Raw genomic sequence first — 144,179 nt, 5'->3', positions numbered from 1 at the left:
AAATACACAGTATGCCTCCTCACCCTACCACCAAAAGAAGTCATCTTTTATGCACTTCTCTAATATCAACTAGTATGGTACTGAAAATACAAGCAGAACACAGGGAGGTGTTTTAACCTGTTGTCAGACAAACACAAACAGCAGGCATGTTTACCACTACTCCTAAAAGATAGCTGACCATATACGCATCTGATATTTGATTGTAGAAAAGTGGGAAAAACCGTGATCACAATAATGTAAAATAAACTACCCACCAAGGCTAAATAGTGTAACAGAAAAGAAAATAAGCTTTTTATTGAATTGCTGAGCAGTTTCATTCAGCAAATCAACTTGAACTTTATCAGAACTGAAACATCAAAATAGAATCACATTTAAATATGCAGATATTGAAGATCACATGATAGAAACACACCAGCCATACATCACACCTATTAAAAATTTTCATTTCCTTGCTGGCATACCTCTTAACCTCTTAGTGCAAGAAATCTGGACAAAGTCTAAAATGGGAGGGGGTCCCAAAAATAGGAACAGCTTTTAATTATTGCTCTTTTAAACATAGAAAGTTGCTAGAATAACAGTTTTTTTGTAATCATGCATTTTCTGAAGGACATGAAATCTGAAACTCGAATGTATGCCATTATTTAGTACAATAAACACTCCATTAACTTGAACTCAAGCAACCAGAAAAAAAAAATCAAAGAAATACAGTACAATTTTCATGTGTTGGAATTTCTGCTCCCCCCCTGCAGAAACATACGTTATATTTTTAGAGTTTTAGAGTCTTAAAAAGGAAGATAGGAATAAATTCCCTCTCTCCCCAACCTATGAATAAGTCAAACCAAACAAATAGTATAGGGTACAGTATTAGTCAGGTCTATTTCTAAAAGTAACTCTCAAGCAATCATAAACTACAGTTATCTGGCATCTACCAATCCCCATAGGTGCCGATTAACCAAGAGTTTTCTGTAATTTAAATCAGCTTGTGGTTTGCCAAAAAAAAAAAAAAAAACAAATTTGATGAAGAACAGACCATAAAAAGGTGAGACAAAAATCTGGACAGCTGAGTAGTATGCTTGTTGGAAAAATATGTGCATGATCACTGAGACTTGGTTCACTGGAAGCATTTAAAACAATTGCCATTTAAATGTCTTAATCCCAATGAGTTATTTAGGACCCTTCTATTAGTAGGAAAATTGGTTCACACTTATCCTAATTTTGGACTCCCCAATGACACTGATGTCAAATCAAGTAATAATAATCATCTGATTATTTCTCTGTTCCAATATGTGGGGACAGTTTGCATATCCTAAATATTATCAAATCAAATTGGTGAATCATTTTAGGTAATAATGATTTGTCTAAAAGTATAGTTGCCTTACTTTCATTTATTTATATTAAGTGCAGAAATTTAGAGGATATTTTTAAAAGACAACCACCGTTTAATATTAAACAGATTAATATATTCAAAACAGGTATTTTACCACATGGACATTGCAAATTGCAAATCGTGTTTTTTTCAAGGTCTCTCGTTCTTTCTTTCAGTTTCCCCAGTTTTTGCTGATCAGGGAGATGCCAGGAAAATTTCCTGAATATATTACATGTAGTATCATATGTCATTACATTACCTGTGCTCTCTGATTTAACTCCAGGTTCAGTTACTTTCACCTGTTAAGATTTTTTTGTTTCCCATTCATAGAATTCTAATATTTCTTTTACATTTAAAGTTCATATATTCACACTAATCATAATCCTAAACATTTTACTGCATTATTCTCCCATATCCCTAGATGCTGTCTTCTTAACACTTGCTAAATTTATTCCATCTGCCTTTGTTTTCTCTCTGTTTATCTTATACTCTACACCATCCCAAATCCGTTAAGAATAGCAAACACAATCTCTAAGTCCTCAAGTTTTTGAAGGGTTAATACAATTTTTTCCTTGTATACTTCGAAATGTATGTGATATAATCCTGTCAGAGTCAACGTTATAAATACAGGTTCCAAGTCCAAGGCAAAAAGTAAAGGTTTGTGTGTCATGGTGGCTTCTTAAGGCATCACCAGTGGCAGCCATTTTCATCTTCTTATTGTATTTCCTAGACTCATAAGTGCAAGTCTGTAATTACTACAAAAAAAGAAAATACAGGAGGAAAGTGAATGTTGAAAATTTCTTCTTTTTTAAAGTTATTTCCTTGCAAACTATCCCAATGTGGGGGCAAGTCACATACACCCCCCACTTCAGTATACCAAACTACAAGATCACCATACTTCAGGGAAAAGGGAATAGTCCAACAAACGGCAACATTGGACCTAATATATATAAGTCTGCAACTTCCAGATCCTCATTTACAGTGTTTCAGAACTATCACTCCTGAATGTTTGTTTTTCAAAGGTTTGGATGTTATACCATTTGACACTGAATGTTAACTTGAGTGAGTAATTTTTTTTTCTTGACAAACTATACTTCAGGAGAAAATACCTCTGAAGAAAGAATTATCATATTCCAACTCTGCCATCTGCATTTTTAAATAACTAAACAAACAAATGCAATCATAGAGGACACAGCGATGTATTGCTGTAAATCACCTGAGTGATGACATTCACAATGAGAAGATTATATTGAGTACTGTCAGCAGCACGTGTAATGACAGATGCTTGCATCATTTCTACTTCCATGAATGGAAAGTCAAACTCACTGCACATAACACTGAGCTTTATTTAACTTAACATAGTTATATTAAACTTTGATATATTATGAAAACTCCACCAGCTACAATTACTAGAGATCAAGAAATAAAAAGAATATTCTACTTCAAAATCAGAGAATAAGCATGGGGCATGCATGGGAGTGTAAATGGTAAAGGATATATATATATATATATATATATATATATATATATATATATACATATGGTTCCCATTCAGAAGCCTGAAACATCATAAGCCTGAAAATCAAAATCCTGAAACCAAAAGCCTGAAAATTCAGAATCCTGAAAACTCAAAATCCTGAAAGCCCAAAATCCTGAAAGACCAAAATCCTGAAACTCAAAATCCTGAAAACACAAATAATGCTAATATGTCACTATAAAGACACTAATATCTACCAACTGACCCTGACCCTAACCCTAACCCTAAGGTCCGTCACTATCGCACACTCACCTGACCCGCCCTCTAACCCTAACTCACTTAAACCGCCCCTAACCCCAATATTTGTCACTATTGCATACATGCCTAACCTGTGCACTAACCCTAACTCACTTAAACCCCCTAACCCTAACATAAAACCAACACTTACCTGACCCCAACGCATGACCTAACACCACAGGGCTAACAATAGCAAAGCCACAATGACATCAGTATGTCTATTTTGTGTTTTCAGGATTTTGAGTTTCAGGATTTTGGTCTTTCAGGATTTTGGGCTTTCAGGATTTTGAGTTTTCAGGATTCTGAATTTTCAGGCTTTTGGTTTCAGGATTTTGATTTTCAGGCTTATGATGTTTCAGGCTTCTGAATGCGAACCATACATATACATATATATATATATATATATATATATATATATATATATATATATATATATATATATATATATACATATATATATTTAAAATAGATATTTGAGGATATCCAGTATCTTTTGCAGGCAAATACCTGGGAGCCACATAGAATTACTAGTGGTTGTGGGTTTTAATTAATCTTCTTGTGAAATCCTCCAGAACTTAGAAAATGGCTACAAAGACAATAGGAGTTGTGAAGAATTGATGGTGATCTGCTCCTTAAGGAAACCACAACAAGTCACGAAACACACCTTCAGAATTTAGATATTACCCTGTCACAATCAGACAGAAATGCATGAACAAAGAGTCATATCCATCTCACACCTGAGCCATATATAAGCCCTGCAGCCTCAGTCACAAAAACTAGAGTACAGAATTGAAGATCTGAAGTATCAGTCTCTCAGAAATAACTTGGATGTTATTGACCTCCTGGAGAATGGGGAAGGTGAAGATCTGATCTCATTTAACATGCCAGAAAGTTGAGCACTGTTTGGGAAGGGTCAAGGACTAGTCAGCAAATGTGCTCATGGAATCAATGGGAGAAGTAAAACAACAAACTAACACTATAAATAAACTTCTTTCCAGACTAAACCCCTCATTCCTCACTGCAGACCAGTTTCTCAAATGAATTTCTTAAAATATCATTAGATGTCACTGTTCTCCCTATATCTATACTAATAAACTGGTCAATTACTGAGCAATATATCCCAAAACTCTAATCTCTCATATCATCCCCGTGTAAAAAGGTGGTACATCTACTGAACTCACTAACTACATGGCCAATAGCCATTCTCACCCCTATTGCCAGGATTCTTGAAAATGTATCCATACACAACTACTTGACTGTCTTCTAAACAACAACCTCCTGTCTGTATCCCAACATGGTTTTAGGCCAAAGCATATCACCACTCCTGCACTCATTAGCTTTACTAATTCATTCAACCAGCTTAGAAGTACATGTTTTATTGTCTCTTCTATCTTTCTTGACATGTCAAAAGCTTTTCACAGTCTCTCATCAGAAATTACTCAATGAACTAGCCTCATTAAACCTTTCCCAACCATCCCTTTTCTGGTTTCTTAGCTATCTCTCTGACAGATATGAGGCAGTTAAGTGGCATAACAAACTCTCTACCTTTTTATCTGTCACTGTCGGTGTGCCTCAAGGATCAATACTTGGACCACTACTTTTCACTATTTTCACCAATAAACTCTTCTCAGCTACTCAGCATGCAACCATTGTTCAAAATGCAGATGACTCATCCCTGATACGTTCAGCTCCCTCAATTCCAGTACTCCTACAAACAACCCAGAAAGCCTTTAGTGACATCAAAAATTACCTCTTTGGCTCCCAACTTGTTCTTAATCCTAATAAAACAAAACTCATGCTCTTCACCAGTAACAAAACATGCAATCCCACACCCTTCACCATCTAATCCTCCAATAAAACTAAAATGTAACCAGTAGAATACACTAAGCTCCTTGGGGTTAACACTGACAATAATCTTAGGTGTGACAAACACATAGCTGCAACTATCAGAAAGGTACATATTAAGTTACACTCACACTACAGGGTCAAGCCGTTCCTAACTGAATCCACCAGAAATTCCATATCTAGGACTCATTTACTCTCCACCCTGCTATAAGCCTCACCAATATTCACGAACCTCTGAAAAACTGATTTAAATAAACTTGAGTCCTGTTATAATAAAATAGCAAAATTTGCTTCAAACCTCCCTTATAGATTACACCATTGTACAGCATTGCAACAACTAAAATGGATTGAACTCCCTAATCTTCTTAACTTCAACTAATTAATCTTCACTTATATCATCTTCCACCACCAATGCAACTCTTCTGCTCTCAAACACCCTGTTCAGCCCCACTCCAGCAGTAGATCCTTAAGATCTACAAATAAAAGTAAGCAAATCCATCAGTACCTATGGGGATTCCCTGTTCTCAAACCTAATACCTAAATCCTGGAATTCCATACCCTAAACAATACTCAATAATACCAACACTTCCAGATTTTAAACAACTACTAAAGGAGCACCTCAACAATAACTATATCTGTTCATGCACTAAGACTGACTGAAAAAAATATCTCTTTACCTCTAAGAATTTCATACTATGCCTCTCTCTATTGTACTTAATTTTTCTAACTATATCCAGCTTCCATCCCTTCTTCCTTTTCAGTATTCAATGTCAATGTGTTCCTTCAAGCTTAGGTCCTGACCTTTCACACTCTATAGGTGTAGTAATCACATGCGTGCTTGTCTACTCCTAATTTTGTAAATCTTTTGATACTTTTCCTCTGGTGGTCCCTCTACTATACTGTCAACCTGCCTACTACTGTTACATCCTAATTGATGTCTTGAACGTGGATTGTTTAGTCACCTTATAGCTATATATATATATATATATATATATATATATATATATATATATATATATATATGATTGTAATTGAATATAATGTGAATTTTCTTTTGTTATAATATTTCAGTTGTAATTTTATTTGTAATTTTTGGGTTCAGGTGTGTAGCTCGCAAGACATAATCCCTGCGAGCTACATCGCTGAAACCAAACGGTTGCAGCAGCAGTTCATCTTAGAGCGGTACAGCTGAAAAAGACAGCCGCTGCAGCTGTACACTATGAAATGAAATGCTTTAATTCACAGCGATCCCTAAAGGCAACTACCCGGCTGTATTCTAACAGAGACAGCCATGACAGGCGTGTTACACATTCCTTATTTTCAAGCAAGGAATGCATTTATTTTATTAAATGATCACTGTGGATGAACTTGTTGTTACCAAGCATTCCTGGCAGGAATCCTCTACAAACATCCATATTTCTGCAGACTACAAGGAAGTCACAGGGGAGGTACCCTTTATTTGAATAACTCCTCAAAACTGTTGAGTGCTTGTCAAAACTCCTCTGAAAATACTGGTCATTATTAAGCTCTGATATAAACGGAGAACATTCACTTTCTCATTTCTGTGAAGTTATTTAGTGTAGTGAAATAGACTGCTTTTTTTCAGTGCTGCTTATGAGTTCAGTTATAAAGCTGTTAGGTTTTCCATTATAGATGACTGACTTGCTGTTAATAAGTTTAGTTAATTAACTTTTATTTTTCCTTACAGATAGCAGTGGTCTGGAGTATGTGAAATAGTTAGGCATACAAACCCCTTATAGGTCCTACCCAATGACTGGCAATAGCTTTTATATCAAAGTGGGGTGGATGGTATGCTATTTTAGCTGGGGATAGAATCTACTAAGCTATCCTGTCTCCTCTTCCATCACTCCTGCATGTGGTTCTTTAGCACAGATGTCAAGATCTGTTTTTCAATAAACAAATCATAAGATGTTTGATTGGTTACATTATAGAGGCAATCTTGGCAACTTGATTGGGTTGGGAAGGGACAAGGATTATTTATGAGTATGGTATGCATAATTCCTTGAAATGTAGTCTTATTTTTTTTATTTTTATGGGTGTAAAATTATATGTTTGAACCTAATAAATGGGAAGTATAACTGCTACATTTGTTGGGTTCCACTGGCTGATGTTTAATTGAAATATTATTTATTGTTTTTCAAAGGTGTGCATTTTTGCATTTCTTTATTTTTTAGTGAATTAATAGAAACTAAGCAGGTAAACATGGAAGGACACAGCTGATCATTCTGGACATGGGTATGCGGGTGACTATGCAGGGGGAGTGTTGGGGGTAAATGTGGATCCTTCAGTCACAGTCTGGGACTATTTATATTTTTCCTTTATTTACTTAGTATTTTTCTGGTCCAGAGTACTAAATGAATGTGTAGTCGGACACAGTGATGTCACTGAATAACCAATTACAAATATATTTGTGATCTGTGATGAGCACTTCTGGCCAGGCACCTACTTCTTGAGATAAATATAAGGATATTAAATAAATATCTTGGAATATAAATATAATCATATAGGTATCAAGCCAAATGTTATACTTTCAGTTTCAACAGATCTGATGTACATATAATTAAAGTTAAAGTGCAAATACAAAGTCGGAAGGAAAAAAACATTTCTAGTGCAGCACCCTTTAAGAAGGGGTTGCTATTCTAATTATTCAGACATTAAGTTGGACAAATTATTATTAACTCTGGTCAAGTGAAATGGGTAATTGCAGCCTTGCAGTCCCCAACTGATACAGTCACACTAGGGAACTTTCATGGGCCTAATAAAGTAGATCAAGAACCTTTAAAGTACCTCTTTAACTGGGTGAGGATAAACCATCACATCCACCAGGCAGCTACTTGGAGGAGATTTTAATGTGGTGTTGGACTCAGATTTGGATAGAAAACCTACAGGAAGGTTAGGTTACTTAGATGTGGGGAAATGACTTCTGGGATTGATCGAAGATTTTCAGCTATTAGATATATGACGAGTTTTTCAGCCAAATGATTTGTGTTTCACCTACATAGCTATGGGAATAACCAGTTAGACCGACATTTGGTTAACGAGCAGACCTTTTACCAAAAAGGGTGCAGGAGTCCTTCATTAGCATTGGGTCATTGCCTGATCACTCTGTGGCAACTCTAGCCTACAGGATTACAGATGAAGTAATCTTAGTCGACACTGGAAATATGACCTACTTTTGTTAAAATGTGAAGATGCAGGAACTGTCCCTGAATGGAAGCATTTGAATGTGGAAGGAGTGAACATCTTTGAGTCATGGATCAAGTTGAATGAAAAACAAAACTTTTCTTGGCAAGTGAAGCAACATACTATGAAGGTTGGAGGAGATTAAAAAGGATAAATTAGCTACTAAGCTGTAGCAATTAAGAGTATAAGGTACAAAAAGAATGGATGTCTAGAAAAATACATCTTGAATAAGATTAAACAAACTCAGTTATAATACAAAAAATATACAATACTGGTATATTTCAGATAAATGAGAGAGAACTAAGTTATTTCATTGGGCTAGAGGAATTACTTCTTCTAAGGTGCTGATGAGAAGACGTAAAGAAAGGAAAAGAACATAGGAACTTTCTTTTCCCAACCTAAGGGATAAGAATAGTGCAAATGTCATGAACAGTGATCAGATTGTTGCATTCTATCACAGGCAAATTGTTAACATTTAGAAGATAGCCTTATTGCAGCTAAAGGAGACTGGGGACAAACTGTCCAGAACTTCCAACACTCCAGCCTAATATGATTAGCACACAAGAGTTTGTTGCAGACATAGATGATATGGTAGCAGGTAAGGCCTCCATTTTGTATGCTTTTTACTATAGATTTTTATAAAGCATTTCATGGGCAATCAGGGCTTATCTCATTAAAACTGTTTCAGCAAGAATTTACAGACAAGACCTTTCTAAAAGATATGTTAAGAGCGAAGGTGGTGGTTTTACCTAAACCTAATAAAGATTTTTATAATGTTGAGAATTACAGGCTTATCACCCTTCTACGAAATGACACCAAGATTTTTGCTAAGATACTAGCTAACAGAGTATAAAAAATCTTCTGTTACTGATTACTAGCAACCATCTAGAGTTTATTAAGGGAAGACAGAGAGGCCAGATGCAGTCAGAGTCTGGCTGAATTTATAGGACCACAGTATAGGCTGGCACATTGTTGATTAGTTTCCATAAGGCATTTGATTCGATAAGCTGGTCCTTTATAATGTTGAGTTATAGACCTCTATGTACTCCTCACAATTTATATCTTGGTGTAAGTTACTATACAAAACCCTAAACCTCAGTTTTTTGTAAATGGTAGCTTTTCTGAAACAACTAACTTAGGTAGGGGAACCCAGCAGGATTGTCTGTCATCCCCCTTGTTATTTATTTTGACCATGGCATTGCCAGATAGGCACTGACTGGGGAATTGCAAGGAGATTCAACTAGATAATGGTTTGCAACCTCAAATTTAACCACTTTGTCTGCAAATGATTGTGTTGTGTGTATGGCTCAGTAACAAAATTCAGGAGGCAAACTCTTGGATTAGAAGTATTAGATGAACTTTCAAAAGTGACAGGGAGATGTGAAGAATAAAATATGGAAATGAAAGAAGTTAGGGTTACCCTTTATAAGCAAAATACAGGTGATTAAAATGTTCATTTTGCCAAAGGTTTTGTTTATCTTAAGGCACCTCTATCGTGCTGCTTTCTTGTCTTACTGGTGCATTTCAGAATTCTGGTGGGAAGATAAGCTATCTCAAATCAGCAGAAGGAAACTCTATATTAAATCAAAGGTTGGGGGTTTGTTGTTCTAAATATTTATAGCTATGGGATGGTACTAACATGGTTAGTTTCTGTAGCACTTACTAATTCAAGTTGGGTCTATATCATTTAATCAAAACTCACTTTGTTGAACCCTCTTCATTGAATACCTAGTCATTGAAGTGTCATATCAGGGAATAGACATTTAATCAAAGATTTTCCCAGAGCAAACCAATGGTTGGCCACTATATGGAATTTGCCCTTTTCCCCACTGCAATGCAATCTCAGAGTTGGTATATTTAGTTGGGGGGTTATGGGAGTACCGTCTCACACATTGGAGGGTGTAGGGGGCAAAGCCCTCATCTGGATAGATTTTTAAGTTTTTTTATTTTTTCAACAGTCGCTAGAGGCCTACCATTGGTTTGCCCTGGGAAACAGTTTGATTAAAAGTCCATTCTCTGATTTGAGACTTTGATGAACAGGTGTTCGATGAAGAGGGTTTTGACAAAGTGAGTTTCAATTAAATGACATAGACCCATTCAAGTTATGAGATCGAGGTAGAATGGGCTAATGGTTTGAATAGTGGTTAGTAAAATGAAGCAATGGTAATGAAATATTTTCGCTAGTATTGTTTCTGTGGAATATTCACCTTATTTAGTTAGAAAACATTAGTTTATTCTGGGAGAATTGGCTGCCTGCAGGCATCCTTTACATCAAAGACATAAGGGATAAGGCTAGTCTTCAAGTTCTGACCTTAGAAGCTATTAAGTAGAAATTCCCTAATATCATAGCCCACTGGTAGAAATATTTGCAGATAAGCTTGGCTATTTCTTCACTACTTAAAAATAATTTACTAGGTTTTGGAGAAGGCATTATGCATCTGTTTACTGCAGAGAGGAAAGCCGGGTCAATTCAAGGGAAACTGAAGTTAATGTTTTTTTATGCTATAATATTGGGAAACCCCAAACCAAAATTGTAGAGCATATGTAACGGCTGGAATATGTTAACAGACTCGATAATTTATGAGGAGTGGGTCAAATTTCATGGAAATTTCAGTAGTAAAGATTGGTCATATTAGGCTAGAGTGTTAGAAATTCTGGCCTTTGATATGCTTTTCTATGTCCAATATGCTGTGTAGATGGCAACTTACCCTTTAACAACCGTTTAATGGGGGATGGTCTAAGGAAAGAATGTGCTGGCACTGTCAAGAGGTAAATGCAATGAATATGCATAGGATATGCCATGGTATTGTTTTTAAGTTAAGCAAGATTGGAAACTGGCTTAAGGGCAATGAGGTGATCACTTAGAATAACATTGCCTGGTAAGACAGATTACAGATTCTGGTAATTAGATGTATCTTATAAGACAATTAATGTGGGCAAAACTGAGATGGCCTGGATATGAATGGAGTTTCTGTTCAAGTACTGGACATTGCTTCTAGAGGATTGAAAATACAAAATGCATAGGTTAAATTATAATCTGAAGGCTTGGTCAAGTAATCAGTTAGGCATAGCAAAATTGAATGAGAACTAGTGGGCCTTTATATTTAAAATCAAGGATGGTTAATAATTGTAGGCTAATATATGTCAAAAATTAGAAATTGCATTCATTTTAGTGGGAAAAAATATCCAGTTTTGATAACACACGTGTAAGTTAAAATTTGGACAAAGTTTAGTACAGTAAAGTACTGTAGTTATGTTGTCAAGTGTGTGATTTTTTTTTTCTTAAATGAGTGTTCTGTAGGAAAACGTATTAATCAGCAGTCTTGAGTCTGACACTGAGGTTTGATGCTAGTCTACTTTGTTCACTAGGTTTAGTCTCATGGCTAACATATTTTTACTTCAGAGTTTCTATGTTTGTGTCTTCATTCTTACTGTTAAGTTTTATTTTTTCCTGTATTGATAGCCATCTATTATGAAAAATGTTTAATAAACTTGTTTACCTAAAAAAATGAGGATAATTATACAGATGTCTAATGCACTTCACATGTGTGACTATATATGGATGTAAAGATTTTGAATATTTTCATAAAAAAAGAAAATAATGTTGAGAATATAGGCAGCGAATGTTATTAAATTATTTTTTCCTTCACTCTAGCCCTGTTTTACTTATTTTCCAGTATCCTACAGAAGAGCATGCATTTATTATGCAGTAAATACATTTCTAGCCGATAACAATAAACTCATCTTTAATGGAGATGAGAAAGGAAATCCTATAATTGTATTAGGTATAGCCATATTTTGTTCATTTTCTCAGGTGACCTTTCCCATACTACCTGGTTACTTGCTCATATAGCAGACAAATGGAAGTGGAATGAATGAAATATTGCACCCCTGACTAGGGGAAGCAGCTTGGTAACAGCTGACAGTCTTAGTCCTTAATCCTTAAGCAGCTGTTTTCCCAACCATTGCACACATACGCCAACTACTCTTCAGGGCATGAAGCCAGCTGGCTAGCTGTTAAGATCCCACTACTGAAATCTCCACACCTGTGTTTAGCAAGTCATCTTCCTGCCCCCTACAACCTCCAAAGAAAAAGTGCAGCAGCTACTCAAATATGGGTTTATATCAGAAGATCAACCTTTGAGAATGTTGACTCTTAAAAGGTTGAACCTATATGGTTGACATTCTGAAATGTTAAATGTTGAGGAGGACAGGAAGACGTTTTTGCAGAGATCACAGTACAGTGGGAACTGGGGAATTTTCCCTTCTCCTGATTGTAATGTGACCTTGGAGATGGTATATAAAATTATCAGGGGTTGTGTGTGGGTGGAGGTGGGGGGTTATCCCCTGCAAAAAAAAAAAAATCAGGAGGTAGACCATATGGTCTTGACTTTTTAAGACTTGACATTTTGAAACATCGATTTTCTGATATAGATCCCAAAAATACAACAATAAATTAGCCTTACTCAGCAAAAAAATAGTATTGTGGGACACTTCAACATAAACTTTCTAGTCAGAAGGAAGCTGAACATGAATGAATGGTTAACTGATAGATAACACTCATAGATTCATACTAGGCTAACTGCCCTTCCAAGCCATTTTAAGCCTAGTCAGTTATCCCTTGTGAGACTTGAACTCTGCACCTTGTGTTTGTAAGGCAATCACCTTAACTATTAGTCCACCCTCCCACCTAAACCAATTCACTAAGTAAATAAAGCTACTTGACCCAGTTTCAAATCCAATAAGCACACCCTCTCAAATGGCATATTTGTGTGATTGCTCTGGTACTTTCCAGGTGTGGCTTTAGGATGAGAATTTAATATTGTAGTGGGTTGCACAGCAATGTATTGTATTGTACAAGCCAGAGGTGCACTTTAGAAAGAATTTTCCATTTTCTTCTGTGTGGTGCATCTGTGGAGTTGGAATATATAATTTTGGGAGTGTACATGTCTTGTTCTGCACATTGGAGGTGCAATGGGGCTTGCCTCCTGTAAAAAAAAAAAAAAAAAAAAAAAAGATTTTTTTTTGTGGTTTTTATGCTTATTTTTGGGTCAGCATTTTAGGCATGTAATTTACAATGAATGGTTAGCCTAAAACCCTTGGTTTGCATTCATATAGGGAAATGCTTCTAAACCTAATAACAACTAATATTCTAGATACTATTACTGAAACGTCCATTCCCACCCATAATAACTGACCACTGCTCAATTCTGTTTAGAATTCATGATCTATCAACACAAAACTACACAAAAATAATATCCTTTAAGCCTAAGGTCAGTATTTACTTCACCAAGCTAGAAGTGTCATTAGCTCAACATCAAAGACCACAATGCAGCAGCCAATTTTCATGAGTACCACACTACGAAATAATGAAGAAAGGAACCTACGAAACTATTAAAACTATGAGGTGCAGCTTGAGAATTCTAGAGACAGTCCAATATTTCAAAAGCCAGGGAACAATCCATTAACCTTGCCAAAAAAGTACTAAGATATATTAATATATATATATATATATATATATATAGAGAGAGAGAGAGAGAGAGAGAGAGTGAGAGAGAAACTGTTTTCCTAAAGAACCAGCAAAGCTATCTCCTCAATAACACACTCATTCTGGACCCAGTTTAACCAAATATTTGAAAGAAAAAAAGGTTAGCACAAAAGAAAGCCATCCACATACAACTGCAAATAAGTACTTAACTGCAGAGAACTTCCTACCTAAATTTATCAATCTATTCCTATATCATTAATTCCAAAAAACTTTACAGTCCTACCTGTTACATCATTGTTCTTACCCCCTTTTCATTTCAAAGCTGTCAAGACAAAAGAAATCAAAAACAGATAAAAGGACAATTCCCCTGAATTAGACAACATTCATCCATGGCTTAATACATCTCACCCCTACTGTCATCACATTTCACCTCTGCTGAAACACACATACAGCCTTTGCCTGTGTATAAACATCTAATCTAAAATTTGGAAAGAAACATTAATTAAACCACTCCTTAAAACAAATAATCCCCTTCCCACTTCAGACTTACGACCCATTTCTATAAGTCTTTGTTTAGACAAAGTCTTTGAGGAACTGAATTATAATAAATTGTCAGCATATATTACTGAGAAATGTTTCCTTTGCCTTAACCAACATTGATTCAGGGCTAACCAGAGCACAGCTAAATCCATCTGGTCACTAACAAATGATAGACTTATGGTTATTGCTAAAAGTCAATTAACAGGTACCATATTTACAGACCTAAGCAAAGCAGAGTCAAGTCATAGTCAAATGGGTCCCTTGGCAAGTTAATGGCACAGGGCCCTCAGCAGCAATACCAATATCCCTGATACTCTACTATCCTACTACAGTTCCCACAAAACACTGTTTAAACCATTTTTTTCTTTACTTTTATACTGATCACACAGATTTGTATTTAATTTAAAATATCTATTTCAAATTTTACAGTAAATACATTGACAGTCATTTACTAAACAAAACTAAGTCTCACATTGAAAACAGACGTAGAATGTACAGGAGTAAATTTCCCTTCCCTTAAACCTCACATTTATTGAAAGTGCATCTGGTAAGCCAATATACACTACAAAAGAAGTGGTGGGATTCATAATCAAATAGCATATAGTGAAACACTAATTACTGGCAGGGTAAAGTGTGCAGGGATTCAAGAAATACTGTGCAACACATGCTAACAGTATAGGACAGCCCACTGGATGCTAATTGTCCCTTTTCAGGGCAACTCGTGGCATTATCTGTTGATGTGACATGGTCAGAGTCACACAATAGGCTGAAGGCATCTCATTAACAGCTCATAGTCTTACTCAGCTGTATTAAGTGCCAGACAAACTGGGTTGTAGCCCAATATAGTGCACTTCATACTCACATGCCTGCAAAAACAAGCTAAGTTAAAATATATTCATACTTAAAATATTAACATTGAATTTTCAGACCATGCAGTCCAGTTAATTTACAACTAAATAGTAAACACTCCACCAATAGTCAAGAAAAAAGGAGAACCAAATATCATACCCAGAGAACATTATGATACTTCTGTTTACTACAGCTAATTCCTTCCTTTGCCCCATAACTACTATGAGATGCAAGAATCAAATATTTACACACACACACACACACACACACACACACACACACACACACACACACACACACACACACACACACACACATACAGAGATGTCACCATTAGTTATTACCTCTTATATGACTGAAAGCATATCAGTCAAATGCAACTGCATTAAAATTGGCTTGATGAAAAGTTATGACAAAACAATTTTCATTGAACATCAGAGATATATATATTTTTTTTTTGCAAGAGGGCAAGCTAACCTGCACTCAAATTATATATACCTACTGTGACAGAAAGGTACGGACTCCACTGTCAATGAAAGTTGTTTCAGCACAATTTTTCTATCAAACTGACTTTTGTTGAAATTTTATTTGATTGATCAACTGGTTCAATATGACTTTATACCTCAGATATCTGCTTGAGATCATGAATGAGTAAATACAGTAATAATGACAATAATATGCATCTCAGCTCACAGATAGGAGTACAATACAATGCAGTCCATGGCACCTCCCATGGCCTCCCAGCTCGAGTCTAAGAAAGACCCAAAATCAGGAACAGATCTTCAATATAACTCTTATATACAAAGGAAGTTACTAGTATAATATATTTTACATTAGGCAGCATTTTCTGAAGGATATGAAGTCAGAAACCCAGCTATTTGTCATTTAGAGACTGAACTCATACCTCTCAACTGTCGAGATTTTCACAGAATATCCTGACTTTTGCCTCATATTTTTAGTCTGTTTCTCATAGATTGTGTTTTCTGGCAGGTCATTAACAAATCATTGAGGGTTGAAGTCAGAAAATAATGACAGACTTAAGTTTAGACTTCATACCCTTCTGAAAATTCATGCCAATGTAAAAACTGTTATGCTATAAACTAGTTTGTAAGAGCAATATTTAAAAATTGCCTCTATTTCTGTGCCTTTGTCTTCCATTGTTTATTATTTATGACTGTACTCCATAACACTTTACAAGAAAATCACACATTTTACACACACACACACACACACACGCACACACACACACACACACACACACACACACACACACACACACACACACACACACACGCACACACACACACACACACACACACACACACACACACACACACACACACACACACGCACACACAGCCATCACTTACAGCCACTTGTTTAACTGTATACCTCGTATATCTGCTTGAGATGAAGTGAATAAATACATTCATAAATAACAGCTCAGAGACGTATCTTAGCTCACTGCTGTCATAACTATATATTAATATTCATTGCAAATACCATTTCTCCTCTCATCATCTTAGCCCAAAAATCAATGACAAGGACATAACAATCAGGAACAGAGTTCACATATTTATGTTATATGCTTAGAAACGTGCAAGAATAGCAATCATTGCATAAACAAGTATTTTCTGAAGGATACAAAATCTGAAAATCACATGTCTGTTTTTATTCACTGACTGCTGTCCACAACAATTTGCTCCAAAGTCACAGATTTTATTTGAAACAGATCAACATATCCCACTCAACTTCTCTGATCAAGAATTCAGAAAAAAAGCCAATAATAATGGGGTTAACCAAGGCCCCAAAATGGACAAACTTTAAATATTATTTTTTACATTATGTATTTGTGTCCCTTTTCAAGGGTGACCCACGAGTACTGTCAAGTTAAATGACTTGGTCAACATCACACAACAGGAAAATGGAGTTGGAAGCAATCAAACCCAGTACCTTTGAGCATAGGAAGCAGTTCAGAGCCTTAACTGCCAGAAACTCTGATTCAGTTAAAAAGGTAACATAACTGGTATTGTATGACCATGCATTTTCTGAAGAATAAGAACTATGAAACTCATAGTTCATGACTGGAGGAACTCCCTGGTCAGCCTCAGCAAGAAGCTGAGATCCCTCATAAAATCCTCTAAAGCCAGTTATTAAAATAAAATCACCACTGATTCCAAAGAAAACCACAAAGCATTCTACAGCTATGTCAGGAATCTCAACGACAACACTCAAATCTGCTCTGAGCTACAGCACAATGGCGCTAAATATACAGACCCAACCAATACTGCCAACATCCTGGCAGATAGGTTCAGTGCTAACTTTACGCCCCCTCTCACCCTCCAAAGAGCCCATCTTAATACCGGAAGAATGCAAAGCCCCTGTAATCACAGATGAACAAGTAAAGACTGCACTCTCCAAAGCCAAGAACACAGCATCCATGGGACCAGAACACATCCCATGCTGCGTACTGCACGAACTACAGAACGAACTGGCGTCCCACCTAAGTACCATGTTCAGTCATAACCTCACCTCAGGCTATGTGCCTACTGAATGACACATACTGATGGTTATCCCACTCCACAAAGGGGGTACCACCATGGACCCCAGAAACTACCACCCCATTAGCCTGACGAGCCTGGTCTGCAAGGCCATGGAATGTATCATCTTGGAGCTTATAAAAAAAGACATAGGTAAGCTCCAAACCCTGGACCCCACTCAGTCTGGGTTTGTATAAAGTAGAGTCCCAGTAAAGAAAGAGCCAGAATACTGTGTACAGAATCACTTTTATTAAAACAAAATCATCAGACCGGTTTCGGCCAGAGTAATGTCACAGCCTTCCTCAGTGCAAAAAGAAAAAGAAATGAAATTTAATTAAACAATAAATACACTCATCTCAAGGCTGATTGGTCCATCCTAGAATTGTTCATTCAAACCAGGAGGGAACAACCCACCCAGTTTCACAATCCACTTTTTCTCTTTATTATTTAAAATGGAGTGCCATCCAATTTTGTTGGATTTATTGCCCTTTACAGTGTCAATAATCAGAAATGAAAACCTGGCAGTAGGATGTATCAAATGGTGTTTGTAAAGTGCATTGGAAGACTTTTTATTTTTTATGTTACTAATTTGTTCCGAAATTCTTATTCTGAATGGGCGAGAAGTCTTGCCAGAACAAGAGGTATTGTAATGACAAGAACTAGGTAACAATAATAACTGCCTGTATTTGTTGACAGGATGCGTGCGCACGCATGCACGCGCGCACACACACACACACAAACATGCATACACACACACACGCACGCACACACACACACGCACACACACAAACACTCACACACACACACACACACATGCACACAAACGCCTACACACACACACACACACACACACACACACACACACACACACACACACACACACACACACACACACACACACACACACAAACATGCATACACACACGCACACGCATGCACACGCACACACACACACACACACACACACACACACACACACACACACACGCACACACACGCACACACACACACACACACACACACACACACACACACACACACACACACACACACACACACACACACTGTGGTATGTACTGTGTACGATGATAAAAAATAATCTAAACCTGGTTTACCATTGATTATATAAGATTAATTAGTTTCTAAAACAAGTGCAATAAACCATTAGTAACTGCAGTACCTTGCTGTTTTATCTATTATTTTTATTCTATTCTGACTTGATTATTTTCATCATTCTCTCTACAGAGATAAAAAATAGGTGCAAGTCTAATACCTGAATTCGTTACAAAAACAAATTCTCCATTCTAGATGGCAGGCAACCTTAGCATGCCCAAGACAGCTTCCTTTCCTACCACAGACCTCTAAATAAACAATTTAAAAACTTTGCATAATAGTTTGTTAGATGTTCTGTCAGAAGAATTACAAGACCCACAACCTGAGCAATGCTATCCATGTGCACAAATAGCAGGAGGAGGTTTATACAGTACATAATAACTTTTTAAATTTGGTGAGCTGATTTGCCTTGCAGTTATATCATCGGTGAAATAGTGAGGTTTTGCTTTCATATTACTGCAAGATTTGTGGTGCATATTCCACTTTCCATCCCACAAAGCATACTTACCAGATTCACATTAAACACCATCTGAAATGTCTTCAGCAATGTGTAGCAGAGCTTTTGCCTGTGCCAGTGTAACATTGCAGACTTGTCTGCTATTGGTTTGTTTTGAATGTGATGAGCTCCAGGGAGTCTCCCTTTCACTGACTCTGCATTCGAGCCAGTGAAAGAGAAGAAATCAAATCTGCGTAACATCAAAACAATAGAGCAATGGAGAAGAAGCAGGTATTTTCTTCTTCTACTTCTTTTCTAATGGATCAACAGAGCAGGACTATTTTTTTTAATGCTGAAATGTATGCTTCCCTCACCCCCAGTTAGCACCAAGGGTTGACTATCATAATTTTGAACAAGTTTGTTGCGAGTGCTCACGTACTCGAAAAACATTCTCGAAACTTATGATAGTGACCAAGAAAAAGAACGAACAAAAAAAATGTTGACAATTCAAAACTGAATTGTCGACATTTTTTGAACATACCACCACATCCGGTGTCATACAACACACATTTTGCAGGGGAGCAATCCCCCCTGCATCCCCATACCCCTTGCTACTTATATATGCAAACTCTGAGATCACACTACAGTGAGGAAAAGGGTACATTTCCTGATCCCCATTATAGTGCAATATCCATTCAATATGCCAAATTCATAACAGCGAATGTACAATACCATTCGCTGTTGTGCATTCAGCATGTTTTTTTTCTCACAAACAAACCTGTGCAAACTTACTTTCGGATATCCGTTGTTGCATACTTCAGTCACAACATTTTAATGGTACACTAGCACCAAGCTGTAGTCAGCAGTTTAGTTTACCTTTTGCTGGATACGGCACTGAAGCAAAGGATTTGATATAACTGCCCATCACTTGCTAGCTGTACTAATCCACAGCATTAGTAGAAATGTTGGCCAGTGGGTCACCAATTTTATTTCTAACCAGTATTTACAGACGGGTCTATATTATATGAATGAAAGTTCATATAAGCAAAAGCTCCATTGAGCGAAACTCCTGGAGATAGAGGTGCGTGTTGTGAGATCACAGTATAATGAAGATTGGAGTTTTTGCCCATTTCCTCACTGTAGTGTGATCTCGGAGTTGGAATATATATTTAGCAGGGGTGGGGTGGGTGCAGCCCCCCACAATATTGTTTTTGATGTCCAGGATTTTCGCTCATTGAGCGTTAGCTTATATGAACTTTTGTTCATATAAAATAGACCCTTTACAGACATGCTAGGATCTATCCCAGTCTTCCTCAGCCCCACTCTAAAACAGGTTGCCCAAGGTTAATCAAATTCATCATTACTATCCTCATTATTTATTAATAGTCTACCCTCAAACATTCCTCAACTCACAGTCTTAATGTATGGAGATGACATGGCTACCTCCAGGTTTAACACCTCCTGGACAACATTAAATTTCAACTTACTTTCCACTGCTAATGGGTTATTTTTGAGAAAACACATTAATCAAAACAAAATTAAAGTACTGCTTTTTGGAATTCAGGGAAAAGCTAGAATTCATCCCTTGAGACTTAGAAATCTTTGACAAAGACAAAAATGAATCCTGGAAACTACTACATTTTTCAGGTACCTTGGGCTCTGGCTTGACCAGAACCTAAATGTCCATCTTATCATCTGGTATACTAAAAGCAAAACCTATCAAACCATATTCTTGGCAATAAAGATGTACGATTTTTATCCCCAGATGGGATAGATGCCATAGCTAAGAATATTCTACTTGCACTAGTAGACTGTGCTCTTCCAGTTGTGGTTCCAACCTCAAAGACAAAACCAACAGCACCAATAGCTCTTCCGACTACCTCCAACAAAATGTTCTGCTTAATCACTCTAGAACCTAGATGCAAACCCCTCTGTTCATATCTCAAAAAGGTCATTTGGCTTCCTATCAAATAGAGGGGAAACTCAATTCCCTTCTATTAAAAATGTTTAAACCAAACAGATTCTCCTACCTTGCTGGATGACTCAGTATAAGACGATTAACCTATAAGTGTTCCTGCCCTTCATATTACATACAAAGCCTACACATGCAGCTCCCACAGCTTTGCATCCTTAAGATGAAGCTATATTAACTGCCATAAGAAACTTAACAAATGACATGGACGTCAACAAGTCTGTGAAGGCAAACATGACAAAAGAAAACAAATGCAACTGCTTCACCAACACTGACTTAACATAAAAGCTGTATTCTTTCTACCTACCTTCACTTCTTACTCTAATTATTTTGATCACATTGCTGCCTTCACTCATTTATTTGGCTCTCCTCTTCAAACTTGACTTTATAATCTAGACCCACACCATTCTTTTCCTCCAACCATCCACATCTCCCTTACCATCCACTGCTCCTTCCACATATTCTGCTACACTGCTTTAGCCAGTAAGATAATGAGAACTATTTAAATATACTTAGAGTCCGTGTAACTTACAACTATTCCTTTGTTCTGACCCAGTTCTACTATTTAAGATATAATATGACATAACTATGCTTATGTTTTATGTATCTTGTTCTACTATGCAAAATGTGCCTCTCTTTTGCATACTTCAGCAGAGACTGAAATTTGTCCATTTGTGAACAGTGATCTATTCTGGTTAACAAATTTAAATGACTACATACATATATGATGCCTCTGCACTAACTACCAGAGATTAAGTCTAAAAAGGTAGTATACAATGATTTATCCAAATGTAACTAATATAAATGTAACATTCTACCTTGTATATGCATAAATTATTGTACTGAGATGTCATCTTTTTACATTTTTTACTGCTGTAATTCTAAACTTGGCTGGGCTCAACTTCAAATGACTCATTGAGCATAGTTAGTTAGCAGGATTTGAACCCAAAATCTTCTAACATCCAAATGCATATTCTACTGCTGCATCTTTAAATCTATTTAGCCTTCTGCTGGTTTTCTTTTCTGTATATGACTATCAAAAAAATGATGGTTTGAATTAATACATTTTGACTTGATGACATATTCTTCTTTTCACACACAGAAAGAATAAAAATCTGACGCACACATACAGCTTGTAGGTCAGGTGTTAATGCTTTTGTTTGGCAGTATATCCATAATTTGTTTCTTTATAAAAGCAAGTATTCTCATAGGGACAAAAGTTGTGCAAAGCAGTTGTATGCATCACTGATGCATATAATTGGTTGTTACTCCATCCCTCGCTGTTGTGAACATAATGCTTAAGTCATGTATGCACTTACTCAGGGCACAACAGTCACAATGTGGTGCTGTAATTTCTTGCTTATACAACAATTTTAAAAGGTCTTAATGGATGAGGAATGACCTTCTGCAAAGAAGTTATAGTATCCTATCATGGGTAGAAAAATCATTGCAATGCTCTTTTTAGCACTCGGTTTTCTTTAAAATGGTGTGTCATCAAAATCTGCTTCTTTCTTGTAAATGGAAGTGGGTTGCTACCACAGTGCAGTGTATAATTATGGATTTTTGATGATATACAAACACCATCAACAGCATGGTTTGACAGAGTCATCGTTCCCAGGGTAGGAAATAGCTGTAAAGGCTGATGTGCAAAAAGCACAAAAATGCAGTAAACTAACAAATAATCTGGTTCGCTTTCTCACAAAAAATGCAGTTATTAGCTTGCATCCTGACTCTAAAGGTTACAAAATATAACTTTTTTCCATGGCTCAAATTAATATATTGTTTAGTAAAGTTGCATACTCATTGACTGAAAATATGCTTCCTATCAAGCGCAGTTATTTTACCTCATGCTGCTGAGTAACTCTGAACTGTGCTACGATGGGAACAAAAGGAAATCTGCAGTATCAGTTTCAGTCAATATATAAAACAGTGTTGTAAAGGAAATGGCATATGAAAACCAAGCTCAAATTTATTTTTACCTGCTATGTAGTCAGTAACCGTATTAATCATTTAATCACTAATGCATGACCTCAAGTTGGGTTACAGTAGATTAAGCTAACCCCTTGGGAGTTACAAGGCATGTGGATTATGGTTAGATTGATGAAGGCAACCAAAGACACAGAGTATAATGCTATTTTTTTTAACGAGAAGACCTTGATTTATTTGAATGCATGCATATTTAAAATGTTAATCATCCCAGGGTGCTTTTTAAGTCACTAACCTACCTCAGTCAGAATGCTGTCATTACTCAGATGTTTCTTACCACATACATGGAAATTTCAGGGTTAAACTAATGGTAACACTTACTTTATATAATTATCGTTACTAAATATTTTGAATTCTGATACTAGAACATGAAGTTGGAAACCTGAAATGATGCAAAGTTTCACAAGCTGCAGTGGATAGATATTTATCGTGTATGACCTAATGTTCTCACTATGTCTGATAACCACAATTTCTGCACTTACAAAATATTTGAAAAATACAGAGCTATACCTTAACTACCCGCGGTGGTGGTGCTGCGGTAGCGTTGTTGCCGCACAGCAAGATGTTGTCCCATTCGATTCTCAGCTAGAGCGTCTTCTGTGTGGAGGCAAACGTAAATGGGGCGTGCCTTCATTGAAGGTTGTGCATCAGGGCTGGTAACCCGGTACGTAAAAATCCACTTCCAATCATTAGAGGACCGGAGTTCTGCTGTGGCGACCCCTAACTGGGAAAAGCCGAAAGACACAAACAAACAAACAGAACTATACATTAACTGTTTTAACAACAAATGTTCTAATATATATATGAAAATAGAAGACCTTTATTTGCTGCATTAAAATAAAATGGCTTGTAGGCCCGTCACAAGAAATCCTAATTCTTATTTGCATGAAGGTAGACTATTTGTGTAGTAGATTCTTTTAAGTCAGAAAATAAACAGTTGTGAATATTTTCATAATAACTAACTGCTAAACTCCCTCTTGCATGTTGAAATTTGTGTTTTACAGAAACAATATAAACATTTTAAGCTTATGCAGCAAGAGGTTCTCCTGTTCGATCCTCGGCTGGAGTGCCTTCTATGTGGAGTCTGCATGTTCCCCCACAGTCAAGTGACATTTAAAAACATGCAGGTAGGTGTGTGTGTGAATGGGTGTGCCTTCTTTGAAGGTTGGGCATTGAGCTGGAAACTTGGCACTGTAAAAATCCACTACCAATCATTAGTGGACTGGAGTTCTGCTGTGGTGACCCCTAACTATATATATATATATATATATATATATATATATATATATATATATATACATATATATATATATATATATTTTTTTTTTTTTCCAGGTGCCCTGAATCTGGTCTAAATGCAGGTTTATTGACATTGTTTTATCAACTACATTTGGTCGCTATATGTACATGGTCGACAAGTGTGTAAGATCAGAAATAAATCCCTGAGGGGGAAATATTCCCTTTCCCAGGAGCTGTGTGATTTCAAACTTAGTATATATAATTATCAGAGGATGTGTGGGTAAAGAGGGGGCATGCCACCCCGTGCAAAAACAATTATTTAAAATGACATGCGCTGATGTTCTTTCTTCACACATGCATGGTAATTTGTTGGCATTTGGTTTGTTAAACTTTTTCAGTCAATGTTTCAGAGGTGGATGGGCTACTCAATTAAAGTGAATACTCCCATACATATCTCTAGCTATATATATATATATATATATATATATATATATATAAATATATATATATATATATATATATATATATATATATATATAAAGAGAGAGAGAGAGCTAGATATACACATACACACAAATGCCCTTCAAAATGTTATAACAAATTAGTGAAAAAAAAAGCCAGTCATCACGTACATGCAGTACCTTGAGATTGTGAACTGAGGTGGTTCTAACGTTAAAGGGCTACAGAGGACATATTGGTCAAAACAAGCAGTATGTAGTTTGCATTATACAAAGGAAAGCAAAACAAGTAATTGTGGTGGTGCTTCACATCTGAGTAAAACACATAATAAGTGAATGAATAAACTAGCTTGAAAATTTAATTGGCGTTAAAAGCATTAAAAATATGTGACAAGATAGACAATGTTACAAAAATATCCCTGGGCAATGGTAAAAAGCTGAGTGATTTGGTGACAATCTCTGAACATGCTGTCTCTTGGTCCCACTTTTAATTAAAATAAAGTCTGGTTTGATTTCAGAAGAAAATAAAGAGCCTGTACTTACTTCATTTCTGTAGTTCATTATGTTATCTATTTCAGCTTTCTTTGCAATAAAAGTAGTTCTAATTTATATTTACTGCTTAGTTTTGCTTATTAAATGAGAGATCGAAGTGGGTAGATCACATTTACGGCAGAAGTCTGGTGAAAAAAGCATTAGCCATAAGATATGAACTTACAGAGTCTCTACAGTATAAATATGATTTCCAGACACAAACAGAAATACATGTTTATATAGGATATAAAAAGAGTACAAAAAGGAAAGTTGTTCATATTAATAGCAAGTAAGAAATAGATTAACACATTCATACATACAGCAATTAAGCAGTACTTTCATACAGTAACGGTAAAAAGGAAACCACAGGGAAAAACTTCTCCAAAGCTAATTTTGAGCTTCTAAGGACAGAAGTGGCAAGCTTCACGTCATCCATAGAAATGGGGAATGGGAGTATGGCTGCTGAATCATACACCAAGGCACTGTATGAGCATTTACACAATTGCATAGATAGGGCCATACCAAAAAGAAGCAAGACGCTCATCTCTAAAAAAAAAAAAGGAAGCCTATCTGGTGGACCCCTGCCATTAACAAACTCTACAAAAGAAGAAAAAAAACTGTTACAGAAAAGGGTAAAGTCTGATGACTGGAAAATTTCCCTTGGAAAACTCAGCAAAAAACTAAGAACCATCATCAAATCCACCAAAGCTAATTTTGAAAGCAAAATTGCTGCAGATACTAAGGACAACCACAAGGCATTCTTTAGTTATGATAAGAATCTGCATAATAATATGCAGATTTGCTTTGACCTACAGCACAATGGCACCACTTATACTGAACCAATTGATATTGCCAATATCTTGGCAGACAGGTTTAGTGTAAACTTTACTCCCTCCTCACCCCCCCCCCAAAGGGCCCATCCACATATCTGAGGAATACCAGCTCCCTATTATCATGACTGCACAAGTAGAAACTGCACTGACCAAAGCTAAGAATACAGCTTCCATGGGACCAGATTATATACCGAGTTGTATCCTACACGATCTACAAAAAGAACTGGCATCACACCTGAGTGCCCTAACTACAGCCTCAGTTCTGGCTTTGTCACCACTGAATGGTGTAATGCTACAGTCATCCCACTCCACAAAGGGGGTGCGACTACTGACCCTGGGAACTACCACCCCATCAGCTTGATGAGGCTGATCTGTAAGGCTACAGAACATATTATTACGGATATTATAAATAAGGATATAGGGAACCTTCAAACCCTGGACCCCATCCAGTTTGGGTTTTTGAAAGGCAGATCATGTCTGCTCAATCTGACAGACTTCTTTGAAGCTGTCACCAGAGTGGTGAATGAAGGCAAGGCTGTCCACACAGCCTACCTCAATCTAGCCAAAGGCTTTGACACCATCCCACACTCTGGAATCATTGATAGGCTCATTAATCTGAGCATTAACCTGTACATCACTAGATGGGTTGCCAGCTGGCTCACTGACAGAACCCACATGGTGAAAGTAGCTGACTCCATATCTAACTACCAGGCAGTTACAAGTGGAGTCCCACAAGGATCGTTTCTGGGTCATCTCCTGTTTGGTATCTACTTCTCCGAAGTTCAAGCCAACACCAAGGGACTCTGGTTAACCTAATGTGTGGATGACTGCAAACTGGGAGCTATTAGTGATTCTCAAGCTGATGTGGAAATCTTACAAAAAGGCCTAACGGAAACCAACAACTGGTGCCAAAACCATGGCCTTAGGCTCAACGTGAAAAAATGCATCATCATTCCCTTCAGGAAAAACAAGGTGCTCACAAACTACCATATCAAAGGGAACCCACTTAACTCTGAAGGTGTTATAAGGGATCTAAGGACACAGGTACATAGCAATCTCTCCTTTGACAACCACATCACCACTGTAGCTAGAAAGTTCTTCTACATGGCACATCTCATCCCAAAAAGGTTCTCATCCAGAAAAAAAGAAGTCATTATCTCTCTATGCTCATCAGACTCATTATAGAGTACAATGCCCCATTTGGCATGTAACTCACAAGATACCTCCAACAACTGGAAAGGCCACAGAAGTTCCTCATAAAGAGCATCTTAGGACTCAAACATGTCCCTTATGCAGATAGACTTAAAAAACTTAAACATAACTCCATCTTATATCGCCTGCTTAGAGGCAATCTCTGCTTGACATACAGAGCCATGTCTGACTCAGGTTTGCTAGACATGCTTCATCTGAAAAAATCCCAATCACTCCATGCTACTCATTCCAAAGACCCCAACCTTATCACCACATTAAACAGAAGATGCTGGAGGGATTGGTTCCTTACCCAGAGACTTCCAATACTCTGGAATAAACTCCCCATTCACGTAAAGCAGAGCACCTCACTGTCTCTCTTCAAGAGAAATCTTGATGAATGAATGGGAAATGGGAAATAGGAAATTCACCCCTGGGATAACTTCAATCACATTGCTAGATAGGGGCACAGGGAACTAATATCTGGTAAGTCAGATGACTGGGAACACTATTGGGCTAGGCTTGCATTGGCTACAGGGCCATTAGCCTAGTACTTACCTATGAACCTACAGAACCCACACTGATAATATGTGATCTAATCAATGCTATTCTGCAAGGATAAATGCAAACTGATAAGAATAGAGGTGGTTACCTGGTTTCCATAAAAGTGTGTGCTGGGGGTAGACAACTGTGTTGATTTTCTAAGCATGCATGCAATAGTTATGGCTTGATGGGCCATTCTGCTCAAAGTAGAGATCACTTCAGAATCTGGATGATAGGGGTTAAACTGGAGAGAAGGAAAGTGAACTACTGAAGGAAAAGGGCCAGGGAAAAGAATTAGAAGATGTAAGTGAGAAGAGTTGGAATTAGTAATAGGAGATGGGTAGGAAGTTAAGACAACAGAAATATGGACCATTAAGGCAATGGAATACTTGTGACTAATAAGTAAGATAAGGTCAAGTAACTTCATCTGCAACCTTATCAAACTTTATACACACACACACACACACACACACACACACACACACACACACACACACACACACACACACACAAGAAGGGTAGGTAGGAATATGAGGATGTGATGTCTGGAAGCATGCGCATAAGTACATTAAGTCATTCAGCACCCACCCCTATGGAGAAATATTAGAACATATCAAAAAATCCCTAATAGAGGAATGGATGATATTGCATTGGGACTCTTCAATCTTTTCTCATTCTCCCCCAAAGATGGATAACTGTTCTGTCAATTGTGGTCCCAGGCTGGTGACATACCTCTCAACTGTCCATATTTTTACAGAATGTCCAGATTTTGGTTCATATTTTTGGTCTTTTCCTCGTAACATTTGTCATTTTCTGACAAATCGTTGAGAATTTAAGTCACTAAATAATGACAGACATTTAAGTTTCAGACTTCACTGGGCCTTTGTTAACCCCATTATTTTTTGCTTTGTCCAGATTTCTTGAATGAAGAAGTCAAGAGGTATGGCTGGTGATCATGATACAACAGTGGCAATCCAGATGAGCAAGAGGGGCACATGGGAGTTCAAAGGAGGGCATGAAAGAAAATAGACCAAAACAAAAGTTTTGCTCACTGGCTGCAGATTTTCTTTGATGTCATTTTTTTAAATATGGCTGCTCCATCATTCCTTCTCTTTATTTATTTTCCAATAAACTGTTATATACTTGAAACTGGATAATGAGTCTTGAAAATCTGGTGTGGGAGGGACCACATTTGAATGGTCATCCAAAACCAAGTCTTTTAAAAAGTGAATGATTTGTAACCTGGGTGTACATGTGGGATTATTGTAAGTCCGTTAGTGGTTTAAGTCTTGTGCACTGCAATGTGGATATCAAAGTGTGCTGCAAATGCAAGAAGGCTTAATGGAAAAGCACTACAGTTTTAATTAATAGGCAGAAAAGGTTCCCATTCTTGAGTATTCATATACTGACAGCAAAAAGACAGGTTTAGGAATTTCATTAGCCAAAGATAGACTTAGAAAAACAGGGTCAAACATAAAAGCATCAAATGCTTCCTTAGATAGATGATAGCTTGATTTGGGAAAATGTAGAAATTAAATAGGTATGAAGCTTGGCTCTGCATTCAAAATAATGTATGAGGGCTATGGTTAGTTTTTGGTAATAGAAGAAGTCACACCAATAAATGTCACAAATTTGGAGTTTATGTTAGATAAGTGTGTTGAACATGGCTCGGCCTTTACTGACAGAAGACAAAGACAAGCTGCTTACTTTGTTTTGTTTTATTATTTTTATTTCCATGCAATCAACCACCAATGCATCCTGATGCCTCGGTCCATCATTGGATCTACCTGCCTGCCTTTGTTAAGCTCGCCATGACTCATTCTGTAAGGGATGGGCCTGCAAGGAGCTTAAGGAGTCCTGGGACTGTGCATCATATTTCTATCATTTGGGGGGGTTGCTTTTTAACCTACTCCCATTTTACCCTACACACACCTGTGATGTCTGAGGCAAACATGCAATGGGGCAATGCTGGCTTACAGCCCACCTCTACAGCAGCACAGCTAATGTCCTTCTGCCTCTGTTCCTTGGGCAACACCCCCCCCCATGTCCCTATCCTTAGTCATGAGATAAAACACTCAGTCTAATACCATTTGCCCTGAGATGGGCACTCATCACTCCCTGCCAACATTGCCTGACCTGCTAATTGAATTTGGGTTGTCAGGGCTGTATTTAGAGCATTATTTTTCTATGTCACAGTTCTAGCCAAAACCTGCTCACATTCTAAGATATGTAAATAAGGCAGGAACTGAGTGTCTCAAGGTACTGAGGTAGTCATGGAGACTAACCTCTAGCTGCAGTTACTCAGGAATGGGGCTGTACCCTGATGAAAGGCTGAAGAATGAACTGAGGGCATGTACAGTCAGAAATGAATGTGAATGACTGAGCAGAATTTAGAGTGGGAGACAAAACAGCAAAAACACTGCACTGGAGTAAGGGAAGACAAAGGCACACAGCAGAATGATGGCTTATTAAAACTGAGGCTACATTCCTGAACCATAGAGTTGTTATTTTGTTGTCTGTGGAATCATGATACATTGTTCTAGCAGTTATTCCATGCTTGGTACTCCCAATATTCATAATAGCTCTATTTATACAACTCATGTTTCTTGCTAACACTTCCTGTTGCCATAAAAATTGCCATCTGCTTTACAATTAAGCAAAAATAAGCCTTAATGAGCAAAGGGAAATGTTCACATTGTGTTGTATGTTGGAGGGTAGTGAAACAGTGCATGTGATAAAGCGACACACACACACACACACACACACACACACACACACACACACACACACACACACACACACACACACACATTCTCTCATTGTCTCTCTCTCTCTCTGCCATTAATCTATCTCTCTCTCTGCCATTAATCTACAAATAAATCAATCAGTAAGTTGTGATAAATTTCATTTGAAAACAAGGATACTGGTATTCTATGGAGGAGACTTATCCCCGAGGGCAGCAAATAAAGACTGGACCATTATTTCATAGTTTTGCACTATAATGCAGATACTGTCAAGGGGATTACCGTGCTCTGTTTTTCCTCATTGTTGGCAGTTCTGCGTGTAGGAAAAGGTCTGTGTGTGTGTGTGTGTGTGTGTGTGTGTGTGTGTGTGTGTGTGTGTGTGTGTGTGTGTGTGTGTGTGTGTGTGTGTGTGTGTGTGTGTGTGTGTGTGTGTGTGTTCTTAAAATAACAGTTTATCTCAGAGCAAGGGAAAGAATTGGGTGATGAACACATTTTTCCATCTAGTTGCATTTATTTCTTGATGAAGGTTTAGATCTTTGCTTCTGGAACTGGCAGCACAATCAGACTTGTCAAGGAAAAGGATGCGGAGAATAACTGGATCTCTAAGGGCAGAGTAAGCTAGGCACAGGTCCTCCCTGAAGAGCCTGTTTGACACTGAGTAAAGTATAAAGACACCAGTATCTTCTGGTACCCAAGGATTTTGAAACCAGAGATCATTTTTGTTGGGAATCTCTGTGCTTTTCTAGCTTTTATTATGTCTAGTCAGATATACGCTGAAGGATACATTATATTTAACAGCAGGTCTAACTAGGGCAGAATACAGAGAGACAATGACTTCCTTAGTTTTAGAAGAGATACCTTTGACAATTAATTGCAACATGTAGAATAATTTCCTAACTATGGTTGCCACATAATGGTCAAAGGAGAGGGAGCTATCAGACTGTGTGCACAGATGCCTTGATCACTGAGTCATACGCTAAAGGGCTGTTTTCAGTGCAGTAGGATGCTGTGTTTCTGCTTCACAAACAGGATGATGCTGCATTTCATGGTATTGAGCCTAAACCCTTTTCTATACATTAGGAATTGACTTTAGTTGGTTCATTTAGAAGGATATATACATCCATAAGAGATCCAACAGCCGCACCCATCTGATATTCATCGTATATCTTTCTTAACCAGAGATCACTGTTATCAGTTTGGGGGTCAGAAATATAGATTCTAAATAGGAGGAGGTCCATCTGAGATCCTGGGTGAATACCACTGATCACCATCTCTCTGTCTGAGGAGAAATCAACCCATTGAACAACGTACTTTCTGTCCTTAAGTAAGTTGGTTATTCATCTTATTTAGTGGGGATTTCTGTTTAAGCATATTGATTTATAAACAATTCTGTCATATCATAAAGTATCAAATGCCTTGGCCAGATCAAGGTAGACAGCATGAATGATGTAACCACTGTTAACTACCTGAATGTCAAAGAAGTTGGCAAGATTCATTGGGCAGAATCTGCCCTTTACAAAGCCATAAAGTAGCAGGTCAAGTTTAACAAGGTTTTTCTTCTTTTGGCTTTTCCTGGTTAGGGGCCGCCACAGTGGATCACTTGTCCGCTCATGACTGGCAGTGGAGTTTTACGGTGTCGAGTTGCCAGCCCGGCGCCCAACCTTCCACAGAAGTCACACATATGCACACACTCATGCCTAGGGCACATTTAGAGTGTCCAATCCACCTGCAGCATGTCTTTGGGATGTGGGAGGAAACCGGAGCACCCAGATGAAACCCACGTGACCACAGGGAGGACATGCAGACTCCACACAGAAGGCACCCCATCCGAGGATTGAATCGGAGAACTTCTTGCTGTGAGGTGACAACGCTAACCGCTGCACCACCATGGCAAGTTTAACAAGGTTTTTAATGAAATTAATTATGAGGCTGGTGATGATGTGCTCCACTGCCTTACAGAAAACACTGATATGTCTGATAGGACTACAGATCTGTGAGCCCTTGGTGTGACCATCCTTATGGAAGGACTTTACTGCAGAAGTGAAGCAGGAACCAGTAATATAATCTATAGCAAATCCTTAGCTTAAAAAGCTTGAAGATATAGCATATTTAACACTGTTATGTCATATTGGCCCAGGGAAGAAGTGTTCTTAATCATTGGGAACACTGTAAAAAGTTATGCTTTATTGACAATGGGGGGGTGGCTAAGGAAAGGTTTATGAGGAGATATTAGTTTCAGTGGAGAAATTTATTGCAAACTTGCTAGCCAGTATATTTGCAAAGTTTTTTAGGTTTGAGTTGGAGACTCCATTAAAGCTCTAAGAAGAAATTAGAGTTATTTCTTATTTTTCTAGCATAATTGAAATAGGACTTGTTATTATACTTTGCTCCTGTTGCTAATCTTAAATCATATGATGCTTTATTGGTCTTTATAGTTTGCTTTCATTTTCTTAGGGACTTTTTAATACTATTTTTATGCTGTGGGGTTCTAGTCCTATGAGGCAGTTTAAAGAGTTTTGTCCTTTTGTTCTAGAGTTTGTTTGTATCAATAAGTAGATTATCAGTATGGTTTATTTTTTAATTAAAAGCAGAATTTGGTTTTGGAAGGGCTGTTAGGTCAGTACATTTATCTAAATTGACATAAAAATCACAGTATAACAGGCTGCATAATAGAAAACTAACATGGAGTTTACAAGGGTACATTTGTAGAATTGTTCGCAGTCTTTAAATATGATGGTGTTTGTAACCGAGGGAGTGAAACTTTTGAAGGTTGGTAATGAGATTATGGTCAGACTTTGCTAATGATGATCAAACCATGGGATGAGAGCAGACTGAGTCCACAAATGCAAATAATTTATTGTGGTCACCTGGAGACATGAAGGGTCATCTATAGCAGGCTATGAATTGGAAATTCGATTTCCCTAAGGTGAGCTATAGCACAATAAACTCATGGGGGCATCTCCATGTATTTATTTTGAAGGGATATTTTCCCTGATGTACACAGACACTCCAACAGCATTATCAGTGGGTCTGAAAGGCAGCATGGTGTGCATGAATCCCAGGTACGTATTAGCTGTAGGCTTTTGAGCATGGCCTGGGATAGGGTTTTAATCTGCATAAGGCACTTAGTTGTTAATCTGCTTTTTTATGACACTAGATATATTGATGTCAGATTTTATGTTATTTTCCAGGGTAACAATAAGGATTTTGGCATTTGTGACTATATACAGGATAATACTGTTGGAGGAGCTAATGGAGACATTAGTATATGTGACAGGACTGGAAAGAAGAGCATGACTTCTGTTATTTTTAGTACTGAATTTTAGGGCCTGTTGTCATAAAGTTTGACTGAGGAGTATGATTCCTGTGTTTTAGCTTGCAGTTCATCAATGGATGGAGAAAAGCAGTCAAAGTTGAAGTTGTCCGCATAACTAATATGTCAGGAGGAGTTTGAAACAGAATGTAGATCACTGACAAATACATTAAAGAGCAATTAGCCCAGTTTAGAGCCTTGTGGGGCACCTGTTTTAACAAGGAAAGGAAGAGCATATTATTTGCCTCTTCACACATTATATTCTGTTACTTAGGAGGCTATGAAACCATTTGATAGGTGTTATTAGACAGACTGAGATCTATGAGCTAATGGGGTGGTTTTTAATGAGACACTGTGTCAAACACATTTAAGAGATCAAGAAAGGTGGCAGAAACCAAAATATTATTTTTAAAATGTAGGTTGACACTATCTGGGAAAGATACAATGGCAGTTGTTGTGTTATACTTAAGTCAAAATCTATGCCAGGAATTAGAAAGTAGGTTTTGGTCTACAAGGTACTTTAGTAATTGTGAGTAAACACATCTTGCTAGTATCTTTGTTAGTAGCTATAGTCTGGCACTTGTGCTGACGTTTCTAAGATCATTAGATATGACACCTTTGTGTAAATGTAATATGTAAATTTACTTGGAGATTTTTGGAATTTGACCTTTTCATGAGTATGGGGACTAGAAAGGCTAGGGCATCTTCCAAAAGTATAATTAATTCAGCTGGAAGACTGTCAGCTGCTAAAATGGTTGGCTTAAGCTGAAGGAGGAGCTTATAACAGTTGTGGTTGAGACAGCGTGTAGTGAAAAAGCAGCAGAGTCAGTTATACTAGACTGGGATTGAGTATGAGGATTGTTTGTTTTGAAGGAAGGAAGTAGCTGTGATGATGAAGTGAGAGTCAAAAGAGCAGGTTATGTTGTTGTCAGAGTCACTGGACATAAGGTTGGGTTGAGCTGATTTGCCAGGTTTATACAATGTTAACTGATGCCCAGAAAGCCTTTCAGTTTGGCCATATTGTAAGTTAAAGCCATAGCTTTTTTATCTTTTTAACTAAAGTTTTGTAGAAGTTTGCTGATGAAGATTGAGAAGAGGTGCTAAAATGGAGCCATGTGGGACTCCATAGTGAATGTGTGAAATGATGAAAAGAACACGTCTTACCTTTAACTGGAACAAATGGGTGGATAGAATGTCCTTGAACTATGCAGTGGCATCAGGGTTGAACTGAATGTCTTGCAGATAGAGAAGTAAAATTGGATGATAGACTATCCCCCGGATTTACTAATCTTCCATGCAGGATTAGCTTAGTCCTGCACAAAAGCAACCATTTAGGAGCAGGATGGCAGCGCGCAATGCATATTAATGAGGTGTGCTGTCTGAGCTCCTAGGCTTACATGGACCATGTAAGAGTGCAGGGGGCGTATCTGAGAGCAGAGGTCTCAGAATAAACATGCCCCAGCAATGTAGAACAGCAGAAAGGGGTATGCAATGAGCAAGACGACTCACAAATGACCACATACCCCCACCAACAGTCCCACGTGTGTACAATAGCAACAGTATATATCAATAAAATGAAAAATCCCTTTTAATTTTATTTAAAAATCCAATTAAAGCTAACCGTAGGTGCGTGGGTGTGCCCATCGCTTAGCTACGGCTAATGCAGCTTAAATGGCTGAAGAAGATAACAAGGAAGATCTACACAAATGAAGCAGCATAGCAAGAGTGTAGTGGGCAAAGCATTTGCCTTATGAGCAAGCAGTCCCAGTTCGAGTCCACTTCCGCATATTCCATTTTACATGGCAAAGCACACTATGACTAATATGTTTGTTGCATAACCCACTAAATATCATATATTTATGAACTGGAGTACCGTAGTAAATGCATGTGAGGTGTCAGTGTCATAATGAATAAGACACTAGTAAGCAGGTTTAAGCACAAATAAGCAGTAGTAAGCATACTTAAGCAGTAGTAAGTGGCCTTAATTCCGTTTACACTGCGGTAAGCAATGCCTACACTGGCTAAGCAATTCTGAAGCAAACTCTCTGTAAGCAGATGTAACAGCAGGTTAGCAGTGCTTACCGTCATGCAAACCCACTTACAGCTGCTCAAAAGTGCCTTAATCACTGTGTATCCAATGGCCCTTGTTCTGCCCATCAACAAAATAAACAGCCATACAGGTCTCAAACGCAAGACCCTATACAACATAGTCACAGTAGTTAACCACCAAGCCATCACAGAAGTGCAGGTGAATGAGGTAGCAGCAAACAAGTCCTCACCATAGTATAATCAAACTGAACCTGTGAAAGGAATCAGTATACAGTCATATGTTCCATAACCCACTACATAACCTAAATATGTGAAGTGGAATGCAGCAGTAATCCCAGATGTGAGGTGTAATTGTAATAGAGTGTTGAAGTCCCCAATAAAACACAAGGACCCCACAGAGTGTACATACACATTAATCATGGATACCAAGCATACATATACGGTGTAATGATCAATAACTCAATGCCAACAAGGCATTATAATGCAAAGTGTAATGTAAGCAATGCTAAGCACTGCACAGGCTAGCTTAGGAGGTGTGAGCAATGAGTAGACCAGCTAACTCATTCTGCCCAGTGGTATACCCCTTTAAACAATGCCAACCCTAGATAAGCAGGTTTGCCCATAGCTTAGCCTTTTCAAAACTGGCCAATCATGGAAAAGTGCTGGAAATCGGCCCTACTTAAACCCACGATGAGGGAATACATCTCATAACTGGTTGTAGCTTCCCCTTGCAGGCACTATGGCAGTAAGGGGAGAAGGTGTGCACTTCTGGGTGCAGCGCTGCTGCATCCAGGAGTCCAAGGTCATGGCAGGACTCCTAATTAAAGACCATGCTCAGAAACTGCTGCAGGGCTAGTACCAGGGCTCCCAATATAAGGCTGAGACCTGGGACCATCTCGCCTGTGACCTCACCAGTGCCACTGGCATACCCTGAACTGGTGAGCAGGTCAGGCACCACTATGCCGACCTGAAGTGGCGTAAGGGGGACCTCTTGGAGGAGTGGCTCCAAGAGGCTAGAGCATTAGAGGATGTTCCAGCCATATATATCACCCCAGTATGTGTGTAATAATTGCCAGCTCAGGTATATCATGGATAGATATGGCTAAATATTGCTCTTATGTCTCCCACAGCTGCAATGGAGTGGGCCGCGAACCAAGAGGTCCACATCAGTCACCTGGTAAGGTTGTGATGCGAGGCAGGTCAGTGATACTCATGCATTTACTGTCATAGGAAATAAAAATAAAAGTAGTAGTAAATTAATTGCTTGTATAAAACCTGTATTTTTCAAGGCAAGTACTGCATACACTAGAGAATATAGCAGGAAGAGTTTCATATTGTTTGTAAGTCAATAAAAGTGCAATAGCCTGACAAAACAGGTTTAACTGCTGGACTGCTTGTGTATATCCTGGTATCATATGGTAATGTAGATATGCAATCATGTAATAGTACTGTAGTATTAAACACTGTTACCCACACCATGCACCATAAATTGAATGTGTAGGGATGCCTGTATATGACAGGTGTAATCCCCAGAGGCCATTTAATACAACTGAGAGACACATAGTAAACAGGGAAAGTTTAAACAGCAAAAATGGAATAGCACATGCAACTGAGATGTGAACAGCTGTTTTTTTTTAGCACACACAGCCACAGTTCGAATCCTGCTAGTGGTAGTAGTCTGCATACAGAATCATACCCCACAACTGTACAGATATGTCCAGAATGTCAATTAAAGTGGCCCATATCTGTTGCCTATCAACCTGTCCCCCTGGGAAATCAGTGGGATGATCCCAGATGTATAGGCAGCTAACAGGAAATACAACTGATTGACACACAGCTATGAGAACAAAGTTGGCACACAAGCAACTCCCCAATACCTTATGTGACTAACAAGCCAAGAATGTCCCATTTACACCCCAACTTGTCAAGCTGTGGTCAGAGTGTGTACAGTAACAGAGTGAGATGTATGTGCATAATAGTAATGTGAGATCTGGTACTGTGTGTGGGAACATTCAGGTAGTGCTAATAAACATTCCTCCCACAGGTCTGTCAGATACCAACACTGTGGCCAGAAATACAAGAATGATATGCATTTGCTCTGAATAATGAGGTATTACACATCACTATCACCCACTTTGTCCTATAACATATAATGGCCTAGGAAATCTATATATGAGTGTTGTAACACAAGGTCAGAATGCATAAGCACAGGGATAATTAAGACAGAAAGCAGATTGGAGATATAAAGCAATATCTATATAGCAGACACAACTGTGATGGACAGTGTTTATGTTGTAGCAGACACAGCCATGGTCTGAATCCTGGGAGTGGAATTAGACTGCATACAGATTCATACCCCACAACTGTACAGATGAGGCCAGAATGTCCAGTACATGTGTCCATATCTGCTTTCTGTCCCCCTGGTAAGTCTGTCGGATAATCCCAGATGTGTAGCCAGCAAACAGGGAATACAAGTGATTGTCAAACATCATGAGAACACACCTGTCACTGTAGCAACCCCCCAAAACTGTAGGAGAGTAATATTTCAAGTATGTCCTATCTACACTCCCATGTTGTCAAGCTGTGACGAGAGTGTGTACAGTAACAGAGTGAGATGTATGTGCATAATGCATAATACTAATGTGTAATCCGGAACTTTGTGTGGAAACAGTCAGGTAGTACTTACAAACATTGCTCCCACAGGTACATTGGATACAAACACTGTGCTGAAAAATACAGACCATTATAACCTGTACTGGTACTGTTCACTCTGGTATTGTAGGGAAATGTGAGTGTTGCACTTTCTCTGAATAATAAAGTATCACTAGTCACTGTCACCCACACTGTGCTACATAATATAACTGTAGGAAAGCATGTATATGTGTGTCAGGTCACTAAAGGTGGAAGAGGGCAATATTCTAGATATGTTCCGGCACACCAGCATGTGGTCAACACATGGCCAGAGTCTGTGCAAAAAGAGTTGGATAGCTATGTGTAAAACAACAACTCAGAATCCGGGAGTAAGTGTAGAAACAGTTAGTTAGTGTTAATAAACATTCCCTCCACAGGTATACCAGGTAAGAGGTGTATACTGCAGGTAAATCTGGTTCATGTGTAATGATGACAGCCATATCACTTACCAAACTAAGGCTATAGGGTAGTGTAGTAAGACTTGTAAGGTACAGATAACAGCACTGACTAGGAAAGTAATGTGGACTACAGGAATATACGAGTTGTTAATTGACATCTTTCTCCCCCTCCACCATATCACCAACAATAATCAACATACCCACCACAACTGGTATGTAATGACTCTGATAATGTCCATTTGTTAGTTAAATATTTCCATGGTTCCCATGCATTTGCTATATTGAATAATTCCAACATTTGTGGCATGGTGCCATCAATGTACCTGCATGCTGTTCTTATTACTACTGTGATCCCATACATGCATGTATTCTGTTTGCAATGCAACTCTTCCGTATCTGGTGTCTGGGTTAATGGGAATATCTATGCATGCTGTTATACCTAACCCTGGAATGTGTTGACTATTACTAACCCACAAATGATATAATCTAAACACTATAGCATGTTTGGGAAGGCCGGTCCCAGCAGACCCACCTGTCCCACCTCAGCTGGCCGTGGCACCGGGCACCAGCATGTCTGGGACCCAACCTGGGACCTCCCTGTCCGTTGGTCGTGCACCACCTTCGGGTGGTACTGCCTCAGGGGATGGGGCTCGCCCCCCCAGGAGTGGGCATGGACAGGCACCTATTACCTGTCACCAGGTCGGAGTTGTGGTGCGTAGAGTGATCAACGAGCAGTTTGGTAATACTCTATGCCAGCTCGAGGGCCGCATGTCTTGATTAGAGAGTAAGCCTGGCTCTGCGAATCAGCCTCCAGCACACCCACCTTCGAGGCAGTGAAGGTGCAAGTGGTGACTGCCCATGGCTGGGGACCTCTGTCCCACTGTTACCACTAGAGGGGCTTGTGGGCTTCCAATATCCCAACACCTCTCCCCATCAAGGTGTTTACCCCCATATATGTCATATGCAGCCCCTGTATGCGTCTTGTTTGTCTTGTCTGTTAACCTACCCAACCTACCTCCCCAAATATACCTACTACCCCTCCCCAATATCCCACTCTCACCTGACAAAAAAAGGGGCAATCTGTTCCCACAAAAAAATATCGCCCCATACATAGCTGTCCATTTCGCACATATGTCCCCTGGACACATGTAATCTGGTCTAATTGGCATCACAACTTATTATTGTTGTCCTCACCCCTCTCCCAGGGATTTGAGTGTCCAAATCTACCTCCAAATGCAGTGTATATGCACAGCTGTTGCTGTAGAAGAAATGGGCAGCTATGGACCTTCCCTACATCCTTTCTGCACATCCCTGGCTATTTTCCCTACTGTCTTTCCCTCTTTGTGCACCATTTTCACCACTTTCCTATCAACCCCTTTTTCTTTTCTTTTAAAGAAATTAGCATGGGGGTAAGTGGCAGTAAGCACTTTTAAGCAGCAGTAAGTGGGTTTAACCTTGTTTGCATGGTAGTAAGCAATGCCTATACAGTTAAGCAATTTAGAAGCTGAGTATAAGACACTGTAACCGGACGTTACACGCAAACCTGATTACAACTGCTTTAAAGTGCTTTAATCACTCTGTATCCAATGGCCCGTGTTCTGCCCAGCAACAAAATAAGCAGCTTTTGCAAGTCTCGAACCCAGGACCCTGCAAACCATAGACAAAATGATTTACCACTAAGCCATATGTAAAGCTGATGTTTTCAGAAACATATCATCCAGCCCAGTCATGCAACAGTACAGAGAATGTATTCCAACATTTAGATGTATGTGTGTGTGTAAATATATTAATATCTAAGCAGATACAACATATCTCTATATGTAGAGCTATATATATATATATATATAAATATATCTATTTATATATTTAGAAATATATACATATATATATATATATATATATATATATATATATATATATGTATATATATATATATATATATATATATATATACACATATATATGTCTACACCTATATGTCTACATATACACAGCAAGTTACATATATGTATGCAGATATATATCTATGTAGGTATATACGGACCTAGTTGTATATATATAAGCAGATATATATATATATATATATATATATATATATATATATATATATACATATATAGGTATATATGGCCATACATCTGTAGATAGCAATGGTAGATTAACTAAAACATATATGTCCACATGCACCGTTAATGGAGTTGAGAAGCCCCAAACAATATATGTCTTGTACGAATAGGCATACCCCCCCACAGTCAAACACGTCCGCCTTACAATACACTGCCAAGTGTTGCAGATCCCATAACCAGAACCTGACATGACATGGGCACAAGATGTTAACAGTACAATATCCCACCTGTATGATGTCAGGGTGGTATTGGTAACATATTATGCAGTACAGTCTGGCTCCCATAGGAAATGTAAAATGTGGAAGCTATCAACATGGAGTTGAGAAGCCCCAAACAATATATGTCTTGTACGAATAGGCATACCCCCCCACAGTCAAACACGTCCGCCTTGCAATACACTGCCAAGTGTTGCAGATCCCATAACCAGAACCTGACACGACATGGGCACAAGATGTTAACAGTACTATATCCCACCTGTATGATGTCAGGGTGGTATTGGTAACATATTATGCAGTACAGTCTGGCTCCCATAGGAAATGTAAAATGTGGAAGCTATCAACATCCCCAGGATACATATACACAGAAACATATATGCAGATACAGATATATATATATATATATATATATATATATATATATATATATATATATATATATATACACATGTGACTACACATACACACAGATATATGTACAGTAAGATACGCATGTAGAAGGTGCACACAATATGGAACAGCCACTATGCCTACAGCTAACACCTTAACAAGTGGACACTGTATGGGCAACCCATACAAATGACAATCATTGCCCACAGAGAGGTCATAGGAAAAAAAACACCACACACAGGTTTTCAGAAATGGCAAACCTTTATTTGTGTACTATTACAGTTCTATATGCCATGTCATATAGCTGTTCAGACACTGACATCCATATAAACAGAGCAAAGCAACTGTGAAACAGTTATACTAATACAGTAGTCTGGAAAGGTTCACAACTGTTGCTGTCCAGGCCAAGCCCTTCAAATTGTACAATAGTAAAGACAGACTGGGCCACACGATACCAAACAATCAACAGTAAGTAATGCAGGTGTATAGTTCAGCAGCCTCTATCTACACTCTGTACAAAATCATTAGGTGGGAAAGACCTCAGTTGACCAAATGGGATGGAACTATTACATAACAAGGCATAACTGACACCATCACAAGCACACTGACAAACAGAAGTCTGTATGGCAGGAGGCAGTAGGCCTGCATTAACCCAATTTATGTAAGTAATGTAAATATAGGTGAAGTATATGGTACTGTACATCCAGATACCTTAAGGCAGCTCACCCCTGATACCCCCACATTTTGTAACAGCCTATGTCATTTATGGTGCATCCTCCCCTCTAGACTCAATAATACAGGGCCATATACCACTGTTACATACTCTGGCCTCTGGAGTGCATAAGGGCACACATGTATTGTGTAGGTGAAGACCACACATATATGGGTCCAGTCCCACCGTTTGTGTGGGGGGTATAACAGCAATGGACTGATGTCAGCAATGGCAGTGTGATATACTCACAGCCCACTACAGAACAAACCCTGACAGCATGTCATATGTGCAAAGGTTGGTATGTAGGTGGAGGACAGAGGCTGGAACTCAGGCCCATATGTGAAAAACTGTTGCCATACACTAAGCAAGTCACTGGTGTTACGGAACAGTCTGCAACATTCCCTTATTCAGGGAATTGAGGTTAGAAACATAAATGGATGTACCCATGTACTGACAGCACTCAACACACACACTGCCAGTGAAATATCTGACACAGGACCTGTGTGGTGGACAGCAAAACATGATAGGCACACCTCTGGCCACCAAGAGGATAGGCCCACAGTTGAGAGCTATGCAGACAAACTGCATTCCAAGGTAAACCAGTATGTACATACACACCCTGTAACACCAGTACTATACAAAGCATAACATAACTCTACTCACACTCTGTCTGTAGTTCTGGAACTTCCTACAAATATGTAGCTGGCCTGAGTGTGTCAGTTCTCGGTATTGCTACCTGCTGTCCATAACACTGATGCCCACACACAGGAAGGATGTCCATCAAACAGGAAAGGTAAAGGGAACATGCCCATATGATGTAGGGATTTATAGTAGGTGGTTGCCATGACAGTGGTAATTGGAAGTACTACACAGCAAGCTGCATGCAGTTAGTAAGTGGAGGATACTGACTGGTGCAGAGGCCATCACCTGATCATGTGCATCACCTACTAAAGCCAGGCTGCAATCTATTCAAAGCAGCTCAATCCATTCACTAGAGAGAGAGGGAGAGAGAGAGAAAGCAAAAAAAAAAAAAAAGAGAGATACAAAGCTCTTCAAACTAACATCATTCCCACAACAGATATGTGAAGTATATATACATGTAATAGAAGGTAGTACCTGGTCCATCATAATGGGATAGATGATGTGGGATGAGTTATATGTGCCATCAGGTGTTGTTGTGATGATGTTCAACTGAATAACTGCTATGGGCAATAGTGTCTGTCCCTGTGGGGTAGTGGGCCATAGCCATTAACTGTGTAGGTCAGCAATAACAGACATGATGTAAGCCATCATAGTGTGTGTTGTATAATGGGAAGTATGTATATTATGTGGCCAATAGCTGGTGGTGGAAGTAATGGTATTATGATGGACATGTGGGAGCCATAGCCCATCACTGGCAGGATGCTCAGGTGAATCTGTAATGTAGCATGCCGGAATACCATAGGTGTGTAATAGGGTTACCTGCAATCGGGTCCCACATATACCCCTCTAATGTCAGGCCATGTCCATATATGGCACCTGTCTGTGTTGTAGCAAGGCAGAACAGTGCAGCTGTGCAAGAAGGTGTTGTGAGATTGTGGAGTTGATATCTGAATGTACCCCACATATAGATATGCATATGTATACATATGTCACATATATAATATATAAATATATATATGTATATCAGCATGTATGTCCAGAAATATACATATACCCATGTGTAGACATATATATGTGCACATATATACACCACATATATCTACACATATATAGATATATACCTATATGCACATGCCTACATATGTACAAACACACACGCAAACATATATGTATGTAAAGATATGTCCCCTATATCGCTACCACAGTGATATGTGCTATGTGCGGGGCACCAGCACACATAGCAATATGCACAAATATCTACAGCTGGCAGTGTGTGCACCATGGATGGGTATGTCACATGTTAGTCAGTTGTTGGCACCACATTACCCCATCTGTGAAGTATGTAATGGGAATATGGGGAAGTATGGCAGGTACACATGTGGAGGTGGTCAGGATTGGTAGATACAGAGGACAGTCTACAGGGGTGGTATGTGACACATGCTGTGGGTAAACACCGTGGATAGTGTGTGTGGTTTGTGATGTGGCCACACTGTGGTCCCCAATATGGGTACAATGGGAACAAGCCTTCCACCCACTGCTACTCACAACAGCAGTCCACATCCTGAAGGTGCCTGGTCTGCAGGGTGAGCAAGAGGAGCATGTTGGCCCTGTGAATGTGTAAAAGGTGCCAGAGACTGATGTAGCACATCCCTCATGTGTCTGTGGAGTTTGGTATGGAACAGACCCTAGACTTGAGCTCAGGGTACAGGAACATGTCTGTGTGTGCCCTGAGGGGGGGGAGACAACATCCTCTGGGTGGTTCCACCTGATGGTATTGCTGTAACAGTACATGATGAGGCCCCAGGTTGGGACACAGATGTGATGTGGCCAGGTATTATGGGCAGACAGGTGTGGAGAGGTGGATTTGCTGGCCAATAGAACATATACATGTTACTGTATCACTGTTATAGAACATTTGTTTGTAGTAATAGTCTACACACTCATGGTACTTGTCCAACAGCATGCATAGATATCCCCAATAACACAGACTGTCAGATGTGCAGCAATTTCAGAGCAGCCTTACCACTGGAATATGTGTAATCATAGTGGCTCTGACAATGGTATGCAAGTGAATAGTCTATAACAGGCCAGCAATGATAGTGTCCACACAGGGGACATGGCTACAATCACATATCAGAAGGTGTGGTACAATACAATATCTGTCCAAACGGTAGTTAGGCTGTAGCCATATCTAATGAGTTGTGTGTACAGTCTGTTGAAGCTGATATGGTGGGTGGTGACAGAGATGTGTATTACAAACTGTGGTAATCATGTCGTCTGAGTTGCTCAGACCTATTTCCATCTTTATGTCTTTCAGCCAAGATGGCATGTGCACAGTTGCCCACCTATTCTAATGCTGAGAATGATGTGTTAATAGCACACATGATCCAGCACTATCCACTGCTGTTTGGCAGGCACACACATGAGCAGCAGGATCAGACCACCCTGTGGAATGACCTAGTCCACAGGGTCAATGATGTCAGACTGCACAACCACAGTTATGAGCAGGTCTGGCATTATTGTATTGACCTGCTTCGCAATGCCCATTGACATGCTGCTGCAGTCCAGGGGGATCACCTCACCACAGGGGGGGCCATGCCATCCAGCCCCCCGACATGTGTGGAGGAGCTCCTGGCCAGCCTCGTGATACCTGCCCATTCGGACCACCACCAACAACTGGACCCCTTCATGGAGGTGGGTGTCACCCACACACTGGCCAAGAAATGTGCATGTAAGGACACAGGGCACATCTGTAGACCACTGTTGTGTAAACATCCACATTGGTACATGTAGATTATGCATATCTGACATGTCATAGATATATTGTGTTGCTGTATTGTAGTGACAAACAGACGTCTAGATTTGGTAGTATTGTGGGAATGTACCATTTATGTATGGTAGTACTGCACCCAGCCTGTAGCAGTTCCACAGGTGTGGCCACTGACATTGTATCTGTCACCCTCTCATGTAGGTCCCTCCGGGATAACAACAAGGCAGCAGCCTGTAGCTGGTGAGTATGTTTTATGTAGATGCTTGCCAACACACTGGGCATGTAATGGTGATGGTATATATTCCATGCACACATCTAACACACCTACCCTGAATGCATGTTGTACATGTGCATGTATTGTTGCTGTGAAATGCACGGTCTCACAGGTGTGATCATGATGGGGTATTGGAAGGGTATGTCAGACACCTGCATGATAACTAACATCCTGTCATTGCGGAATGTGTCCACAGGGAATAACATACTGGTGGTAGACATGACCTACAGTAGTGACATGTTATGAAAAACACCCATATACAGTGCAACACCAGTGTATATACCTGTAGGACAATGGCAACTGCTGTGGAGATACACTATGGCATAAGGCATTACTGTAGTCCATACTATCAGCTGGGTGTAGGCTACAACATGTGGTGTTCAGTGTATGGGACACTGCAAAGTGACACATGTATGGCTTACTTGTCATGCATCTGCATAAAAGCTGAAGGATGGGGGTCTCAGCATGACCTACCAGTGCACTGCAACAGGGATCCTAAGAATGGTAGGAATTACTCTATCTGCACATAGTCAGGTTCAGGACCTATGGCAGCTGTAACCCTACCCACACAGCAATAGTGATGGCAGTGTGTGAACACCATGGGATGTGGACATGAGTAGACCTTGCAATCATGCAGAATAGGGGTACATGTGTAGGGCAGACTGAACATACACTGGCAAATGCAGATGGCCCATGCTGATATACCCCTGTCTGGAGCAGTGACTGCTGTAGTACACACAACATGAGGTGTGATAAACTGTCATAAGGGTGTGCACACATATGCCCACATGGTGTGTATGCATTGCGGTCAACAGCCGCACACCTAACACAATCTGAAACACTGCATGTGAAAATACAGGACATGTGTCATATACCGGGCTCATCTACTGCTAAGATATGCGGTGATGTGGTCCCTTGGCATATCAAGGATGTGTGTGTAAAATCAGTTAAGGTGTGTACAACCCCCATAGCCATGGTGTGCTCTGATGGTTGTCAGTGTAAGAGTATTGCAGTGGTCATACATGGTCTGTTGATGTTGACAGCTGTATATCAGGCATCAGGCATTCACCAATGACAGCTGTCCTCATATCATCCCAGGTATGTGTTGCTGAAAATCATAGGCGCTGTGAGAAGTAAAGCTGACATAACTGACACAGTACTGCACATTCCACAATGGTTTGTACACCTGTGAGTTGTGGTGCACAGTACATGGCAGGGGACAGAATAGGTGCACAACAGTACTGTGTGAATGGGTGTAGTGGTATCCAGAGGAAGGGGCATCATCTAGTGACACAGCACATGCATCACACACATGTATACTGTTGCTAGCATGGATTGACTATAGCTGAACTGCATGCTGTTCTGTACCATATGTTCTGCATGTTGGCAGATGGGTAATAGGAGGACTGTGTGTACTATCATTGTGGAACCTCACCTGTATATGTGTGTGTGTGTGTGTGTGTGTGTGTGTGTGTGTGTGTGTGTGTGTGTGTGTGTTTGTGTGCATCCTGGTGGTTAGTTAGGTTGCCTGCAGGGTCACATTGGTGAAGTGGAGGGAGATAGATGCATGTGGGATGTGTGTGTGCATGTGTGTATTTGTGTGTGTGGCCACGTATGCACGTGTGATTGTGGGATGGTCATACGGCAGTACCTCCTTTTGGGACCATGCAATACATGGACATGGACTGCCACATTACACACCAGGAATACCTGTCATGTGTATAATCACAGGACAGCAAATTGTATAATATGGTCTATAGCATGGAACAGGCATCCAGTGGGAAGGTAGACTCCAGATACACACTTAATATCGCAGTCAGCAGAAATGTCACCTACAACCCACTTATGCAGCTCTACAGATGCATTGGGAAAGTACTAGTCAACACCGGGGAATGTATCCAAATATTACAGTTGTCACATGATGGGCTGACTGAGCAACATATCTGGCATGTACTGAGCATTACATACACATGACACACCAGTGGGAGGTATTATGGATACAACATAGTAGCCTACACATATAGGGGCCATGCACATCATTTCTGGGCATACAGAGGGTGCATACCGTATGACAGCAGTGAGGCCATATAAATCCACTACACACAGGTCAAGCAGGTAAAGTAGCAACAGGCCTTGTGTTGAGGCCACTTGTGTTGGCATTTAAAGGACTGTGAAGTTAATGAGTGGTATCAATGTGTGTATGTTAACAAGTGTGATGCAGGATGGGGTAATGCATGGACATATACTTGGGACTGTCTGTAAAGCCATGGACAGGTAGGTATTACGGAGGTGTGTTTGTGTGTGTGTGTGTGTGTGTGTGTGTGTGTGTGTGTGTGTGTGTGTGTGTGTGTGTATACTGTTAGGCAATGCTGTACAAGTTTTATAGTACTTTTATTGTTTTCCCTCACAGGTGGCGAGGTGGGTCAGGGTCCCTTCTGTATGCAATCTGATGTAGGTGTCCATACAGACACCGATAATGATGATGATGATGATAATGTTGAGGGACAGGTGGGGTTGTCAGGGGCTGACAATGTGCCAACATTTGAAATCCCCCTTTTAGCCACCCCACCCCTGAACACAGTTTCAGTGCATATACACACCCCATCATCAGTGGCCATAGTGGAGGGACAGCTGGCATTCAGTGACAGTACACAGGAAAGTGTGGTAATCATGCCTACTGTGTCCGGTCACAGCAGGCATGGCCAGATGTCTGGCAGGCTACCACATAGGCAGATGTCCCAGGGTGCTCATGGTAGGGCCACTGGACATCATGTCCCTGGCAGAGGTGACATAGCTGCTACCAGCAGAAGCATGCTTCAGGCTGTCATGGCAGAACAGGAACATATAGAACATTACCACAGACAGGGCCTGAGGCTGCAGAGGGCTGATCTCGCATCTTCAAATGACAATGCTCATAAACTGGCTGGTGCCATCCGTGGATTAACTGAGTTCATGGATAGACAGTCTGGTGAGATGATGGTCCTCATCAGCCATGGTCTGTCCATGCTTGAACGTGTAGTGGGAGTCCGGTGACATCCGTGTGGATGTAGGCCAGCAATGCCAACAGCTGGTAGTCAATGTGGATGTGACAGGACACCAAGGGGCTCCTGTAGTGGCAGAAGCAGCCCCAACACTATGGGGGCTGTGCTGTCCACACCACACCACATCACAGCAGGTCACATGCACGTGGTCCTGGCCAGTCCCAGGAGGGACCTGGTGCCAGCAGACAAATGTCATCAGCAGGCGAGAGTAGCACACTGAGGCCTGTACCTGGATGTGCCCGTGGATCCCCTGGCAGGCACAGTCCACATGTCTGTGGCCGGAGGCAGTAAACTGCACAACCTGATGGGTATAGTCTTCAGCTGTCCATAAACACATGAGTAGGGCAGCCACATGGCAGAACTGTGTTTATGCATACAAACACACTATGCCAACACACCTAGGGCAACCCCATACCTACACACCACATAACCTCGGCCATCTCCCCAGAGTACACCCCTCACCCACACACATGGTATCAAATGTATGGCCACCCTCGGCCTCTGGCCAACCAATATCACACCCTGTGCATAAGATGATACATGTTCCCCCTCCCTGTCATCAATACCATCGATGCAGGGACAGGCTAATATGGTACTGATGCACACAGTGACTGTTCAACAGTGTACCACAGTACTGCAGTGTAACATGTTGTATGGAGTACAGTGTGAGGCATATTTGGCAGGTAGCGCAGCCATCAAGCAATGATGCATTATAGCTGTTAGTAACACTGGTTGACTGCAGTCCCTCTAATGTTATCCATGAGTGTTGTAGGTGTACATGTGTCAGCACGAGGATAGTCTGCAGTCATATTGCACAATGGGGTATGAAACTGTGCTGACACCATGGCTGTGACATATCTGGAGTACAGTTGTATACATTTCACAGGTTAGTAAACTGGTTATTGCCTGTGCCACATGGACAGGTGGCCAGATGCGGCGTGTATACCCTGCAACCTGATGTAGACCCATCCACATACATGCACACTGTTACTTGCCAACCCTGGGACTAGACCCCTACCTAGCTATGTCATGATACTGACATGTGTGGCTTACACTGCACACACCACACAGCGTTTAGGGTGAGACATGTCCCAGGTTACATGGTACATGCAGAACATACCCCAACATGTACAGTATGCTAATGGGGGATGTAATGGGTGTATTTGGATGATACATAGGGTGACATACCGTCATATACACATTTACAGACACATAACAGCCAGACACACATCTGAGATGCCACGGCCTATAGCTGCTAACTGACTTGACCATGTCTTCAATGTGTTACAGGTAGGCTGCACACATCACATGCATAACTGCCTTGGATTGTGGTAACAGTTACCTGTATGATTGATGATGCCAGTGGTAACCATAATGTGGTACATAGGACATATACTTGGTGTACCTTGGTGTAATAACAGTGTACACAGCACCACATTCCCCACTGGACATTGTACTCCCTGAAACCCATGATGACACTCTGCCATACCCACCATCACACATTGGCCATGACTGCAATACAACCCATAGTATACCCTAACATTGGTACTACAGGGATATGCATCTCATACACATGCCACACGCGTAGTAGGGTGTCAATCAAGTGTAGGTTGCCTGTACATATCCCAGCTGGATACCTGCCATCTGCACATCTGTACAGGGAATGACAGTCATCAGCTTGGCACGTAGCTATGCAGTAGCATGAGGGTGTTGACAGACCAGTAAGGGGTATATACTGTGACACAGCTAACACACCAGGGATACAACAGGGAAGCCTTTGTGTCAAGCCATGCTTGCAGGTGTGCTTGTTATTAGTACTACATTAAGCACTCTGCTCTTGCCTCGGTTAGCACTGTCAACAGTAGTACTGCCATGATACACTACATGCCAGTGTGACAGCACATACCCTGGGCTACTATACCTATATGTAACACATTCACACAGATAACAGTGCTGTACAGGCCTCGTGTATGTCTGTGTCCCACACATGAAGGTGCACTGTCTACATGTACATGCCTATTGTACTGATGGACAGGGTGCCATGCCCTCTGCAGGACACTGCAATCACTCCATAGTTACTATCAGTGGGAAATATGCAGTGTACTACCAACATAGAGGCTGTTGCCTAGCCTGTGTGTGTGTGTGTGTGTGTGTGTGTGTGTGTGTGTGTGTGTGTGTGTGTGTGTGTGTGTGTGTGTGTGTGTGTGTGTGTGTGTGTGTATGAGGCAAGGGTTGAGAGTGTTCACTGGCTAATACTAGGGTTGCTAACTTTATTTGCCTGGTATTGATGTCGCATGTATGGGTATGGATCTGCACCCCAGCCTCTCAGCTATTTCACATCTGTTATCCCTGTACAGTGGACATTGTGATATATACTAGGGGTACCATATAGGAAATTTGCAAAACTCGCTCCACATTGGGCCCTGTTATTGCAAACTCACAACCACCTCCACACAGGATATGAGTTACACACATGCACACATACACACACACACACACACACACACACACACACACACACACACACACACACACACACACACACACTTTTTACTACACTACAGCAGTATGCAGTTACAGTACTTGCCATGGCGATTACTGGAGTACTCCTTCCCCAAAGGTGTATTTCACATTGGATGACATCAGCAAGATAGCCAAAGTAAGGCATTAGAAATGTAGTGAATGTGGCTAGGCTAAAATGCACTGCTACCTACACAGACATTGAAGCACACACAAAACATCTACAACTGACATGTGTGGGTATAGAACCCCTAACAGAGGTCTATATCACACAAGAGCATGATGCTGTTATAGGATGCACCACAGGGATTACTGAAGAGCTTCTTCCCCAAAGGTGTATTTCACAGTGAATGACATAGGCTCATAGGTTCATAGGGAGGTACTAGGCTATTGGCCCTAGGGCCTATATAAGCCTAGCCAAAGGTATCCTGGCTTTTGCCACCCAAGAAAATTATTTTCCGGTGCCACTGTCCAGCAGAGCCACAGAAGTGATCCCCGGGGTGAATTTCCTATCTCCCATCCAATCATCAGCAGGATTGCCAAAGTAGGGCATTCGAATTGTACTGAGTGTGGCTAGGCTAAAATGCACTGCTCCCTACACAGACATTGAAACACACACAAAACATCCACAACCGACAGGTGTGGGTATAGAACCCCTAACAGAGGTCTATATCACACTACAGCATGATGCTGTTATAGGATGCACTACAGGGATTGATGGAGAGCTCCTTCCCCAAAGATGTATTTCACAGTAAATGACATCAGCAGGATTGCCAAAGTAGGGCATTTGAATTGCAGTGAGTGTGGCTAGGCTAAAATGCACTGCTCCCTACACAGGCATTGAAAGACACACAAAACATCTACAACCAACATGTGTGCATATAGAAACCTCTAACAGAGGTCTATATCACACTACAGCACAACAATGTTATAGGATGCACTACAGAGACTACTGGAGAACTCCTTCCCCAAAGTTATATTTCACAGTGAATGACATCAGCAGGATTGCCAAAGTAGGGCATTTGAAATAATATACTGAGTGTGACTAGCCAAAAATGCATTGCTCCCTACACAGACATTGAAACACACACATAACATCCCAAACTGCCATGGGTGGTAATAGAACCCTAGCAGAGTTCTATATCACATTACAGCAGTACGCAATCATGACACACACTACGGAGATTACTGGGCTGCTAACTTCCCAGAGGTGTATTTCTAGGTGAATGACATCAGCAGCCTTACCAAAGTCTAGCATTTGAATTGTATGTAGTGTGACTACCCTAAAACGCATTGCTTTCTACACAGACACACATGCCATGTCTGGGATTAGAACTCATACCTAACTAAATTATCATACTACAGCAGTACACAGTTATAGGACGCACTACAGAGATTACTAGGCTACAACCTTCCCAGAGGTGTATTTCTAGGTGGATGACATCAGCAGCCTTGCCAAAGTAGAGCATACCAATTATATGGAGTGCAACTACCATAAAAAGCATTGCTTTCTACACAGACAGACACATGCACAAGCACACTTGACAAGTCTGGGATTAGAACTCCTACCTAACTAATGTATCACACTACAGCAGTGCGCAGTTATGGCATGCGCTATGGAAATTACTGGGCTGCAATTTCCCAGAGATGTATTTCTAGATGGATGACATCATCAGCCTTACCAATGTAGAACATTTCAATTGTGGGGAGTGTGACTAACCTAAAAAGCATTGCTTTCTACACAAACAGACAGACACACATACAGTTGCCAAGGCTGGGATTAGAACTCCTACCTAACTATTCTATCATACTACAGCAGTATCCAGTTATGGCACGCGCTACAGCAATTATTGGGATACGACCTTCCCAGAGATGTATTGCTAGGTGGATGACATCAGCAGCCTTTCCAAAGTAGAGCATTTCAATTGTAGGGAGTGTGACTATCCTAAAAAGCATTGCTCTCTACAGAGACAGACAGACTGACACACAAACACACACACACAATTGCCATGTCTAGGTTTTGAACTCCTACGTAACTACTTTATCACACTACAACAGAACGCAGTTATGGGACATGCCACAGAGATTACTAGGCTACAACTCTCCCAAAGGTATATTTCACAGGGGATGACCTCAGCAGGCTTGTCATAGTAGGGCTATGGGGAGGGAAGTGTGTGTGCACGGGCCATAACCCATTCATCTAGAGGGTGACACACCACATGCAGGCACACACAGGGTCATATTTCACAGGTACATGTATACAGCTGCTAGATGACTACTTCATTGTACAGTCACGTTGCACAGTTAGCACGTGCACCACATAGTCTGTGATGCTGACAGATACTAGTGGCTAGTATCTGCAGTGAGTGACATCTGAACCTCATGTGGTTGGGGCCCTTTGGCTGTGTGCTGGGTGGGATAGGCCTGGGTGGCTCCTTGTCACAGTCACCCTCTTCCACCCATCTATGTATGTCTACCTTTGGCTTATTATAGTGTGTTGTCCTTACTTATATGTCTGTATTCCTATCCACTGTGTGTGCAAGGCATGAGTGGTGCATACTGATGAGTGTCTGCACTAACAACTGCGACTGCCAGATATGCTTGGTCCACTGGTGTTTGCAGATATGGCCTTCATGTGTTTAAGTGTGTGAGCATGCCCAGTATGACCTTTCAGTATGTTGTTGACTGACATTGCCTTCATTTCTCCAAGTGTGTGAACATGCCTAGTATGCCCATCTGTATTTAATGTGTGGATTGAGTCCAGGTAGTTTATACTGCAGTGCTGACCTTTGTGTTGTACACCGACAAGTAACATGCTGTTTCTGCAGGGTATCCATCGAGCATTTGGCATTGATTGTTACTACATTTCTGCATAGGATGGGGGTGCTCACCTGACTATTTCTACATTTCTACACAGGATTGGGGGGCACACCTGACTGTTATTACATTATCACATAGGATGGGGGGCACACCTGTTTATTTCTACATTTCTACATAGGATTGGGGGGCACACCTGAGTGTTATTACATTACTACGTAGGATGGGGGGCACACCTGACACCTGTACACATTTGCTATGACTGTACTGGTATGTCAGGTACTCCATTTCATTCTGTATTCTTACCTATCATGCTGACTAGAGGCATACCAGTGTACTACAGATCGTAGCTTTGGTTGCCCTACATATTAGTGTCTGACTTCCTACCCTTCAGAACTAACATCCCACTGCTTGATCTGCTGTAGTCTATCTGTGTAGGCCTGGGGGAGGTTAACCATAGCCATCATTCAAGGGCCATAGCACAGGCTCTGTTTGGGTTTGTCTACACCTGTCCTGGTGGCTGAGACTGTTGTTGTGTAGGTGAACCACCCTGACTGGCATGTGTGATTCATATGGGCACACATGTCACCCAGCATATTTCCTGCAGTAGGTTTTGTCACTCTGTGTAGTACTGGCTACTATGGTGACTCCAGCATGTGTTACAGATGTCATGGTTCCACCATGGGTGTCTACATTCTGCTGCCATAACATTCAGCCACCCAATTCCCTTGCATGCTCACATCCATACCATAGATACAGTTATTGACACATTCTACTCCATTTGGGAATTGGTAGGTTGACTGACTTACCTTGAGGGTGTGCCAGAATTGCAGGTGGTGCTGGAGGGATGCCTATGTCGGATGCACATAGTACACTCCCTATGCATGGTTGAGCACACGCAGTGTCATGTTTGGTATCCCTTTTACTGTATGTGCGAGTCAGAGAGAGATGTCATTCCATGGGTCCCTACTGTGTTAGTGTATGTGCTATGCATTGTCTCTTTGCCGCAGCCATGGCATACTTGGCACGCCACCATTTGCCTACTGGGGCAGGCTCAGGTTGTTCCTCCTCCGAGTCACTCTGTGCCTGTGCAGGCCTTGGCATTGTTGGGTTGCTGTGTGGCTCTGCCTCATGCTGTTCCTGCTGCAGATGTTTCCACAGGATCATATTGTGTAGCATGGCACATACCATAACAAATTGGGTACATGTAGCTGGTGAGTACTGCAAGGCTGCACCAGAACCATGACCTGAGCATCCCAAACACATGCTCTATTATAAGTCTGGTCTGTGAGTGTGCCTCATCATGGTGTTCATGTGCAGGTGTGTGTGCATTTCTGATGGGTGTCATCAGCCATGGCTCCAGTGTGTAACCTGCATCCCCGACTACGTGACCATAGGGGATGTCCCCATTGGCAAATATCTGGTACAGCTGCGTCAGATGCCATATGTGGGTATTGTTGTAGCTTCCAGGGCAGCCAGCACACACATTCATTATAATGCCCTGGGCATCACAGACGACCTGGCAGTTGACAGAGGGGATGCCTCTGAGGTTGATGTAGGCCCTACCCTGATCACCAGGTGGTGCTTTAATGCATATGTGCGTACAGTCTATAGCACCCACTACCTCAGAGTATTCTGCTATTTGGTGCAAGAGACACATATTGCTAGCCAACAGCTCATGGGTGTTGGGGAAATATATATACTCACTGGCATGTGCTGACATGGCATCCAGGAACTGGTGGAATACTCTGGATGCTGATGCCTGTGAGATCCCCATGATATCCCCAGTTGAGCTTTGGGAGGTACCTGTGGCTAGTATTTCTAGGCCTACACATACCTTGGTATCCACTGGGATGGGTTCCCCTCGGTCAGTTTGGTGTCTCAGGTGTGGCCGGCACAGCTCAACAATTTGCTGTAGGAGGTCTCTGTCCACCCTATAGCACTCCACTATCTCCAGCTCATGTAGCCCCTGATATGTTACCCTGGGTCTGTGCACTATTCTCCATCTCCTCACTGTGGATCAATTGGCAGCATTCACATCCTCATCACCCTCATGCTCTTGCAAATGTTGTTCTATGTTGCCTGCTGCAGTCCTTCTCATTTTGTAGGTTTATTTGTTAAAATTTTCCCGCTTGTATACACCTGTGGTGTAGAGTGTGAGAAAAACCAGAGGAGAAGGTGTTTGCATAGTTTATAGTAGCGTTCTGGGCTGGGCTGGTCTGCTGTCTGTGTAATTGGCTGATTCTGATACATTTCACCTGCCAGCTATGCTAGTGCTCCTTGATTACCTTCCTACTGCTGTTTTCCCTTCTCATTGCATTCCTGTTTAAGCCCAGGGGTGAGCAACGCAAACAGAGTGCTCAAATGTGCACATTGCTGCTATTTCCTGGTTTAACTTTTTTTTTCTTCCTTTAAAACCTGGTGCATGCCGCGTACACCCGCTTAGGCAACGTAAAGAGTGCTAGGCAGATTCAGATATACCCCCTTGCTTAACTGTGCTAAGCTAGGAGCAAACCCAAGCCACAGGGCTCCAATCCACTTACAGCATGCCTGACACCCCCCATGATGTCACCTAACTCATTGGCTTGCACCAAGCTATTCCTACTCTTACACTGTTGGGACCTGACTCCATGCTGGGGAAAAATGGGATTCGCTGTCATTCCCCTCATTTGCATAGGATTGCCTGCTAATGCATAGTTACATGTCTCACACTGAGCCTCCCCCCTTAGCAACCACTACTCATTGGCCATGTTGTCTTCTGCCTGCTATTGATTTACATGGCAGAATACTGATTTTAGTTAGAATGTTTAATTTAGGTTTATTTTGTTATTTCCCCCCGATCCCGTTTGCGCACTGCTGCCCTACGCTTAAACAGCTAAGATCGGCTAAAAAAAATTAAAAGTTGATTTTTGTATTTTATTTATTATTTGCAATGCTAATGGCCTTATACTTGGCCATTGGCATGCTTACTACATGATATGCAGCCTTTATTTGGAGCTATCACAGCTCCATTTTGGATTTTGCAGAAATGTACTCGGTTACTAACCAAGTACATTTCTACAGATTGCACTAGTCCTGCACAGCCAGTTGCAAGCTTCCTGGATTGCAAAATCACCTCATTTGCATAGATTTCTCCTGTAAATGGGGTGATTTGCATACAGGGGCTTAGTCCATGCAGGATTAGTGCAGGAGCATTTGTGCATGCCCCTGCAGGCTGTTCCTGGAATGCACGGCAGACATATTGCCTGCTAGAGCTCCTGCACTGATCTTGCACGCTGTGCAAGGTATAGAGAATCCAGGGGTTTGTCAAGGGCATAGGGTAAGACAATGAAGAGAGCTCCCTTAAGACTTCCTTTAGCCATGTTCATTAAGATGTTGTCATTCAAGGATCACAGAGCACTCATTGCCCTCCTACCACCCCAGAATCCATATTGTTTGACTGACGGTAGGTAGCATTTTTATAGGTAAATGTTAAGGTAGTTAGATATGCTTTTTCACGAACTTTACCAAAGGATGGGGATGGGGTGTGGGGTGGGAGACTAATTGCAAGAAGAGGGCTTGGTTTCTTTTTAGTATTGGTCTGAAAAAAAAAGACAATTTCCAAATATTTTGCATAGTACTAGTTGTGAGATAAAGGTTGTACAAATTCTTACGAGTGGTGGTGATAAAATTTCTGCAGTGGTGCAATAATCAAGTGCAGATATTGTCAAGTCCAAGAGGTGAGTCTATAGAAAGCAAGTTGGGGTTGAATTTACTTGGAGGTGATTTGTTAGGATTAAGAAAGTGGAATGAGATCGGGGGGCTGGGTATGCTGCCTTTGTTGGAGGCAAGGATGTGGGAAGGCTTGAGAATTCCCTGAGAAAGTCAGAAGGTGTAAGATTATCAGATCGGCAGGGTATGTATTCTAGACTGGGTAATTCTTTTGGGGAGGATTTTCCAGGTTAGTTTGTTGATACCTTGCCAGAAATGTTTATGGGAGTGAATATGGAACATTTGTTTATATTTTATTTGTTTGGTTTTGAGTCTGTGGGTGACCTGTTTGTTTAAGTTCTTTAGAATTTTGCAATAGTCAATGTTATAGAGAGTGTGTTTTTTTTTTCTTATTTCCCAGACTTCATCACAGAGTTTCATTATGGATTTAAACACTTTGGTGATCCATTCAGTGGTGGGATCTTTCAGCAGCTGTGAGATGACTGAAAAGTGGGTGCCCTAAAGTGAGATAAGTAATTCATTTAGTTTATTGGTGGTAATGTTAGCATCAGAAAGGGAAAGCACTGGGGACCAATCAATAATACCAATCTCTGTGTGTAGTATGGGGATTTAATGTGGGGGCTTAGGTCTTAAAGATATCAGCCCAGGGAGATATTTGACTTGTAGATTTTATAGGGTAAATGAGATGAGGCAATTATCACTAGACCAGAGGGCAGTGGGGTGCTTCATCAGGGAGTGGCTCTGGGGGCCATCATGACCTACAAAAAGGAGACACAAAGGAAGTGTACCATTACTGATGAAGAGTTGCAGCTGATACCAGGTGTAGAACAAGTGATGAATTCTAAGTAGACTGATTCTGCTGTTCCAGAAGTCTCTGATGCCTCCTATGACAGTCAGCAGTATTCCTTTTCAACTCTGCCTGTGCTGAAAGACCCAAGGGACACATAAGTGTATGAAACAGGAGTGAGGGAAATGTACATAACACAGCAAAGCTAAAGATACAGATGTGTGTACAAGTAAGCAGAAGCATGAGATGGTACATGCAGCCAAAGAACAGATTCCACACTACCATGTGTACATGCAGTAATGCATCGTAGCACAAAGTGCCCACAGCTTAAGAAATTAACTTCACCACCACATGGATTTGCAATAAAGCAGAATAATCTACACTACCATATGTATGTGTAGCACAACAGAAGCATAAAATGGTGGTCTCAGACAGGTACAGCCATGTACCCTTCCCGACAAAACATCACACTTCCACAAAAATAGAGATGGCATCCTCAGCACACACAAAATATAGGAGTCACCCAGATTATCCAACCTGTCACATCCAGGAATATGTTTGTGGAAACATACTTTACTTGGAACAGAGTTCTTAAAGACAGAAACATGGTTTAAATGACCATGTGAAATAAAGTAGAAATGGCAGACACTTACATTACCATTGGGGCATTCCTGCCTAAGTTCTGCTGGAGAACTAGACCATACAGCAGAGGTGTATCTAGCTATCCTGTCACTCCCCCTCCTCTTCTTGGACTTGAGAAGGAAAAAATATCCTCAAAAGCTTTCAAAAACTTTTTAAACTGTAGCAAGCAGCCACCAAGCTCTATGCCTTGAATGGAGTGCTAAAGCTCTATACTGGTACTCAATACTTGCACTCATTCCTGAATGCCAGTAATGCACAGAAATCTGATTGGCACCTGCTGATTATGCCCCCTTACATTATGTGCCTGGGTTGGGTGTCCCTCTCACCCCCACCCTTGCTATACCACTGACCTAGAAGGTATCATAGCTACAGGTCATCATACCAGAACCTGCAGTTAGAAAAAGTATGGGGGATGCCGGTCATTCTGGCAAACTGCTCTGTCAGGTTATGCATAAGGTCCAAACAGCCTCTCCCTGAACTGGCTGCAGGAGTGGCCTTATGTCAACTGGTGCCCTAGGCAAAAGGGCTCCACGGCACCCCCTACCACACCATCTTGTGCCCCCATCCTGGTTTACCTACACCAAATAAATACTGGAAAACCACCCCTGCTACAGCGGCGCCCTAGGCGACCGCCTAGATGGCCTATGCCTAAGGCCGGCTATGAGCGGCTGTGAAGGACATATAGCATTAACATGCTCTTCTTGACATACCAGACATACATTCTCTGCAGAATACTGTCATCAACATCATTGCCGTGAATATGCAGCAAACAAATATGACAGCCTGTCATGCTATACATGGGACTTTGAATGGATTGTAGCTCACATTAGCACAGCTGCATAACATGACATACATACATGCAAAGCCTTCCTACACAAGTAGATTTGCACAAGATGTCAGTGGAATGGATGGAAACATGTCTGTTCCTTAGTTCACAGCCTCTGGAAACTCTGCAATTCATGTACATTGGTACTATTTAGCCTCCTTATGATGTACACTAAGGCAAACTGCAGTTATCTGTGGCTTTTGTAACTAATCCGCCATATTAGAAGCCAAAGCATGCAATGGGAAGTCGCAAAAGTATTTGTCAGCACAGAAACTGCATTTGAAAATGTTACAATGCACAGGAGGTGCACATTGTCCTACAGTACTGTGCTATGTAAAGATGTGTCAAAGAGCAGCTTATGGTAACCTCCACCCATGTCACAGAGGGATTAAACCTTGACTACAGCCAAGTGACATGTGTTTTATTGGTGGCCTGACTGCCTGAAGGCACACACAGGAAGAATGGTCAAGACTTACTTGCATTTCACCATGTATTCATTGAAATGTAATTCTTCGTCTACGTCAGTAAATTTTCATTTGCATACTACATTTCCAAACTTTTCAACTTATTGACTTATATCACTACAAAAGCTTTATAAATTGCTTTCTAGATGTCCATCCTCAATTCCAAAGCAACATCACACTGCATAGATACAGATTGACTACAAATACATGGCTCAGATAAGCTAAATTATTGTAACCATATAGCTTTGTTAAATGTTGGGTATAAAGTTAATGCGGAGGGAACAATGTTATTATTTTCATTTTACAGTTGTTTAACTCCTCTGTTAACTAGTTAAACTCAGTAAGAACAAATAACTCTTTTCATGACAGAGCAGATAGTTCAGGTCGGTTAATTAAATAACTCAGGATCTTGCAGTATGTACAAGCTGAAACTGAAAAATTATACAAGAAACTATAAGATAAAACTTAAAGCAGCCGTTAGCCTTAACAAATTGTATTAAGCTTTGAGACAACTGCCATGTTATCGTTTCCTTTGAAATTGGATGTGTGTCAGGTCATGACTACAAAGTGCTCAAATACTGCTGTTTTTCAGTTATGTGTCTGGCAAACATAGTTTTTTATTTCTGGATGCTTTTCTTATTGTATTTTATTTATTTATTTGTAGTGCTGCAGTAGCATTGCCACCTCACAGTAAGACGCTGTCCGGTTCGATTCTCAGCTAGAGCGTCTTCTGCGTGGAGACACGCGTGAATGGGTGCACCTTTGTTGAAGGTTGTGCGTCAGGGCTGGTAACTCGGCATGTAAAAATTAACTACCAATCACTAGCGGACCGGAGTTCCGCTGTGGTGACTCCTAACCGGGAAACGCCGAAAGACACAACAACATTTATGTTACTAACATGTATACATCATTCAGCAAAATAATTTCAATTAAGTTCATCTATTCATTTAACATGGCAGGTCTAAATTTCCCTTTTCTGGGTTGATCTGGGAGCACTGCCTATCTTGTTAAGTGACCTGATCTGGTCAGAGGATTTGGCGGTTTGTAAGTTTAATAATTTAACTTACCAGCTAAGAAACATTAACAACATGATGTTTAGTAGTACACAGGATTTCATTTCTGCTTAGTAATTTCATTATAGTCTGTAGTAACTACCAGAACTTTTTTCATTCAATTAAGAACATTTGTACCTTTTGTTATTAAATCTAAAAAATAGAATGCATGGTTGCGTGGTTCTCCAGAACTAACATCTGAGTGCTAACTTTTGTAACCAAAGGGGTGATATAGTACACAATAAATTCAGCAAGAAAAATCAATATGTCCAGGTCACAACTGCTGCTGCCACAGGGAAAGAATATTTTGCCCTTAAAGGTTTGAGCTAGAAGAAAAAAAATATCAATTTATTTTTGTGCGGGAAAACGTGGACTTTGAGAAAGCAACAAAAAATGTTATTATATTTGTGGTCAAAACTGAGCACTGCAGCGCTTGCTGCATGGTCATAACTGTACCAACTCTAGCAGTTTGCTACAGTTTAAAATAAAAAAAATATATATTTTTTTGGCTAAATCCTGAGTGCCATAGCACTCCATGCATTATACAAACTATAGCAGCTACTTACTATATTTGTATCAAGTAATTTGCTAGAGTTTAAAAAGAAAAATGTTTGTTACTTTTTTTTTCCTCAGCCAGCTTTGGAAGGAAGGTCAGGGGTAGGGTGCAGAAATGGGACCTGACTGGCTCCTGCAATTTAACAGCCCCAGGTATGGATCCTGAACCTTTTTTTTTAAATGGTCCCTTTCCTCTCAACCATCTAGATTTTTGCCTCATAGTTTTGGTCTGTTTCTTATAAAAGGGAGGACTGAAGTAATTAAATAATGACATACATTTGAGTTTCAGACTTTATATTCTTCAGAAAATGCATGCTAACATAACTCCTGTTATTCTAGTAACTTTTTAAGTTTATAAGAGCAATATTTGATATATGCCTCTATTTTAGACTTTGTCCATATTTGTTTCAATAAGATGTTGAGAGGTATGGCTGGTTGGTTCCTGCATTTCATGTGCATCATACACCAGATCATAAACTTTTCTTGGGGGAGCAGGAGTCCTCTTTTTTTGGTTTTTCAAATGAAGAGCTGGGGCAGCAGGGCTCTGGGCACTAAAAATGCCAGCTATGCCTTTTCCTATACACACCCATTACTTAATTATGATATGACGAAAAATGAGAAGCTTGCAAGGACTGCACACACACACACACACACACACACACACACACACACACACACACACACACACACACAATGTAATTGATGGAGTGATTATTTCCTATGTAAAATGGCACTGGGCAGTTGCAAATCAAAAAATAGAAGTTGACAAGCATAAACACAGTTACTTTACACTCAGCTAAGCAGAGTGAGTTTGTTGCAGCATATTAAATAGTGAGACTGATTAAATTGACATAGTAATGGATAAAGGTAGTTTGCAGAGGGGGAGAGATAAAGGAAATTAAGTAGCAAAAGGAAGTCTTGATGCTGTGCTATACGCTGATTTAATAGAAGGTGGAAGACAGTGGGTAGTGATGGCTAAGGTGATAGATTTAAAGAAGATGATAATGGAAATGATGACAAATAAGGTGAAGGGTGAACTGAACAGGAAGGTATATATCATGGGTTCAGAAAGAGCTGTTGGGTAAATTACCAGAAAGGAAGGAGGGAACCAGACATTTGAGAGAGTGGAATGACTATTAGATAAGGAGAGTAGTGTGAGTAAGAAAGAGAGGCCATTGAGAATTTGGAGAGATGATGTAAAAGAGTAGATGAGGTGCCATTGGAAGAAAGCAAGACTGAGTTTTGGAAATAACAAGGCATATCAAATGTAGAGGAATGGTTGGGGGAGGAGGACATGAAAAAAAATTAGAAAATAACTATGGAGAATTTGGTGACAGCATAAGTCAAGTGGGGAGGTTAGGTTTCCTACTGACTTCTATAAAAGTAAAGTAAGTAAGGAATTAAGAACTGTATTTGAACAAGGGAAATGACTGGCTTATTCTGGCACCAGGTGGAGCCATTGAGTCAATAACTATAGACATGTGCACATGAGATCATAACATAATTAAACATTTTTCATTTTCTACCATGTAAGTTAATAATTATAATATTTTGAGTCATTTTGCTTGTGAGATTCTAAAAATGGTAAAACAAATTCACAGTGTGAAAACAAAGATGAATGCATACAGAATCAGTTGCATATGCAAGCAGACATCTTGCATACTATATAGAGCCATGATAATCATGTCTTTCTTAATTATACTGATTCATTTACGGTATTAGGACATATACCATAAGAATATCATATACAACTGCATCTTGAAGTTATGCCAGTGATATAGCCTTCAAGAATATTACCTCTAACTCTCAGGGAGTAGAATTTATAGTCATTTAGAAGAAAACTCAATTATGGCAGTAGAACAAAAGGTCAATAAAAGAAAGTCGTATGGATCAAAATATCATTTGTTGTTAAACAATATAGTGAAGAACTGTAAAAAGTGGAAGAATCTAAGTATGGCATGGATTGACTACAAAAAAGCATTTGATACTATACCATATTCATGGATAAAACAGTGCTTAAAATGTATAAGATACACCCTACACTGATCGACTTCATTACAGTGACCATAAAACAGTGGCAGACCACTTTGCAATTAAGATATAGTAAAGGACAAATTATTATTCTAGGAATAAAAATTCAAAGAGGAATACTTCAGGGTGACTCTGTGTCACCGCTGTTATTCTGCCTTGTCCTTAACCCATTAAGCTGTCTACTTAACAGTTTAGGCCATGGCTATAATTTGGCTCCTTGAAGCTCATCAGATGAGAAACTGAAAGTACAACTGCAAGTTATCAAAATATTTCAGATGATATAAGAATGTCATTTGGTCTTAATAAATGTGCAAATGTAGTCTTTAAAGTAGGAAAGCTGAAGCACCAAGAAAACATCAGTTAGGGACAAGAATGTGATGTAAAAGAACTTGAGTAAGAGGAAGTGTATACATATTTGGGAATTGATGGAGGATCAACAATAAAGCATGAACAAATGTGAACAAAGCTTATAAAGGAATACTTTAGAAGACTTAAATTAATCCTGAAAACAGCGTTGATGTCTAGGAACAAAATCCAAGCTATAAACCAATTTGCTCTCCTGTCCTAACTTACTGTTCTGGAGTGATTGATTGGCCCCAAAATGTGTTGGATAGATTAGATAAGAAAACAAGAAAGATGCTTCATGCTCACCAAATGATTTATAAAAAATCAGTGCATACCAAGATTATATATTCCCCATTCCGAATGAGGGAATGGCCTCCTTGAAACTGATTACATGTATAGAGCTTCAATCGAGGGACTCCGCACATATCTACTGACCTCAAAAGACCCAAAAGCAGTGAAAGTTTTGAAACATGAGGAAAATAAATTTAAGATGACTTCTCTGTTTAATCTAGCAGAAGTATATCGGCATCAAGCTGGAATGGAAATCAAACCAGAAGTAGATAAAAATCAGGCAGCAACTGAATGTGCCAAAAACAAAAGAAAGAATATAAGGTGAAGGACCAGATGAGAAGGCAAGACATGTGGAAACTGCATAAATATAGTTGCAAGTATAGAAAATGTCTGGCAGAACCTCATGTTGATCAGGAACAAATGCACAAATGGTTAAGGAGAGGTGAATTCAAACCAAGAGATGAAAGGTTAATATTGGTGGCCCAAGAGAGTGGGCTACATACATGCTAGTTTACAAAGTCCATTGAACATGTGGGAGAAACGACAAATGTAGTTTTTTTTTTTTAAACTGAATTGGAAACAGTTTTACACTTTGTTGCTGGCTGTGACATACTAATGACAGAGGGACTGTATACTGAAAGGCATAATAACGTAGCAAGACTGTTGCACTGGGGATTGTGCAAACATTATGGTATTGAAGTGGCTAAAAAACACTGGAAACATGAGCCGCAAAGTATCATAAAAGATGATGGTCTATATCACATGGGATCACCCATTACCAACAGTTCAAAAGTTAGATACCAGAAAACCAGATATAGTGGTCCATGAAAAGAAGACAAAAGTAGCATTGATCATTGAAATTGCCACACCCTGTGACTACAGTGTGTTGCGTACAGAGACACAAAGTCATAAAATATTAGGATTTGCAGGCAAAAATGAGAGCAATGTGGAAGAAAGATACCCAGACAATTCCAATAGTAGTAGGAGCAATGGGTCTTATAAAAAAGAATTTACAATCGCATTTAGACATGTTACCAATACATGTAACCCCATACGAATTGTAGAAGGAGTCATTACTGGGCACATTGCGGCTGCTGTGAAGAGCACTTCTGGTTGACATCAAAAATTGAAACAATACTAATTTCATGAACTTTAACTGTACTTTGACTTAGGAATGGGGTCCATTTCTGTCAAGGTATTAGAAACTTTAAAGACTTGGAGAAATTAAAAAAAGGGAGTAAAGATAATAAAAAATCGAAATGGGCAGAGATGTTAGATATCTTAAAAAGCAATCAATGCCAACCTAATGGTATAGTTACTCTTAAAAAGCAAGACAAGATTCACAATTGTTTTGATCCACTAAATGTAGATAACACAGAACATCTGCCATTGCTAACAGCTGCTGAATTTGTATCAGTCCACAAAGCAGAGTTTCTGGCACATAAAGGTACATGCAAAAAAGTTTTAAATGATGTGTATTTAAGCTGCCATTGTAATGGGACAGGTTCTTTATATTTCTGTTTGCCATTACAGTGGTAGCAGACATGTTCCATAAAGCTGTGTAATGTTAACTGAAAAGTTGAAAGGTATTGTAACCATAATTTATGATTTTCTGGTGTGGGACTAGCTCAAGAAGATTATGACAAGGGAATGATATGGCTGTTAAACAGATTTAACCTAGGAAAGGTGGAAGTAAAACCCAAAACCTGGTGGACACATCAAGACAATGCCATGGCTGCTATGTCTAAATGAAGCTCTCTAAACTGATATTTCTTAGAAAGACAAGTTAAAGTAGTATTTCAAAGAGTCATTTGCAGATAATCTTTGAAGAATAAAGTGCCAATATCTTGAAACATATAATTTAGTAGGAGAAACTATAAACCATAGAAGTCCTCTGAAAGCTGCTAAACCAATAATAAACTTGAAAACTCTAGAGACAGATGCAGCCAACCCAATAAATTACTAAACAGGCTTATAGGTAGTCACTAGGCATGTAGTGCAAGGGACTATTGAGGAGCCAGGCCTAATTTCCCAATTACCCCAATACACTGTCTGGTTAAGTGAGATATATATCTATATATATATATTTACACACACACACACACACACACACACACACACACACACACACACACACACACACACACACACATATATATATAAACCAACAGCCCCCATAGCAACATAAAACACATCATCAGTTTTGCTAAGATAAGGAATCAGGATTTTGATGTAAATTGAGTAGATTTTGTAATGAGGAAAAACATTAACAGCTTCAAACCTAGACACACATGTATTACCTGACAAGAAACAGTAAAAGCAATCCAATAAACAAAAAATAAAATTAAAATAAATAAATTTGAATATACTTTTGTGAAGAAACTGAAACATAATTTCAACTTACTCCAGTGTTAGGAAATCAACAACTGCAGGCAGGAGCAGGACACAAATCAAATCAAAGTATTAAAAAAGCCTTACAATAAGACAGAACAGTAACATACACACACACACACACACACACACACACACACATACATATATATATATATATATATATATATATATATATATATATATACACAAATACAAACATGCACACTCAAACAATATAGACATATATAACAACACAAAACATATAACCAGTCTAAGATAAGATAAGCCTCTACAGATACAATGCACAAAAATAAAGCATTGCTTAAACAGAAATGCATACCAAGACAACAGCAAAACATACATAACACACAAAAAAAATTCCCCAGAAACTCGTACTACATAAAATCAACAAACCTACCCTCATCCAAATCTAATTAGAAAAATAATAGAGGAAAATTATTGCTGTTTACATTATCATGTATCTTTCAGTTATATGAGAGCAATTCCTCTTGTGAAAATATTTAATGATGTGCCGCCTTCAAAACAATTATAAGATTTCTGTGAAATTCTGGACAGTTTAGAGGTATTTTTAAGTGAAATAATGCCCTCTGGAAAGAAAAATTTCACACAGCCATTCACAAATAATCTTCAAAGAATAATAAGCCAATTTCTGGTTGAGAATTTATCATTGGGTGATAATAAACTCTCCAGGGCTTCACTGAACAAATAATTGTAAGTTACTTTAAAAGCCCATAATATGCTTAGAGCACAGTTATGATTAATCTAAAATGATCACTGCAGTTAGCAGTGCAGCACAGCAATCAACCTCCTAGTGAAGAAATCTGGACAAAGCTTAAAATAATGGGAGTACAAAGGCCCACACATAGGGGCAGCTTTTAAATACTGCTGTCATGAACTTAGACAGTTGCTAGAATAAGAGGATTTGTATTAAAGTGCATCTTATGAAGGATATGAAGTCTGAACTCAAATGTATGTCATTGCTTAGTGACTTCAATCCTCAGTGATTTGCCAGAAAACCACAAATTTTATGGGGAACAGACCGAAATATAACACAAAATCTGGACATTATGCAAAATCCAGATAGTTTAGAAGCATGCAGCGCAGAGCATATGCTATTTCATAAAATGTCTGTGTGTGTGTGTGTGTGTGTGTGTGTGTGTGTGTGTGTGTGTGTGTGTGTGTTTATACAGAGAGAGAGAGAGAGACAGGGAAAGAGAGAGGAACAAAAATGACATGTAGCACATGAGGTATATATAGCTTTAAGCACTAATGCTTTAATTCAGATAATTTGCATGCCATGTGATACACACACATTCCTTTCACAAGTTCACAATGAATAAACAGCAAAGGAAGACAGAAGCTATTATCTGTCTGTTGTTTCCAGCATATTCTGTCTATCATACATAAGCCATAATAGACTCCAATATATTATTGATTACATTATTGGAAGTACGACAGGGATTACAGATTATACTAATAATGAGTTTAAAATGGCCAGCTATTAGTCTAGAGTAGTAGAGCAAGAGTGTTTCTATGTACTGTTGGGAGAGTTAGCTACTAAAGTGAAACATAACACTAAGTAAATTCAGATCTGCCATTTCTTATTCCAAGTCTGCAACTAAAAAAAGTTACTATTGAACTTGAGTTAACACTGGTAACCTGTCTTAAGGTCTTGATCAGAATTCATACATGACAATCCTATTTTGCTAATGCTTTTGAATCTAACATCCCAAAGTACTGAATTTGTTTTGAATGCTATATGATTTAAAATTTGTAGATGAGATTCCTTTCAGAGTATGGTATGATACTACCTTTATACCTGGGTTTTGTTCAACACAGACAGCATGAGCTTGGCAATAAAAGAAATAACAATATAGGAACATAATATTATCTCAAGAGTTAGATGTTAGAGTGGTATATCTGAATTCCCACAAAATAGTTTTTATGATAATGTAGGGAACTGCAATATCCCAATTATTAGCTGACCACAGAGGAGACAACTTTATGTGATCCTGGTGATGAAATTTATGAGCTAAATCATTTGCAGAACAAGGCTAAAAGTAAAATGAAGTTTGTGCTGAGCTTCCTATTTATTCATAACTAAACAAATCAATAAATAATTATCCTAACAAAATAATTTAAAAATGTATCTTGTTGTGGTGGTGAATATTTAATTGTAAGAGAATAGCTCAGAAGGATCCATTATGAAAAAACAACTTACAAAATGCTGAGGAACCACATTACTCAGCACAAATGCCAGAAATACAAAAATGATGAAAAATGAAATTGTAAGCATCTTTTTGAAGGGTGGAGTCTCCAATTCCTCAAAACATGCATTTACAAACTCCACAGTCACACAAGCAAAAGGATGGGAAAAATCTCCCAAAACAAAGGTATCACTGAAGGCATACACATAAGTGTTACACTGACAGTAGTTTTGTATAGAAAACAATCACCTAAAATGCATTTCATATTGATCAATGCTGCAGTAGCTTAAGCAATATGGGTTATATTTTGTATAGGATATAACAGCAGGTTAGCTTCAGATCCATTTGCATAAACCATTAGGCAGCTCAAGCTGAGCTGACTAAAAAGACAGGTTTAGGTGCCAAGCCCTTTAGAGCTTTCCTGCCTCTGAACAGAGCACTTCTCTGAGGCTTTTGAGGACTGACAGTTGGCTTGTGCTGTTCCATTGCTGGGCAGATAAATTCTCTTTGGAGAAAACCTATGTGTTATTTTTAATGATTAAATTTACTGTTGAGGAAAGTTTGTTTTAAGCCAGGAATATGTGTTTTTATTGACTATCGCAAAATGTTACTGTACTTTTAAATGTGAATGCACATTTGTGTCCGATAGTTGAAAAGTTGCTTAAACATCCTAGAAATATTTTTGGTGGAAAAACTGGGCTTATATTACATTTTTGGACTGGTAAAGTGTATCAGAATTCTTTTAATGTGATTTTATTGGGAAAAGTGATTTTATAATATTTGTAAAACATTAGTGGGTTATACTGGTTAGCTTCCTAAGGAAAGCAGCACCATTCTCAGTTTGACCTTGGAACAATCTACCAGCTGCCGCATTCAGTCCTTCTTTTTATTTTTTTAACATTTGTTTACCGGGAAAGTCCGACTTGGAAGGAAGCCTATTTCTAGCAGATGCCTGAAGAGAAATGTTCCAGATGCATGTCTGTGTAACGTGGGAGGAAACCAGAGCACCCAGAGAAAACCCACACGGATGCAGGGAGGACATGCAGATGGCACCCCAGCTGGGAATTGAACTGGAGAACCTCTTGCTGTGAGGCGACAATGTTACTGCTGCACCACTCCGCCATCCAGCCACAGAAATAAAAAAGTTAACTAAACAGCCTTTACCATCTCAGCAGGCTAGCAAGTTGTCTCACCTGTAGGTGGGTGACTCTGCTAAAGTGGATTCCTCACATTACACATTTCTTTTCCCAGATCTCACTGGTTTTGCCTATACAGCCACTCTTGATTCTCAGTGATAATGGAGCACCTCTTTTGTCAGCATTGGGAGAAGGAGTAAAGAAGGTATCCCTGGTTATCCAGAATGTTGTGCCCATCCTTGGGGAAGCTATTGCTGCCATTAATAACCCTGCCTATCCTATCTTTCCTGACTAAAAGAGACAGAAAACTAAAAACTTGTCTTCTTTTGTTCCTGTTTCTCTGGACAGGAGTAGTTTATTAAGTCTGGCTCAGGGTGTTGTCCATGCTTTTGACACTTATCAGATGGTTTCTGGTAATTGAAAAAGGGATTCCTTTTTTGCTGAAGGGATTCAAGAAATGGAATCTGGACTGGAACGTGATGGGACATGTACAAGTTGTTTTCCACAGATTTCTGATTCACACTCATTGGAAAGCATGCTATCTGAATATACCTGTCAATGATTCTCTTTCTCTGAGACTATTTCTAGTATGTGCCAGTGTCTTCAGTAGGAAAACAGTGAGGTTTCTCAGTCCCTCAGAAAATACTATGAGTTGTTACACCTAGAATTTCCAGAATCTTCTCCCATTCCCCAATGCTGTCAGCACTGGAGGATGAGTTTGTTACAGCCTGTGGTTTCCCTGATAGGCACTCTACTGCACCTAAAAAAAGAATGTATAAAGTTCCTCAATCTTTTAAATTTCTATACACTCACCCCAAACCTGACTGAGTAGCTATAGCTTTAGTTAATTCAGCTGCTGCCAAGCATTTTGATAATGCTAATCCTCTTTTTCCTGACAAGGATGGTAAAACAAATGATACGTTTGGGTGCTTATGCAGCTTTAATTTTTATAACTTTAAATTGTCACCCTGATATCATAAGTTTATTCTAAAACTGTGAAATTTTCTGAAAGGGAAAAGTCTGCTTAGTGTGGTTTAGTTTCTTCCATTTTTAGGTGACCATTCATTGCTTAAAGTGTGTTTATGATTTTGTGGATGCTCACTTAAGTTTTGCCTGGCTGCATTCTCAGAGGCTCCCAGAGGATGTAAAAAAATGAGATTTTAAATTATACTTTGGGTTGAGATTTAGCTTTTGATCCTTCTGCTGCATAGGATGTCAAACGTGATGAGAGTGGTGAGCTGACATACGGAAGCTCTCAGAGTTTTCAACCCTCCTTTTCTAAATTTTCCAAGGGATTTTCTGCCCCCTCATCCAATTTTGGCAAGAAGCAAATCAAACAGCCTCGTCAAAATGCTGGTAAGCAGACATTTAAAACAACAATGGCAGAGAAGTGACAAAAGAAGCTGGAACTCCCATACTAAAGGACATTCAAATAAGACAGGATGACTATATAAGGAATGTTACCCCCCCCCCCCCCCCGAACCATCCCTTATCCTTTCCAGATTATCAGAATCTCCACTTCTTTCTCTTTGGTAATAGAAAGCTTTAGACAAATGGATCCTCAGAATCTTTTTGTCTGAAACTGATTCAGCAGGGTTACAGATGACAGTGTCAGGAAATCCCTCCTTTCCAGACAATTATTCCACATACACCAGAACAAACCCCTCATTTCTAGTTGGGAAGAAGATTTTACTAAAGAATGTTTTGGGTGCCAAAGAAAGAACAAAAATGCCTGGAGACCAGTTTTGAACCTTTCTTTCCTCAACCATGCTGCCTAAGTTCAAAATGCTTTCTGTTCACAACCTGCTATCCCTTCTTCCTCACTAGAGTCATTTTGGTAACCATATATTATCATCACATTCCTATCCATTCGTATTTCACATGTTTCTTAAAGGGACAATCCCTGAGTCTAAAATTCTGACCAAAAGAAACTTGTCATGATACCTCCCAGTTTTCACCAACCACTTAACATGTCATCATCAAACCTACTCCAGCTTTCAATTTTCTTTATGCAGCCCTGTTTTCATCCCCTCTGGTGAACATGATCAACAATATTCAGTTCCTGTCAAAGCTTTCAGTCCCCAGTCACTGGGAAACAATAAGGTTATTACATTTTTGTGTGTGTTTGTGGTGGGGGGTGGTTAGGCAAAGCTTATCTTAATAATGCAGATCTTTATTTGTTTAATTTATTCTGCATAGTGCAACTGTGAGCAGTATAGTCAAAGGAGTACAGTTTAGTGAATTCATGCTAAATTTTAGCAGTCTATGACGTATTCCCCTTCCTCCATAGTAAAGCAATCTCAGAATTAGTATGTATAACTATCACAGCTTTCTGTACTGTACAGCCCTAATTGTGACAGCAAATTTTGAACGTCATTGTTTAAAATGATCTATTGCTTGTGTCACACTTATGTTTTTTACAGCAGGTTAGAAAACCATTTCCCTTGACTAATATTCAGAGATCAAAAAAACAAACATGAAAAAAGACTGCTTCTACTACATTTTGAAACTTGCATCATTCTAAGGCTTTCTACAGAGCAAGTAGCAGTCATGCATAACATCATAGCACTTAGCTGGCATTCCGAAATCTGCATAATATAAAATATGAAATGAAATGAACAGAAAAGTCTGTTTACTAATGTTTTACCTTTACATTTGCTTTCCCTTGAGAAAGTAGCAAGTGAGGTCATAAAATTCCTGAAAGGCTACTTTTCTCTAAGGATAAAAAGCGTAAGTGAAACTAATGAATGATTCAGTGAGAGCTGTTGTAAGTATCATTCCAATTTGAGACGGACTTTGACTAAGACCATTGAAACTTCCCATAAGCACCCCTCCCCCAACCCCCGCAGGCAAAGCTGGTACATGTTCAGAAAGCCAGACTGAAAATATAAACAAAGAACTGAATCAAAACAAAAAATCTCTGGGACTGTCCCCTTAAGGTTTTGCGTGTCTGGATCATATTATCAGTTCTCTGCCTTACCCTTTGGGTTAGCCACTGCTACAAGAGTATTGACAAAGTATCTAACACCAGATATAGCCCATTGCAGACTACAGGATATCCGCATTTTCCAAATTTAGATGACTTTCTTATGTTCATAGAGTCTTGTTCAAAGTGCCGGTAATCTCTCACTTGGTCTCCTATGCAGGCTGGGATTCCAAGACAGTATTCAAAAGTCTTTCTTGACTCCATCACACAAGACTGTATTCTTGGTGTGTCAGCTAGGCAACTCAGTTCAGAGAGCTTTTCTTTCTCAAGAAAAAAAAATATATATTTAGATGTATCCAAGGAGTTTTCTACTCAGACTTTAGTTACTGTGAGGGAATTTCTGGGTCTAGTGGCTTCTATGATTCTCATGATACCATATACGAAAGATACCAACAGCCATTATCTTTTTAGATTTGAGTTCTAGCATTTGTGAAAAATAGAATCGAAATCACTTGGTAGAGACATCAAATATTCCTGAATTCAAGACTCTCTTTCTCCCCTCCTGCTTCAAAGAAGTCAGTCACCACAGGCACCTCAGACATTGCTTGGGGATAAAAGTGCAAGGTATCTTGGACAACAAGACAGATGCACACACATAACTATAAAACAGATGCTTGCCCTTATTAAGACTTTCAACTCTCTGAATCAAATATGCTCCCAAGGAATACTTCAAGTTGTTACAGACATTACCATGAGCAAGGGTGAACCAGATCTTGCCATCTATACAGACAATGCAGACTAGCCATATTAACATGGGATACAGCTTTACAGAATAATTACTCTCCTCAGGATTCCTACATTTTGTCAGAGCAAAACTGTGTGGCAGACAAGCTGAGCAGGACAAAGGCAGAACTTCACAAATGGAAACTAGATCAGGGGTCTTCCAAGATTTATTCCATCTGTCAGAAATTCCTCAAGTACACCTTTTTGCCTCCTCTCTGGACAATCAGCTGTCAAAATTCTGCTCTAGGTCTTGATGCAAGAATGCCAGGAAGATACATTTTTGTTATTTTCTTTGGAATGGAATGTTCCTCTATACCTTTCCTCCCTTTCCACTGATGTCTACGGTACTTCTGAAGATATAGAAGGAATACTGCAAGATTTTTTGGCCAAGGTAGTAGTCCTCCCTTTTTTGTAATTGGCCATGGGCAATTACCACAAGCTTCCTTACAGACTGGATCTACTCACAGACTCACAGAGGAACAAGGTTGTTTGATACATCCCAACCCAAACAACTTCAATTAACTGCCTGGATGATAGGGTCTTAATAGCTTTTAGACACCTGTTTACTGAGGTTGTGTGGCAGGTACTAATGGAGGCAAGACAGCCTGCTATTAGAAAATCATATATTAGCAAATGGAAAAGGTTTTTGAGTTGATGCCAACAGCATAACCAACATCCATTTAGGGTTAGTGTTTTTCTGATTGTGCAATATTTGAATGAGGTACCTTTTTATGGCCTGGCGTAATCCTCTATCAAGGTTCATTGTCGGCTATTTCAGCATGTCTACCCATGTCAAAATGTTTTGAAATGGGTTTTGCATTAGAGGCCTCCATGAAAACTAATGGCCCCTCCTTGCAATCTTAAATTTGTGCTGGAGAAACTAATACTTGCTTAATGTAAAGCAGCTAATCCGGCTGACTTGAATTTCTTAACTTGGACAACAGTTTTATTGAGTGCTCTAACCTCTGCAAGAAGGTTATCTGAGTTGCAAGCTCTTATCCACAAAGACATGGTTTATTTGAGAACTAATCCCTCTTTTATGCATAAAGTGGTATCACAGTTCACTTTAAGTCAAACTATCCATCTCCCTGTTTTCTTTCATGAACCTAAAAATGAGGGAGAAAGAATACTCCGTACCTTGGATGTCCACAGACAACTCGGGTACTATTTTGACAGAACTAAATCTTTCAGATCTTTGAATCAATTGTTCATTTCTTGTGAAGGTGAGAATAAGGGAAAATTGGTGTCAAAACAGATTGTTTCCAAATGGTTGTCTAAGGCTATTGCTTTTTGTTATACCCACCATGACAAATCTATTCCAGGCATGGTCAAGGCCCACTCTACAAGGATCTTGGCTTCTTCTATGGCTTTTTGGAAAGGGTTAGATTCAAGAATGTATTTTTATTTATTTTATTTTGACATTTGTTAACTGGGTATGTCCAATTGAGAGGTAGTCCATTTTCAGTGGATGCCCAAGGGGAAAAGCCCCATACAGACACAATACAAAAACAGTTATAAAAACAGTGGCAAACACAGGATAACAGTAATCAGAGCAGATTTTAAAAAACAGAATACACCAAAATTGTGATTGCTTACTTAATAGATTTTGTTATAGGCATGTAGTTTGATATGAGGTGAGAGTCAGTAAGTAGGGAAAAAGATATCAAAGGTAGGAGTGCGGGTAGATAGATAGACATGAGGTGCAGAGGTGAGGTGTACAGAAGTGTAAGACTGTAATCAGGGGAGTAGAGTGGTAATTAGAGGAGTTAAGATGAATAGAGTAGGAAGAAGTAGTTAGTAGCCAGAAACAGTTAGTAATGGAAGATGTTAAACTGGGCTTTTGATATGAACAGATCCAGGAGTTTATTAGGGTTTCTTTTAGCACCTTCTTGAAATTATGGGTATGGAGTAGATTTGTAATGTTTAGTGGGAGTTTGTTCCAAGCTAGGGCAACTGACTAGCTACATAGTTGTTGTCCTTTTGCTCTTTTTGGCTTGTGGATTGCTAAGAGAAACTGATCAGAGCTCCAAAGAGTGTGGGAGGGGGTATATAGGGATATAAAGGAAGACATGGTAGGCAGAATAGCTGGGTAACTACAGCAGAGCTAGTAAGAGCGACGGCTAGAAAGGTGCTTGGTATGACATCTGGACAGAGGAAGGATGACAAGGAGACATGGTGTTGGAATGAGGAAGTACAGGAGAGTATACAGAGAAAGAGGTTGGCAAAGAAGAAGTAGGATTGTCAGAAAGATAAAGAAAGTAGACATGAGTATAAGGAGATGAGGTGCATGGCAAAGAGAGAGGTGGCGAAGGCTAAGGATAAGGCATATGAAGAGTTGTATGAAAGGTTGGACACTAAGGAGGGAGAAAAGGACCTGTACCGATTGGCTAGACAGAGGGACCGAGCTGGGTAAGATGTGCAGCAGTTAAAGGTGATAAAGGATAATGAGGGAAACATACTTACAAGCAAAGAGAGTGTGTTGAGCAGATGGAAAGAGTACTTTGAGGGGCTGATGAATGAAGAGAATGAGAGGGAGAGAAGGTTGGATGATGCGGGGATAGTGAATCATGAAGTGCAATGGATTAGCAAGGAGGAAGTAAGGATAGCTATGAAGAGGATGAAGAATGGAAAGGCTGTTGGTCCAGATGACATACCTGTGGAAGCATGGAGGTGTTTAGGTGAAATGGCAGTGGAGTTTTTAACCAGATTGTTTAATGAAATTTTGGAAAGTGAGAGGATGCCTGAGGAATGGAGAAAAAGTGTATTGGTACCGATTTTTAAGAATAAGGGTGATGTGCAGAGCTGTAATAACTACAGAGGGATTAAACTGATCAGTCACAGCATGAAGTTATAGGAAAGAGTAGTGGAAGTTAGGTTAAGAAGGGACATGATGATTCATGATCAGCAGTATGGTTTCTTGCCAGGAAAGAACACTACAGATGCGATGTTTGCTCTGAGAGTGTTGATGGAGAAGTACAGAGAAGGTCAGAAGGAGTTGCATTGTGTTTTTGTAGACTTAGAGAAAGCATATGACAGGGTGCCTAGAGAGGAGTTGTGGTATTGCATGAGGAAGTCAGGAGTGTCAGAAAAGTATGTAAGAGTGGTATCGGATATGTACGAGGGTAGTGTGACAGCGGTGAGGTCTGTGGTGGGAGTGACGGATGCGTTTAAGGTGGAGGTGGGATTACATCAAGGATCAGCTCTGAGCCCTTTCTTATTTGCAATGGTGATGGACAGGTTAACAGATGAGATCAGAATGTTTGCAGATAACATTGTGATCTGTAGTAAGAGTAGGGAACAGGTGGAGGAGACCCTGGATAGATGGAGATATGCTCTAGAGAGAAGAGGAATGAAGGTCAGCAGGACTAAGACAGAATATATGTGTTTGAATGAGAGGGAGGATAGAGGAATGGTGAGGATGCAAGAAGTAGAGGTGGCAAAGGTGGATGAGTTTAAATACTTAGGATCAATAGTCAAGAGTAATGGTGAGTGTGGAAGAGAGGTGAAGAAGAGAGTACGGGCAGGATGGACTGGGTGGAGAAGAGTGTCAGAAGTGATTTGTGATAGACCAGTACCAGTAAGAGTAAAAGTGAAAAGGAAGGTGTACAAGAGTGGTAGTGAGACCAGCTATGTTATATGGGTTGGAGACCGTGGCATTGACAAAAAGGCAGGAGTTAGAGTTGGATGTGGCAGTTAAAGATGTTAAGGTTTGCACTGGGTGTGACGAGGGTGGACAGGATTACGAATAAGTATATTAGAGGGTCAGCCCAGGTTAGAAGGTTTGGAGACAAAGCCAGAGAGGCAAGATTATGTTGGTTTGGACATGTGCTAAGGAGGGATGCTGAGTATATTGGGAAAAAGATGCTAAGGATGAAGCTACCAGGTAACAGGAAAATAGGAAGGCCTAAGATAAGGTTTATGGATGTGGTGAGATAGGACATGCAGGTGGTTGGTGTGACAGCGCAAGATGCAGAAGACAGGAAGAAATGGAAACAGATGATCCATTGTGGTGACTCCTAATGGGAACAGCCGAAAGATGATGATGATGGTAGGGCAGAAGGAGGGTTTGTTTAGGGTGGAGTGTATCTGGGACAATTGGGTGCAGAAGAGTAGATGGGGGAGTTCTAGCCAATGTAAAATTTGTATAGAAAGGCAGTGGTGAAAGTCGTAGGGTTGGTTAATGGCAAACCTGGCAACTTTGTTGTAGGTTAGTTCATGCTTGTCCTTAAGAGAGGATTGCAGGTTGGTCAAAACTGGGGAGGAATAGAGGAGGGTGGGAAAAAGAAAGGCATTGGTAAGAAAAGGTCTTTAGTCATCTGTGAGGAATTTTTTGTTTCTGTAAAGCAGTCCAAGCTTTATTGTGTCCTCTTTATACAGTTTAGTACATGCAGATCAAATGGTTGTCAATGATTGTACCCGATAATGTAACGTATATTTTAACATTTATGGTAGCATTGTTCAGTGTGGTAATGGTAATTGATGTTTTGTGATGTGAAAGAGACTTGGGTAAGAATAGGAGAAGTTTGTTTTTTTGGGATTGAGTATAAGTTGATTATTAGTCAGACAATTTTCAACAAGAAAATAGAAAATAGAAGTTAGAAAATAGAAAACTGAAGTATTTTAGAAGCTGATACTTGGATCTCTGTACATACTTTTACAAAGCACTATAAGATGGATTCCTTTTTTAGTTTTAGATCATACTTTGCTAGGACCATTCTCTAGAGGCTCCAGGACCCTTCTCCTTTCATCTCTGAAATATAGTTAGCTATGGTAATCTATCCATATAGCTAAGGCTGCTGCAGCAGTGATCAATATGAGGAACCTACTACACTTTTGTAAGTTGAACTTACCATGATGGTAGATGTTCAAAATGATCAGTGGTGGAGTAGTCACTCCCTTCCTCCATCACTCCTTGTTTTCTGGTTTGTTTTTTATTTCCGGGTGTCAACATTTATTCTTTGTAAGAGAAGACTCGGAGGGAGAGATTCACCAACACTGCTTTATTAAGCCACAAAATATTATAAAATCCACAAAATGCTGTAGAATTTAGCGCTTTCATTTTTGTTCATTCAGAAACTTCCTCAGAATAAGTAAAAAAAAATTAAAACCACATTTTATCCTTTTAAACACACCTACAAAAATATAAGAATCAATCACTGAACTCAACAAATGACCATTCTTTTTTCATTAACCTTCCCCCAGATTCAGCATGCCCTGCACGGTGTGCAGGACTAGTGCAGGAGCTCCAGCAGGCAATATGTCTGCTGTGCGATCCAGGAATAAGCTGTAGGGAAGTGCATGAGAGCTCCTGCATTAGTCCTGCATGGACTCAGCTCCTGTATGCAAATTACCCCATTTGCAGCTGAAATCCATGTAAATGAGGTGAATTTGTGATCCAGGAAGCTGAAAGCCAGCCGTGCAGGACTAGTGTAATCTGCAGAAATGTACTCTGTTAGTAACCGACTACATTTCTGCAAAATACAAAACGAAGCCAAGACAGCTCCAAATAAAGGGTGGATATTATGTAGAAAGTATGCCAATGGCCAAATATATGGCCATTGACATGGAAAATAGTTGCAAAAATAAAAAAATGAACTTTTTTTTTTTTTAGCCGATATTGGCTGTTTAAGTGTAGGGCAATGGCAAGCAAATAGGATTGGGCGAAAAAAAAAAATTAAAATATGCATTCTAACCAAAATCACTATTTTGCCATTATACTCAATGGCAGGCAGAAGACAACATGACCAGTGAATAGTGGTTGCTAAGGAGGGAGGCTCAGTGTGGGACCTGTAACTATGTATCAGCAGGCAATCCAATGCAAATGAGGGAATGATACTGAATCCCAGATTTCCCCGCACTGCTAGTCAGCACCCAACAGTGTAAGAGCTTGGTGCAAGCCTAGGTGTTAGCTGACATCATAGGGGTGTGTGTCAGGCATACTGTAAGCAGACTGGAACCCTGTGGCTTGGGTTTGCCCTTAGATTAGCAGAGCTAAGCAAGGGGGTGTGTCTGAGGCTGCCTAGCACTCTTTGCATTGCCTAAGTGGGTGTGCCTGCCGCACACCCGGTTTTAAAGGAAAAAAAAAACTAAACCAGGAAATAGCAGCTCCGTGCACATTTGAGCACTGTGTTTGCATGGCGCGCCCCCAGGCTTAAACAGGAAGGCAATGGGAAGGGAAAACAGCAGTAGACAGGTAATCTAGGAGAACTAGCATAGCTGGCAGGTGAAATGTACCAGAATCAGCCAATTACACAGGCAGCAGACCAGCCCAGCCCAGAACACTACTATAAACTATGCAAACACCTTTCCCTCTGGTTTCTCCCACATACTCTACACCACTGGTGTATACAAGCGGGGAATTTTAACAAAGAAAAACAACAAAATGATAGGGGCTGCAATAGCTATCATACATCAACATGTGGAAGAGGCTGAGGGTGGTGAGAATGAGAATGCTGTTGACCAACCCACAGTGAGGCAATAGAGAAGAGTGTACAGACCCAGGGTAACCTACCAGGGGCTACATGAGCTGGAGATAATTGTTGAGCTGTGCTGGCCATGCCTCACACACAGAACTAACAGAGGGGAACCCATCCCAGTGGATACCAAGGTATGTGTAGGCCTAAGAATACAAACTACAGGTACCTTCCAAAGGCCAACTGAGGATATCATGGGGATCTCACAGGCATCAGCATTCAGGGTACTCCACCAGTTCTTGGATGCCATGTCAGCACATGCTGGTGAGCACATATATTTCCCCAACACCCGTGAGGTGTTGGCCAGCAATATGCCTCTCTTCCACCAAATAGCAGAATACCCTGAGGTAGTGGGTGCCATAGACTGCATGAACATATGCATCAAAGCACCAGCGGGTGAGTGGGGTACGGTCTACATGAACCATAAGGGCTTACCCTCAATCAACTGCCAGGTCATATGCGATGTCCAGGGCATAATAATGAATGTGTGTGCTGGCTGCCCTGGAAACTATCATGATTCCTACATCTGGCATCTGACACAGCTGTACCAGAGATTTGCCAGTGGGGACATCCCTTATGACCACCTAGTGGGGGAAGCTGGTTATGCACCAAAGCTGTGGTTGATGACATCCATCAGAAATACACACACACCTGAACAAGAACTCCATAATGAGGCACACGCACAGACCAGAGTTGTAATAGAGAATGTGTTTGGGATGCTCAAGTCATGGTTCCGATGCCTGGACACATCTGGTGGAGCCTTGCAGTACTCCCCAGCTACATGTACTCAAATTGTCATCGTATATGCCATGCTATACAATACGATCCTGTGGAAACAGCTACAGCAGGAACAGCATGGGGCAGGGCCACACAGCCCCCCACCACTGCCAAGGCCTGCACAGGCACAGAGTGACTCAAAGGAGGAACAACCTGAGCCTGCCCCAGTAGGGAGAAGGAGGCATGCCCAGTATGCCCTTGCCTTGGCAAAGAGGCAACACATAGCACATACACTGATACAGGAGGGATCCAGGGAATAACACCACTCTCTAACTTGTACATACAGTAAAAGGGATGTCAAACATGACACTACCTGTGCTCAACCATGTATAGGGAGTGTACTATGTACATCCGACATAGGCTGCCCTCCAGCACAATCCTCAATACTGGCACACCCACAAGGTAAGTCACTCTCCTTACCAGTTGCCGAATGGAGTAGTATATGTTGTTACTTGTATCTATGGTATGGATGTGAGCTTGCAAGGGAATTGGGTGGCTAAATGGGATGCTGGCAGATAGCAGACACCTACAGTGGCACCATGAGATCTGTAACAAACACTGGTATCACCATAATAGCTAGTACTACACATGGTGACAAAACTCACTGCAGGAAATGTGCTGGGCCACATGTGTGTCCATATGACACACACATGCCAGTCAGGGAGGTTCACATACCCAACAACAGTCTCAGCCAGCAGGACAGGTGTAGACAAGCACAAACAGAGGCCATGCTAAGGCCTCTGAATGACAGCTATGGGTAACCTTCCCCTCAGGCCTATACAGACAGACTACAGCAGGTCAGGCAGTCAGGTGTGCCCCCCCAATCCTATGTAGAAATGTAGAAACAGTCAGGTGTGGCCCTCCCAATCCTAAGTAGAAATGTAGTAACAGTCTAGTGTGCCCCTTTCCAATCCGAGGTAGACATGTAGTAACATGTATGTGTAGGTATAATACTAGTGGAGCACACATGACCTGAGGTGGCCAAGGTAGCAGGATAGATTGTAGCATTTGTGCAATATGCAGGTTGGTGTGTGTTTCATATTGTGTGAGAGTGGTCAGTATGTATGCACGTTGAGGTTTGAACTGGTGGCCATTGCCCACTACTGCCGATGACAGGGCCAAGTCCTCACAACTGCAGTGCCAAAGACAATGCTCCCCAGTATAACATATGCTAGCAGTAAGCCATTGTAAATGTATGGGGGTAATATGTGTCACCATCTGAAAGATGGACATGGCATGACTGTTGTGCTTGATATACAAGCAGTACACAGGGACAAGTACCCCAGACTTACAGTACATAACATGTAACTGTGAAATGAACACACCCATGGAATTGTACATACAGGTATGCCTCACATTATCTGGGCTCGTAGTAGGGAATACCGATGTCGTCTGGCTGAATACTTGCAGATCACAAAGGTGATAGGAGTGATGTATTGGGAAATGGCTGATGTCCCTGCACAAGCCAGCATAACTGGAATGCCCCGTGCATATCTGTGAGTCAGATCCAAGTAGTGTCTATAACACACATGCACCCAGCTCACCCAAACACCACCAACAGGTACCTCTCTGGTCGTATCCCTGCTGTTGGGAATGGCTACAATATGACCTCCACCTGTGTATGGCAATAGCGAAAGAATGCAGCATGCAGTGCAGGTGTCCCATGCAGGTGTGTCCCTAGCTGTAAGCAACACCCTGCCAGCATCCACACCACCTGATCAATACTGATAGAAAGTATTGGCATGAACACCTGGCACACCTGCCCTGTCACCCCAGGGGAATATACTGTATGGCAGTCTGGGACTGTAGGACTGACAGAATGCAACAGCCTGCTACAGCTGCTCTGCACCACCACCAAATAGCCTACAGGCCTCTGCCAAAGGCCTGGGTCTCACCCGTACTGCCAATGTATGTTATGTCATGGACACCTAAATAGCAACATAACACACTCCACATAAGCCGTATGCAAGGCCATGTGGACAAACCACAGTAACATGTCCACCATGTTCCACTGCATGAACTGTGGACCAACATCAAAACACAGCTGTGATGAGGTGATAACTATACGGAAAGTATCAGAGAATGTATGCATAATGTATGGAAGAGGATATAATAATAGAGGGGGGGGGTCAGAGCATGGGCAGCATGGAATGTGCAAAGTCCAAAACACAGCCGTGTGCACATACTATCCCTGGCTTCAAACACAAAAATGGGTGGCTACAAACCTGCTCGTACACCACAATAGGGGTAATGTCCTGACTTATGACCCCTGCCTCAGGGTAACCTGTGAGAATCTGTACAGCTGTGAGGTATTGCCCCAGCAAGATAAGGCCATAATGTCACATTGATGGATTTAAAAGTATGGGATCCCCTGCCCTCACTGTACCAAGGTGCTGAACTGGATACACAGACCCAGCCACAAGTGTCTGCAGCACCCTTTCCAGAATGGCATAACTTGCCATGACTATGCAGTTATTTGACCACAATACTGGACACTGCTGCATTCACCCTGTGCTCCCCAGGACATCACTGCGAACAAAAATGTCCACCTGACAGTACTTGAGGACATAAAACATCACAGTGTATAATATTACACATGTCTGAGTATCTCTGCTAACACCAGTACCATGTAGCAGAAGCAGCACAGACACAATCACCTACAGTACACACTATCCCTTGCACAGTTTGACCCTGTATTGCCAACTGATCTACAGATATCCTGCAGAAAGAGTTTGCTAGCTGTAGGTGTAGAACACAAAGATCTGCACTGGAGTACAAAATTCCTGGAATGGATATGCACATGCAATACAGAAGGGCATACTGGGCATGCTCACACACTTAGAGAAATGAAAGCAATGTCAGACAACAACATACTGAAAGGTCATACTGGGTATGCTCACACACTTAAACAAATGAAGCCCATGTCTGCCAACAACAGTGGACCATACATATCTGACAGTTGCAGATGTTAGTGCATACACTCCTCAGTATGCACCAGTCATGCTTTGCACACACATTGGATAGGAATACACACATATATCCAAGGACAATACATTATAATATGCCAAAAATACACATACATAGATGTGTGAACGAGTGTGACAGTGACAAAGAGCCTTCCATCATGAGGCCTGTCCCACCTAGCGCACAGGCAAATGGCTACAACCACATGATGTGTAAATGTCACTCACTGTACAAATTAGCTACTAGTACCCCTCAGCATTAAAGATTCTGTGCTGCAAGTTCTAGGTGTGCAACATGACTGTACAAGGCAGTACTCATCTAGCAGATGTATACATGTACCTGCGGAATGTAAACCTGCATGTGCCTGAGTGTGGTGTTTCCACCTGTAGATGACTGGGTACTGGTCCATGCACACACACTGCCCTCCCCATAGCCCTACTATGACAAACCTGCTGATGTTATTCAGTTTGAAATACACCTTTGGGAAAAGAGTATCTCAGTAATTTCCATGGTGTGTTCTATAACTGTGTAATGCTGTAGTGTGATAAATTAGTCAGGTAGAAGTTCTAATCCCAGACATGGCAACTGTGTGTGTATGTTTCTGGCTGCATAGGGAACAATGCTTTATAGGCTAGTCAAACTCACTACATTACAAATGGCCTACTTTGGCAAGGCTGCTGATGTCATTCAGTTTGAAATACACCTTTGGGATAAACATAGCCCAGTAATCTCCATGGCGCGTCCTATAACTGTGTCATGCTCTAGTGTGATAAACTTGTTAGGTAGGAGTTCTAGTCCCAGACATGGCAACTGTGTGTGTGTATGTTTCTGTCTGTGTAGGGAGCAATGCTTTTTAGGCTAGTCACACTCATTACATTACAAATGGCCTACTTTGGCAAGGCTGCTGATGTCATTCAGTTTGAAATACATTTTTGGGAAATATGCAGCCCAGTAATCTCTGTGGTGGGTCCTATAACTGCATAATGCTGTAGTGTGATAAACTAGTTAGGTAGGAGTTCTAATCCTAAACATGGCAACTGTGTCTGTCTCTGTCTGTATCGGGAGCAATGCTTTTGGTTTAGTCACACTCACTACATTACAAATGGCCTACGCTGGCAAGGCTGCTGATGTCATTCAGTTTGAAATACACCTTTGGGAAAGGAGCAGCCCAGTAATCTCTGTGGCTCTTCCTATAACTTCATAATGCTGTTGGGTGATAAATTAGTTAGGTAGAAGTTCTAATCCCAGACATGGAAACTGTGTGTGTCTCTGTCTGTGTAGGGAGCAATTTTTTTAGGCTAGTCACACTCACTACATTGCAAATGGCCTACTTTGGCAAGGCTACTGATGTCATTCAGTTTGAAATACACCTTTGGGAAAAGAGTAGCCCAATAATCTCTATGACGCGTCCTGTAACTGCATAATGCTATAGTGTGATAAACTACTTAGGTAGGAGTTTTAATCACCGACATGGCAACTGTGTGCATTTGTGTGTCTCTGTCTGTGTAGGGAAAATGCTTTTAGGCTAGCCACACTCACTACATTACAAATGGCCTACTTTGGTAAGGCTGCTGGTGTCATTCAGTTTGAAATGCACCTTTGGGGAAAGAATAGCCTAATAATCTCTGTGGTGTGTCCTATAACTGCATAATGCTGTAGTGTGATAAACCACTTAGGTAGGAGTTCTAATCCTAGACATGGCAATTGTGTGTGTGTGTGTCTCTGTCTGTGTAAGGAACAATGTTTTTTAGGCTAGTTACACTCACTACATTACAAATGGCCTACTTTGGCAAGGCTGCTGATGTCATTCAGTTTGAAATACACCTTTGGGAAAAGAGTGGCCTAGTAGTGTCTGTGGAATGTCCTATAACTGCATAATGCTGTAGTGTGATAAACTAGTTAAGTAGAAGCTCTAATCCCAGACATCACAACTGTGTGTGTTTCTGTTTGTGTAGGGAGCAATGCTTTTTAGGCAAGTCACACTCACTATATTACAAATGGCCGACTTTGGCAAGGCTGCTGATGTCATTCAGTTTGAAATGCACCTTTGGGAAAGAAGTAGCCCAATAATCTCTGCGGCGTATCCTATAACTGCATAATGCTGTAGTGTAATAAACTACTTAGGTAGAAGTTTTAATCCCAGACATGGCAACTGTGTGCATTTGTGTGGCTCTGTCTGTGTAGGGAAAAATGTTTTTTAGGCAAGTCACACTCACTAGATTACAAATGGCCTACTTTGGCAAGGCTGCTGATGTCATTCAGTTTGAAATACACCTTTGGGAAAGGAGTAGCCCAGTAATCTCTATGGCATGTCCTACAACTGCGGCTGTAGTGTGATTATTTAGTTAGGTAGGAGTTCTAATTCTAGACATGGCAACTGTGAGTGCGTGTCTCTGTGTAGGGAGCAATGCTTTTTAGGCTAGTCACACTCATTACATTTCAAATGCCCTACTTTGGCAAGACTGCTGATGTCATTCGCTGTGAAATACACCTTTGGGAAAGAAGTAGCCATGTAATTTCCATGGTGCGTCCTATAACAGTATAATGCTGTAGTGTGATATAGCACTTTGGTAAGGGGTCCATTCCCACACATAGCAAGTGTGGAGGTTTGTGTGTGTGTTTCTTTGTCTGTGTAGGGAGCAATGCTTTTTAGGCTAGTCACACTTGCTACATTTCAAATACCCTACTTTGGCAAGCCTGCCGATGTGATGTCATTTATTGTGAAATACACCTTTGGGAAAGGTATAGCCCAGTAATCTCTGTGATGCATTCTATATCAGTGTAATGCTATAGTGTGATATAATACTTTGGTAGGGATTCTATTACCACACATGGCAAGTATGGATGTTTGTGTGCATGTTTCTTTGTCTGTGTAGGGAGCAATGTGTTTTAGGCTAGTCACACTCACTACAATTCAAATGCCCTACTTTGGCAAGCCTGCTGATGTCATTCACTGTGAAATACACCTTTGGGAAAGAAATAGCCCAGTAATATCTTTGGTGCATCTTATAACAGTTTAATGCTATAGTGTGATATAGTACTTTGGTAGGGGTTCTATTCCCACACATGGCAAGTGTGGATGTTTGTGTGTTCCTTTGTCTGTGTAGAGTGCAATGCTTTTGAGGCCATTCACAGTCACTACAACCTCCATTGACCTTCTTTAGCAAGCCTGCTGTCAGTCCCAGTGAAATACACCTCTGGGGAAGGAGTGCACCAGTAATCTCCTTGGCGCATCCTATAACTGCGTAATGCTGTAGTGTAATAAACTATTTAGGTAGGAGTTCTAATACCAGAAATAGCAAGTGGGTCTGTGTTTGTCATTCTTATCCTGTGTGAAGGTGGCTGTGAGTATGTAACAACAGGACTCATTGTGGAGTGGGTTTTGCACATTTATTATATGGTGGCCCTATTATATGTCACAATGTCCACCTTACAAGGATAACAGATGTGAAATAGCCGAAAGGCTGGGGTGTCAATCCATACCCCTACATATGACATAAAGGCCTGGCGAGCAAAGTTAGCAACCCTTGTATTACCAAGAGAACACTCTCAACCCATGTCTCATACACAAACACACTTGCCTAGGCAGCAACCACTATGTTGGTAGTACCCTGCATATTGTCCACAGATAGTAACCATGGTGTGATTGCAGTGGACTACAGAGGTAATGGCACCCTGTCCATCAGTACAATAGGCACGTACATGTAGACAGTGCACCTTCAGTATGTTCCCCACTGGACACCTGCAACACCCATGGTGCCATCAAATATGACCTACAAAGGACATATCATGCCCTGTATAGACAGATGCCACTGACACCCGGGAATACCTGTGTCATGCTATCAATGTAGGTGCAGGGTCAACCTGCTGTCCATTACCAGTTCCTGATACTTGAGGGCCAGACACCCCATCTGATGATAATCTGTGTACACAACATGGGCCAGACACCCCAGGTACAGTTCCACATGTCACTGTACATGCATGTGGGATGTGTGCACAGCCCAGACAGCGTCCACATTATGGACTAAAGAACACATACATGGCAAGCATTGCACAGCAATGGCCACACACAATAGTTACCCAGATGACTGGATGGTTAATACAATACCCACCTGTGTGGGCTAATCCAGACACTACACCCCTGAGCCACACTGCAGACCACTGTTGTGTGGCCTGATGCCAAGGTATACCCTTCACATAGCTTTGTATAGCCTTCTGGCACAGTCAACCACTACACACCTGTGAAGCAATACACACATGCATGTCAGTACTGGTACCCTGTGTCTATGTGTGTGGTGTATTATGTTTTTGGCCACATTCACACTCACTACAACCCCCATTGGCATACTGAAGCATGCTGTCTGATATCAGACACCTTCACATACCCTTTGCCCATTAAAACTTCCAGATAACCCCTGTGGTGCATGTGATACCTGCACATTACTGTATTGTGGCAAACTAACCAGTTAGGAAGTGTATTCCTGACCCTGCCAAGTGTGTCAATGTGTGTGAGTCCCTGAGAGAATATGGCTGTGTTGACACTGACACCTGTTCATGTGGATAGGCATGTGTACTATATTTACCATATCGCTACCATATCACTGTTGCAGATGTCATTCACCATCACATATACGTTTGGACAGCTCCTCAACATGTAAGCTATGTGGCACATGCAATAACTGCAGAGACATACAATAGCAATACATAGTTAGTCAAGGGTTTGAAACCCTGTACTGGTAGGTGTGTGACACAAACATGCTTAGGTATTACTCTCCCACCCCCTCCCTAACTTTCTTTGTCTGTCTCTCTCACTCCCTCTCTGGTGGGTGTGGAAAACTACACCTGCTTTGCTTAGGCAGCAACTTGTGTTTTGTAAGTGATACTCATGATCAGCTGATGGCCTCTGCACAAATTGTAGCCCTCCTCTAGCTGATTGCATGTGGAACAGCTGTGGTAACATTCCCATAGCCAAATGCATGGAAACACACTCCAATATCTAGGAATATCAGGTTGGTGTTGGGCCTTTTCTTTCACTGTGAGCAGGACCTAGATCTGGTGTTTGGCAAACAGCATCACAGATGGATTTGGGATTTACCTCCAACAACATATACTGTGGAAACAGGCCAACACACAGGAGGGGGATGCGCCTGACATGATTACTGAATGTAAGTGTTGTTATTTTGCATTTGGAGTAATGTCAATTCAACAGGGTGTGTGTGTGGATATGGCTGGTGTGCATGTTTTAATACCTGTCATGCAAGTGCTATATGTTTGAGGAAATTCCCATCTGAAGGATCATCTGCAGACTGGGTGGTGTCTGGAGCCTTTTGTTTCTTGTGTTACTCACAGAACACCTATTTGAGAACTGCAGAAGCATAGTGTGAGGATTGTAGTCAGTACTTGGTGACAGCCATGAGAGTTACTGACTTCAAATTCCTCATAGGACATATGTCACAACAAACCCTGGTATGACAGTAAATGTATGAGGTTATCACAGCAACATGACAATATTGGGGCAGTGTTTGTATCTCCAGCCACAAGTCTGTCAACCTTTGTACATATGTCCTGCAGTAAGAGGTGCATATGTTCTGTACACCATTATTTATTGACATCATACTTGATAGCAAGCCAGTCAGATATCAGACTGCTAGACATGTTATATATAGTAGGGGTTGTTTCTGATGACATAGCTTGGCCATTCTGTGGTTGTGTGTACAGTACTGAGGTCTGTGTACCTAGGGTAATTGTCGACAGTATGTGTATTGCACATATGTACCTTGGGCTCTGCACAGACTGTGGTAGATGCCATTGTTGTTGGTCCTGTTCTATCTGATGTTACATGCTGCTCCAGTTTATGGTACCCTATTGGCTCACATGTCTGTAGGGCCAGACACACACATGTCCCATACCACAGACAGCCATCGGACCACACAGTGCCATGACCCAGTGTATGTAGGGTCAGTGTATGAGTGGCACATATGAGGATGGTGTTTATCAGACAGTCCATATAGTGTCATAATAAGTGTGTGTACCATATGTGGCTGTGGCTGTGTTTACATTGGTTATGGGTATGCACTTTCACACAGGTGTCTGTTACTCTGTGCTGTGACATGCATGTAGAGCCCACTATAATCGCAGATACATGTGTATTCCCCCATACAAAATGTAGTCCAGTGTTGCGGCAGTCTGCCTGTAGTTTACACAGTCCCTTCAACAGCGTAAAAACAAACTCAAGCAAACACCGCCAACTCCGGAAACCAGGATACCAGCATATTTTATAAAAGAGTTTGGTCGCCTTCCCTCAGTGGAAATACTCTGATAGCGGATTGTGCTGGTATCCTGGTTTTCGGAGTTGGCGGTGTTTGCTTGAGTTTGAAGTTTGCACAGTGTTTATGACATGCCTACCAGCCTAGTGTAATTACTCAGTGTGCTATGTCCAGTTATTTGCAAGACATACTGCTGCCAGGCCACCATAACTGTTGTGTATTTCTGACAAAGCAGTGGCATTCTGTACAGATGTATGTCACTAACTACTGGGTAGTATGTGGCCATGTGACCCCTGGACCCCCAGGTATTATGTGTCAGGACAGACTGGCATTTGTGCATGCATAAACTGTGTGGGCATATGTAGTCCAGTATTTATGTGATATACCCATGTACATGGCTATTAACATCCACAGTGGGAGGCATGGTCCACCTGTCTCGAATGAAGGGGATATGTGTACACCTCTGGACTGACCACAGAGTGCCAGAATGTCCACATATATTGGTCATATCTCTGCTGTAGTTCACAGGATCATTACTGTGCTAGCAGTGGTACTGTACTATGATGTCCTTAGGATGTCTGCCAGTATCCAATGGCTCACATGTTAAAAGCAGATGTGACCTCCCACACACAACATGTCTGTTAAGACAACCCCTATTACAATAGCAACAGTCTACATATATACCTGCAATACATACATGACATCCCCTTGCACAAAGAGGTTGGGACTATTGGGGCTGAGGTAGGCCTCCACTCCATGTTCTGGACATATGGTGAACATATATGTATATATATTTATCCATATATCTATATAGATATATACACATATACATATCGACATACATAGATGGATATATATATATATATATATATATATATATATATATATATATATATATATACACACACATATATATATATATATATATATATATATATATATATACACATATAAACACTCAAATATATGCATACACAACAATATATATATATATATATATATATATATATATATATATATATGTATACAAAGAGATCTACACATGGCCATATATATGATGCACTATACAGATGTGTAGACAGACATATGTATGAATATACATGTGTATGTACATGTAGACATATATCAACATATGTATATGCATATATCCATATTTCTGTCATGTGTAAACATCACAGTTGTATATACCTTCCCAGATGTATCTCACCATATGTATCTGATATGTGTACATTATGATATAACAAAATATGTGATGGAACAGTTATATCAATAACAAGTACTACACAACTGTGGAAGTAAAGGCAATTGTTCAATACTAATCAATATGTGTATTGACAGATATATTGGAAAAACAACAGCTGTCATCACAGTGGTCATGGCATAGTGGTTAACTGTTGTGATTATGGTGTACAGGGTCCTGGGTTCAAGACCTGCAAGGGTTGTTTATTTTATTGCTGGTAAGAACAAGGGCTGTAGGATACACAGTGGTTAAGACAGTTTTGAGCAGCTTTAAGTGCATTTGTGTGGGTTTGTGTGAAGCAAAGCGGTGCTAAGCTATGGGTAAATGTACGGGTGCTGACAGCATGTAGGCTTCACTTACCAGTGCACAAATCAACATAGCTGTTATATTGGAGTAATGTTGATACCTGCTAAGTATGGCTTAGCCCTGGTAACCAGTTCTCACCACCCAGTTCGATAACATAGCAGGGTAATGACATCTGTAATAAGTGTATGTAATGCCATGTACAATACATGCGCCTATGTGCTGTCATTACAGTAGCAAGGGGTGTGAGTGTCATGTCTGGGACACACAAGTATATGAGACCTGTACAGCACTGTTATCCATGTGAATGTGTTAAATATAGGGGTAGTAACCCAGGGTACATGCTATCACACTGGCATGTAGTGTATCATGGCAATACTACTGTTGACAGTGCTTTCAAAGGCAAGAGTAGATTACTAAATATAGTACTGACAACAAGCACACCTGCAGGCATAGCTGGACTCTGAGACCTCCCTGTTGTGTCCCTGGTGTGTAAGCTGTGTCACAGTATATATCCCCTACTGGATAATGATCCAACATGTGGAATGTAACTATAAACTACCGTCTGTACAGCACATGTTAGTGAGGGCTTCCAACATGTAGTTATGGCATACATATTGTTATCAAATGTCTATCTGTCGACACATTCATCCTACTGCATAACTACTTGCCAAGCTGATGAATGTCAGTCCCTGTACAGAGGTGAAAATGGCAGATATCCACCTGGGATAGGTACAGGCGACCTATGCTTGACTGACACTGACATGTCTGCCCAGCTGTGTAAGAACTGGCACATATAGGAGACAACACCCTGCATGCACCACATGCCACTGGTACCTCCACTACACTACCACCATCAACAGAACATGCTTGGGTACAGGTCTCCATCACAGACAGTAACCATGTGTTGCAATACATGTTGCACACATGTCAACTGGATCACCTCAGTGGTCATGTGCAGGAGGCACCCAGAGGATTGGCTGATGCATGTCGCTCTCACCCTGAGGGTCACCACACTGATGTCTTTCAATAGATTGCCTGCTGGCACATGGCAGGTGGCAGGAAAGCACTGTACACACATCCCCTACAAAACCAATCTCTCCATGGACAATAGCTAGGTACACAGCTATGACCACCTGCAGTGATACACCCCAGTACTGACCCATGTGTACGTGTTCATTACCGAGGATAGCAGTGTCTGTGTGTTATTACATGTGCACTTGGGAATTCCATGAGAGCCTTCACAACCACTGCAACACCTATTGCCATAGTCAGTTATGGATGCTGCTGTATGGGATATTACATGTACCTGTTACACTCCTCTCCCTCCTGGCTACACAAGCCTTGCAGTACCACCACAACAGTGTTGTACAAATGGGTCGATAAGCATGGGATACCCATTGAGTTCTGGCAAGCGTGTGTATGTGTGCATGTCTGTATATCCGTAGGGTACAGCATTCCGTGGCCACATACTCCTATTGCAATACTCATTGCCACACAGTAGTACAGATAGTGTTTTTGCTGCCCATAAGTGAGACATGACAATGCAACACCCTACTATACCTGCGGCATGTGCATTAGATCCATATCTCTGTAGTACCATTGTTGAGATATACAATGAGTTGTATCGCAGTCATGGGCAATGTGTGATGGTGGGTATGTCAGTGTATCATCATGGGTTTCAGGGAGTACAACATCCACTGGAGGATGTGGGTGCTGTGTACATTGTCATTACACCAAGGTACACCCAGTATAGTTATGGTGACCACTGTCACCATCAACCATACAGGTAACTGATACTGCAATCCAGCTCAGTTATGCATGTGCTGTGTGCAGCCTATCTGTAACACATTGGACACACAGTCATGTTAGTTAGCAGCAATAGGACCAGCTCACTCAGACATGTGTCTGCCTGTTATGTGTCTGTTAATGTGTATATGATGGTATGTCAAACTATGTATTGTCCATATGCAACCATTACATCCTCCATTAGCATACTGCACATGTCTGGAGATGTTCTGCATGTAACATGTAACCTGGAACACACCTCAACCTAAACTCTGTGTGGTGTGTGTAATGAAAGCCACACACTTCAGTAGCACTACATACCTAGGTAGGGGTATAGTCCCAGTGTTGCCAAGTAAGAGTGTGCGTGCATGTGGATGGGTCTACATCAGGTTGCATATTATACAAGTCCCAGCAGGTCACCTGTCCATATGGCACAGGCAATAACTGTTATACAAACCTGTGACATGTGTTCAACTGTACCCCAGATATGTCACAGCCATGGTGTCACCACTGTGCCATACCCCTTGTGGAATATGACTGCAGACGATCCCCCTGCTGACACATGTACACCTACAGCACAAATGGATAACAGTATGGAGACCACAATCAACCAGTGTTACTAACAGCTATAATGCATCATTGCTGGATGGCTACACTTCCTGACATGTGTGCATTAAACATTACTCCTGACAATATGTTACACTGCAGTACTTTGGTACACTGTAGTACAGTCACTGTGTGCATCAGAACCTTATTAGCCTGTGCCTGCATCAATGTTATGGATGACAGGGATGTGGCATAGGTATCATCATATGCGCAGAGTGTGTTGTTGGTTTGCCAGAGGCCAAGGGTGGGCCATGCATTTGACACCATGTATGTGGGTGAGAGGTGTAATGAGTTGAACTGGGTATGGTGATGTGGTGTCTGTAGGTATGGGGTTGCCTTCAGTGTGTTCGTATAGTGTGTGGGTATGCATGCACACAGTTCTGCCATGTGGTTGCCCAATACAGGTGTTTATGGACAGCTGCAGACCATACCTGGCAGGGTGTGCAGTTCACCGCCTCTGGCCCAGACATGTGGACTGTGCCTGCCAGGGGTTCCATGGGCACATCCAGGAACAGGCCTCGATGTGCTACTCTCCCCCTGATGATGACAGATGTCCGCTGGAACCAGGTCCCTCCCAGGACTGGCCAGGACCACGTGCTCATGGCCTGCTCTGGTGTGGTGTGGACAGCACCACCCTGCAGTGCTGGGGCTGGTACTGCCACTATGGGAGTGCCTTGGTGTCCTTGCACATCCACATTGACCTCCAGCTGTTGGTGTTGCTAGCCTACATCCACGTGGCCGTTGCCGCACTCCCACCACATGTTCAAGCATGGACAGACCACGGTCGATGAGGCCCATCATCATACCAAACCGTCTATCCATGACCTCGGTATGAGCAAGAAGGGCACCAGACAGTTCATGGAAGTTGTCGCTTGCAGATGTGAGACCAGCCCCCTGCAGCCTTAGGCCCTGTCTGGTGTACAGTTCCATACATGCCTGCACCCCCATGACAGCCTGAAACAAGCGCCTGGTGGTACCAGTTGTGGTGCTTCTGCCAGGGGCATGATGACCAGCGGATCTACCACAAGCACCCTGGAACATCTACCTATGTGGTGCCCTGCCAGACATCTGGCTATGACTGCTGTGACCAGACAGAGTAGGCATGGATACCACACTCTCCTGTGCACTGCCACCAACCGCCAACTGTCCCTCTGCTATGGCCACTGGTGATGGGGTATGTATAGGCATTGAAACTTTGTATGGGGTTGGGGTGGCTAAGCGAGGGATGTCAAATTATGGTGGTGTTTCGGTCCCTGACAACCCCATCTGTGCCTCAATAGTACTATCATCATCTTCGGTGTCTGTATGGACACCAACATCAGACTGCATGCAGGAGGGACCCTGACCCACCTCACCACCTGTAAGGGAAAACAAGAAACTCACTTTAAGACCTGCACAGCACTGCATAACAGTACACACACACACACACATACATACACACACACACACACACACACACACACACACACACACACACACACACACACACACACACACACACACACACACACACACACACACACACACACACACACACACACATTCCATCTTAATACCTACCTGTCCGTGATTTTACAGACAGTCCCACGTTTATTCCCATATGTTCCCCATTCTGCATCACACTTGGTAACATACACTCTATAATACCACTCATTAATGTATCATTCCTCTAAATGCTTAGACAAGCGATCACAACACAAGACCTGTTACTCCATTACATCCTTGACCTGAATGGAGTATGTTTTACATGGCCTCACTGCTGTCATTCAGTGTTCACCCTGTGTATGTCCGGACATGGTGAGCATGTCCTCTATATGTGAGGGGCTACTACATTCACTCCATAATGTCACGCACTGGAATGCCATGTGTAAGTATTGCTCAGTATATGCCAGATATGCTGCTCAATCAACCTATCATGTGACAACTGTAATATATGGATACACTTCCTGGTGTTGTCTAGTAATTCCTCAATGCATCTGTAGTGCTGCATACATGGGTTGTTGATCACCTCTCTGCTGAATGTGATATTAAGGGTATAACTGGTGTCTACTTTCCCTCCCAATGCATGTTCCATGCTACAGACCTTGCTATACTATCAAATGTCTTGCGATTGCATACATGATACGTATTCCTGGTGTGTCATGTGTCAGTCCATGTCCATGTACTGCATGATTCCAAAGGGAAGTACTGCTGTATGAACAACCCCACAATCACACATGTGCATACATGGACACACACACAAACACACACACATGCATCCTACATGCATCAACCTCCCTCCACTTCACCAGAGTGATCCTACAGATAAAATAACCACACACACACACACACACACACACACACACACACACACACACACACACACACACATACATACAGGTGAGGCTGCACAAAGACAGTACACACAGTCCTCCTATTACACATCTGTCAACATGCATAACATATGGTACACAACAGCATGAAGTGCAGATATAGTCAATCCATGCTAGCAACAGTATACATGTGTGTGATACATGGGCTGTGTTAGTAGGTGATGCCCCTTCCCCTGGATACCACTGCACCCATGTACATAGTATTGCTGTGCACCTGTTCTGCACCCTGCCATGTACTGTGCACCAAACCTCACAGGTGTACAACCCATTGCTGAATGTGTAGTACTGTGTCAGTTATGTCAGCTCTAATGCTCACAGCCCCTATGTATTTCAGCAACACATACCTGGGATATGTGCAGAGATGTCATTTGTGAATGCCTGATGTTTGCTTTACAGATCTCAACATCAGTAAACCTTTTATGACCAATCCATTACTATTGCACTGACAACCATCAGACCATACCATGGCTATGGGGAGTATACACACCCTTATTGATATGACACACCCTTCCTTGATCTGCCATGGGAACACATCACCACATATATTAACAGTACATGAGCCCGATATGTGACATATATCATGTACATTCACATGCAGTGTCTACGGAATGTGTTAGGTGTGCGGATGCGGACCACGACACATACACTCCATGTGTGCATATGTGTGCACACCCATTTCATGATGGTTTGTTGCACCTATTGTTATATGTACTACAGCAGTCACTATTCTTGGCAGGGGTATACTAGCATGGGCCATCTGCATTTGCAAGTGTATGTTCAGTCTGCCCTACACATGTCCCCCAAATCTGCATGATTGCAAGGTCTACTCATGTGCACATCCCTTGGTATTCACACACTGCCATCACTATTGCTGTGGGGGTACGGTTACATCTGCCACAGTTCCCGAACCTGGCTGTGTGCAGATACAGACCTTATTAACATCCTTAGGATCCCTGCTGCAGTGCACTGATGTGTCATGGTGACACCCCCCTCTCCACCTTCAACTTTTTTGCAGATGCTTGACAAGTTGGGCCTACACATGTGTGTCACTTTGCAGTGTCCCATACACTGAACACCACATGTTACAGCCTAGTCCCAGCTAATAATGTGGACTGCAGTAATACGTTATTCCATTGTATAAATCTCTAACAGTTGCCATTGTACTACTGGTATATACACTGTTGTTGTATACGGGTGATGTTTCACACATGTCCCTACTGTAGGCCATGTCTCCCACCATTATGTTAATCCATGTGGACACGTTTCACAATGACAGGATGTTAGTTATCTTGCAGGTGTCTGACATACCTTTCCAATATCCCATCACGGTCACCACTGTGATGCAGTTTATTTAACATGTACAGTATGCATTCTGGGTAGGTGTGTTAAATGTGTGCATGGAATATACCATAGCCATTACATGCCCGGTGTATTGGCAAGCATCAACATAAACCATACTCATCAGCTACAGGCTGCTGCCTTGGTGGTATACCTGAGGGACCTACATAGGAGGGTGAGAGATGCAAAATCAGTGGTCACACCAGTGGCATTGCTACAGGGTGGGTGCAGCATTACAGTACATCAACAGTACATGTCCACAGTACTACCATGTATGCACATCTGTTTATTACTACTATGCAGCAACAAACTATATATATGACATATCAGATATGCATGATCTACCTGTACAGATGCAGATGCATATGCAACAGTGGTCTACTGATGTGCCCTGTGGCCTTGCCTGCATGCTCCTCAGCCAGTGTGTGGGTAGCACCCACCCCCAAAATGGTGTCTGGCAGTTGTTGGCTGTGCGGACTGGCAGATGCCACGAGGCTGGTGAAGAGCTCAACACGTGTCAGTGGGGGATGGATGGCATGGCCCCCCCTGTTGTGAGGTGATTCCCCAGACTTAAGCAGCATGCCAATGGGCATTGCAAAGCAGATCAGAACAATAATACCGGACCTGCTCATAACTGTAGTTGTGCAGTCCGACATCAATGACCCTGTGGACTAGGTCATTCCACAGGGCAGTCCACTCCTGCTGCTCATGGGCAGACCAGCCAAGCAGGACAGAGTAGTGCTGGATTAGATAGTTCAGCACTATGTCATTTTCAGCAGATGAATAAGCAGGGAGGCGTCCATGAGATATCTTGCCTGAAAGACATAAAGATGGAAACAGGTCTGAGCAACTCATACAGCAAGGTTATCGCAGTTCTTAATACACATCTCTGTCACCCCCCACCATATCAGTGACAACAAACTGTACACACAACTCAATAGGTATGGCTACAGCTTACCTACCAGTGGGACAGATATTGTATTGTACCACACTTTGTGCTATGTGTTTGTAGCCATGTTCCGTGTGTGGACACTATCATTGCTGGCCTGTTATGGAATATTCACCTGCATGCCATTGTCAGGGCCACTATGGTTCCATATATGCCTATGGTATGCTTGCTATGTAATTGTTGCACATCTGACATTTTGTGTTATTGAGGCTATCTATGCATGCTGCTGGACATGTTCTGGGATTGTGTAGACTATTACTACCCACATATGTTCTATAACAGTGACACAATAGAATGTTTTGGGAATATTTGCCAGCAAAACCACCTCTCCAAACTCATCTGCCCATGTTACCAGGCAACATCACATGTGGGGCCCACCCTGGGGCCTCCTCATGTACTGGTCCAGCACTACCTTCAGGTGCACCCACCACAGGGGTACTGGGGGCACACACAGACATGATCCTGACCCTGAGGTCAGGTCCAAGGTCTGTTCCATAGTGGGTTCCACAGACACATGTGGGATGTTTTGCATCACCTTGAGGCACCCAGTACACATTCATAGGGTACACATGCTCCTCTTGGATTTAGTGGTGATTTTGTTTTTGTAGCTAGCTTTGGAGGATCTTATAAGGGATCTCATCTTCTTACTGAGGCTGACCAGGGAGCTCCTCGACTCATGGGATTTTACTCTCTTTTGCAACAGTTTCTTCCTTCTGTTGTACAGTTTGTCATAAACAAACTGTACAATAGTTTCTTCCTTCTGTTGTACAGTTTGTTTATGACAGGGGACCACCAGATTGGCTTCCTTTTTTTGGAGGATAGCGTCTTGGTTCTGTTTGGGATAGCACGATCCATGCACTCATGTAAGTGCTTATAGAGTGCATTTGTGTAGGATTCAGCAGTTGTAACTGTATTGTCCATCTGCATGGGTGTCATGAAGTTCACCACTTCTGTCTTAAGAAGCATGAAGTTGGCTTTGGAGAAATTCTTTACTGTGGTTTCCTTAATGGGGGGTGGGGGCGGGATGTGGATATCAAGGGTGATAAGCTTATGGTTGGATTGGACCAACGAGGAGTTGACTTCAGGTGTGGAACACCAGTCACTCATGTTGGTAATGACTAGGTCTAGGATATTGTTGCCCCTGGTGGGGGTGTGGATAAGTTGATCTAGGAGTTTATGATTTCCAGAAAGCGTTGAGCTAAGGAGTTGGTACACGAGTAGTTTTCCCAGTTAATGGTGGGGTAGTTGAAGTTGCCCATTATTAGTGTGTTTGGTTGAACCCTAATATTTTCCAGTACATCAAGAAAAGAAGAGTGGGAATCCTGGGGTATGGTGGGGGATCTGTAGCAAGCTACAATTTGAATTGCAGTTTTGCCCAGAGTTAGTTGCACTTGGATAATCTCGGATGCATTATGCTGAGAAACTAGCCTGGAGGTGTGGATATCATTAATGAATATAGACACACCTCCGCCTTTGGTGTTTCGGTCCAGGTTACATGGCTGAAAAGTGTGGTATGAGTTATAGCCTGGTAGTGCAGGGGTGCTCTCTGGAGCCTTGAACCAGGTCTCAGTCACTGCACATATATCGATGTTCTCCATTTTAAGGAGTGCCTCAAGTGAGTGCATTTTGAGATTTAGACTTCTAGCATTGAGTAGCATTACTCTGTTTTTGCTTGCCTGTTCCTGTTATGGTGGTGAATTTGTTATTTGAACCCTGCCTAAAAAAGGCATTATAGGGGCAGCAAGAGCCTTAGCCAGTATCCGGAATCCCAGGGGCGACAGGTGCAGGCCATCTGTGGCAAAGCATCGTGGTCTGTCGACCATGTCATCCCAAGCAGACAGATACTGGATCCTCTTAGAATGACACCAGAAGCTTAGCCAATTGTTGAAGTCAATCATTATGTCCTTGTAACTGCATTATCATTCTGGGCAATGGCAGAATGCTACTCAGAGCTAGGGTCATACCTTCCTGGGCTACAAGATCAGAGAGCTCTTCCATGTCTCTTTTCATGTAGTCCAGAAAGGCACATCTCAGGTCATTCACACCAACATGGACAATGACAGAGTCATATTTGTACTTGTTGTGGAGTGACCTGAGTGCATAGGTTATGTTGCAGATCCTGGCACCTGACAGGCAGCTGACAGTAACCTTCTCCTTGTTTAGCCTGTTGAGTGGGACATCAGTGTGTCTGACTATAGAGTCCCCTATGACTAGTGTGTTGGGTACGTTGTTTTGCCTTATTGGCTATGGTTGAGTGGCACACTGAGTCTCTGGGCTATGTGTCATTTGGGTTGTGTTGGGGATGGAGGTTGCTTGCGTTTCTGCTTTGGAGGTCTCTGTTGCTTAGACAGATTATTATTGAGAGCCTCCACAAATGTTTTTGTGTTACTATGTGTGGATTTTGGTGGTGTAGATTTAGTGAGTCTACGTGATGAGTGTGGTGTGGTGCAAATGTTTACCTTCTCCTCATGACTGTAAAGTTCAGTCTTGGTTGGAGAGAGCTTTACCTCCAGTTAGGCTAGATAAGTGCATCTCTCACAGGTTGTAGTGGTGGGTGGTAGGAGGAGATGGTTGTCTGTGTACATGAGGCAATTTCTACATTGCCTCAAGATGCCCAGATTCATCAGATAGACAGGATAGAACGTTGGTAGCTAACCTTTGGACATGCCTGAATAAAAAACTATTTTCCTCTAGATAAGTGAGGAATGTGAGTACAAGAGCTGCTTTTCTCTAAGCAAGTGAGAAAAGTAAGTAAAAAACTGTTTTCCTCTAGGTAATGAGGAAGATTGAGTGCTATAGTAATTAGTAGCTTATTTAGTGCTAACAAGTTCTGAACAAGTGCTGAGCATGAATAAGCAAATTTAAGTGCTAAAACTAAGAATCAGTATCTGCACTAGATGAGTTACAGGACAGAAAGAAGTGCAAATGTAGGCTTTCAAATCAGAAAGATGAGAGAGATGGAAGATTGCCCAAACTGCCAATAACTACAATTTCTGGGCTAGAACCGCTCCTTATGTGGTAGACGGGTTACCTAGTGCTTACCACTCCCACTTATAAGCTAGAAGGCTTCCCTTCAACACAGAAAGGCTTGGGGGGCTCAGAAGCTTACATACAGTCCTGCATACAGCAAATCTGTATCTGGAACACTAGTTTCAGGAAAGGTAGGAAACAGGCTTACAGTTTTTTTTTTCTTTTTTACAGAAAAGTAGCAAAAACAGTTGTAAAAACAATTCACATGCAGTGCAAGCTAGCACACCTGAGTATGCAGCAATATTAGACCAAACACTGTTTAAAATGCAATTAAATTAAAAAGGACTAAAAACAAGTGCAGAAAGAGTTTATTAGGTAGAATGTGGTAAAGAGATGGGACTGGGGGAGTGTCCCAGATCAAATCTACAGTGGAGCAGGCAACTGCAAAAGCCACCAAAGTTAAACTACAAACCAAAACTAGGGAGGGTGGGTTTCAACAGAGATCTAAGCAACAACTAACAGCACAAACTTTAAAACCAAAAAAATATTCTCAGCTTTGTATATTTGCCGATCAGTCTCTCAGAACAGTGAGACAACAGTTTCAACAGAGATCTAAGCAACAATTAACAAACTCTATAACCAAAAAATATATACTCAGCTCTGTATATTTGCAGATAATCTGTAAGGCAGTCTCTCAGAACACAGGTTCCAGCAATTTGAATGCAGCTGTTACTATACCAACTGAAGACAAGGCAGAAAATGGGGTGGGGGAAACAGTTTCAACAGAGATCTAAGCAACAACTAACAGTACAAACTTTAAAACCAAAAAAAATATTCTCAGCTCTGTATATTTGCCGATCAGTCTCTCAGAACAGTATTCTCAGCTCTGTATATTTGCCGATCAGTCTCTCAGAACAGTGAGACAACAGTTTCAACAGAGATCTAAGCAACAATTAACAAACTCTATAACCAAAAAAATATATACTCAGCTCTGTATATTTGCAGATAATATGTAAGGCAGTCTCTCAGAACACAGGTTTGAGTTTAGTTTGTATATGACATGGTAGAATGGTAGATGGCCATGCCACCTTGAATACACCTGCTCTAGGAAGCTAAGTAGGGTTGGACTTGGACAGTACTTGGATGGAAGACTGCCTGGGAATAGTAGGTGCTGCAAAATTTATTATTTGTTTTGGTATATATTTCAACACTGATTGGTTCAAATATTACATATTTTAACTTAATGGAACTGATTGACCAGTGACTAATCAATCATCGATAGGCTCTACCGCATTAACATCCTGGATATGATTGGTACACTATAGATGGTTACAATTTATTGGGATGCAAATGAGCTATGAAGCATTAACCATTTTTATTGGAGCTGATAACAACAAGCATCCAATAATCTTAAAGCATTATAAGATCTGTGGATATTTGCTCTTATTAGTAGCTGTTCTTCTTGTTATGCTTTATTTGCATACAGCCACTAATTGGACCAAGATGTCTTTTACTACAAATAGGTTTTTAATTGTTTTTAGTGCAAAGGAGATTATTGATCCATATAGGCATCTTTTAGTCAATGAGGCTCATAGCCATTTTTATCTAATCTGCTTATTGTTAGTGATTGGATAGCAGTTTGTTTAAATGTTCCTGATCAATGTATAATGTGAGATCTGAGGAAGAGTGTACTTGAAAGCACTTATCAAGTTTATATGGAAGTTATAACTGCTGTATTTATTATTTTAAAGTGATATATTAAAATGTTTGGTGTATGAGCAGTGTCATGGTGGCTTTGGTACTCAATTTTTCGTTTTCATAGTCATACATCAGTATTTGTGTTGTTCTTTTTCATATATATATATATATATATATATATATATATATATATATATATACACACACACACACACACACACACACACACACACACACACATATATATATATATATATATATATATATATATATATATATATATATATATATATATATATATACATGCATATAAACACAGATATTATATATATATATATATATATATATATATATATATATATATATATATATATATATATATATATATATATATATATACATATATATATATATATATATATATATATATATATATATATATATATGTGTATGTGTGTGTGTGTATATATATATATATATATATATATATATATATATATATATATATATATATATATATATATAGATCCCCTTCAGAAGCTCAAAGTTTCAAAATTTTGAACTTTAAAAGGCAGAGACCATATGATTGAAGCTTTCAAACTTCTAACGTTTTGAATGGAGATCACTTTACAACACAGAACAGGATATTTACTGTTTTCCTCACTGTAGTGCGATCTCAGAGTTGGTATATTTAATTAGCAGGGGGGTTGGGGGTGCATGGGAGCTTTTCCCCTTGCAGAAACATAAAAACATTTTTTTATTAGATTTTCAAAGTTTTAAACTTTGATCTTATGGTGTCAGCCATTTGAAGTTCTAAGTTTTGAAACTTCAAGCTTCTGGAGTAGATTTATCTTTGTATATCTATAGATATCTATATATATATATTTATATATATATCTATATCGATAGAGACATATAAATATATATATATATATATATATATATATATATATATATATATATATATATATATATATATATAGTTACACACATCCTATGTTAGGTCTTGTCTATAAGATCTTAACTGGAGACTCTAGCTATAGCTTCCAAAAAAAATGTGATCTATTTAGCATAAGGATTGCTTTGTTCAATGAGTCATTCAGTTATTTCCCTCAGCCGACTGACATTAATTGCTTTCTCTTTTTTACTGGTAATGTTAATGTAATGGCAGAAGTTCACTTTTTTGATGCACAAGGGAAATCGTGGTCGTTTAATTCAGGTCATGCTTGTAGCACATATAATTGTGTACATTCCTGTAGCAGAAGGGACCGATGAGTGTGAAAAATTTCATTGAAGGATACGACAGTCACTGTGATTTTATATAGTTTAGAGTATTAAGGTACGTCTGCTTTCATAATTTTTTAAAATTAATACAGCAGTCCTTTGTTTTCCTTTTTTGTGAGAATGGCTCAGTAAAAGAATACATGATATGCATAATAAAATTCCAGGAGTATTATCTGAGTGTTATACTTGTTAATGACATACTATATTTAGTTTCTGCCATCATCTTTCCTTTTTCTATAACTTGGGTGCCAGAAAAGGTAAAAGATCGCTTTTTTTTTGAGAAGTTATTTTGTAAGTGTATTAAGGAAATCAGCTATCTGACAGCCGCAATGAACTTACTATTGGAACACTTAAGATCTTAAGATATTTTTAGCTGATATAATGCTTTTGCCATCAGATTTGCGGACAGCTCTTTATCATGCATTTCAGTATTCACAAGTGCAATTTAGGGTAAGTGTTCCATCAGTATTAGTTCGGAATGCTGGTAATGCTTCTGTTCTCTGAATGTGTAGCTATTTTGGGTACTGATAATTCAGTTCAGCATGTTTCTTAGGGAGTATACATACACATCCAAATGTCACAGAGATGAAATAATTCTGTATGAATGTCTGTATTTATATCAGGTATTTTTAATATATCTCTCTCTGCATGATGCTCTCAAAAATCTGCAGTTTAGTTTTTATATTACTAGCAGTTAGGTGTTATTTTACATTTCATGAAGGAAACTAATTTCATCTCCACTTGAGAGAGAAACCATAATTGATGTCTGTGCTGACTTTATAAGCAAGTGATGTTGCTCTTTCACGGTATCAGTTTAGTAATGCAGTTTTCCAGATGTGATTGCAACATTGCCTCACTTGTTGAAACAATGAACTATGACTTTGTTACCCCATGATAATATCTGTAATTCTGCTTGCCTTTGTCTTCAGTCTCTTTCACTGGCTTGCATGGTGGAACATGAAATGGTCATCATCACACCTGAAATCCTACTCTTCCTCAGTTTTCCCACTTATGTTTCCCCCAGCTTTTACCTAAACTCAAAGAGCGTATCTTTGGACACTTTTTCATTAAACTTAATCTGACACCTGTTTATCTGTCTTACTAGCCATACTGAGTTATGTCAGAAACAAATTCCGTGCACTCCTTTCATTGATCTATTTTGGGTAGATTGTTCAGTTAAATGACTGCAATTAAAAACATAGTTCACAGGACTAAATATCCAAATGCACAGCACAACAAATCTTCAAGCTGCATGAGCAGTACGTCTTTTCTAAATCCTTCTGACGTTACCGTAAGTCTGATACAGTAAAATGCTAATACTGTTTGATCTCCATCTAAACAAGAAACATTTTATGTGACTGCTACTGACAAATTATTTTATAAATTTGTTGATAACCAGCAATTAAGCATTGTATTTTGCAGCTGATGGGAAGTGTTAGATGTGAATGTAACAACAGTACTCCAAGCACAAATCATGTATTAGTGTTTTTATTTCTTTTCCTTCCTGGATATATTAGCTTAAAATTACCCTTTGCTAATTTTCCTAGAAAATGTTACATGCCCTTCTAGTAATCATAGCACTCATTTTTATACCTTTCATGTTTCTGTTTAAGCCTCTCTGCAGAAAAGCATTAACAGTATTTATTATTATTATTATTTTATTTTATATTTGTTGACCGGGCTAGTGTAACTGGATACATGTCCATTTTGAGTAGAGGCCCGGGGAGATAACCTCCAAGATAGAACAATGAAATTAACAAGATAACAAATAAGGAAACATTAAACAAAAAAAATCATATTTACAATGCATTTTACAAGTTATCACAGTAAATTCAGCAGTGGAGAACACAGGCATAACATAGCATGCTAATACAATCAAGATGTTCTAGAAGGAGATAGTATTATGGTTAATAAGGAAGGAATTACAGTTAATGAGTAGAAGGGGTAGGAAGAGTAAAGTATTAAGAGATACATAACTAGTCAGGCTTAGTACAGGGGCATAACCACTGTGTTATGAGGAACACTTTCAATTTGTTTTTGAAGCATGATACTGAGGGAAGTGAGGAGAGTTCACTGGGGAGGAGATTCCAGGCTTTTCCAACAATATTAGAAAAGAGGGAGTCACCAGCCTTGTTGTTTGGTTTAGTGGTATGTACTAGAAGTCTCTGAGAAGCCCTTAAGGATTTCAGGTTTTTATAGGGAGTGATGAGTGTGGATAGAATAGGAGTTTTGGAAGGTTTGTAAAGAGTGTTGTGGGCTATAGATAGTTGATGGAATTTAATCAGATTTTGTAGTTTAAGCCATCCCAGCTGCTTTAAATTAATGCAATGGTGGGTTCTAAATGGGTTGCCTGTAGCAAATCTGGCAATGTTATTGTAAGACATTTCCAATTTGCTAAGATTATTTTTAGATAGATTAGTAAAAATGGGTGAGGCATAAAGAAGTGAGGAGATTAGATGAGTGTGTGCTATAGTGGTTTTAGCTAAGGTAAGAGGAAGGATTTTACCCTATAGTGAGAGCCAAGTTTTTTGTTGACAGTTTTTATAGTATTGTTAATATGGATACCAAAGTTCAGATTGTTGTCAATGGTGATACCCAATAGTTTGGTGGTTGGATCAGGGGATATAATAGTTTTATTGGTAGAGATAACTGAGAAATCAAGAGGCGAGGACTTATTAGTGGGAGAGAAGAGGAGGAGTTTAGTCTTTTTGGGGTTTAGGAGAAGGCATCTATGTGTGAACCATTGCTCAACTGTGTTAAATAACCAAACAAAAGGCACCAGGTCCTCAGCGAAGGTGCAACAGTTTTAATGGGCTAAGACACAGTGTAACAGCAACAAAACAACAGATAATACGCAGTTAGTGAAACCTCCACATTTCGTCAAACCTTCTTCAGATAATACACACCCACAAATCTAACACTTAAATACACATAATAAAATTCAAATCAACCAATGAAATGTTGAGATTGATTGACCAAGTAATTCATTGTCAACACTTTAATAAAATATAAAAATCAAGCATTGAAAACCTTTTCTACAGGATAAATATAGAATAAATATAGAATAAATTATACTAGGACACACATGACTGAAATTACGAAATTATGAAACCCGATAAGGGTGGGGGTGTTGTTTTCATGGATCGCATTATCTATGAAGGAAAGATGTTGAACATTTTGAATGACACTGACAAATATAGCAGGACATCTATTAATGAAATTAATGTTGCGTACAAGAGGATACAGGTTTTATTAAATTACTTACTATTGGAAGGGTCAATTGACTTGAAAACCTACAATTTTTTAAATGTCAACAAACCTAAAATACCATCAATTTTTGGGATCCCTAAAGTACATAAGAATATTAACGATCCACCATTAAGAGTAACTGTTTCCTCAGAGGGATCAGTAACAGCACCCCTTGCAAAGTACATAGATGTTAAGATCAAGAAATTAGTAAATGAAAATAATAATATTTTGAAGGATTCTTGGGATTTCCTTAGAAAAATAGATATTTCTTTACATGGAGAAACTACTGGTTTTGGTACCCTTGATGTCATTGATTTATTCACCAGCATACCCCACGACGTGGGATTAGCTTGGTTTGAAGAAATGTTACTACCTTTCAAAAGTATATCTCAAAATGATTTTACTACTATACTTGTCCTGATGGAAGTGGTTCTTAAAAATAATTTTTTATTTTTTGAAGGCGAATACTACAGGCAAACCAACGGTGTTGCCATGGGTGCACACTGTGCACCCACATATGCAAATATCATTATGGCATATTGGGAAAACAAATTCATTTTGATTCCAAGGTACACTAGTATGTGGACCCTGTATTGTAGATTCCTTGATGATTTATGCTTTTTATGGAAGGGCACTGAGGAAGACTTTGATTTATTTGTTGAATATATTAATGAGACAACAAGTTTTCTCAAATTCACAAAGTATTTCAATACACGACAAGTGAATTATTTAGACGTGAACATTGTCAGGTTGGACGACAATTTTGCTTCAAGGGTACATAGAAAGGAGACCTTTTCAAACACATATCTGCACTACACTAGTTCTCACCCTTTCTACCAGAAGAGAAGTGTGTTGAAAGGGCAAATGGTCAGAATTTGCAGAATGACATCAGATCACACAATTTTTATAAAAGAGTGTGAGTGTTTGAAAGGTATGTTTATGGATAGAGGGTACCCAATGGAAATGTTTGATGAGATATTCCAGGAAATATGTGAAGGAAGAAAAACTAGATTTGCCCCAATATTGGGCAAACAAGAGATGGTGGGAACAGTAGTGGTGTCGGATGACACCTCAAATGAAGGATTTACATCGGGTCTCATTACCACTTATGATGGACAATCTGGTATGGTCAAAAAAATTTTTGATAGAGAGTGGAAGAATTTTGCTAAAGTGTCGGATCTCAGTTACATTTTTGAAAAGGACATCAAATTTATTTATAAAAGGGGTAACAACATCAAAGGAATATTAGAAAGGGGCACTAGTGGTATGTTAGAAAAAAACAGAAAGAAAAAATAGGGGTTTTCAAATGTGGAGTCTGTAGTTATTGTAAATATCTTAAAACAGGTGACAACTGTTATTTAGTTGCTAGAAAGAAAACAGTGACAGTGAAATCATTTGTGAACTGTAACACTAAAGGGATTATTTACATTGCTCTGTGTAAGAAATGTGAGGCGTTCTATGTTGGAAAAAGTGAAAGGAGAATTAAACAAAGAATTTATGAGCACTTATACGATATTAGAACAGCGTGCGTAACCTATTCTCTGTGCAAACACACTTTAACTTGTAGTGAAGCATGTTTTGAATTTTTTGTAGTTGAAGTTGTCTCTATGGACCCTAGAGGAGGAATGTGGGAAACCCTATTAGAATACAGAGAATTGTATTGGCAGATAGTGCTAGAATCCAACAAATATCCAGGAATTAATGATATGATTTCATTAGCACCTGTTTTGAAATTAAGATCAGCCAAACTATAATGTTACAATGGTTTTAAATATTATTTATTCAAACTATTCATATGTTTTTAAAGTGGATTATGAATGTGTTGAAATAACACTTTCCACCAGTAGAGTGTAGTATTGTGCTATTTAGATTATATTATGAACACATTTTAAAATATTTTTACTTAGATATACTCATATGAATTTTAATAATGTTTTTATTTTTTTTACGCAATTTCAGTCATGTGTGTCCTAGTATAATTTATTCTATATTTATTCTATATTTATCCTGTAGAAAAAGTTTTCAATGCTTGATTTTTATATTTTATCAAAGTGTTGACAATGAATTACTTGGTCAATCAATCTCAACATTTCATTGGTTGATTTGAATTTTATTATGTGTATTTAAGTGTTAGATTTGTGGGTGTGTATTATCTGAAGAAGGTTTGACGAAATGTGGAGGTTTCACTAACTGCGTATTATCTGTTGTTTTGTTGCTGTTACACTGTGTATTAGCCCATTAAAACTGTTGCACCTTCGCTGAGGACCTGGTGCCTTTTGTTTGGTTATTAGTTTCATTTTGGCACCTTCCAACTTTGTGTTTCAACTGTGTTAAATACTTGTTGGGTAAGAGATTGAAGTTCAGAAGAGGAGGTGGCTGAGCAAATCAGTGTGGAGTCATCTGCATATTGTATGCATGTGGCTTGGGGGATGGCAAGGTGAAGGTCATTAATAAATATGGAAAAAAGTAGAGGTCCTAGGATGGACCCTTGAGGGACACCAAGTTTGACAGGCAGGTGAGTGGAGAGAGACTTGTGCCATAATACGGTCTGTTGTCTTTTATCAAGGTAGGACTGGAACCACTTTATAGAAGATGTATCTAGTGACAGGGATTTTGGTATTTTGATGAGAATTTGGTGATTTATCATGTCAAAAGCTTTAGACAGGTCAATAAATAGTGCTGAAGAAAGCTTGTTAAGATTGCGGTTTTTGTTGATACAATCTGTGAAGGAAAGAAGGGCAGTACTAGTGCTATGTGAAGGTCTGAATCCATGTTGACAGTTGGAAAGTAAATTATTTCGGGTTAGATGGTCAAGTAATTGTCTGTGAATGCATTTCTCCATGATCTTTGCTAAAGGAGAGAGAAGGGCAATAAGGAGGTAGTTGGAGAGTTCAGTGGAGTGCCCACCTTTATGGAGGGGGATAATATGGGATATTTTCCATAAACTGGGGATATAACTTTCGGTAATAGTTCTATTGATCAAAATAGAAATGGGATAAACAATAGCTTTGGCTGATTGTTGTAGGAATTCAGCAGGTAGTTGGTCTGCTGAGGGTGTGCATGGTTTTAGTTTCTGTAGAAAGGTTAGAATATTTGTTGTTGGGACAGGTTGAATATGAAAAGTAGGGGGTAATGTTGATTTATAGGAAGGTAGAGTGAAGTTATTAGGTGATAGTTGACTAGCTAGTGTTTGTATAGCATTAGTAAAAAAGGTATTGAAAGCATTAGCAGTATTCAATAGATTTTTTGTGGTCAGTGTGATATATTAACCTGTTTTCACATACTTATATTACTATATCAAAGTGAGTTGCCAAGATCATTGATAATTCAGAACCAATTATTTCTTGAATTATTGCCATCCTTCTGGAATTCATTAACTTCATCCAAGTGTTTTTTCTGTATCCTCAACATTGTCTTACCATGGACAAATGTAAGAAAAGCTAAACAACATTTCTCTGGTTTGTTCCTTGATCTTCCCTTGTTCTGTAACACAACCACTGCCTTTTCCTAGTTAATCACCCTTACTTCAGATTTTAAGACAGACAGTACAGATCTACTGCTGTTACTTGATCTCCTGTTATAACTCTTTGATTACACAAAAATCTGTGTTGATTTGGGGGCCCTACATCCTTGTAATGCCTCCTATAGTCTAGTCACACCCTTCATGCAGGACACTATTTCAATTCATTGAAGTCTAATTCACTAAGCTGGCTTCCACCCAAGCCAACAAATCTAAAACACATACAGTAACAGCAAATTACGTTGTCATACCTGGCTAATCCATAAGGTATAGAAGTACACAGAGACATCACTATATCAACATACAACTTTCAATATGGGAGTAGAGCTCCCTGAAATGCTGCAACCACATAACCCATACTACATTAATATTTCTAATGGTTGACTTCACAATTATCATTGAAGAAAGGACAGAGAGGGTGAATTTTGGAGAAGTGTAAGACTCTTGGTCATGCTCTGACAATCTGGGTCATGAGCGAATGGATGTGGATTCCCTGTAACTAACAACTCTATTGTTGAAAAACCAGGAATGAATATTAAGCATGGAGCTTTTTCTCTGCACTGCTTGATAGCAGTTCCTTGTTATTATTTTTAGGGCTGACCTTAGCAAGTGAAGGGCCAAATTTGGGACATGTTTGGAGGACCCAATGACACAACCTTTTCATCACCCAGCCACACCCCTACATCCTTAATGATTTAACAGAAAACAACATATTTTATGATGAACAGACTAAAAATATTAGACACAAATCTGGACATTGTGCAAAATTCAAGACAGTTAAGAGGTATCATACCAAAAGAATGATGAATGTTGCTATTGCATTTGTAGAAGCAGGCTTGTTAACTTATCACTTCCATAGCAGCACAAACAAAATGAATCAAAAGTCTAAAAAAAGGTGTCAGACTCCAGATGAACAACAGCAAATTTATTGTAAAACAGTAAAACAAACAGATAATCCCAGTTAGCGCTTTCGTCTCACTCCTATTAACTCTGAGACTTCTTCAGGCTGATTTTTTTCTGGGCACATCCAACACTTTACATACTAAAAAATCACATGATCAAACCTGTCACATAACTATTTTAAAAATGCAAAAAGTTTTTTTTTTAAACATATAAACTTTTCATATATAAACACTTACATCCATTACTTAATGTTTAAGCCTTTTCCTTTTCAAATACATTACAAATTCCTCTCTGTTGCTGAGACCTGGTAGAAAGCAGGCATTAAGCCTGACTTGCCAACAACATTCTAGCCAGCCTAGCTCTTCCTCAATCATAATAGGTACAGAATTATATATCAGCTTTGATGTAAACTCTGAACTCAAAAAATCACATCATTTACAACTTCTCTGAATTAAATGTTAATGTTGTTGTGTAAGCAAGGACAGCCTTGCTCCTAACTGTAAGAATGGGAAAAAGATATTTTGGAAAGATAATGAAGGGAATATAGTCATTTTTTTTTTGGAGGGAGTTGGGGTTGGAAAACAAAGGTCTGGGTTTCCCTTGAATGATATACTCCTTTTGAAATTTGTAACCCCACAACTTAAACTGTGATTTCTGATATTTGTAACTTTGTTTAAATAATGATTTCACTTATTCCTACCTTTTAAAAAAGTCCATGACTTAGTAATGGTACATTTTTGCAAAGCAGAATTACAACTGGCAGAATTCAAGGTGTAATACTGGGTATATTTCTTCTATGTCCAGATCAATAAATTGTTTTTGTATGATAACCAAAAGGAATGTTAAAATCTAGATATGAATCTGTAAGTGCAGATGTGCAGAATCTTTGCTATTAACTGGTCTTTCCTAAAAACTCTCCCACTCAATGATGCTGTTACTAAGTTCAACCACATTTTCCTTGATATTCTAAACTCTCTTGCCCCAACTCGCAAAATCAGAATCAAATCTAATTTTGCACCCTGGCTCTCCAAAGCTACTCATGCTCTGTGGAAAAAATGGCAAACCACTAAAACTCTCACCTTTCTACAAGGTTATAAGAAACTCAGAAATCATGTAAAAAATGTATTATTTTGGATAAACCCTACTATTTCACCAAATTTCCAAGCTCTCACCCAAATGACCCCCCCAAAAAATTCTGGCGTACTATCAACTCCCTGCTCCACATTGGTTATCCTACCATCCTTCACCCTTTCCCCAATTACTCACCCTCTGAAACTGTAGACTTACTCAACAAACACTTCATAGACAGCATCTTTAAACTCCTACCCTCTGGTAACTTTGCTCATCTCAACTCTTCTGTGTCACCCTCACCTTCTCCTAGACCTCTATGCTCCTCTGTCTCTCAGCCTTTTACCTTGTGACCTGTTCCTACTAAATATATCAAATCCCTGCTTCTTAAACTAAAACCATGCTCTCCCTCTACTGATAAACTCCCCCCTCAATTTCTGAAAAATGCTGCTGAAATTGTTGCATATCCTGTATCTATCTTAATCAGCTGCTCCATTCAGGAATCTACCATACTGGAAATATGGAAATCCTTCTATACCACTCCTCTGCACAAAGGTGCCAACTCTGTTGAACCCTCTAACTATAGACCAATCATTATTATCTCACCGCTCTCTAAGATCCTTGAAAAATGTATACATACGCAACTACTGTCCTATCTCATTCACGAAAATCTTCTCACCCCCTCGCAACATGGTCTCTGCCTTAAACACAGTAACCTGATTTCCTTAATATCCTTTACTCAAAAGGTTGCAGAAGCTAGGGACAACAACCTCCTCATCTTCTTTCTATTTCTTGATCTCTCTAAAGCCTTCAAAACTGTGTCTCATCCAATCCTTTTTAACAAACTCTCAGATTTAAAACTCTCTCCTTCTACTCTTGGCTGGTTCAAATCCTACCTTACTGGCAGAAAACAAGCTGTTAGATGGCAGCAGGCTTTCTTGCCCTTCCTTGCTGTTCAAAGAGGAGTACCCCAAGGCTCCATACTTGGACCACTCCTTTTCAGAACTTTTACCAACAACCTACATTCATCCTGCAGTCTCTCATCTGTAATACAATACACAGATGACTGTACTCTCTTATCTATCTTCAGTACTATCTCTGAACTACACACACTAACACAGAATTCCTTTATCTCTGTTGGAAAATGGCTCAGAAACAATCAACTAATCCTTAACCAGAAAAAAAAAAAACTCAACTCCTTCTCTTCCTACCTCAGACACTCTCTCACCTTAAATCCAATTTTTCACTTACCTCACTAGATGGCACCACTATCTCCCCTGCCTTACACACCAAACTCCTTCGGGTTATAATTCATGACCAACTAAAATTTGACTTGCACATACAAAAGGCCATAAAAAAAACATCAAAAACTTGGACTACTTTATAGGAACAAAAAATTCCTCACTACTGCCACTAAATGCACTCTTGCTCAGGCATTTCTCTTACCTACTCTTCTATATGCTTCCCCCATCCTTACCAATATCCAAACTACCTCATTGCAGAAACTGGAACAAACATACAACAAAATTACCAGATTTATTCTAAACCAACCACTCTCTTCACATCACTTCCTCTCACTAAACAAACTTCAGTGGCTGGAATTTCCACACCTTCTTCTACAATTGCAACTCCACACCACCTTTTCCATACTCAACAACCCCTCTGCCTGTCCTGCTCTTGCCTCCCATTTTACTTCCTACTCCCCCCCCAGGCATCTTCGGAGTGCCAATCAGCATCTTCTCTCAGTTTATAAAGACAAAAGGAATATTCACAAACTAATTTACAAACACTCTGTCTCACTAAATTGGAACAAACTCCCTCTCCATATTAGATCCAACCTTTTCTTTCCCTGTTTTAAAAAGAAGCTTAAATCCCACCTACTAAACTTGAAATTATGCCATTGCCTTGACCACACATAGTCTTAGTCTGTCCTACTTTACAACCTGTTGCATCTCCTAACTTTCTTTCTATGTTAGTAACTTCTGCTTAAACTAGCCTCCTAAACCCTCAGCTCTACTATATAGGTCTGCTATAGCCCCATCCTTTCTCTCACCCCTCCCATTCTCCACACTATTTATCCCTCCCCACTTCCTATCAATGTCTATACATTGTCTTTGTTTTGAACAACAATTATCTTTTTGGTTTTACTCTCATATGCAGTAAATTTTAGACCACTGCTATCAGTGCAAGCCTTAATGTTCATAATTTTTTCTTTTGTTTTTCTCTTTATAATTAATTTCATATTTGCATTGTTATTTTTAATAGTTTTTGTCCTGTATGTTTATCTTTGCTTATGTTTGCTGGGGCTCTTTCCCCTTGGGTCTCCACTGAAAATGGGTTTGTTTGCAAACACAGTTGGACTAACTCAGTTAACAAATGTGAAATAAATAAATACATACATACATACATAAATAAATAAATAAATGTTGTCAAAAAATGTTGGTTGGCACATAACCATGTATGCCCCCTGATGGCTGCATCTGTAATAAACACATGAATGAAAGCATTAGCTTATCCTAAGCATATAAGAAATGTTGTTAGCTGCAGAAAACACTTGTAACTAATTATCTTTTTTCCATTGTTGGATAAAGGATTTAATGATTCTCTAGTTTACTACATTTAATATATTCCCCGTTTGCTTTTCTTCCTCTTGCTGTTTGTTTTCACTCACACCATGTACTTATTTATTTACTTCTACTGACTGGGTTAATCTAACTAGTAGGGCTCTGTTTTATAGGAAACTAAAACTGGTGTTCATAATGACTTGGAGAAATGTGACAAGGACACCATGGCAATTTCTGTACTCTTTTCTAGTGGGGAAGAATACTGGTGTTGCACCAAAGATGGCGGAGAAAGAGATTATTGCTGAGAGTAAGTTATCCTGAAGAAGTGGCTGGGGAAATGCACATTTTGACTTTGTGAAAAGGCAGACTGCAGGATAATGTGTTAATGAGGTTGCTGGATGAAGACCAACCTTTGAAACAGTAGTACTTTGAAATGATGTGGTAGAAAAAATATTCTGTTTAGTAGTAATAGAGAGATAGGAAGATAGGACAAAAAGCAATGGGATTTACTGTGGCTGGACAAAACAAAGGTGCTGAGGTCTTTTTTGAGCAATGTGTTTAGGAAGAGGAAACTACAGTAAAGCTGAAAGCAGAAGCCAAGCAGACCTGAGGTTATGTGGCAATGGTGCCAAGTAATGTGCAGCAAAAGCTGGTAGTGTTTTAATTAAAAATGAAAGAAAGAAAGAAAGAAAGAAAGAAAGGAAAATGGTCATTATTTTCCATAAAAGCAAAGAAGAGAATTACTGTCGACAGATGTTTTGTCTTCTATAACCTGGTAAGCCAAACTGGTCTTTACAATGCAGCAGATCTGATCTGCTATCAGCATATAGAAAGAAACATTTGTGTATTTAACTTTAGAAACTTTCAGTTTGCAGCCAAGTTTATGGTGGAAAGCAGCAAACAAGGTTACATTTTACCATGGTAAAATGCTGTCCAATATGATTAGTTTACCAACAAAAACAGAAATGGGTTCTTAAGTTCTTTCTAAGCTCACAGACTGATGTGAAGAACAGCAATGGCAACTAGTACTGATGGGAAACTAACAATTTCTAGACTGGCCTCAAGTATCCTGAGAAAACATTTCCAATTACCCAGAGTCACCAGGCAAGTTTTTAAATTCTTTATTTAACACTGAATGGATGATAATCTTAAACAAGGCTTGGGAAAGTGCTTTAATTACTCTTGCAATGTCATTCTTGAAGTGAAAAAAGGACATTTACTAAAAGGGAGGTAGGGACTGTAATGTGGAAAGCATGAGTTTCACTGAATGTGAGACAGCACCCATTATGACATTTCCCTAATATTATTGCAAACAAGGCATGCAAGGGGAACATTAGGATACTAGAGTCAGCCAAAATCCCGCTGCCTTATGAGTAGTTAGATGTTTTATTAGTAATGAATGTAATAATAGAAAAGGTAGACAGAAGGTGGAAGCATAGCTATCAACTTTTTAGCACAAGATATGTGGGCGAAGTCAAAAATAATGGGGGTACAAAGACCCAAAAATACAGACAAATGTTAAATATTGCTTTATAAAGGTATAAAGTTGCTAGAGGAAAAGGTTTTGAGTTAGCATGCATTTTCTGAAGGATATACATTCTGAAACTGAAATGACCATCATTCGTTAGTGACATCATTCCTCAGTGATTTGCCAGAAAAACATAATTTTTGTGAGGAGCAGAACAAAAATATGAACCAAAAAAAAGCTGGACATTCTCCAAAAATCTGGACATTTGAAAGGTATGAGTAGAAGATAACAGACAATTCATGGAGAAAGATTATTAGTTTGTATGATATATGCTGATTATATGATTTTTGAAAACTAGAGGATGGATATATGGAATTATTTTGAAAGTAGAATGTAATTTAAATACAAAAAGGTTTGAATGTAATCAAAAGCAAGAGTAGTGGTCTGGCCGAATAAATAAAGATAATCAATATATATTTTAATGAAGTTGAAAAAAATCAGAAATAATGTAAATGAAAAAGTGTGTCTTGAAAGTGTTTCATGGAAGTATAATAGGATTAAAGAAATTATTAACTTATGGAAAGTTATTTTGGAAATGTTCATTACTTGCTAAAACAAAATAAATATTACTGGCATTACTTTCTTTTAAATAGTTAACCCCTGTTAAATCCAATTAAGTGTAGGATATTTTTTAATGAGAAACAATATTTCTTTTGTGATTTTGAACCCAATTGTTTTATAATAATATTATTATTATTATTATTAAACTGTCAAAGATACATGCAATTTATTGAAAAATCAGTAGCAATAATATAATTATTTGCAAGTATTAAGAAAGGTAAGTGGATAAAATTGTGGATAAGCAGGCAATGAACTTCTATCAGAAGAACAGCAAATCACACCTTGAGTCAGAGGAACAAGTGTATAATCCAACAGGAACAAAGTTAATAAAATTCCTCCACATGACTCAGCAGCTGAAAAATAATTGCTTTATTGATAAAAGTAAGCGCTTTCGTATTTTGATCCAAACGCTTCCTCAGACGTTAATAAAATCACTTTACGCAGCGACTACTAATATAGAGGGTAGTCATTAAAGACAACCTATAGAATGTCTAGCTTAATTACGACATCATCATTCTATGAACCCCCCCATCAAGTTGTTAACAATGCTGCAACTAGAAACTGAAGACTACCGAATGCCAAAGTCATCATGTTCCATGTCATAACAATCAAAACAGGAAAACACTCAACCGTTTTGCAAAAAATATATATCATTTGCAGTTTATGCTAAAAATTCACTTTTTAGCATAAACTGTAAATGATATATATATTTTTTGCAAGTCATTTGAGTGTTTAAACCTAGGCCTTTTTCTTTGCCTGCAAATCAGAAAAATGTCACTATCTGAGATCATTTGTTTTAAATGATCTAGAAAATGACACATAGCAAAATATGACATAGTTAATACCAGCAGCAGCACTGAAGATATGAAAACTGTTACTCCTAGCTGATCACCTGCACCTAAAAGCATGTCTATGGAATGTGAAACTTTAAGCATAAAACAAATAATAACCAAAAATAAAGTAGTTGGGACATGACCAAGATGGTGAGCAGTTAACACCACTGTTTTTTCGCTCAAAAAGAACATTTCAAAACTTGATGGATTTATAGTTGAACATCTGCAGGAAGATTTACTACAAAAATACATTTGAAACTCTTTTAATTGCTTATTGCTTTTTCTTGTCAAGAAAACTAGAAAAAAATATTTTTCTCAGAATGATCCACTCTAAGCCCAGTGTAGAGGACAGCACTATGAAAAAAAGACATACAGGCTATACTAAGTAACACCAGTGAGTTATCTGTAAAGCAGATAAATTAAAAGGCAAAATGGACAATTTCAAAGAGGAATATAAAAAACTAGTTGAAGTGCTGAGTGAATCTTAAACAACAATCATCACAAAACTCAAGTATAGAAGATGAAATGTCTGATTTTGATGGAAATGAAAATGAGAGTAACACTGAATTTCTTCTGAAACAAAACAGTTTATTCTGGGATAAAATAGAAGCCTTAGAAAACAGATCTAGAAGGAATAACATCAAGACTTATGGGATTCCTGAAAAAAAGAGGGAGACAATGGCCAGTATTCATGAAAGTCCGTATAGGCTCTGTGTAGAGCCTACATGAAGGCTTTTCATGCTACCTGTAGCACTGTATAGACTGCACAATCACTGCATTATTAATGGGCTTCATGCACTCTACACAATGTGAGCAGCTAGTTCATGTGCTGACATGAATGAGTTTTCAACTGCTTACATGGAACAACTTTCCTTATAAGCAGTGAAGTGTGTGTAGATGGAAGCTAGCATTGATAGATCATTAATTGAATGGTTTACCAATGCTAGTTATGTTTGCTGAGTTACTTTTAATGTAGAAATAAGTATTATGTACTGTAAATGCATGTAAATGTAATAAATATTTTTAATTTTTCTGTTTAAATCATGGCATGCGTTTGCATGGCGTGCAATGACAGTCAGTGGTGCTAAACCTTGCAAAGTGAGGATAATCCAAAAATGGGCAAAAAAAACAACGAATCATAGCTGGGGAACAGTTGAAATATTGCTCTTACAAATTTAGAAAGTTGATAGAATAACAGGTGTTGCATTAGCATACATTGTCATGAAGAGTATGTGGCCTGCAACAGACATGCTGAAATGTCAATATTGAGATACATCTATTTAAAATGGTTGTATTCTATGTTGTCTCTTTACATGTGAAGTTTAAGCGTAGCTGAGCAGTTTGGTGAACTGGGGCATGTTGCTCTGCAGTGCTCAAATGTCTGTGAAGAGCTATATAGAAATGTATAACTGCAAATTTGAATGCTGATTTAGCTTAGTGGTTAGAGTTTTGGCTTTGCATGCAATAGTTCACAGCTCGAATACCAAGTCAGGCCATTCAGCTTTTATAGGGGAAAGCATTATGAAATAATTTATTATTTATTTAATGATGTAGTAATTGATACTTTCAATCATGGTAGTGTAGCTAGTCCAAAAGTCCAGTGTCAGTGGATATATGATGTGAAATCCCTCATGTAAACACAAGTGTCCCAGACAGTACAGTCACACCCCAAAGTAATATAATCAAAGCACATAGGGGGACGGCATGTAAAGTAAAATATATACACTTAATAATATGTCAGTAAGGAGAAATTAATGTCCAATTCATTAATTTTCTTTAAATAAAAACTGAGCAATGCTTAGCAGTGCCTAGCCCTGCTTAGCCAGTTTGAGCATTGCTAAGAAGTATAACTGCAAGCAGCATTCAGCCCAGCTAAGCGGATTTGTACACTGCTAAGCACTGCTCTGCATTTGCCCCTTTATGCACTGTTCAACTCAGCTTAGCGGGTTTGCACACTGCTGAGCTGTGCTCAGCATTTTCAGAAATGGTCCAATGATGGCAAAGGGTGGGAATATGGCCTTATTTAAACTGCACAGGTGGGAATACAGTCAGAAACTGTTGCAGTTTGATCACTGCAGGAGCTATGTCTGGAGTTGGAGAGGAAGCGTGCTTTCAGATACAGTGCTAGGGCATTTTTGAGTCCAGGGTCATGGCTGGGTTCCTTGTGCAACACCATGTTGACAGACTGCTGCAGGGCTAGTGGCAGGGCTCCCAATACAAATGTCAGGCCTGGGACCATCTGGCACCCGACCTCACAAGTGCCACAGGAAACCCCCAAACTGGTGAGCAGGTACGACATCACTATGCTGACCTAAAGCAGAGAAAGGGGGTTCTCTTGGCCTAATGGATCCAAGATGCTCAAGACAGCAATGCCCCAGTAGTTTGTAAGTATTTCACCCACAGCTGTACCAAATTCAAGCCTGAGTATGTGATAGACAGGTATGCATAATGGTTGTTTTTTCCCCTACATTTGTAGAGGTGAGAGCTAATAATGTGGAAGCACATGCGGACAGACTGGCGAGGCTGTGCCGAGAGTCTAGTGAGTAGAGACCTATCTTGCAGTATATAGTGCAATAAATAAGAAGGAGTACATTGTTTACTCCCAGTAGGCATAGTGTGTTCTGAGTGCACTGAATAAATAAATTGTCAGACCAATATTGATCTACAGGATATGCAGTACTACTGAAAGTAGAATTGCAACTGTAATAAATCACTGTGTCATGTTACTCAAATAATAATTTATACCACAAACTGTTGTGCTTAATCTGGTATGTTGCTGAAGAAATAGAATGTGCACAGGTGCTTCATAGCAAATATGGCTTATACAGCATGGATTAACTGAGATTGTTCTGATAACCAGCTATTATGCAAAACTGGAGATTGTAGAGCTATAAAACAAGATATAAATGAAATATGAACTATATCCTGTGCTAAGATCTGAACCTGGAATAGCAATGTGTAATGTATTATAGTGTGCCCCCTGCAGCATTGCCTTGTGTTAACCTTCACATTCCACATCTTATTATTTCAAAGGATTAATACACAATACACTATCTGTCATGCATGACTCTCAGGAATGCATGTTCAACTGTCACCACAGTCTTTGGTGACACTACACTTAGATTACAAGGTCAGACTGTCTACCCAAGACAGTATTAGGCAGAAATCAGTCAAGCAAGAAACAGCAGTTCCTGAGTAACTCAGTGTGATGAAAAATAGCTTTATCATTCATTTTTGCACACCCAGACCATGGTTTGAATCCAGGGAGTGGTACTAAAATGTGTGAATATTTACACTCAAGTAATCTTCAATATTTATAGAAGCAGTCAGGTAGTGTTAACAGATATGTTCTCCACAGGCCTTCAGGTAAAGAAATGTTTGTAGTAGCTGTAGGAAGGGTATACTAATAAACCATGTACAACTGTTCCACTGTCCAACCCCAAGGCTGCAAATGACAGCAGGATATGTACATACATCATGCACTCTTCCCGATACATGTCGCTCAAGTGTCACTCTGTCACAGCTAGTGGTTACTGCTGCCAATAACCTTGGACATAGGTATGAATCCAGGAGAAATATGCCAGTAGCATACTCACACATCAGTGCAGGGTATACCTTCTTTGTCAAATATGTAACCCTGACATGTACGAGTCCCCTCTAGTCATGTACCCAAAGTTGTCACAGTTTGCCCCATACTATTCCAGGTTGACAGTTTAACAGTTATGTATGTGCTACAAAAGCCATGGGCCAAAGGTAGATGTAAAGTGAGGGCAGACCTGTAGAGCATTGAGCAGTACTGTTTCTGACAAATAGAAGCCTATACAGTTGTTAATGGACATTTTTTTCTCTCTCCCCACTCCTTATCTGCATCAATAATTATTATTCATATACTATGGATATGTTGTTCTCAAAACCTAATGCTGGGACTTATGTTCTATTATTGTTCATATATTTAATTGGTTGCATACTAACATAACTTGCTCAAATACCATTGTTGGTGGCCTGTTGCCGTAAATGTAACTGGCATACTGTTACAATGCAGACTGTTATTCAATTTATGCATGTGTTCTGTTTGCTATGCAATTGTTTCACTTCTATTCTTCTGAGTTAATTGGAATACCCACGTATGCTGTTATAACTAATTTTGAAATGTTTTGTTCATGACTAACCAATACATTTTGAAAAACCTCAGCACCATAGCATGTTTGGGAAGGCAGATCCCAGTGGATCTGCCTGTCCTGCCTGACCTGGCCATGGCACCGGGCCCCAGCATGTCTGGGACCCAACCCAGAATAGCCTCCTTTGCTGATCCTACACCACCCTTGGGTGGAACTGCCTCATGGGATGGGGCCTGTTCCCCCCAGGCATGGGCATGGAGAGGAACACGTCACCCGCAAAAAGTTCCGAGGTATGGTCAGCAGGGTCATCCAGAGTTGGATGGATGCCTGAGCCAGATCGAGAGAAGACTGGCACACCTCAAGTGGCAGCCTGCCCCTTTTGTCCAGCCCCCAGCACAGCCGCCTTCAGGGCCACCATGAAGGAATAGTGGTGACTTCCCATGAGTGGGGCCCTCAGTCCCACTGTTTCCATCTGGGAGCACATGAGCCTCTGATTCTCAACAACCCTCCCCGTCCAAGGTGTTTACCCCCCCTCATGTGTCATGCACCACCTCTGTCTGCTGTCTTGTCTGTCTGCAAAAGCAACCTCTCCTACCCAACTTACTTCCCCAAATGTATCTATAGCCTTTCCCCAACATCCCACTCTCACCTTAAAAAAAGGGGACATCTGTCTGACCCCCCCAAAAATACATCCAATCCATAGCTCTCCATTTTGCCCCAAGTAGTCTGATGCCAATCAATTTACCCCTGAATTACTTAACAACTATATGCCACCCACACCCCTCCTTGTGTGGTGTGAGACTCTAAATTCCAAATTGTCCACATCATTCACAGCTGTTGCTGCAGAAGAAATGAAGAACTGTGGTAATTTTCTACACCCATCCTGCACATCCCTAGCTGCCTTTCACATTGTTTTTCCCCCTGCTTGCCCCCATTTCACTACTTTCCTATCGCCCTTTTTTTCTTTCTTTTTTGAAATTAGTGTGAGTTTAAGCAGGAATAAGCAGTGCTAAGTGAAGCCAAAATGCACTAAGCGCCTCTTGACATCACTTAGCATCATGCAAACCTGCGCAAACCCTCTTAAAATTGCTTCAATCACTCTGTCTTAATCAGCTCCTGTTTTGCCCAGCAACAAAATAACCAGCCCTAACAGGCCCTGAACCCAGGACCCTGTAAACTACAGTCAGAGAAATATACCACTATGCTGCACAAGCTGTGGGGGTTTGTAATGCTTTTTCAAACATATCATGCATTATAGTCATTTAACATTGGGGAAAAAACATATTACTACCAAATCTCAAACTCAGGACCCTGTGCACTAGAGTCAGAGCAGCATCCCACTACACCATATGAGTGGTAGGAATTTGTGATGCTTTTTCAAACATATCATGCATTACAGTCATTTAAAGGTAGGGAAAAAGATATTACTGCCAACTCTTGAATCCAGGACCCTCTACACTAGAGTCAGAGCAATGTACCACTATGTGAAATTAGCTCTGGGTAATTACTCATGCACATACCTCTCAACCTCTTTGTGCAAGAAGGTGGATGAACACACAAAATGTGGGAGAGAGGCCCAACAATAGGCACATATTTTGCTTAATGCAGTTATACATATAAGAAAGTTGCTAGAGTAATATTTTTTGTTTAAACATACATTTTCTGAAGAATGTAAAGTCTGTAATGCAAACCTCTGTCATTATTTGATGCCATCAGATCTCAGATTATCCCAGTTATTTGCCAGGAAACAACAAATATTCTGAGGAACAGACCAAAAATATGAGCACAAACTCCAGACATTCTATGAAAATATGTACAATTTTTGGTATGCTGATGCATTTGCAAGGTTATCAGGCAGTACAGGAATATACCTTTAGGGTGAAAAACATCACTGCCAAATTACGAACACAGAACCATTTGAACTGCAGTCAAAGCAACATACCAGTAGGCCAACTGACCTCTTGAGTACAGCAAATGAATTATATAAACACAACCTGATAGCCAGTGATACAGTACTCTGACATATAATGGCCAAATTCACTGTGTACTTAGGCTTCTCACACAGACGCAAAACCAGTATGCAGACCAATAAATGCTGCAAAGTGTCACATATGACTGTACAGATTTCCCCAGAATGTCCAGGGTTATGGCTCATATTTTTGGCTTGTTCCTCATAACATTTATGGTATTCTGTTAAATGACTGTGATGATATCAGGATGGAAGTCACTAAATAATAATACACATTTTAGTATCAGACTTCAAATCCCTCAGAAACTGAATGTCAAAACAAACCCTGTTACTCTAGCAATTCTCTACGGTTATGATACCAATATTTAAAATCTCTCCCTACTTGTGACCCTTTGTCCACACATGTTGTTGTGCTGTGTCCACATTTCCTATGCTTAGAGGTTGAGAGGTATGCAGACATAGCATACAAACACTGTGGACATAACACATCAATCCAAACAGTGGATAGTATTTCCACCTACCCTCTGTGATGCTATAGCTCCAACACCTCCATAATGTCCTCCTCTCAGGCTGGGAAAAGGAGCAAGGCCCACATGAAGGCCTTAATTATAGCACTGTGTTGCCATGATATTGGCTAATAGGAAGGCAACTCAGCTCTTCTGGATGCAATTAGCAAATAGGAGCAACAGATTGATCCACAGGCCATCACCTCTTCATAAGCAGTACCTACAAGGAAACTGATGCCTATGCTAAACAGGTCTGATACTTTTGTCAAGAAGACAGACTGTGACTAAGCACAATACCTTTTGTGGAGTTATTCAGAAAAAGGGGTGCAGTACTGTACCAGGTATGTCAAAATGAAGTATGTAATGAAATGCAGATGGGAGGATGCAGTCATGGGAAATAGAAATTTAAACAGTATCTCTCAGCAACACTTCTGGGACTGTCATGTTGCATATTAGTCTGCTGTCCAGCACCTACAGCCATCCATAATGGCTATGTCTGCACATACCTCTGAATTGTACAGGGCTTTGCAGAATGTCCTGATATTTGCCTCAGAATGTTGGCCTTGTTTTCTATAAAAGTTTGTTTTTCTGGCAAATTAGTGGCAAATCATGAAAGACTGCAGTCAGAAAATAATGATGTCTACAACTGCAGATGTCAGACACCTGTTAATAGGTTACCCTACACCACATATGCACCACTCTCTGTTATTGTGTACCTCAGATGTTCCTGGAATGTCCACATGCACCTGTAGTACCACTCACCTATTTGCCAGATGTAGGCTGGATGACCTGGTACTGTAACATTGCCCATACAGGGCCCCAGCAGTTGATGGTAGTGATGTGTCTGGACACATAACAACACAGTTTGTCACAGCAGTCAGGTCATTTCTGGTAGTCCTGCTACCATCTCGGGTTGCTAGGCTATGAGCCATGAGCAGCCATATGCCTAGGCTACAAGTTAGCTCTTGTGTGTGCAAGGCTGCAGCTGATGTCCCCATCCAAGAAGGACATAGGTGGTGTCCCAGGGGTATATGTGCTGTTAACCATCCATTTCACCAGGACACACCTGAAAAGGTGCCTGATGTGGACATGGTGCTCATTCCATTGCACGGTGATTTTGTGTATGTATGTGTGTTTGTGTGTGTGTGTGTGTGTGTGTGTGTGTGTGTGTGTGTGTGTGTGTGTGTGTGTGTGTGTGTGTGTGTGTGTGTGTGTGTGTTAACACAGTGGAGCAGGACCTGTACTTATGCAGTCAGCAGTCCCAGCAATGTGGAGACAGTGATTTCCTTGCACGCCACAGTGAGGTCACTCCTGGGGAGTATGTATATCACTGGGTAGAGGGTTGGCCTTATAGCCTATAGGTGTATGGTAGATGTTTGATGGCCTGGTATTCCCTGGTGGGGAACCTCCGTGATGTCCCCAACTGCTGCATCTGCTGTGTGATGTGAATGATGAATGGTGGATTATGCACATTAATGGTCCTCAGTGGGGGGAACATGACATATTAGGATAAGGGGGGCAATGCATGTTGTAATGCTGGTATGGTCACAATACTCACACACATACTGTACTGATAGATGGCAGGGGTATAATGTGGGTGTTAGCAGTGGATAGTGCTAGCAAATGTGGATGTGTATGGTCTGTCCATGATGGTAGCCAATGTATGTGGTCTTGTGATGTGTTCCCCTGTTCATGTCTTTCAGGTGGGATGTATCACAGACATCACCCACCACACATGGAGTCCAAGACTATGGCAATCTTGGATCCCTGAGAATACATCACAGGGTACTGTTGGGGAGAGGTCTGCAGCACATGCAGCAACAAACTGCCCCGTGGGCAGAACTGGTGGGGACCATCAACAAAATTGGCCACCACAGCAGGGGCTATGGACAGGTCAGACACCATGCAACAGACTTCATACACAACACATAGCAAAGGCTGCAGCTATGCCCAGGGACTGTGCTGGCACTGGTGGAGGTCATGCAACAGAAGCACCATTGACACCAATATTGGAGTTCCTTGCCAACCTTGATGGAGCCACTGCCTCCCAGGCACACATCCTCACATTTGTCATGGAGGTTGGTGGCATAGAGTCAGCAGCTGAGGACTGTATAAGGCCCCAGTGGTCATAACATCAATACTGTAGCATTCATAGTGGCAGCCTTTGCATACCTTGAGGCATATGTCAGGTCAAACTGCATTTGTGTGTGGGGTTTTGTAATACACACAAGGGCACAAGTATTGTGAATGTCAGTGATTTGGGTAGTATCACAGCTTGTACTGTACATGTTCATAAATGCACATATTATGCTGTACCAATGCCACAGGTGTGTGTGTTGAGGGACATGGGTGACCTTTGTGGGAGTTAACATAGGTTTTACAGATTCAGCAGATATCTGCATAGGTGCATAGCAAATTGGCCATGCTGCTAATCTATTGTTTTAGTGACTGAGGATTTTCAGAAGTAATGTCCACCTTTTGGCTGGATGCGGTCCCTTCACCAATGTGTTGAACCACATACAAGCAATTCCTGATGACTGCCAATACATGGTGCCTGAATGCAACTATGTTTCCATCCTGGATACCCAGGCTTGTCATTTTAATCTGTGTGTTTATGGGGTTGACGCTGATGTGGGACATGGTGGGGACATGTACTTGCTGTATGGCATGCTGACACTGTTGTCTGCATACAGCTTGAGGCTGGGACCTTGACAGCATTCCATACCCACTGTATGGCTTATAACAGTGTGTTAACGGCAGTTTGTGGTTCAATGACAGAGTGCAAAATACTTACAGTTCACACAACCTTAGGCTGTACCTACATATGGGGGTGGAGCAAATGATCATTTATGCCTATATACTTGTGAGGTATTGGGGGCACCAGGTAGTCACAGGGCCTTCACATGTATACATATTGCACACATAAGTGACAATGAATGACTTTGCAACATTATCAAATGTGGAGTGTGGGACTTGACCTGTACTAACGTGACAGCAAGACATACCATGGCCACAGCAAGTGCAACACACAGGACTTTCTTCTGGTTTGCTACTATGACACCTTCTTTGTGTGACATAACCTTAGCTTGCACTATTTGTCATAACATTGAGGTGCTTCTGCTGGCAATAGCTGCTCTATGCAATCAATACAGGACTGTATGATATTTTTGTTGTCCTACACTCTTGGGACCTCTTTACTGTTTCAGTTGTTGTCACAGGTCACACCTTGCCAAACATGGACTTAAACCTGCAGAGTGGTACAGATGATGGCCACACCTGTGACCTCTGCATATGTCTGCAGATTGTCCTGATGTTTGGACTTACTTTCTTTCCATCTGTCATAAAAGGTGGTTTTCTGGTGAACTGTGGGAAAATCATGGCAGACTAACATTGCAGATTGATGACAACTATTGTCATGTAATGATACCTAGACTTTGGAAAGTGTGTTCCCATGCACAACCTGTTCTGTTATCTACTTTCCATGTATGTCACAGCAATGTGTGAAGGTTGTGCTCAATGTAGGGTGTTTGTCCCATTTTTCCATATGGATCTAACTAGATGTCTTTCTGTGTGGGGTTGAGAGGTATGCTGGTGGCCATAACACAGATAGACTGCTACAAGGGGATGTACATACATACACGCACACACACACACACACACACACACACACACACACACACACACACACACACACACACACACACACACACACTCATGACCTGCCCTTGCTGATAGCAGAACCTGAACCTGCCTAGCTGTACAAACGATAGTGCTGAATACATAACACAAATCCCACAGAGCTACTATAGTGTTGCAATGTCTGCCACTACTATTCAAGTGGGCGGTAATTGCAGGGGCTTTAGGATTGCCAATTGTGGGTTCACAGGCCCTTAACATGGTATAGCCATGTGAAACACTGACACACAGCTGCATGGGAACAAGCATTGAAACACACTTGCACAGAGTTGACGCTTTTTCTATTATATGACCTACCTCTCTAGTTATGTACAATACAGACTGATATGACTATTACATGTGCCACAGTGCCTTTGTGTTAGAAACTATGTAACTGTGCTTGTAATGCAGATGCCATCAACTGGCACTTTAATGAAATGGCATGGGGAGGGGGTCAACAGGACTTAAAATGGTATAATCAACACACACAACAGCCACAGGGGAAATGGTTCACACACACAGTAGTATAGGTAGCTGTACTGAGATTCAAACACCTACCTATCTACAGGTGCACACTATAGTGCTCCATATTTATCACATGAGCCACAATGCTTGTAAGGGTGATAGGTGTCCAAAGGTACATCTAAGGTGAATTATTTCAGCAGCCCTTGTAAAGTAGGGTGATGTAAAGTGCACTGGGTGGAACAGGCCTGAAAATGGTATAACCAACCCACAGAGGATATGGATCTCACCCACACACATGCAGTATTACAGTTGTCAGTATTGAGATTAGAACCCTACCTATCTAGTCATTTGTACTACAATGTTACTCAGTTACTGCACATGCCACAGAGCTTATAGGGCTTTAGAGTATCCAAAGGTACATCTAAGGTGAATGACATCAGCAGGTCTTCTAAAGTAGGGCAATGGGAAGTGTACTAGGTGGGAAAGGCCTCAAAATACTTTCACCTACAAACACAAATACACACACACACTTACAACACACACTTGCCAGGACTGAGATTAGAACCCCTACCTGTCTTCTTATTTGTACTATAGTGTTACACAGTCATTGTACATGCCACAGAGCGTATAGGACTTAAGAGCATCCAAAGGTACATCTCAGGTGAATGACATCAGCAGGTCTTCTAAAGTAGGGCAACGGGAAGTGTACTGGGTGGGAAAGGCCTCAAAGTACTTTCACCTACAAACACACACACTTGCCAAGACTTAGATTAGAACCCCTACCTATCTAGTTATTTGTATTACAGTATTATGCAGTTATTGCATGTGCCACAGAACTTATAGGGCTGAGTGTCCAGAGGTACATCTAAGGTGAATGACATCAGCAGGTCTTCTAAAGTAGGAAACTGGGAAGTGTACTGGGTCGGAAAGGCCTCATAATACTTTAACCTATAAGCACACACACACACACACACACACACACACACACACACACACACACACACACACACACACACACACAGGCAGGTGATGTGATATTACAACCCCTACCTCACTAGTATTACACAATGGAGCTTACCTTCATGGTGGCACATGCAACTGTTTACAACTTTTATGCAATTGTCTGCAACAGGACATCACTGTATGCCTTTCAGGGTATCCCTGTCTATGACTCACACTCTGTCTGTGTGTGTCTCTCTTCTCTATCACTGCCTGTCCCTCTCTTCCTCATGTCTATGTGTGTATGTTTGAAATATTTTATATGTTGCCTATATATATATATATATATATATATATATATATATATATATCTGAGCACCACATGTAACAGATTCAGATATATCACATATGGGGCACCTATAGATAGCTGAGGGTCATACTGTGTGATGGGTGTGGGTAGAGAGAGTTAAGGTGTACATAGCTGTCTGTATGCATAGACATATATGCACAATACAGTTAGACAGTCCAATGTGGCTTTAGACATGGGCTGTAATTCTTTAAGTGTAGGAAAATGCCCAGTAAACCTTATATATTAAGAGTGTGACTCCATTCCAGAGATAGATGTACTCTGGTCCAGGGTTTTGTGTGCCACAGCCATACCTCTCAACCTGTTAGTGCAAGAAATATGGAGATAGCCTGCAAAAATGGGGGGGGGGGCAGTGACCCAAACATCGGGAGATACTGTAAATATTGCTCTTACAAATGTAGAAAGGTGCTAGAATAATAGGGTTTCTTTTACCAGACATTTTACTGACATATATGACGTCTGACACTGAAATGTATTGTGTCATTACTTATTGACAGAAATCCTCAGATCACACAAACATGAATATTCCTGCATTGTTATGGGTAGACAGGTGTGTTGAGGGAGAGGAGCATACTTCTTAACTGTACACATTTCCACAGACTGTCCAGATGTTTGCTTTACATTTTGGTTCCATTTAGCATAGTATTGTGCTTGTCTTGGAGGATACTGGCATATCACTAGAGACCGAAGGTTAGACAGTAATGACAGACCTTTGAGTTTCAGACTTCTTACCCTTTGGAGCATTAAGGCAACTGCAAGACCTGCTGTGATCTCATTGTGTAAATTTGTAAGTGGACTATTTCATCATTGTCCCTATTTGTGAGCCTTTGCCACACATTTCTTTCTGGCTTTGTACAGCTGGCTTGCTGTGAGTGGTTAACAGGTGTGTATGAGACTCCAACATTGACATCCATGCATATGACCTATGACCCCACAGTTTGTTAGTCCCCCACATATACTACAGTGAGTTTTGTCACCTAGGGGACTACTGCACATTCTGGGTAAGCCAGCATTTGACTGACATTTCCTGTTGTCCCACATAGCTGTCAGTTGTCTGCTGCTATTCCTGCGGCCACCCCATTCCCTTGCATACATGTAGCGATACTATAGATATGCTAGCACAATGTAATGCAGCATTAAATTGTTGTTAAGAAGAGTGAATACCTTGTGCCTGTGGCAGTTGTGAGGACAGTGTTTGAGGGTTGACTCTATCGGATGCATACAGTACACAGCCTATACAAGATAAGGTACAGGTAGTGTGATGTGTGTGGCCTCCTTTTTACCGTGTGTGCGAGTCAGAAAAAGGTGCCAGTCCCTGGGTCCCTAGGGTGTTGGTGTATGTGCTATGCATTGCCTGTTTGCCAAGGCCAGGGCATACTGGGTAAGCCTATGTCTGCCTACAGGGATAGGCTCATGGGGTTCCTCCTCTGAGTTCCCCTGTGCCTGTGGGACCTTGGAAATGATGAGGGGCTGTGTCCCCCTTCCCTGTGCTGTTCCTGCCACAGCTGTATCCACAGGATCATATTGTGTAGCACAACAGATGCTATGAACATGTGTGCACATGTGGCTGGAGTGTACTGCAGGGCTCCACCAGATATGTCAAGGCAGCTGAAACACAGTCTATGATGTTTCTAGTTGTGTGTGTATCTCATTATGGTGTTCTTTAGTGTGTGCATGTGTGTGTGTGTGTGTGTGTGTGTGTGTGTGTGTGTGTGTGTGTGTGTGTGTGTGTGTGTGTGTGTGTGTGTCTGTGTGTACATTTCTGATGATTGTCATCATCCATGGTTCCAGTGCGTAGCCAGCATCCCCCACGAGATGGCCATATGGGATGTCCCCCCTGGCAAATGCCTGGTACAGCTGTAAGGCATGCCAGATGTGGGAGTCATGACAACTGCCAGGACTGCCAGTACACACATTGATGATAATGCCCTGGGCATTGCACACAACCTGGCAGTTGGAGTGATAGCCATTGTGGTTGATGTACTCTCCACCCTCTACACCGGGTGCTGCTTTGATGTGGATATGGGTGCAGTTTATGCACCCAGTGCCTCAGGGTAGTTTGCTACATGGTGGGCGTGATGATTATTACTGGACCTCTCCTCAGGGGTGCTGGGGAAATAAATGTGATTACTGGCATGTGTTAGCATGACATCTAGGAACTGGTGGAATACCCTGGATGCGGATGCCTGTGAGACCCCCATGATGTCCCCAGTAGGTCTTTGGAAAGTACCTGTAGCTAGTATTCTTAAGGCTACACATACCTTTGTTTCCACTGAGATGGGTTTCCCTCTGTTGGTTCTGGGTCTGAGGTGAGGATGTCAGAGCTTGGTGATTTGCTGAAGTATGTCCCTGTCCACCCTGTAGCGCTCTACTATCTCCAGCTCATGTAGCCCCTGAAAGGTTTCCCTGGGTTTGAATACTTTTATCCTCCTCAGTCTGGGCCGGTTGTCAGCATCATCATCATCAACACCCTCAGTCTGCAGCACATTCAGATGTAGCAAAGCATCTGCAGCTCCTATCATTTTGTCAGTTAAATTTCCCAAGTGTGTACTACAATGGTGCTGAGTATGTGGGAAAATCAGATTGAAGGGGGTCTGCATACTTTATACTAGTGTGCTGCAGATGCTGCCTATCACACATTCCACCTGCCAGCTACATTAATGAGGGTTTGAATGGGCAGTGGCAGAGCCCTTATTAGTCATTTCTAGTTGATTGCTTTTTGTCTGGTATTTCCTTTTATTTTATTTTTTTCACAATTCCTCCAGTTTTAGGCCTTTAAAACTGTTGCAGCTAGTGTGAACATTGCTGAGTAGAAGGGGCCCTCTCCTGGACATGGACATGCTCAGCATTTCTGAATCCTGCTAAGCATAGCTAAGCAGCCTCAGACACACCCCCTAGCTGAGCTGTGCTTAGCTGGTTTCAGGAATGCTGCTCAAATCCACTTAGCTGGGCTGAATGCTGCTTAGAGTTATACTTCTTAGCAATGCTCAAACCAGCTAAGCAGAGCTAAGCACTGCTCAGCATTATTCAGTTTTCATTTAAAGGAAATTAATGAACTGGACATTAATTACTCCTTACTGACCTATTATTAAGTGTATATATTTTGCTTTACATGACGTCCCCCTAAGTGCTTTGATTCCATTATTTAGGGGTGTGATTGTACTTTATGGGACATTTGTGTTTACATGGGGGATTTCACATCACATATCCACTGACAATGGAAGGTTGGCTAGCTACACTACCCTGGTTAACAAATATCAATTACAACATTAAATATAAAAAATAATGTAACAATGCTTTCTCCTGTAAAAGCTGAATTGCCTGTCATGGTATTTGAACCATGCAACTACTGCATGCAAATCCAAAATTCTAACCACTAAGCTAAATCACCGGTGGAGATTTTAGCTATACATTTCTATATAGCTCTTCATACTGTTTTAAGCAGTGCTGAGCAAAGTGCCGTGCAAACCCACTCAGCTATGCTTAAACTTCAAATACAGTGGGAAAAAACATACAACCATTTTACATTTATATATCACTATATCAAATATTAGCATGTCAGTTTCAGGCTACATACTCTTCATAAATTTCCATGCTAATGCAAAACCTGTCATTATATCCACTTTCTAAGTTTCTAAGGGCAATATTTATTTTTATTTATTTATTTGCAGTTGGTTTACCAGGATAGTCCATTGGGCCAAAAAGAACCCATTTTCAATGGAGTCCTGGGGAGAAAAGCTCCAGCACAGACAAAATTAGGTACATACACAAGATTGCTAAATATTTATACAAAAGTAGTAGATAAAACATTTAAGCTCAAAATTCAAAAGCATTCAAAACAATACAATCAATGAGGATTAATGTGAAGTAAATGAGCTGAGAAAGTAACGTGAATTACATAACAGAGTAGTTATGCAGAAGGAACATAACAGTACATTACAGAGTAGTTATTCTGAAGGAACACAAGCTTTATTAGGTAAAGTTCAGTATCATAAGCATAAAGGAGGTTAGGATGTCATATATTTATGAGGGGTGGGAGCAAGAACAATCCCATTGGGACCTTAGATATGTATGAAGAGATTTTTTGAACATGTAGTGGTTAGAGGTGGTACGAATGGATGGTGCCTATTTATGCCTTTTGCCCCATTTTTTGTATTGCCTTTGTCCAGAATAAAACCAGTAAAAATAAAATAACATTAGCCCATACTCCCCCTATGGCTGCCTACCACTGTGTTAGCTTACATTTTGGTGCAGCACTGTTTTCTACACCTCCAGATTGATTCAGGTACATCTACTGCCCACCAAGCCCATTCTGTGCTATCCACATGGATACAACATGGTTCCGGTTGTGTTGAAGGTGGATAGCATGGATCTTGCACGTTAAAGGGGCTTTTCCCTGTTAACAGTTTAATCTTTTAATAAAAACATATTTTTTAAATAAGCTTGTTTGCACGAGTTTAAGTTCCGCACCACTTCACGCAAAGTAGAATTTAAATATAATTAAGAAAATCCAGCTTTTAATTGCTTTCACCTTGCTCAACTTCTGTGTTAGCTCATGTATGGGGAAAATTTCCCTGTACATAACACAGAACTAACATGGACTCACATGGATGAGAGGATGGCATAATGGTTAAGGTGTTTACCTTACAGATGGAAGGTGCAGGGTTTGATTCTCACATGGGTTGGCTAGGCTTGAAATGGATCACAAGGGCAGTTAGCCTAGTTCTAAGCTATGAACCTATGAACCTACACTAGGTTGCTGAATTGCAACCTGGTGTTGTTACTAGGTAACAGTGGGCTGGGATGGTAGGCATGCACTTCATTTGCAGGACACCATGGGTTTTCAGCCCTAGGCATGTTTGTGCATGCAGGCGTGCCACACAGCATGGCGCCGTAGAAACTAAGTCCTGTTCCTGAATAGAGAATGGGGTTTTAGTGTGGGACAACAGTGTTATGAAGGCTAAAATGGTGTTATTTTCCATGTTAGCCTTCATGAATACTGCCCAATATATCTCATATCACAATAAAAGATATTTACTTTTTAATTATTCTATGCATATTTTTGTTAATTAAATACCTGTAGCAATTATAAATACGAAATGATATTCAATGATGTATCATAAGTGATAATGTACAATGATAATCTACGAACCTTAAAGGTAGATATGACATCATTTATTACTGAGGTTGCTTAATGTACAGCATTTTGCAGCTTCCCAAAACAATCTCTTTGTACCTAACTCTGTATTACATTCTTTTGCACAGACTCTGTCTGATGGCTCTATTAATATTACCCATTCATTCCAGGTAGGTAAGCATCAGGCATCCACTGGGTAGGTGAGAGCCCTATGGCCCATTCATTCCTGTGGAGGAATCCCAAAAGTACATTCATTCCTCAAAAGGTTGTAGGTACTAGGCTAACTAGTGGGTCCTACTGGAGAGTCCTACCTCAGGAGCTGTCTCCCCTTGGTGTCTGTTTACACACACACACACAAACACACACACACACACACACACACACACACACACACACACACACACACACACACACACACACACACACATGCAGGTTTCTCAATTAAGTACAACACACAACTTGGCAGCATGGGTACTGTAGACTTGTACTTCACAGGTGCAATACCCAGTGCATCAATTAGGGGTCATCCAACTGCCGAGCTGGAGCCATCTCCTGCTCACCAGAATGTGTGAACCGGCAGCAGCTACTCACTCACATCTTCCCTGACCAGCCCCTCCTGTGCCTGTATCACTAATAAAATAGGGTTACCTTGGAGTAATCAGGGCTTCATCCCTCCATGCTACAGGAGTAGGTCCTAGTGTTACATTCTTGTGATATAATGCTTCAAATCAACATTTAGACAATTGCACACAAAGGAAATGTGCCAATTAAAGTTACTTTTCTAAAGGACTTAAAATGTACAGGGCTTCCCATGCATACGTACTTCCAGAGCTTTGTTTTGGTGTGAATGGGTGCATAATCGTATCTTAAGTCTGTCTGTCCAGAAGTGCTGTTTAAATATTATTAAGTATTATATTACAGGCATATGATTCTCCTAAGACTGAGTATGCTTGTCTAATTCTCTAGGAAAATATTAGAAAGCAGTACATAGCCCCTTGTTTCAATATATAACAGACTGTAGAACTAACCCCCAAAATATATTTCAAACTGATATAAATCTCAGTAGACTTTGCAATTAATTACCAAAATATGCAGTGAAATTAATATAGTTAATTGAAAAGAAAGTATTTCTATTTTCTGGTTGTGGAATGCTGGAGTCTTAACAAAACTGTATGCATCTACTCAAAGAGACTGGATGAATAAAATTATTATTTAACTTTTTCATATCTGCCTACATTAAACTTGACTGATACTAGTGCAATCATTACAGCAACAAATTAAATAAAATGAATTTATTTTATTATAATTTGGACATTTATATTTGAGTGAAAATCATGGTATTTCAAGAAAATAAACAGGAAATGCCTTATAATTTAATGACTAGTTGCTACTTATTGGATATTCTGCTCTGTAGGGGAACATAATTCTTATATTTTAAGGAATGCAGTCTGTAGGGGACATATGCCAATCTGACTAGAATTACATTATAAAGGTGACCCTTTTTCCACATCCTATACTTTATAGCAATAAACAATGCTTGAGGTTTTTTTTACTGTATTTTAAAAGCACTTCACTGCTGAGCTGCCTGCTAACTTCCAGTTTATCAAAATAGATTGCTTTTAGAACAACTTTGACATTTAGGCAAAAAAGGCATTAACTTTACTTGTGAGGAAAGGAAAGTATGGAGAAAAATCAGATACGGAAAGCATTTTTTGTGATCAATCCAACCACATAAAAAAGTGCAAAACATGCTTTATTTACTTATCTATTTATCTCCTTTACAGTATAAAAGATAAAAAACAAAGAACAGATGAACAATGTCATATTTTCCTACAGAAAAAAGTATACTTTTACAACACAGTATAAAATTAGCAAACCATTTAGGAAACAGTAGCCTCAAGATGAAGTAACAATTTTTGAGTTCAAGTGACACTATGCATGGATTTCAAAACTGTCTTCCTTGAGAAACCAAATGATTTTACCAGTTTACTTAAATCAACCAACAGGTGGAGGAGGGGTTGGCATAATGGTTAATGTCTTTACATCACAGGCACAAGGTACATGATTTGATTCTGTGCTCTGGTTATTTGGGAAATACGGTCAGGCTTGCAAAGGTCCCCTGGGATCAACAGCTTAATATTCATCTATGAGCAGCCTAGGCACTTACAGTCCCATATGCATAAAAACTGTGTACAGCCCTCTCTAAGAATACCCCTTCCAATTTGTCTTTCTTGGTGAGTGCATGTGCAGTGTCCCAAAACTTGCATTTTGACCTTCCTTGTAAAGACATTATGAAACATTTTCTTTCAGTCACAAAATGAAGCTACTTACATCTAGAAAACGTGTTAACTGTCACAATTACATTCCTAAATGACTTGTAGTATACAGACATACCCATATTTCAGTTTACATCTATTAAACTGAAAAGGGATGAAATTAATAACTAAGATGCTGCTAGTCACATTATATGTTTTCATCATACATGACATGCCACCTGAAAAAAATCTGTGCATGCAGATTGTTTTCTTGTTTTCATTTAAACACTACAATACAGCACTGGCAAACAGGTACCTATGGTCTGCTATCTTCTTTGATGTTGTGACCGACTCATGACTGATCTGCTTCAGCTACCATATTTGTTTGTATACTTTGATAAATGCCATAACAATAGGAAGCAGGCATACTAGGCCATTTTCAGCCTCACTTTGTTGTGAAGTACCTCCCTGTTCCGGCCAGTCCTGTACATGTCATATGTACAATGCAACACATTCATCAATGCCATATACCTCACTGCATTTCAGACACAGTGAAGATTACAGCTGAAAAAAGAGACAATATATACATTAAATACACTGAGATTTTGATTACTGAAGAGCTCATCTGCTATGCATTTTGCTTCAGGTCTCTTATGGCTCCTACTATATTACCCAAGTAGAACAAAAATTCTTTACTCAACGTCTTGATTCATCATTTAGACATTCAAAATACTTCCAATGATATCACACACACACACCACACACACGTCAATGCATACACTTCTCTAACCTATATATCCCCTAAGTAGCCCTCTGCAACAATCACTCAGCTAGACAGCTTCACACTCAACGGACACTGTGCGTACCTCTACATACACTAACCACTCACATTCCGATACTACATACCCATTAAATCTTCCGGCACTTACATATAATATGGAGTCACCCACTGAAAGTAATGGGTGAATGTGAGATTTTGGATGAGTTAATTACCATTGCTAGAAGTAAGGATTTATGCAGTTGATCAGTTCTATGAATTGCTCATCTGTGTAATGCCTTTACTGTAGGCATTTCTGAGGGGAGGAGCACATGAACAAATTATCATATGCACTTCCTGTGAACACCTTATTAGCATATGTGGTAGACTAGAGAGAGTGAGCCCATCATGGTACTCCAACTCTTCAAGGTAAGCCCTGTGGGAGGGTTGTCTATGAACTGGAAATTATAACTGCCAGCAGTAAAAAGGGTGAAGCTTTCTGAATGCTGACTCCTTGCTACAGATACAGTTGATACTAAAGTTTATGCTTCTCAGCTTTTGAGAAGACTTTTTTTCCTCCTTTAGTCTTTAACTCTATAGATTCAGGGGATGGCAAAATGGGGATCTGTCCAGTGTATCAGATGACCTAGCTACTGGTCTAAAGGAATGACTGAAAAAATAAAAGTTTCAAAGCAGTATTCCAGAACTGCTAACATCTTACAATGACTCTTGTTTCACTGCTGTGGAATTTGCAAACTTTATGAATGAAACTTCACCTCATTGTATAACTCCCACTCTATTTCAAGATCCATCTTCTAGCCTCGAACATAAGATCATACTTTTGAAGAATAGAATAAGGAAACTAAAAAGTTAGATTATGTTGTTAAAAAAGACACAGCTCTTGTTCATCTACAGAATTACAATTCAGATGTCAGGTTTGTCTCCTGCAGAAATGCTTTGGACATTTGTTGCCAAGTATGTGATTCTCCTGCTGTAAAAGTAAAAAGGACTCAGAAGACGACTTTGGGTAAAAATGGCCAAACATTTCAGATTTTGTCCCTGGAATGTAATCTCTCTGAGAAACTACAAATATAGTCCTAAATTATTTCCTATATAAGCTGAAATACAGAGGGCCTCTACCTTCAACAGAGGTCAGAGCAATAGTTTACCAGTAAGGAAGCATGCAGCTCAAATAGGAAAGACATTCAATGAAACTCTGACTCTGAAAACAAGATGGGTGATTCATAAAGCAGCACAGTGACATTGCATTCAGTACTATGGACATCTGACATTTCCTGGGAAAGGTGTAGATGAACAGCCTGTATCTTCATCTGTTGTGAAAGAAAACATGTCTAGAATTTTTACAGTTACTTAGTAGCACCCCACTTAGACATTTTATGAGTTAAAGTTGTAACCCTACTCACCTGAAGGCCTACATTAGAGAGAAGAGTAACTCTTTTTCTTTGGAAAGGGCAGGCTTACAGTATTTTTCTCTGAAGAACTGGTATTCTGCTCAGGTCCTCCAAGTCAGAACATGCGCTAAGTTGCATATGGTAAACTACTGTCTCACTGCTTACTAATGCTGTACAAGCAAATACATAATGTTCTAAGTTTTCAAACTCTTCCATATTAGCAAATATATGTTTCATGTACTAAGATTGCAGTTTATAGCGAGTTCTTTGCATACTATAAGGGAAGCATTTTTAATACATCAGCCAATGGTGAAGGCATTCAGAATGGAAAAATTCATAGGTGATGTTATTAAATCTTGTTCACACTAGAAAGTTTGAGGTCATATTTATTGAACCTGTTCTAATTTGCTGAGCTATTGTTGTTGCTACTACTATTTGTTGTAGATTTTGGATTATGTATTAAAATATTCGAAACTTAAATGTTATTTGATTTTCTGCCTGTAATATAAAAGCAACAGACAATCAAGAATGAACAGCACACTTGAGTTTTGAAGCAGAAATCATAAACACCAAGTCATCATGGTATTCACAGGTTCAGAAATAAAACAGACTCCCCATTTGGGCCCAATAAATCTTGATATATTTATAGAATTCCACATTGAAGAGGTCATGCTTCTTTAAACAAATTTCATAAATCATAAAGTACTAATCAACCCATCCAAGACCAAAACTTTGCTTTCTGCAACTCCATGGAAAATTCACCAAGCAGCTGACTCTTTTTCTGTCTTTGACTTTTCACAACAATTACATAGAAACAAACACCACATTCAAATACAGAGAATTATGACTTGATAAGTCTGTAAACTTCCCCTTCCAGACAGAGTGAGAGCAAAAATAAATTCCTTCCTCTTCTGGGCCAAAAAGATATCCCCTTTTCTACCTGAAACCACCACTGGCAATGCTATTCTCCTTTCTCATCTTGATTATAGGCTTCCTATGTTTGCTTCTGTTTCCAGTAAAGACATCACCACATTACAGACAATAACAGCATCTTCTGATTCATTACAAACTCACTTCTCTGTGAGCATCACTGTACCACCTTAGAAAGAGCCAAATAGGTATCCATAAAGCAAATATCTACTGTACTGTTAGGATCCCAACTCTACAAACTCCAAAAACTCCAAACATTTACACCCCTTGAAACTATAATCCATGAAAAACCTCCTCAAACAACATGAGACACTACTCACAAGTCACAGCAGCTCTCATTACCTCTTAGAACCAAACTTCACAGCACTACACTTGCATTCTCCTCATAAGCACCTACTGTTTGGTGAGCTGTCTCCATTGACCTAAAGGAAATTGATACTCGAAATTCACAATGTGACTCATAAAATCATTTCTTCATCCAAGCCAAATGCTCCTGCTTAAACACCAGATATTTCACCTTATGCACTATCCCTATTTCTTATCCAAGTCCCTTCTCAGCTCTCAGAATTATTGAAGGCTGCCCCTCTTTGGAAATTAATGTACATATTACACATTTCTTTCTGCTTGTTCTCTAGAATATATATAGGTTCCTGGGGTCATAGGTAAGTACTAGGATAGTTGCACTTGTGGGCCATTTTAAGCCTAGTTAGTCTCACTCTTTGTGCTTGAAATAACCTGCTCCATTTGATTATAGATTGGCCTTACCCATCCTATGGTCAATAATTATATATTACCCCAATGGGAATAACTGGGATCATACCACAGATAATTTGAGGGGGCAAAGCATTTAGGAGCCGCCTCTGTCCATTAGTAGCACAGGCAGCAGTCCTGGGGTAAATTTTGTTTCCCATCCATAGATCTAAGTTGTGCTTGAATATGGACAGGGATGAACGTTATTCATGTGTATGGGAAGTTTGTTACACAGCAGTGATATCCTATGTAAGATATACCTGTCCCACCAAACCATTATGCTGATGTTGCAGAAGAGGTTTAGCTCCCTAGATGGGGTATTACTGATGCCATTTGACTTGCTGATGTCCACTAAATCCATCATTAATGTGCTGGAGGATGCCTTGTATGCCAGACACAGGTCACCTCTTAGCAATCTGTTGGATACCAGGTATAGTGACAGGGCTTTAAGTCAGTCCATGTAGGACATGTTGCTTAGACTTTGTATCCTTTTAGTAAGGTAACTCTTTGGGCATTCCAGTTGTTGCATGTGTCTGTATAGGCACATGCCAAACCAGGCATTATAATCAATGACTGGCCTAATGTGGGCTGAGTAAAGGGGGACAAAGACATCCCTAGTTCTAGACACAATCCCTTTGTTTATAAGCAGTGCATTATAGAAGAACTTTCTTATGACAGCAAACACATGTTTGTCAAAAGGTAGGTCACTGTCCAGATATGTTTCCAAATCTTGAACATCTGAGTGAATTCTGAGGGGAGTATTATCAACATGGTAGTTCCCTGGGGTAGAAGACTTCGCAAAGCATACAATAATGCAATTTTTGGCATTTAGTTTCAGTCCATGATTTTGGCACGAGTTACTGATTAGGGACAAACCTTCTTGCAGGA

This window comes from Protopterus annectens, chromosome 8.part1 (genome assembly GCF_019279795.1).
Source record: "Protopterus annectens isolate FY-2018-M chromosome 8.part1, PAN1.0, whole genome shotgun sequence".
NCBI classification, from domain to species: Eukaryota; Metazoa; Chordata; order Ceratodontiformes; family Protopteridae; genus Protopterus; species Protopterus annectens.
Note: the sequence above shows the minus strand (reverse complement) of the source record.